The 144,179-nt window shown below is 35.2% G+C and overlaps 4 protein-coding genes and 1 long non-coding RNA gene across 5 annotated transcripts; 2 read left to right on the top strand and 3 right to left on the bottom strand.

Moving 5' to 3' along the window:
- Positions 1-47,973: 47,973 nt before the first annotated feature.
- Positions 47,974-64,569, top strand: LOC108980107 (probable E3 ubiquitin-protein ligase ARI7). The gene is made up of 15 exons (XM_018950929.2): positions 47,974-48,388; positions 50,346-50,470; positions 50,601-50,706; positions 50,853-50,943; positions 53,124-53,296; positions 54,301-54,405; positions 54,508-54,596; positions 57,362-57,469; positions 57,591-57,681; positions 57,825-57,914; positions 59,338-59,385; positions 60,232-60,303; positions 62,494-62,593; positions 62,686-62,815; positions 64,074-64,569. The coding sequence occupies exons 1-15, from the start codon at positions 48,170-48,172 to the stop codon at positions 64,348-64,350; spliced, it is 1,824 nt and encodes a 607-aa protein (XP_018806474.1). The 5' UTR covers positions 47,974-48,169; the 3' UTR covers positions 64,351-64,569.
- Positions 64,570-66,520: 1,951 nt separating this feature from the next.
- LOC108979687 lies at positions 66,521-67,280 on the bottom strand. Its single transcript, XR_001994252.2, has 2 exons — positions 66,874-67,280; positions 66,521-66,721 (listed from the first exon to the last, which is right to left on the bottom strand). It is a non-coding gene; the product is annotated as an uncharacterized LOC108979687 (long non-coding RNA).
- Positions 67,281-78,289: 11,009 nt separating this feature from the next.
- On the top strand, positions 78,290-84,693 carry LOC108979679. Its single transcript, XM_018950397.2, has 2 exons — positions 78,290-78,333; positions 83,091-84,693. Exon 2 carries the CDS (start codon positions 83,096-83,098, stop codon positions 84,398-84,400), a length of 1,305 nt encoding a protein of 434 aa, XP_018805942.1. The 5' UTR covers positions 78,290-78,333; positions 83,091-83,095; the 3' UTR covers positions 84,401-84,693.
- Positions 84,694-88,333: 3,640 nt separating this feature from the next.
- Positions 88,334-89,742, bottom strand: LOC108979553. Its single transcript, XM_018950254.1, has 2 exons — positions 88,790-89,742; positions 88,334-88,469 (listed from the first exon to the last, which is right to left on the bottom strand). The coding sequence occupies exons 1-2, from the start codon at positions 89,740-89,742 to the stop codon at positions 88,334-88,336; spliced, it is 1,089 nt and encodes a 362-aa protein (XP_018805799.1).
- Positions 89,743-106,101: 16,359 nt separating this feature from the next.
- On the bottom strand, positions 106,102-108,302 carry LOC108980092 (WAT1-related protein At4g08300-like). The gene is made up of 7 exons (XM_018950910.2): positions 108,124-108,302; positions 107,909-107,971; positions 107,665-107,781; positions 107,336-107,567; positions 106,826-106,984; positions 106,590-106,741; positions 106,102-106,483 (listed from the first exon to the last, which is right to left on the bottom strand). Exons 1-7 carry the CDS (start codon positions 108,267-108,269, stop codon positions 106,318-106,320), a joined length of 1,035 nt encoding a protein of 344 aa, XP_018806455.2. The 5' UTR covers positions 108,270-108,302; the 3' UTR covers positions 106,102-106,317.
- Positions 108,303-144,179: the final 35,877 nt, after the last annotated feature.

Here is a 144,179-nt window from a genome sequence, read left to right on the forward strand (position 1 = left end):
ATTATTAAATCTTATTCAAAAAATTAAAAAATAAACAATTCAAGCTCGAGCTCGAACTCGGCTGACTCAACTCGAACTCGTTTGTGGGACGAGCTCGAGTTCTCGAGTTGAGAGTTTAGTATATCGAGTCGAGCTCGAACATAGAATTAAAAAAAAAAATCTCGAGATCAAGTATTTTGAGTTAAGCCGAGCTCGGCAAGCGAAAGACCGGCTCGGCTTGGCCTGATTACAGCCCTACAAACAGAGGCCCTCTCATGTGACAACATCACTCTTGAACCAACAACAGAAGCCGTAGAGACAATCTCCAATCATGCTCTCATAGGTAAACTGATATCATCAAAACCGTTAAACAAACACACATTTCCCACCATTATAAAAGCCGTTTGGAGCTTCATAACGGGACTTATCATAGAAGACCTAGGCACCAATACCCTATTCACCTTCCCAACTACGCAAGACAAAAATCGTGTGTTCTCCCAAAGACCCTGGAACTTCAAAGGATACCATATGATTCTAAAAGAATGGTATCCAGATCTCAGCTTAAACGAAATAGACCTCAAATTTTCGGCATTCTAGGTGCAGATACAATGTTTTCCATTGGAAATGATGTCTTGGCGCAATGCAAAAAAAATTGGCAGTGCAATGGGCAAGCTGCTGGAAATAGACCCCATAACAGCATCCACCATCACAGTAAAAACAATTCTGAGGATTAGGAAATAGACACCACAAAACCACTCATCGACGGCTTCTTGATGCCAAGAGTCCACAGAACTCAAGCAAAGATTTCATTCAAATATGAGCGCCTCTCGAAATTCTGGTACATGTGTGGATGCCTAGGCCACGTTCAACAATCCTGCCCCATCTATTCAGAAAATATCTCAAAGCTACCTTACGGTCAAGGCATGAGAGCAGAAGGACAAGCCTCAATGAGAAATTACAAAGCTGATGAAGTAATGGGAGCACCTGCACAAATCGAGCCCCAACTCTTTGAACCCCCGGCTTCTCTTCCTCCTATCAGAATTAGAGAGCAAAGGGACCTCGAAAAAAATCTAGAAAAAAGAACTGAAGCTCAAAAAAAAAGTGAAAGAAAAAATTTACAGGGCACCCAGCATTGTCAAAAGCTTCTTTCCCGGTCAACAAACCAGCGGCAATTGCAACTTGTGCACTTGGGAGGATACTATTCATCACCTTCCCGAAACACATCCATGCAAAGAAGCCTCTCCATATAGATCAGAAAGGACAAGCGGCGTCCCCATGAGGTATCAGACAAACTTTCCTTAGTTCTTAATGAAAGTCGAAAAGTGGACACATTACTTAAAACCCTGCAAATATTCAGTCAACACTCAGTAACTCCACAGAGTCAAATTAGTTCCCCTCTCTCAGTAAATACCCAAATCTCCTTTGAACAAGTGGCCAAGGCAACAGGAAAAAAATTCATAACAATTTCTCAATCACTGCAGCCATTTCTCCCTTCTAAAAACCCACATTTAAATACACCAGGCGACTATCAAGGCCTTAAGAAAAATACCGAATTGTCCCCACCTAAAGAGCCAAAAACACCCATTTTTAAACATCTGATAACCAAATTCCAAACCAACACAAGCCCAATCCTCAACCACCCCCTCTGGACTAGCCCAACAAGCACCTAGCTCATTAAACACAATATATCCCTCCTTGTGAGCCCATCTGGAAGGGCATGTCTTGCTATCAACCCAATCCCTCAAAACTTAAACCCAACCCATCCAACAAACATCAAACATGAGCAACTAACAGCCATCATACCCTCTTTCCAACCAAGCCCATTCACACATGACGTAAACCCAACTCATGATCAACCGGCCAACCCCTTTGTCAGTTTCCTCTCCAATCCGAATGAAGACCTCACCAAATTAACCCAAAACCAAAAACAATCAGTGACCCTTCCACCGTCACCCACCTCAGAAATACCACAAATTGAAACTCCAAAAATCAAAAAGAGGAAGAGTACATCATTTGAAGAAATTGGAGCCAGAGCTGATTCAATCCCACCAAGAAATGTCTCATGAGTTCTACAATGAGTGTAACCGAAGAAGACCAAAATCCAGTCAATTCGTTTCAAATCTTCCAAGCAAGCAAAATCAATACAAAGAGCAAGTAAAAAGTGACCCAAGAAATCATGGAAATAGCATGCGCAGTGAAGAAATAAGCGAAGAAAAAAAGATCTGCAGGTTGTTTCTTGAAGAGCAGCCGGTTCAACCCGTACAAGAGGGCATACCACAAACAATCGGGTAACAACTCTGCATCTCAGACTATGAATTTGTTCCTTCTTAATCCAATGACCAAAGTGGTAGGGTCCAATCTACCACCAGCTCACCCATGAAGCTACTCACATGGAATTGACAAGGTTTAGGTCGGCCCCATGCAATAAGAAGTTTGAAGGCCATAATTGGGATACAAAATGCAGCTGCAATTTTCCTCTCTGGAACTCTAAGGACGTATGTTAATACTGCATATATTGTAAATAGACTAGGTTTTTTCCAGTATCTATATTTTCCCCCATATGGAAAATGGAGAGGTCTTTTGTTCATATGGCATGTTGGTGTAGATGTTGATGTTGTTCTTGTTTCCTGTAATATATTATCTATGTTGGTGTATTTTGATCCTTGCAACAACCTTTGCTAAATCTAATTTATTGTCCTACTCAAAACTAAAAAAAAAAAAAATCTTTTCTGGGACAAACTCAACTCCATAACATAAGCCTACCCGGATCCAATATTAGCAATAGGAGATTTCAATTCTGTCCTAAACCAATCTGAGAAGACAGGGGGAAGACCCGTAGAAAATGCATCAAACCCTTTAGGTCTTCAACTCTATATGAATAATCACAATTTGATAGATTTGGGATTTTCGGGTCCAAAATTTACTTGGTCCAACAATAGGCATGGTTCCCACAACATACGAGAAAGATTTGACCGAGATATCATGAACCTACAATGGAACTATTTATTTCCCAATGCCTCAATCAAAATTCTCACAAGATCCGCCTCTGACCACTCTCTCATGATTCTTGACACTACTAACTCTCCTAAATCTTTTAAATTTGAGGAATTGTGGACCAAAGATCCTTCCAGTGTTGAGGTAGTAAAAAGAGCTTGGAATATGAATGTTATTGATACCCCACCTTATGTCCTAACAAAGAATTTGAAAGCAACAAAACTGGCCCTAAAACAATGGAATAAAACAGGCTTTGGCCACGTCGAAACTAGGATCAATAAGATCAACAGCACTCTCACAACAATCCAAAGCCAACCCCCTAATCAGAATAATATTATAAAGGAAGAGAACCTAAAGGAAAACTTGGATGAGCTCTTCAGAAGAGAAGAATCCCTCTGGCACCAAAACTCTAGGGTCACTTGGCTTACCACAACGGACCTCAACACCAATTTTTCCACGCCTCAATTTCCATAAAAAGGAGAACTAATAAAATCGATTGTCTCAAAATTGGACCGCGACAATGGACCTTGGACCCTGAGAGCATTCAACTAATCTTTCAGGACCACTTCAACAATATTTTCAAAACTTCCAATCCTGACTTTCCAGAAGATCTTGGAAACCTCTTTCCCCAAAAAATCACGAACATAGAGAATCAATTTCTTTGTCAAATTCGTTCTGAGGAAGAGATTCTGAGTGCAATTGACCAAACCCCCTACCAAAGTCCCAGGACCGGATGGCTTCACATGATTTTTTTATAAATTCTACTCGGAAGTGATAAAAGTGGACATCCTGGCAGCCTTTATCAATTTTTTTACTCAGGGCAAACTGCTCAAAGAATGGAACCATACTCTGACATTGCTCTAGTCCCAAAAATTGACAGCCCAAATGCCCCAAATCATTGCAAAAATAAAAATAAAAAATTTACTCCAATGTCTGTTACAAAATAATTGCAAAAATTCTCACTAACAATCTCAAAACCATTCTGCTAAAAATAATATCTCCCTTCCAAACAGCTTTTGTCCCTAGTAGACTAATTCAAGAGAATACAATCATGGCCTAGGAAGTTTTTCATACCATTAAAAAAAAAAAAAAGGAAGAAATGGACTGAAGTCCATTAAGATAGATATGGAAAAAGCTTTTAATTATATGGAATGGTCCTTTATTTTATCAATCTTCAAGGCTCTTGGCTTCAACCAAGCATGGGTCAATTGGATCAAAGAATGTATATCCACGTCTCTTACTCCATCATCATTAATGGCTCCCCCACTGGATTTCTTCGTCCCTTACGAGGAATAAGACAAGGTGATCCTCTGTCACCTTTCTTGTTTATACTTTGAAGTGAAGTGATTTCAAGACTGATCCTTAGAGCAGAAACGACTAACATTGAGGGTATCAGTTTCTCTAGAAGGGGACCTTAGTGTCACATCTCCTCTTTGCCGACGACCTTATCCTTTTTGGAAAGGCAACCATAAAAAATGCCCAAACTTTTGCGCAATGCCTTGACAGTTAGACTTCTTGGTCTGGCCAAAGAATTAACCATGGAAAATCCTTAATCCACTTCAGTTGCAATACCACAAGCCACACCATCAGTGAAATAAAAGAGACCCTGAAATATAAAGTTTCTCCACCCAAATTGAGATACCTTGGTCTTCCTCTCTACTTTGGTGCAGAAAAAAAAAAAAAAACAATTCTTTCAAGAGATTAAGGAAAAAACACAAAGCAGACTCCAAGGTTAGAAAACAAAAATCCTCTCCCAAGTAGGTAGAACTTCCCTCATCAGCTCAGTGGCAAATGCCATCCCCTCGTACACCATGTCCACCCTTTGGATGCCTGCCAATACCACAAAACAGAAGGATAACTCCTGTCATAATTTCTGCTGGGGTCACCGATAACCATAATATTTAAAAATTCTTAAAAATTTACCCGAAAAGCCTGGAGCTCAATATGCTTTCCAAAATCCTTAGGAGGTTTGGGTCTCAAAAAGTTCTCCTCCTTCAATAAAGCCCTCATCTCAAAACTTGCTTGGTCACTGATAAATAACAATAGTAGTCTACGGAAAAACTTCCTGACCAGTAAATACTTGAAAACCACCTCATTCTCTGAAGCAAGAAGCAAACTCACATACTTTTGGTTATGGAAAGATCTCTTAGAACAAAGAGACTTTGTTAAGAGTAGTAGTTGCATCCAAATCAATAATAGAACAGCTACAAGAGTGTGGACTGACTCTTGGATCCCAGGTCTGCCAACCCTTACATGTCTCCCTAATCCAAACATCACCAACATGGAGCCTGAAATGAAAGTGGTAGAATTAACCTTAGAAGAGCCAAGGAGATGGAACATAATTTTACTCGAGGCTCTCTTCACACCCGACTCAGTCAATGTCATTTAAAAAATCCCACTTTCCACCTTCAACTACTCCTCCTTTGAAGACAAGATCAAATGGATCCATCACTCTTTAGGAAACTTCTCGGTTAAATCAGCTTACACAACTCTTGTCCACTCCTAGAACCTAAATCAAACGCAATTCCCTGATGAAGTTTAGAAAAAATTGTGGAAAATAAAAATCCAATATCAATTAAAACATTTCCTCTGGAAAGTCATGCATCAAATTCTCTCCACTAAGGCAAACCTTAAAAGAATCATCTCAATGGAGGAAAATCAAGATCTTTGTCCCTTGTGCAAAACTGAGGAAGAAAACATGTCCCACTTGTTTTTCAACTACCATTTTTCAAGAATTCTATGGAGACAATCTAGATGACCAATAAACATAACAACATTTGCAAATCATCCCATCTATAGTTGGATCTCAGTCATCTTAAATCCCTCAAGGAAACTAGGAATACCCCACGAAGACACCCATTCCTTTCAAATCTTTGTTGTCCTTGCCATGGATAACATTTGGTTCCTCAGAAACCAAATCACTCATGGTGCTCCCGGTCCCTCCATTACCTAGTTTGTAACAAAAGTCAGACAAAAATTCAAAGAACACCTCATAGCCTGGAGCATGAAATTCGCCCAGTAGGAACCCGATTGGCAACCCCCACCAGCCGGAGTCTTCTCACTCTCATTTGATGTAGCTGTCAGACAAAATGGAAGCACCATAGCTACCTTGTGCATATCTGATAAGGGCACTCCAGTGTTTGCACAAGTAGAATTCATCCAGAATACAAATCCCAATGTAGGAGAAGCAACATCAACACTAATGATACTAAATGAGGGAGCAAATAGAGGTCTTAAGAGAATCAACATTGAAGGTGACTCAGCACAAGCAATATTAGCCATTAACAACCTGAATGCTACAACAAACTGGGCAATGCAGACAACCACAAGAGACATTCATCATCTGCTACGCAACTTTGATCAGTGGAATGGAAAAAAAATTCATCGATCTCAAAATCGTTGTGCGCATAACATAGTGCAACGGGCAGCTTCTAACCAAGTGTATGGAAGCATACTTCTAAATTGGATTCCTCAATGTGTTTTGGATTTCCCTAGTGGCAAAGACCCTCCTATTATTGTATGATTAAACTGCTACAACTTTGAGGGTTATGTTTTATTTTAATGAATGAGACTTGCTTACAAAAAAAAAAAAAAAAATCATCCCTCCAAAGCTCGGGTAGGACATTTGAAGGCTCAAAAAATTCAAATCGCCCGCATAAATGATTTTGCTGTTAGCGGTACCAGGATGGGAGGATTGAGTAGATATTTCTTCACTTGGTCAAATGCCTTTTGGCAATCCTCATTCCTTCTGTCTATCTTTTCTAAAAAAAAGGCGAGGTCTTCTTTCTGAGCAGTTTAAAGATCGGCTCACAGATGGGTGTGAGCTGGGCAATGAACCTGCTGATGTATTGTAGCCTGCTAAAAAAAGCCCTGATTTCTTTCTCTGTCTTTGGTATCGGCATGTCGATAATTGCTTTGGCTTTTGCAGGTCGACTTTGATTTCTCTTCTGCTGACAATAAACCTAAGTAGCTTGCCTGATGAAGCACCAAACCTCCTCCCGGCTTTATATGCTTTTGCGGATGAAGATGAAGACTGTATTTTCGCAATCTGTCAAACACTTTCTTCAAATTCACGGTCTTCTTCAACCCAAGACTTGGCGATCTCTTTACTTAGGTTTATAGTAAACCAAAAAAAAACCCTTAAGTTTTTAACAGACCACATGAGGACAAGCTTGTGGAGTAAAATGAGATGAGTTGAGAATTTTGTAAATAGTAATAAGATAGTTTGAGTTAATGTTTTATGGAGTTTTGAGAAAGAAGACATAAAAAGTTGAATAAAAAATATTATATTGTTAAAATATAATTTTTTTAATATTATATTTGTTTGAGAATTTGAAAAAATTGAAATGTTTTTTATTTTTTGTTTGAAAATTTGGAAATGTTGTATTGATTAGTCTGAAAGTATTTGTTTTTTAGTAATATTTAGGAAGGAGATGAGATGAGAATTTTAAGATGTAAATTTTTTCCCAAACAAGCCCTTAACTTATAGAATGTGAGAGTGATAGGAGGGGAGAGAAAAAAAAAACTCTCAGCTCTCGTATGTGGCGGTATAAATGAATAGAATTCAAGTGAGTAGTAGGTGATCAAGTTTTGTTATTTAGTTTTGGAAAAACTAATGTTAGGGGAGGCTTAGATAGTGAGTTGAGATGAGATAAATTGAGATGAAAATTAAATAAAATATTATTTTTTAATGTTATTATTGTTTTTATATTTGAAAAAGTTAAATTGTTTATTATATTTTATATTAAAATTTTTAAAAAAATATATAATAATTGAATGAGATAAAATGAATTAAAAAGCTTTTAAATCCAAATATTTGTTCTTTTTTTTTCAAAACTAGTACCTCTTATTTAAAAAGTTTAGAACAAATACTTTTTAATAAATGTTAAGTAAGTTCTGTTAGAATTTCATTAGTCTTTTGAAATAAAATACGATGAATACTGATATGACAGTTGACCGTCAAGCCATGACCAAATAGAAAAGGACACCTGGCTTGATATGTATAGTCAATATTTATATATTTTTTTAAAATCTCCTCCTTTTCTCCTTCATTTTCTTTCCCAGGTTGATCTTCCACCATCGGCCATCCAGCTTGCCTTTTTTTTTAAAATAAAAAATAAAAAATAAAAAATAAAAAATAAAAAAATAGATAGTTTTTTAAGTTTGTTAAGGCTTTTATTTTTATTTTAAGTTTTTATTAATATACTTCCTTATAACATGTCTTTTAAGTTTTGAAAACTCTTAATATTTTTTTGAGTAATATTACATACAATCATAAAATACGTAAGCGTCGTACAGTCATTTTGAAAAATAGTAAAGTCGACTATTAAAAAATTAATTTCTTTTCATGTTGGTCTTATATTTATTTACCTTTTTCAAAGCGACTGCACAACGCTTGCACACTCATGACTGTAAATATCATTTTTCTATATTTTTTAAATTTCTTTTATTTTAGTTTTCTAGCACATGACCTATCACATTAGCATAGTTAACATTACAGTATTTCTAAAAATTAGGAACCAAACTTTAAAAAAAAAAAAAAAAAAAAAAGAACCAATTTGATCGATAATATTAAAACATGCACTAGACAGTAAAAGGGTTCAATTAAAAACCAAATGAAGCAACTAAAAAAAATTCAATTAAAAAGAGCATAGATTTTTTATTTTTCATTTTTCATTTTTAGCATGTTTTTAATAATTTCAAGTATTTTGTTTAGACGTATTCAGACAGATGGTATTTCATGTGGAATGCTACGTACGTTAATATAGTTAATAATTTAATAACAAATTTCTAACAAAATAACGAATTTTAAAGCCACAAAAAGTAAGCCCCAAGCAACAATATATATGTTTCTAGAAAAATATTACCAAGTAACAACCAAATACAACAAAAGAAATCGTTTGCTCGTAAAACAATTTATTGCATTAATTTTTTTTTTTAACAAAACATTTTTTCTTATGTTTTAAACAAATGAAACCAAGATCGAAGAATATTTTAGATTTAATGAGAGATACAGCTCTCAATCCATCTCATCTAATCATTACAATTTTTATAAATTTTCACAAAAAATATAATAAACAATTCAATTTTTTTAAATCTAAAAACAATAATAATATTAAAAATAATATTCTAATAATATTTTATTCAACTCTTAACTTTCATCTGAGTTCATCTCATCTTAACTTACTATCCAAACCAAATGTGCACACTAGTGCAAATGATTTTTTTCTTTTTTCCTTTTATTTTTTAAGTATTTTTTAAACATCCTTAACTGTTGAGAAAAAAATATAAATTCATTAATAGTCACTTTTTTGTCCATTAAAAAAAAATTAAAATTTATGAGCGTGTATATTTGGGAGTCATACTAACAGTATTTTCCTATATTATTATGGGTATTCTAATTTATACTTTAATTATGAAAAATATAAACTTCTCAAATCTGTAATACTAATATATTCCTAGTTTTGTGAATGCTCTCATGTATTGATGCTTGTAGATATGATTGATTGAGGAAGTGAAATTGCTAAATATTTCGCAAAGACAGATGATCATCACAACCTAATTGAAGAAGATTCATCATAAAATTATATGTTGAGGATTATGTAAGAGTACTCATCATGGTAAAAAGAAAAGTAACCTAATAACGCAAACGCCAATTTGATTTACACGTTTATAAGTAATTCGAACCACATCAACATTCATAATTTGACACATGATCAAATTCCGTCTCATCAAGACAATACCAAAAGCGTTATATCCAACAAGTTCTAAAGAATCATCAAGTAGCTAGGCAATTTCTGAGAGAATGAGATGACTTAAGAATTTTGTGAATAATAGTAAAATGAATTCTGAATAGTAATGAGATAGTTTGAGTTAATTATTTATTAGATTTTGAAAAATGAGAAAGAAAAAGTTAAAAAAAATTATAAAATTAAAATATTGTTATAATATTATTTTATAACAATATTGTGCTTTTGCATATTCAGGGTGTTTTTGTGTGATCTCAACATTTAGGAGTCGTTTCAATTGAGAAATACTTTCAATTCATCTTATCTCATCATTATACTTTTATTAAATTTTCATAAAAAATATAATAAATAATACAACTTTTTCAAATTTCAAAATGGTAATAATATTAAAAAATAATATTATAATAATATTTTACTTAATTTTTAACTTTTATCTAAAATCATCTCATTTTATCTCATCTCATTATCTAAAAATCTACTTATTCTATTCATTATCCATTGACTCCTCATCCTTGAGATCATTATTCTCGGATATGTAATGATAGAGTAATGACTTATCTACATTTTATCTGTAACTTTTTAATAAAATATCATTTCTTAAATACTTAAATAAGTTCTTTTAAATACAATTAAGAGATTTGAAGAAAGAGAGATCGGTATATTTATTTATGTCATAAATTTTATGTATAGTTATTTTTATATATTTTAAATATTCTATTATTATTATTGAGTATGTTATTTTTTTAATATAAAATAATTATTTAAATCAATTATATCAATATAATATACTCCAAAATACACAAAATAACTATGTATAGTAAAATTCTATGCATGATAGACACGTGTTCTTCCTTCAACAAAACCATTTCACCGTGTAATATGTTTTTTTCTCGTTGGTTAAGGTTGTGTTTGGATATTGAAGTGAATTGAATTGAGTTGAGTTTATTATTATTATTTTAAGATTTGAAAAAGTTGAATTATTTATTATATTTTATATTAAAATTTAAAATAATTATAATGATGAGTTGAGATGAGTTTAACAACCAAATTCACTCTAAGGATGTAGAATCGAAGTTTGGTTTGTAGTAGATGAAAATCAAACTAAGCGTGGTGGAACAAAATGATGAAAACCGTACAAGGACATGGAAGTTTTTGCAGTTTGACTGTTTGAAATGATGGGTTGTCCCTTCAATTGAACTCAAATGAGAAGACGTTCACGCAACATGCTAACTTACAAGGCCGACCACATCTCTTCATCCCCTTAGTTTGTCTCCACCCAATGTTTCATGACACGTGAAAAAATTGTAATAATTGAGATAAAATAAATTAAAGTAAAAATTAAAAATAAAATAAAATATTATTAAAATATTATATTTTAATAAAATTATTTTTTTAAAATTTAAAAAAATTAAATTATTTACTACATTTTATTTAAAAATTTATAAAATTTATAATAATAAGATAAGATGTAATTTTAAATTATTTGAATTGATATATGTGATATGTGGCTCTCAATGTCTCAACACTATCATAAGTTCTTTCCGTCTCGTCAGTTCAAAAAGATTAGATAACATTTTAAATGATTTAAATTGATATATAAATAGTAATATTTTTTAAATTTTATTAAAATATATTTAAATATAAATAGATTAAAATATATATTTAAATGTATGAAATAATTTAAAATATATTTAACATTTTATGAAAAATTAAAAAAATATTAATTTGGGATGGATATAAGTGATTTTGAATTCTAAATTTAGCCAGTATAATGAAAGTTAAGATGCGCATCTTTTGTACATGGGTTCCTTTCATTATTGAACCACTATGTTCAAAAACTACGAATGCCCAGAGCATCTTCAATGAATTAGTTAAAAGTTAAATCTATCACATATTTAGTTATTAAATTTTAAAATATCATCACAATAAATTAGTTAAAATTTAAATATTTAGATTTTAGATATAGTGAACACTAAAATCATTTCTAAATTTACTAGTTATTATAGATACACTAAATATATATTTTATCATTTATTTTTCTTTCCTTTTTTTTCTCCATTAACTAGTTCTTCGTTCCCTCTCAAAAAACCCAGAAACCCTTACCAACACTCTGCACGCATATACCAACATCGCACCCATAAAGACAAAAAAATAATTAAAGAGATTTACTTAAAAAATTATATAATATAATATGAGTATTTGAAGGCCTAAAGGTACCCAGAAAGACGACAAATTTGGGAAAAATATGCTTGGTTCGCGTCGTCGGGATGCTGGTAGTAGACGAGAAGAAGGTAGACGTTGAAGATGAAGACGAGGAGGATGTACATGACTATGGCAACGATTACGAGAGCGAGATTAAAATCGCCCATCGTTTGGAGCTCCCGAATCAAATAGATCAAGACCTTGATGCTTTTTCCTTTTTCTCATTTTGAGCCTTTGTAGATCTGGTTTTTTTGTTATTTAATTATTTTTTTATTTTTTGAAATGACAATTAGCATTTAATGAAAATTAAAAAAATATAATTTTTTAATTCATAATTTAATTAGAATATAATTATTAATTAACATATAATAGATAAAAATATAGTAAAATATGATCAAATAAAATAAATTAATAATTAAAAAAATTTATTTATTTTTAATTATTAATGACTCATTATTATATAATGAATAAATAGATAAATTAATGTAGGAATTTGATGTGAATAGATAAAATCAAATTCATCTTATATTATTTTATTGTTATATAATAAAAAAATAACTATTCCAATGTGGGGGCTTATGTGAGTGGAAGAACTAAAAGTCAATTTTTTTTTTTACATTCATCAAAAGTATCATTTAACTGTGGCTAATTTATAAAAGACATGATCATTATAGTCTCATTAATTAATAAATCATGTTGGATTTAATCAAATAATATTCATTCAATCCGTTTAATATAAAAATGTAAGTTATCTAACTTAATTAACAAATTCTCATACATTTATGCATAAATCACTCTTAAGAAAAATTACAATTTAGATCTATTGGGTTTAGACTTTTTATAAACCGATACTTCTGATTATAAAAGTCTGAAATTGATTGCGTAGTCAGGTATCTATTTTAAATGAGTAATGATATATGTATAATTTTTTTATAATTTTTTATATAATTATATTTTAAAATATTTATGTTGTAAAGTGATATTATTTTTATAAATTATTTTATAAAAATACACCTCATTTAAAACATAATTATAAAAAAAAATTTGTAAGTCTATCATTTTTCAATTGTTTTAAAAAATCCATCCGTCATAACTCTTTTAGTTTAGTTAAAGAAACGTGACACACTATTTACTATATTTAATAGCCAGTTATAAAAGGACACGTGTCACTATGAACATAATTAACATTTAAAAGATAAAAAAATTACAATCAACATGTAATGTTAGCATAAAATATTAGAAGACATGAGAATTTAAAATTATAGTGCATAGAAAATAAATAAAATAAAACTTTAAGAATTTAAAACAACTAAGTTTTTTTTTTTTTTAATCGTGAATTATGTAACTATCGCGTAATCGCTTTGTAAAAAGTGAATAAAACATGAGACTCACATGAAAAAAATTAATTTTTGAATAGTGGATCTCAATCTCTTTCAAAATAAGTATGCGATATTTACACACTTCACGGTTGTATGTAGAATTACTCTTAAAAAAAAAAAAAGTAACCATTTTAAAAAAATAAAAATAGTTGAAATTTTTAGAAAAATAAATGAAATAAAAACAAATTAATTGAAACTAATAAAATTTGAAAAAAAGCCTTAAAATTAAAAAGGGGAAAAGATGGGTTTGCCCTTTGACAGCCATTTCATTGGGCTGACAAGATCGATCTACCCAAGGGGTGGCCACCATCGGTCCCTCTAAGCACACAACTCCATAGCCCTTCTCAGAGCAACAGTTTCGACAACGCAGGGTTGCAACAAAGAGTTTATTTTTGCACATAAAGTCACCAATATCTCCCCCTTTGAATCCCACAAAATAACACCAATTACAACTCTTTTTGCCTTAGTGTCCACTGTAACATCCCAATTTACATTCACTTAATGTTCTCCCGACTTACGCCATTTGCAAACACCGCTAGCAGTACCTGATGGAGGAGACTGATTCTGCTACCCGTGTTGAGCTTGTTTGAGCTCCTTTATTCCTTTTCCAACAGCTAAAATCAATTGTTTGGGGTCTTCAAATTGGTTCTCAAATACAAACCATTTCTCCTATGTCAGATTCTTTTCATGATGGCCACCACCAAGTCTAGCTCTTCAGCATGCAGCTTCATAGTCAAATTCTTCCACAGCTCAAGGAAATCAGCAGTTGAATGACCATTTTTGCACAAGATCAACGGTTGGAAGGATAATATTTTGTCTCAAGCTGGTAAAGAGATTCTGCTCACGGTTGTGATTCAAGAAATCCCAACTTTTTTTTATGAGCGTGGTCAACTTACCAAGGAAGCTTTGTAAGGAGATCTCCTGAATGATGTCTAGATTCTGGTGGCGCCATATACACAATGACAAATAGATTCAATGGAGAAGTTGGCCTAAGATGGGAGAAGCGAGGGGAGTGTTTTAATAAAGCAATATTGGCCAAACAATGCCGGAGGTTGTTCGTGCATAACCGCTTAGATTATGAGGGAGAAGTATTTCAAACAAGAACACATTTTTTATGCTAAACTTGAACATGGACCATCTTTTATTTGGAGGAGTTTATAGTCATCTATGGAACTGCTAAAGGAAGGATTGATAATGTTGAGTGGGGAATGACAAAAATATTAGGATTTGGGGGGATAAGAGGCTACCAATCCCTTCTTCCTATAGGGTTCAATCACATGTGAAGTTAATTGACAGTGACTCAAGAGTTGAAAAGTTACTTTATACAGATATTGAAACCTGGAATAAACAAGTCATCGATGAGATCTTGTGTAGTGAAGAAGCTGAGGTTATCTACAACATTCCTATAAGTAGGATGGGTGTGGAAGACAAAAAGATATGGGGGCATACAAAGAATGGAATGTTTTCTGTCAAGAGTAAATATCATTTGGAGCATTCCAAAAAGAGGACCATAGGGGTGAATCATCAAAATAGTATGAGATTGATTCTACTTGGCAACCGATATGGGGCTTACAAGTCCCGAGGATTGCTAAGCTTTTTATTTGGAAAGCTTGTCATGACATCTTGCCAACTAGGAAAAATCTAGTTAAGATGCAAGTATTAAAGTCTCTCTTGTATCCCGTTTGTAATCTGGAGGAGGAATTAGTGTGTCACTCTTTGTGGAGTTGCCCAGCAACAAGCAATGTGTAGTCATTACAACTTTTTCAAACTAATCATTACAACTTTCTAAAACTTCCAAACAAAACACAAAAAATAATTCAATTTTTTCAAACATAAAAAAATAATATTATAACAATATTTTAATTTATAATATTTTTTATTCAACTTTGTCTATATCCTTTTCCAAAACCTAATAAATACTTAATTCAAACTATCTTACTATTATTCACAAAATTCTCATCACATCTCATTCTCTAATCATCTTCTAAGATAAGATTATATGAATTATAGGCAACAACAATAATGTTATGACAAACAAAAAAAAACTTGAAAATCAGTGCTCATTAATCTAATTAATAAACACAAACCAAATTTTTAGTAAATATCAAACCAAAAAATCATCGGCTGATTAATTACAGACTGAGTTTGACAAAATTATTAATCGAATCTATTAGGTTAGACTCATTTATTAAGTAAGTTATTCGACACAATCTAAACACTAGCGATCCATGTGGTTTTGTGGTTTCTTGGGCTAAGGAACTGGAGCCCATACAAACGTCCAACTAGATACGGGCGGCTTTTGTTTTAAGGATATATTATTTGAACCAAACAGGAACAACCATACCAAGCTTAACTTCAATTGAATTGAATTTATGTTATTAAGTTCTACATATTTTAATATAATCGATCAAATAAGAAAAAGATCAATACTAATAGTTTTAATATTAATCCAAAAACAAATTACGAAAATTTGAAAAATATAAAAAGATCTGCGAAGGTGCTGATCTTTAAGGGTATGTTTGGATAGTGAGAAGTATTGAGAAGTGTTGAGAATATTTGTGAATAGTTATGAGTAGAGACTGAAGTGAGTTTGTGGGTTCCATTGAAAGTATTTTAAGTTGTTTGGCATGTGAAGTATTTTCAAAAATACGAGAATACTTGGAAAGTGTTGAAGATACTCTAGTACCCAAACACAGCCAAGTCTTTTGCCAATTTTAAATGACTATAACTTGAGGAGGGGTCATTTTTACTTATAATCTTGTTTTTTTTTTTTTTAAATATTATTGTGATTTCTTTCTGAAAATATATAAAAATACTTATACATTTAGAACTTGAACCAAATGGGGTTTTTCCTCTTAGGAAAGGCCCATGAGACCTCAGCCCAGAAACCCAGCCTAATGGGAATTTTATCCAAGCAAGGAACAAAATGTCAACCAGGGAAAGGTGCCGTCTAGTCGACAAGATAGCTCGACCTGACACAACTTTGACTACCCTCGGGAACAGAATGTGCGCAGGTTGCACGGGAAACACAAAGGACTCTTGATTTATCAGCATCAAACCATCAACGACTCGTATAAATAGGATTCAAGGTCAGGGAACCACTTCACATTAATGGCATTGCTAATTAAGTCACACGCCACAATTATGAAGTCGACACAAAGCCACGCCACATTAAAGAGAGTCTGACAGTAGATACAAAAAAGGGAAATGCAGACTTTGTGGAAAAGACTATCTGCACCCTTCCTAGGCATAGTATAAATAGCTAATCCTAGGTACGAGGAGACTCTCTGATCCCTAGACTCTCTTACTTATTTACTACACTCCAAAAATATTTACTGACTTTGGCATTGGAGGTTCCCTGGCCCTAAGGCCATCCTCTTAAAGCCATATTATATTCTTCTTTGTGCAGGGCTTGTTATCGAAAACCTGAGTTGTTGGAGGTTGGCCCAAGGGTGTGCGAAACACGACGTTAACAGTGGCGTAATCTATGGGATCGTAATAGATCTTGCGTATCCTTTGTACATCTGAGGCAACCCGTTCCAGGTAACTCAGAGGATCGCTAAAGCGACTCAAGACAGGGAAGTAGATCAGATGGAGAACCAGACATACATGAACGAAAAAATCACGACAGAAGAAGACCAGGCATGAGTAGACAGAGCGCAACATGTGATGGAGGAGGTCGGCGTTCAACCTTTGGTCCCCGATTGCATGGAAGTTGCGAGCAAAGTTCGAGACCAGTGGGAGCTCTTAAAGGCTGGGCCAATTGGACCGCTGGAACTTGTTATCCTCTACCCAGACCGACCAGAGGCTACGATGACGATCAAAGGTGAAATGACACAGGAAGCTTCAGACGCCATGCGGCAACTCTTTACTGAACACCTGGATGTATTTGCATGGAATCACGAGGACATGCCCAGGATAGCGCCTGAGATCATACATCACATATTAAGCATGGACCCAAAAGTCTGAGAAGTGCGGTAGAAGCATTGAAGTGTCAATGCGGAGAAGAATGCCGCCATAGTAGAAGAGGTGGACCGACTGCCAAGGTGGGGTTCATACGAGAAGCTCATTATCCAGAGTGGTTATTGAATGTAGTACTAGTAAAGAAGCCATGTGGCCAATGGAGAATGTGCATTGAATTCATTGACCTCAACAAAACTTGCCCAAAAGATAGCTTCCCGCTTCCCTGCTTCTCCGCATCGACCTCATTGTCGACTCTACGATGGGTCATCGCATTCTTAGCTTCATGGACACCTATTCTGGATACAACCAAATCCGTATGAAGCCCGAAGATGAGGAGAAGACCTCGTTCACCATAGACTGAGGTCTGTACTGCTACAAAGCGATGTCGTTCGAACTAAAAAATGCGGGGGTCACCTATCAATGGCTGGTTAACTAGATGTTGAAAGATCATATAGGAATAAATATGGAAGTCTATGTAGATGACCTATTGGTAAAAAAGGGACCTTAGAACATCATCTGGACGACTTAAGGGAGGCTTTTGCGATATTACGGCAATATCAAATGAAGCTGAACCTGGCAAAGTGTGCCTTCGGCGTCAGGTCGGGAAAGGTAGGCCTTAGGGTTGCTTTATCCCTCCCAAGGGAGAGAGCGGGGTCAGCTTACCGCTACCTGAATCACTTACCCCTACCTCCGCTACAACGAAGTGTGGGTTCCACTCCGGCCTGGCCCAAATATACCCTTTCCAGTGACGTCAACAGGCGAGAGCTGGTCCAGAACAAACTGTCCAAACAACTTACCTCCCCACGAAGGATGATAGGCGAGTGGGCAGCTTAGCCTCCTCGTTTGGGAGAGCGAGACCGGCCCTGAGACGGCCCGAATAACTTACCCCGACCCCCGTCACGATGAATGAGCGGATCAGCCACCTCGTTGTCCTAATTACCTCCCCGCAGGGCAATAGAAGGAAATGTAGGCCTTAAGATTATCTTATCCTTCCCATGACAGAGTGCAGGTTAATCCTCAGCTACCTGAAGGAAAATGTTTACCTTCCTTGTCAGCGTCAATGGGCTGGAGCAAGTTCAGTAACAAACTGCCCTAACAACTTACCTCCATGCGAGATATCATAGAGAAAGGTAGACCTTAAGGTTGCTTTATTCTTCCCATAGTAGAGAGCTGGATAAGCTTCACGGCTACCCGAATAACTTATCCTGGCCCTTGCTATGACGAAGTGTGGGATCAGCGCCAGCCTGACCCAAACTTACCCTATCTTGCCGTGTCAATTGGTGGGAGCGGGTCCAGTAACAAACTGTCCAAACAACTTACGTCCCTGCGAGATATCACATGGAAAGGTAGGCCTAAGGGTTATCTTATCCCTCCTGCAACGGAGAGTGGGATCAACCCCACGACTACCCGAATACTTACCCCAGCCCCCACCGCAATGAAGGAGCGGACTAGCCACATCGCAGTCTGAATTACCTCCCTGGGGGACAAAGAGATGGCGTGGCACAAGACATTCTGACCTCTCCCAGACGGAAAGCGGGATGAGTTTATAGACCACCCGAATAATGAAGAGAAAGGGTACGGGCATCATTAACAGAATCTACATAAACAGGAGCTCCATCAACAACTTACCTCCCAACGAGATGAAAGGGAAATGTATGCCTAAAAGATTGCCTTATCCCCCTCGTGAGGGAGTGCAGGTCGGCCCTTGGCCACCCGAAGATAAAATCTCCACCAAAGAAAGAACCTACATTAACAGAATCACCATCAAAGGAAACTTCACCAACAGAAACTAACACTCTGACAATGCAAGAATGAGCAAAGAGAAAAACGGCTAAAAGCAATAGGAGCTAAAAGAAAGATAGCTAAGGAACAAAAAAGAAAGGAAAGGCGGTGTTTGGCTCCCTACCCGGCAAAAATCAAGCCGAGCCTACAGGCCGCACGAATAATACAAGCAGGCGACAAAATATCATCATCCAGCAGGAAAAGGTCAATATCAGCAAATTGTCCCCCGACACAAGTCATGAACTCGGGGCTGTGATACTGATTCTCGGGATGAGAAATCAAGCATAAAGCTCACGATTTCCTGACAACGGCGTAAAGGGCGAAATCTAATAAGGAAAATATGGAGAATGTACTGCCAGATACACAAAATTATTTTATTACTTATGTAGGATTACAAAGAAGAAAGGTGGGAAGTGTGAGAAGAAGTACAACAAAGAAAATATGGAAACAATACAACAAGGAAAATACGAAAACAATACAGCAAGAAAAATATGAAAAATGTACAGCTGGGATACACAAAATCATTTTATTAATTAGCAGGAGTATAAGGAACAAGTTACATCATAAGGTCGCATGAAGCCACTGAACTATAAAGAACAATTCACGCCGAGAAGCTCATATATCCCACAAAACAACCTGCATACCATCTACTCCACGCATACACATGTAGGAGTAAAGTTCTTGGAAGGGTCTGGGACCGGAAACCTTACAAAGGTTGACTCATCGGCCGCGAACGACGATCACATCACCATAGAACCGCAACATGACAACCAAGTCCAATCGAATCAATCTTCCGGACGCGGCATGTGGCAGAGACCTCCACCATTACAACGTGTCAATAACGCTAGAGACACGCTCAAAACATCAACATGGATGCAATGAGGCAATTAATTGAGTCTTATGATGGACGCACCGTCCAGAACCCTAACAATAGAGGATTGGCAAGGAAATATGCACTGAAATTCTGCCCTCATAAATTAGGCTTGATCCTCGCAGAGCCACCACCAAACACCCGGGATGACCTGTCGACTGTGGAAGATGGCAGTGGAGTCAGGGCAAAATAAGCAAAAGGGCGAGAATGAGAACATGAGGTGCGGGACCCCGTCAGTGGAGGATTGGCGAGGAGACCCACCTAGAAAGTTCGCCCTCATAAGGTGGGTTCATTCCCCACAGGACTTTTGCCAAGGCCACTCGGGATTAAACCTACCTCGAGAGCGTCGCGTCTCCGCGTCATGCGGAGGAAAGTTGCCCATGTTCATAGCCCGAAGGTCACATTGGGGGTTCTAAAGAAGGAAGGTTTTCATTCGCTCTAAGCCTTCATCATACTCGAACCTCCATGCATCTTCGCGAACCCCCGGACATTAGATAACTCATTGCGTAGACTGCGAACAATTGCTTCTCGGCCCTTGAGCACCAATTGGTTCATTGGCAGGGCGGTCTTCGCATCTTTTCTTCTTTGCCTTTCCTCCTCCAAACTTTTCCTCTTCGTCTCCAAGGACTCAGTAGACTCTTTGACCTTAGAGTCGAGCCACCTGATCATCTGACCATCTGTGTATTGTTGCCGACAAAGCTCCAGAACGTCGGCCTACAATCGCTCCAGTTCCGACTAACACTGGTCTAGAGATTGCTGCAATGTGTCTCTATCCTAGCAAGCTAGCGAGGCCTCAATGCGAAGTTGACCGACCTCCCCTTAGGACTTGACCAGATCGGCTAAGGCACCTTCAACCACCTCCCTCTACTCCCGCTCAAAGGCCACATTGTCCATGGATGCCTACACCTTAGAGTGAAGGTCTCGGTTCTCTCTCCCCAGCTCTGCTAGGCTACCCACATGGAAGGTAGCTAGGCGTTCCAACCCCTACAACTAAAGGCCATTAAGAAAAAAAAAAGGAAGAAGGAAGAAAAGACGGAAATAAAAAGCAGAGGGGCTTGCGAATAAATTTTAGCCCAGTAAGTAGCCTCCTGACCTTCCCCTCCACTCTATAAAGATGACTGGTGCGGCCGTGCAGCGTGGTCACCTGAAGGCCAACAGGAACTTCTCCAGCCACTCCCCCATCGACATTGGGTACATCGGTATCCATGACTCCCTCATCAAGAACCTCGTCTGCCATCCCCTCGACACCACCGGGGAAGGCGGTTTCGGCCGACACCGACCACCGCTCTCTTAACCGACAGGGTTGCGCATCGTCTCTCCATGCACGCTTGGGGGTGTAGGGAGATGAAACACCAACACGGAGGGCCCCCTAGAGGGAGTGGAAGCGTTATCGGGAGAGATACTACGGGGTCTCTTCCCCTTCCCCACAACCGGCGGGCTTGGAAAGTGACTAGGAATCGGCGCAGCGATTGGATCCATGGAGATCCCTGCATTCGAACATTGGTTGGCAGGAGGAACCAAGTATCAACAAAAGCTATGCTCCGACAACAGAGCCTCCAAATGCATGTCGTTTGGATGCGCCACCACCTAGGACCAGACAATCCCAAGTCTCACATTCTCACGGGAATTCGGTTCAGGGTGGTTAATCGAGGCATCAAATACAATGCCCCAGTTGGAACAAACATAGAACAACCACCTAATAGCTTGCCCGGCTGAATACTCCCACACATCGACTGTCAAAAAGAAAAACTTGCGGTTGTATCCCTTCACCACCTTATGCCGCCTCTCTATTCCGGCCAATTCCTGAATAGGTAGGAAGTTGTAGATATGCTGACCTTTCCCCACTAAATTCTGAGTAATGAAGAATTCGTGGGCCATAAGGTCAGGGTAATCCGACCCGGCCTCCTCCAAGGCAAGACACCAGATGACACAACACGAGACCAAGATCCTCCATGCAATAGGAAAGAGTGGAGTGGGTGCTAGTTCAAAGAAATCTGGTACTTCATGCACTAGTCGGCAAACTGGTAACCTTAGGTCGCAGGAGAATATGGGGGGGTATACCGCAACTCTAGTGTCATAGCTTTCTTCATCCACTGCTCCGCTGGTAGGAGAAGGCACCGCAAGCTCTAGCTTTAAAAGGATCTTGTAGGGTTGCCTTCAGTTTCTCCAATTCCTTAGAAGCAACTGTCGACCACCATGAAAATTCTGTAAAATCATCCGTAAGGGAATCGTCATTGGCGGCAGCAGCTTGAACAGCACCAAAGGGCGCTGCTCGAGCACTAGGACGCGAAGACATCTTTGGGGCCATAAAGTGCAGAAGAGATTTATGAAAAACTTATGAAGAAAGGTAAGAAGATGAAATCACGGAATAACAGAACAAAAGTAGAGAATACGATGGGCTACTTAACTGGAGGGGAAATCCTTATATATATATATATATATATATATATATATATATATAATAAGGCAAGGTGATGATTCCCTTATCGAGGTGTCATAACTTTGCCAACTTCACACGTGTCCCACTCAAGTACCAGAATCCCTCGATTAACGCAACTGCTGTAAAGCGTATCCCTGGAATGATGTGAGAATTAATGACTGCAAAACACAGAGACGTGACGAGCTAGTCGGAGAGGCTCCATTCAATGTAAAGACGTGGCTGACGTTGTGTTGCCATGTGAGCGAAATACAGGAGATCACTCAGCATGTAGCTAGGCGGGCCGAGAACTTGATCAGGTGTAAGAACAAAGGAAATAAAAGAAATTCCTCCTGGACCTATCTGGAAAGAATTGATGGGGTAACTATAAGGGGAATTTTCCCCTTAAGAAAGGCCCATGGGACCTCGGCCCAAAAATCCAGCTCAATGGGGTTTTTATCCAAGCAAGGAATGAAATGTCAACTAGGGAAAGGCACTGTCTAGTTTACAAGACAGCTCGACCTGACACAACTGCAACCGCCCTCAGGAACATATGTGCGCAGGTTGCACGAGAAACACAGAGTACCTTCGATTCATTGGCATCAGACCATCAACGACTCACATAAATCAGATTGAGGGTCAGGAAACCACTCCACATTAATGGTGCTGGTAATTAAGTCACATGCCACAATTATGAAACCGACACAAAGCCACGCCACGTTAAAGAGAGTCTGACAATAGATACAAAAAAGGGAAATATAGACTTTGTGGAAAAGACTATATGCGCCCTCCCCAGACGTAGTACAAATAGATGATCCCAAGTACGAGGAAGCTCTCTGATTCTTAGACTCTTTTACTTATTTACTACACTCCAAGAATATTTACTGACTTTGGCAACAGAGATTCCTTGGCCCCAAGGCCACCCTCTCAAAGCTGCATTTTATTTTTCTTTGTGCATGACTTGTTATCGAAGACCTGCGTTGTTGGAGCTTGATCTAAGGGTGTGCGAAACACGACATTAACAAACCATACCAAGCTTAACTTCAATTGAATTTATGTTATTAAGTTCTACATATTTTAAAATAATCGAGCAAATAAGAAAAAGATCAGTACCGATAGTTTTAATATTTATCCCAAAAAAAATTACTAAAATTTGAAAAATATAAAAAGATCTGAGAAGGTGTTGATCTTAAGTCTTTTATCAATTTTAAATGACTATAACTTGAGGAGGAGTCATTTTTATTGACAATCTTTTTCTTTTCCTTTTAAATATTATTGTGATTTCTTTGTGAAAATATATAAAAATGCTTGTACATTTAGAACTTGTACCTAAAATTACTCTCTCTCTCTTTGTCTCTCTCACTCTCTCTCTCTCTCACACACACACACAATATGAATAGAAAAATCACCATTTGTAGTGGGATGAACAGATTCTATAGGTAGACTAGGTTGTCTTGTATGGATTAAGATCTCCTTAATTTTTTGTTCGAACTTGAAGGTTTCAAATGAGAGAAAAATTGACATATAAAGTAGACCCTATAACATTTACCGTTCAATTAATATTGTCCAAAATATTTATATGGGCAACACTAAATATTGTATGACTCAATTCATGTGTCGATCTCTCTCACTTGAGACCTTAAAACTTGAACTAAAAATTGAGAGAATCTTTTTCTACTTGAATCTTTGGCGTGTTCTCTATGGATATATATCTCTTATATATTAAATGCTACTATCTGAGATGAACATAAATTAACTGTGTTTTTTGTTTGACACTTTTTGTTTCACTTTTGCCCTTGTGTGACTAAGTGTAATTATAGTTGTGCCCCTATGTGCTTTGTTCTTTGTTTGGTCCTACGGTGTGATGTCATCCCTGGCTGACCAAATATGAGCTCTGTTTTTTGTGTTTCTTGTCCACTTGCATCACTTATTTGGTTCTTTAGGGACTAAACTTGCTTCTTCTTCATTGGGTTCTACATATCTGGTTCGTTTTACAGTTCTATGGTGTGATGTTATTAGGGTGAGGGGATGTTTTGGCCGGTTGATTGGAGGGATGGAGGCCAGAGTCCTTGATCCTGCTTCTTACCCGTCAATTGCAGGGATTTCAGAGGAGAGGTCTCAAAGATGAAGAAAAGCTTTCTCTCACACGGTGTATTTTTCGGTTCTCCTTCTTTGTTCTTGTTGCCTATGCGCAGTGGGTATGGTGCATTGTGCGGTGATGGCTTGGTTGGCTGCTGATGGGAGGGGTAGAGATAGGCTTCTAGAGGGCAAACTAGCCACAAAAATTTGGGAGAAAAAAATTTGTGTTCTTGGTTCATCAAGCGTGTTCGTCTTCGTTCTCACTCTCAAATTTGAGGTTGGCAATCCGTTCAAACAACAGATCTGTGTTATCCATTCAGCGTCTTCTGGATGTGGAGATTCTCGACAATTTCGAGGGATAGTGGAGTTGGTCATCTCTTTCAAGAGTAATTTTTGGGCTGAGGATATAAAAAGAAAAATCCCTCCAAAGGCCTCTAGGATTGTTCTCACGACTCGGTCTCAAATCCCTTACTACAATCAGTTAGTGGTCTTCGATGGTTTGCACTTGTCTCGACAAGTATTTTATTGGAATAATTCATCTCTCTCTCTCTCTCTCTCTCTCTCTCCCCCCCCCCCTTTTAACATTGTCACCATTGAAATAAGAAAAATGTTTGAGACAATTGATCCAAGAACATGAGAGGTGTTAGCAAAGATTGCAAAAGGAGACAAAGAAGATGTTGATTTAGTAGTGAAGGATGCACGTCAGGCTTTCAACCACAAGCCATGGACACGCTTGCTTGGCTCTGTATGTACACATTTCAACCTCGAAGTTAAACAATATAGTTCTAGAATGGTTTAATCATTCATGATGGGTAAAAAAATTTACCAAGAAGCTAAAGTAAGTTATTACTGTTTTTTCTTTATCTAAATTGTTGCAGGAGAGAGAGAAAAATGTTGATAAAATTTGTAGATTTGATTAAGGAAAATGCAGAGGAACAAGCTACCTTGGAAACAATTAATGGTGGTAAATTGTTCAGTATGAATAAGGTCGTGGACATTCCTTAGGTAGCAAGTTCTCTTTGTTACTATGCTAGTGCAACTCATAAAGTATATTCAGAGTTAATAAAAATGTCAATAAATTTCATGGATATACTTTGCAAGAACCTATCGGTATCATAGGACATATCATCCTCTGGAATGTCTCTTTGATCACGTTCTTTTTGAAGGTTATCCCTACTTTAAGCAGCTGGTGCACCATTGTTGTCAAACCTACTGAGCAAACTTCTCTAACAGCTCTATTTTATGCTCATCTTGCAAAGCTAGCAAGTTTGTGTTACTACTTCATACATTGTTCATATTTTAATGTGGCTCGTAGACATAGTGGCTGACCACTTTTATTTGGTTTTTATGAGGTCAAATTGGTATTTTTGTTTATTTTACCTTTTATTTTTCTCTTTTTCAAGGCTGGTATCCCTAATAGAGTGCTCAATGTTGTAAGTGGATTAGGATCAATCGTAGGCTGCCATTAGCTCTCACATGGATATTAATGCGGTAATTGTTTTTTTTGTTTGTTTATTTGTTGAATGGTTGTCTTGTTCATTTTAGTATTTTGAGAAAATGTCTACCAACTTCATTGCCTAATTTTTATGTGATATTGTATCTTTTTGTGTGCTTGCACTCATTATTTCAGGTCAGTTTCATTGGTTCCACAAAAGTAGGACATAAAGTAATCAAACGTCAGTTGCAAGTAATTTGAAAGTTCTTTCACTTGAATTAGGAGGCAAGTCGCCACTCGTAATTTTTTACAATGCCGATGTTAATATAGTTGTTGATCTTTCTCTCTTTGATATCCTATATAACAAGGTGATTTTTTTTTCTTTACTTTTTGCTTTCTTTTGATAGACATGCAATTCAGGTATATTCTTTCTCCAAAGAGAAAAAATGTAGTTTAAATGATATTTCTTTTTATTGGTAAAAAAATTTTTATTGATCAAAAGAGTAGGCATAAGCCCAAGTATACAGGACATATACAAGAGCAACGCCTAGGCGTGCTAGTTTAGAGATACAAAGAATTCATGAAAAGTCATGTCATGGAAATCAATTACAATCGACCAATGAAGTAAAATATTGAAAAACAAAATTTTAGGCTCATCCATCGATCGCACTTGGTCTTGAAAGTTTTTTGCATTCCACTCCCTCCAAATGCACCATCATAGACATATAAGTCTCATTTTCTATATTGATGCAATTTGAGAGTTGCCTCGAATACCTCTCCAAGAAGCTTGACGATCATATACCATTTCCGGCATCACCCAAGCTAACCCTAATCGAGCAAAGACTTCATTCCACAAGGTCATGACAATCTCACAATGTAGTAGGTGGTCAATGGACTCTTCGCTATTCTTGCACATTAGCACTAGTCCATAACTATAATACGACGTTTCATCAAGTTGTCCGTAGTAAGAATCTTTCCCAAAGAAGCCGTCATACAAAAAATGCTGCCTTTAGAAGTGTCTTTATTTTTCAGATGCTCTTCCATGGGAATGGATCTGTGTTGTGCATGGTCATGGTTTGGTAGAAAGAGCAAGCCATGAATACTCCCTTCTTAGAGGGGCACCAATAGATTTTGTCTTCACCTCCCTCAAACAAACATGTGGAGAACACTAGGTCAAAGAATGCCAAAAAGTCATCCATTTTTCAGTCTTGTGTATCTCTAAGGAAAGTAATATTCCATTGAGGAAGGTCATTAGAGATCATAAATAAATCTGCAATCGATTCTTCTTTCCTTTTTGCTAAGCCATAAACATGTGGAAAAACTTCCTTGAGTGCCCGATCGTTGCACCATATATCATGCCAAATATTTACCTTCAATCCGTTTCCAAAATTGAAGCGAGTATGTGCTGCATATGTGGTCCATCCTCTTCTTAGAGCACTCTTCTTGAATTAGCTAAAGTTAAAGTACATTTTTTTATGAAAATTTAGCTTTTAACTATTCTATTCACATAAGTCTCCATATTGGAATAACCATTTTTTCATTATATGACAATAAAATAATAAAAGATGAATTTGACTTTGGCTATTCACATCAAATCTCTACATTGGATTATCCATTTATTCATTATATAGTAATAAGTAATTAATAATTTCAAAAATATTTTAATTTTTTTAATTATGAATTTACTTTAGTTTATCATATTTTACTATTCATAATATTATATATTAATTAGTAATCATATTCTAATTAAATTATGGGTTAAAAAAATTATTTTTTTTCAATTGTCATTTAATGCTATTATCACAAACGTCTTGTTAAACTTATCTAAACTTCTATATAAATGTCTTAATTTACAAACCAATCCAATATTTCTCATCAAACTATATTTTTTTTTTACCAAATTTTCTTCCCCCATATAGTTTTTTTGCCAAACTTTCTTCTATCTAATAATCATATCTACTAAATTTTTCATCCAACCATCTTCTTTTATCAAACTTTCTTCTATCAAACAACCATATCTACTCTATTTTCCATTCAACAATATTTTTTTGCCAAACTTGCTTCTATCCAACAACTATATGTACTTCATTTTCCATCCAATCATCTTCCCTTGCCAAACTTTCCTCCATTCAACAATAGTATCATCAATTAAAATATAAAACTATATTCTTTTGCATGAAAATTTTGTTGTAACTAAGTCTTGGAGCAGTCCTATAAATAGACCAACCCGTAGTACTTCCCACTCTTGACAAACAAATCTTATTGAGGTTTCCAATCTTCCTTCTTCCAATCTTTTTACAACACACCACTCAATTTTCTATGGATCCCTTTTGGAGTGATGATCATATCATATATGATGATTATTCTGATAAAAAATTTCAAATAATGCAAGTAATGACACAACATCAAGAGCAAAGGGCTACCCAAGGAGCATTTACTTCCCGTCAACGACGTACGTTCATCAGATGTGATCCATTGGAAGGCCATCAACGCCTTTGGAATGATTACTTTGCACAGCCACCAATATATCCGGCCAATGTTTTTAGGAGGAGGTTCTGAATGGGTCGTGATCTATTTTTACACATTCATTTTGTAGTAGAAGCTTATGATGATTATTTTGTCCAAAAAAAAGATGCCAGTGGAAGGCTTGGATTGTCTTCCCTTCAAAAAATGACTGCAGCAATTCGGATGCTCGCATATGGGGTAATGACAGATTTAATGGACAAGTATTTGAGGATCGGAGAAACCACCACACGATTGAGTTTGAAAAAATTTGTTAAGGCGATTGTTGTGATTTTTTTTTTATGAGTACTTGAGGTCTCCAAATAGTAGTGACGTAGCAAGATTACTAGATATTGGAGAAAAACGTGGATTTTCAGGAATGTTGGGTAGCATTGATTGCATGCACTGGAAATAGAAAAATTGACCTAGTGCTTGGAAATGTATGTACTCTGGTCATATACATGAACCAACAATTATTTTGGAGGCTGTTGCTTCTTACAATCTTAGGATATGGCATGTTTTTTTTTTTTGTTTACCTAGGTCTCATAATGACATCAACGTACTATGTCAATCTTCTGTGTTTGCTCCTCTTGCCGAAGGTCATGCTCCTCCGTGCAACTACTCAATCAATGGGCATGACTATACAATGAGATATTATCTTGCTAATGGTATATATCCTTCATGAGCAACATTAGTCAAAACAATTCCAGCACCTCAAGGAAGAAAGAAACAATTTTTGCAGCCGCCCAAGAGTCAGCAAGGAAAGATGTGGAACGTGCATTTGGAGTACTTCAAGGTAGATTTGCTATTGTGCATGGACCTGCTACCTACTTCGACCGAGAAGTACTAAAGGAAATTATGTATGCATGCATTATCCAACAAATATGATCGTTGAAGATGAACGTCATCTATACCTTGGTGCAAACCAATTCGTTTACGAACAAATGGATGGTACTTCTCATGAACCAATTTCAAGAGATCATATACCTAAATTTACATAGTTCATTCAACAACATCATCGTCTTAGAGATAGACAAACTCATTCTCAGCTCCAAAATGACCTTATTGACCATATGTGGAGTTTGCATGGCCAAAACTAAGCGCTCTACTTCGATGTAAGGTTGCTTTGTAGTTTTTTTTTTCTCTAAGCTCATCTGCTTTGTATTTATTTTTGGTTATTTGTAAAACTTAAAAGTGCTATTACTCGTAAATATATAGATGGTGCTCGTTCATCAATAAAAACATAAGCAATAAAATCTGCAATCTTTCCTTTCTTTTGCACGATTGAGTTTCCACAGCTTTTTAGCTCTTCAAACTTGAGAGAGAGAGAGAGAGAGAGAGAGAGAAAATAAAACATGAGTTTACAAACAAACCCAGAGACTAACATAATTAGAAAACAATATAAAATAATTCTATTAAATTATAAAGTGAGATGGTGGTGGGATTATGACCTCCTTCATCTCTCTTTTATACTAACTCACTCAAGACCATGTATACTTGCGCATCGTGTATTCTTGATCCTCCATGAAAAACTAAAATATCGTTGAGATAATACAACATGAGTTTAAGCAGTGGATTTAAATCGCTTTACTGGAGCTTGGAGAGAAGACAAATACTTGGCATCTAACTTGTCAATTCCATCAAACAGATAATTGAATGGTGGCATTCAGGTTTGTACAGCTTCTTCATTTCGAGCAAAGTATAGAAGATCTCTCTACCTAGGCGATGCACAAAAAAACTTCAAATATTAAATACAGCTTCATCCACAAAATACACAAAATATAGCTTTGTATTTCCACAAAATACATTCATGTCTTACATCCACAAAATACATTGGTAGGACTTCGTATTTCCACAAAATACATTTAGGTCTTATCCACATTTCTACAAAATACATTCAGGTCTTATTCACAAAATATATTGGTAGGACTTTGTATTTCCACAAAAGGAGCACGAAAGAGTCATCTACTGTGTGGCTGTCCAATCACATATTTTCAGCATATGTGACTGGGTAGCCACTAAAATCAGCACAATAAAGTCTATTACATTGTTCTGCATTTACACTAAAATCAGCACAAAAGAGTAAAGATACCAATAACATGAGTTACTTTCCTCCAAAAGGTGTGGAGGGAGATGTAGATGTGGATGTAGATCTATTCTTCATTTATTCATAAACTTCATTTTGAAGTGTTTGAAAGTAGTCATGTTGCATTGCATTCATACCATCTAGATCTAATTTCATGATCTCTATATCAACCTTCTTCTTCTTAAGTGCAAGTAATGACATCCAATCGCTCTTGGCCTTGGTGACCGCTTCTCTCCTCTCCACCATACACATGGTTCTATCCTCAGTCATGCGACTTAAAGTTTTATTAAACTCAGAATCTTCAGCTTCACTAGACTTCCTCTTTCTCTCCTTCTCTTTCTCACTATTCTTACCTAGCGATCTCTCATCAATGATCTCGATGTTTTCATTGGGAGTGTCATTTGCTAGCGGGGGTTGAGACATTACTGGTTGGACGTCTCCCAGGTGGTTTCCTTCTCGTGTTCATCATCGACATATGTTGTTGCCATTTTGGTTGATGTCTTAATAGACACCAACAATGTTTCATGGTGAAATTTACCTTCTCATTCTCTTGATACAATATTTTCGCCTTCTCAAGCTTAAATGAGCCAAGTGATTATGTTAGAGAAAAAATAATATCCAGCACTAAAAAACCACAAGAGAGAAACTAAATTATTACCGTGTCTTGCTCTGTAGCACCACTAGGATGTAGTGACTCTACTTGGGCAACAAAATCACAAAATTTATTTGTGCATTTTTGGATACATTGACATCGATTGGTTAATGAGCCATCAGAACGAAATTGGTTGTTTGGTTTTTTATATTGATTATAATATTGACTTATTCTCTCCCACATTTGAGTATGTTTTTGGTCAGTCCTGTGTATAGCATTAATATTAATGTTTAGCCAAGTTGAAACGTGGAGGGTGTCTTCCTCTACAGTGAAAGATACACCTCGAAGAGTTTTTTTAGAGGGTGTCATTCTTTCACCTGAGCATGAATGTGAAGCTTGAATGGGGTGCTGCCTTCCTCATGTCCACCACTTTGTAAGAGGGTGGTGAATAAATGATTCTCATCAAATGGTGCAGCCATCCTTCATTGTATTATAAGGATAACGAAAAACATGAGGATTTTATGGTTTACATGCACTGACAATTGGTAGTCAGCAAGGCAATATTCTATTTTCATAATCTATCAAACTAGTAGTTGCATGTGTAACTTACAATTGCAGATTTACAAAAGGAAAACAGAGCAAATACAACTTTTCAAAGTTTAGGCATACACTTTGTCTATTTTTCATTTAACCTATTTGGGACAATCCTAAAAAAGAAAACACAATTCAGGATGTATTGGTGCAGAAAAAATTCAACAATCAGTTCCAGCTCACCTCAACACATCGAGAAACATACATTAAATGCATTGAATTCATTCTTAGTTCCACCTTGTCAATTTAGGAGGAGTCATGCAATAGTCAATGGTCGAGTGAATTATCTTCATGGCATGCTCAGTTCCAGCTCAATAAATACATTAATTTAGTAGGTTAAATAACATTGACAGAATGGGGTGTTGGAGAAATGTTTGGTGACACTAATGACGGAATTGACAAGTTCTTATTTTCATATATGAATGGTTGGAAGAATCTATTTTTTTTTCTAACCTAGAGGTAGCATGCTATGCAGTGCAATAGCAACCAAACAAGCAAGTTACCGTAGAGAAATATCACAAACTTCAAATTTCAAAGTTATCGTAGTTGTAGTTTATTTAAATTTAAACTTGAAATGGGGTGTTGGAGAAATGTTTGGTGACACTAATGACGGAATTGACAAGTTCTTATTTTCATATATGAATGGTTGGAAGAATCTATTTTTTTTTCTAACCTAGAGGTAGCATGCTATGCAGTGCAATAGCAACCAAACAAGCAAGTTACCGTAGAGAAATATCACAAACTTCAAATTTCAAAGTTATCGTAGTTGTAGTTTATTCAAATGTAAACTTGAAATTTAAATTATTGCTATTCTGTTACAATAGGTCTTGTATAAATTATGTGTAATCCTCACAGAAACAGAGTAGAGAAATATACACAAACATATTTGTATAAATTTTTGTCTTTTCTTTTGTTTACATGCAACCCCTCAATCATAAACAGAAACAAAAAATAGATCCACAAACAGCTAAACCCATCCACAATCAAAGATTAGGGTTTGGAGAAGAGGAATGCGAGGGACGGCGAGGTGCGGAATAAAGTTAGGGATCATCAAGAGAATCAAATCTTATACGAAGAAAGAGATTACTTGAGCTTCGGAGAAGTAGATCGGCAAGAGGAAGAGGGGTTTTGGTCATTTCCAATGAGAGTAGGAGTTCAGTGGCGCGGTGGTGCAGTGTCGTTGTTGTCGACAAGACGTGAGGTGGTGGTGCGGTGGTGATGCAGTGGTGGGTCTCTCTAGTCAAAGTTGAAATACTCGGGTTTTGCTGGGAATGGCGTTTGGTTTTTGAGAGGAAAGGGAGAAAACCGTGGGAAGGGGAAGTGAGAAACTAGAAAGACGTTGATGGAGACCTCGGGAGAGAGAAACAAATGTTATAAAATGTATTTGATAATAAACAGTATCTTCCAAATTTGAAAATTACTTTAGAAGTTACTGTAGCTAAATTCCAAAGGCCTACGCACCTCATTTGGAATTTAGCTATTCCAATGTGACCACATTTGAAGTTTAAATTCTTGCTATTCTGTTACAATAGGTCTTGTATAAATTATGTGTAATTCTCACGGAAACAGAGTAGAGAAATATACACAAACAAATTTGTATAAATTCTTGCTTTTTCTTTTGCTTACATGCAACCCCTCAATCATAAACAGAGACAGAAAATAGATCCTTAAATAGCTAAACCCATCCACAATCAAAGATTAGGGTTTGGAGAAGATGAATGCGAGGGACGGCGAGGTGCGAAATAGAGTTAGGGATCATCAAGAGAATCAAATCTTATACAAAGAAAGAGATTACCTGAGTTTCGGAGAAGCAGATCGGCGAGAGAACTAGGGGTCTTGGTCGTTTTTGACGAGAGTAGGAGTGCGGTGGTGCGGTGTCGTTGTTGCAGACAAGACGTGGGGTGGTGATGCAGTGGTGGGTCTCTCTGGTCGAAGTTGAAATACTCAGGTTTTGGTGGGAAGGGCGTTTGGTTTTTGAGAGGAAAGGGAGAAAACCGTGGGAAGGGGAAGGGAGAAACTAGAAATACGTTGATGGAGACCTCGGGAGAGAGAAACAAATGTTATAAAATATATTTAATGAATAAACAGTATCTTCCAAATTTGAAAATTACTTTAGAAGTTATTGTAACTAAATTTCAAAGGCCCACGCACCTCAATTGGAATTTAGCTATTCCAATGTGACCACATTTTATGATTCAGTAACTAAATTTTCATTGGATTTAGCTTTTAGCTAATCTAATAAGAGTGCTCTTATATGTTTCCATAGCCTAACACCATAAGGCCCACGCACCTCCTAAGAACACCACCCTCCCCCATGGTTCCCCATGCTTCAAAGCAATGATGGTTTGCCACAAGGCCTCCCGTTCGTGGTGATATCTCCATAACCATTTGCCAATCAAAGCTTTGTTGAAAGATTTCAAATTCTGAATTCCCAAACCTCATTCTTTGATGGGAGAGAAAATTATGGCTCATTTCACCAAGTGAAACTTAAACTCATCATTTATCCCTCCCTATAGGAAATCGCATTGAGTTTCTCCATGCGATGAGCCACCTTTGCAGAGAGCGGAAATAATGAGAGGAAATACTTTGGTAAGTTAGAAATAGTGTTTTTTATTAAAGTCAACCGACCCCCTTTGGATAAGTACACCCACTTCGAACTAGCTAATTTCCTCTCCATTTTTTCTAACACATCATCTCACATGAATTTCGATTTGAACACTGTACCCAAGGGAGGCCTAGATATTTCATGGGTAGCTGATATATCTTACAATACAAGATGGACGCCATACTCTCCACATTAGGCACATAGCCCACTGACACTATCACTGATTTAGCCAAATTCACCTTCAACCCTGACACGACTTGAATGCATAATAGGAGAGCGCTCAAAACTTCAATTTGCTCATGTCTAGCCCCATAAAAGATTAGGGTATCATTAGCAAACAATAAATGAGATATGTTGAGTGAACCTGTAACTGCCTCACCCATTGAGAATCCTAATAGGAACCCGCCCGCCACAACCTTGAAATCATCTTACTAAAAGCTTCCATCACAAAAACAAAAAGAAGCGGAGAAAGTTGGTCACCTTGTCACAATCCTCGAGAACTTTTAAAAAAGCCTTTTGACATACCATTCAATGGAAATAAGTATGGAGTAAAGGATTTACTTGCGTTTAATAAAGGCATTTTGAGGCTTCGAAATCAAGCTTTCCATAATCTTGCTCAAACTATTCGCGAAGACTTTGGATAAGATTTTGTATAACCCACCCACTAGGCTAATGAGATGATAATCTTTTACTTCTACAACGTCGAGATTTTTAAGAATGAGTGCTATAAAAGTTGCGCTTAGACTTTTCTTGAACTAGCCACTTTCATAAAATTCATGGAAAACCCCTATGATATCTTCTTTAAGCACGTCCCAACAAGTCTGAAAAAAGGCCATGCAGAAACCATCCAGGCCTGGAGCTTTGTCACCTGCCATATGTTTTAATACTTGCTTGACTTGTACCTCATCAAACGGCCTTTCAAGTTGTTTCATTGCCTGTGGATCAAGAACATCAAAAGCTAGCCCATCAAGTCTCAGCCCCCACAAAAATTGTTCCAAAAGAAACCTTTCATAGTAATTGACAATGTGATTTGTAATCTCGGATGAGGCCGCCCCATCTATCATCAATGTTTCTATAGCATTGCTTCGCCTATGCGAGTTGGCCACCCGACGAAAAAACTTGGTGCATCTATCCCCTTCCTTCAACCATAATGCTCGAAATTTTGTTGCCAAGATATTTCTTCCAAAAGAGAAATCAGTTCAAGTCTGCAGTCACTTGGTTTTTGAGAGCCCGCTCGGTTTCAGATGGTACCCTCTCCTCTTCCACGCCCTCCAAGCCCTTAAGGTCCTCCAAGAGAACATTTTTTTGGTTTTCCAAATCACCAAACATTTGTGCATTTTACACCTTCAAATCTTTTTTCAGAGATTTTAATTTTCAAGCCAAAATATAACTAGGATTGCCATGAAATTGGTAAGAAGACCACCATTGTCGTATTCTGTCTAGAAATCCATCTGAATTCAACTGCATGATCTCAAACTTGAAGTACCATGGACCTTTTTGAATGCCTCTGCAGTTCAATAGGATGTGCAAGTGGTCCAACCACAACCTGAGCAGTCTCTTTTGAATGAGGTCCGGATAGTGTGCCTTTCAATCAAGTGAGATTAGAAATCTGTCAAGCCTTAACCAAGATGGATGATCTCGATTGCTTAACTAAGTGAATGAGCCACCTGCAAGAGGAATATCCCGTAAATTTTGTTCAGAGATGAAGTTAGAAAAGTCTACCATTGGTGGGTTGAAGCCAGAACCATCCGATCTTTTACTCGAAAAACGAGTGATGTTGAAGTCACCTCCAATATACCAAGGTAGGTCCCATAAGTTGCTAATACCGGCCAACTTGTCCCATAGTAAACTTTGGGCCCAGTCAAGATGGGGCTCATAAACTTAATAACCATCCCTGACATTCTAAATGAGCAAGCCGCCGCATAATCCCTCAAATAATCTTCCATTGTTTCCACAACTCTTTTGTCCCACATTACTAAAATGCCCCCCGATGCTCCATTGGACAGTAAATAGTGCCAACCCACTTGACTACATCCCCACAAACTCCTAATAATACGAAGGGAAATAACTGTCAGCTTCACTTCTTGCAAACATACAATGTCTACATTCTATTTATGAAGCTGATTTCTAACTTTATGGTGTTCATCCTTCTCATTCAACCCCATTGCATTCCAAGAAAAAAATTTTGGTTTCATAAAACCACCTCCTTTGCCCTTCCCTTCACTCTCCTCTGGTTAGAGCATTTTTCTATTACTCCATTATTTACTGTCTAGGTAAGTCTTTGGAATTCTCTTGCTTTCTTCTTAGTTGATGTGAGTTCTTTGGGGGATCTCAAATTATTCTTTCCAGCTTCTATAGCTGCAATAAGGCTATGAGCTGATCCTCAAAACTGTCGCATAAAATCGTCACACAGTATTGAATCTCCTTTGCCTTGTTTAAGACCTAATCTAAGGCCTGGATGTTGTTGTTCTTGTTCAGATGGAGGGACAACAGTGGAGATGGTTCTTCCCCAGCAAGCATATTCACACACCAAAGGGGCTACTTGTGCCACTCCCACTTTGTTTATGCCCGAAACTAGTGTCTGCATATACTTTCCTTCAGTCCCATTGAAGTCAAAGGCAACCATCGCACTGAGAGGACTTCTTGTTGCCTCCGTGTCAGCCTCACAACCCCTCACCTCTGTTAGATCCTTCTATTGACTCAAGAGGTCCACCATTTCCTCCGACGACATGTTCTGGGGTGAGTTCTCATCTATTTGAGCAGATCCACCATTGTTTTCTGTCTCAAAAACCAACCCAGCCAAGAGTTCAGCCACTGGCTCGCCTTCCCCCATCGGTCAATTCTATGGTGACCCCGTCTTGTGGGTGTCAGTCATTGGTAGATTTTGTGCAGCGCCAGAGGAGGACCCAACCTCGAACTTAGATGGGCACGTTGGTTTCGCACACCATCGCGGGCCTGATGACCTACTAGATTTTGGGCTTTCTATTTTCCCTTTTCGGTCCAAGCCTTTTTGGCTCTCCCCGTGTCCACCTATGTGCCCAAAGGCTTAGGTCCTGCCGTATTCTGTCTCAGGCCCTTCACCTGCTTACCCTTCGTGGCCCAAATTTTGTTGTTAGCTCCCAATGCCTCAATAACATAATAGGCCACTTCAAGTCCCTAATCAATTCTGTTTGTTAAGCTCGTGAGCCTTTCCCTTTTAGTTATAAGTTCCTCCTTTAAGGCTTGTTTGGAAATAGATTCTAATAAGGAAGTCTTCTCAGCTACACTCCCCTTGATTAGAGAGCCTCCATCCCTTCTTGTGTAAGCTCCTCTGACTGACGGTGCAACAGAGCTTTCCTTTCCACCATTCTCTCTAACGGATACACCGTTATCCTCAAAATTTCAACACTGCCCTTCAATTCAAAGTCTAACCTTATTCTTCTCTATGTCACTACTGGTCTACCCGCAGCACCTCTCGTGGCTGGAGCAGCGCCCAAACAAGCCTCGACATAGGTCTTGGCAATGGTTGTCTTCACATGTTGTTGGCGGGAACCTCAGCACTCCCGTACTTCTCCTTTACTACATTCACCACACCACCACATGTCTCACAAAGCTCCGTAGCCAACCTTCTCCAGCCTTGGCTTCCAACATCTTCTAGGACGATGATTATGTTTCTCTTGCCACCACCTCTATATTCTCCTATGGTCAAATGTCTTCTGAATTCATTAGAGGACCTCTGTGCAATATAAGCATTGCTGCCATAATTGAGAGTTTTGATAAATTCCTTCTTATCATTCGATTGAGGGCATCCTTTAAGGGACTACACAACCCAACTCGCAGTAGTCAAGCTGATTACCAAGTCTTTAGTCACCTTCCTTCCCCTATCTATGATGCGTAGTGTTGGACTCCCATCATGCTCAATCTTAAATATCTTCGTTTCTATAATGAGTGCCTTCATATGCCCCATCCATAACAATTATACTTCTTCTAAGATGTTAATTAGTACTGGTGCTAAACCTCCATGGAAGTATACACAGAAGAGAAGTGCACATGTACGGAGAGAAAAAGTAGAGGAGAGAGTTTAATGATATTTTTATCATGGTTTTATATTTTAAGAGCAAAAATAAAGCATATTTATTTTAATTGGCTCCGTTTGGATTCAGAGATGAGTTGAGATGATTTTAAATGAGTTGAATAAAATATTATTAGAATAATATTATTATTATTATTTTGAAATTTGAAAAAAATTGAATTGTTTATTATATTTTGTGTGAAAATTTGAAAAAGTTGTAATGATGAGATGAGATGAGTTTAGATGAGTTGATGTGAATTTTCAATCCAAACCGGGGCTTAGTCTTCGTATGTATAATTACTTTTTTTTTTTTTACTTGCAGGTAGATAAGAAGCAATTTGAAAAAGTTCTTTCCTACATCGAGCATGGCAAGAGAGGAGCAACACTAACTAACCGGGTGCAAGCCCTTGGGTGAGAAGGATTATTTCATAGAGCCTACAATTTTCTCTAAAGTCAATGCATGTGTTTTTCTTTATAAGACATTCCAATGGGGGAACTTCCTTTTTGGAGGAATTATTTTTACTCATTTCCCTTCATCTATCCTGTTATGGTGCCTGTCGAGTTCGGGTCATGAGTATCTTCCACTAAACAAACTTTAGTCAGTAAAATACAAATGCATGGTTAGTAAAATATTTGGACCTCAAGTGTTGATTTTGTGGTTTCGGCTTTGTTAAGTGGATCTTTGAATGTGAGTTTAGGGGTCGTGTGTGCGAGACTTGCAATGCATAGTTAGTTAAAGTGGGTATTGCATGCGGTATGTTTATAGTGGGTAAGTGGTAGAATGTGCGGTCAGGTGTCATGGGATAGGGAGTACAGATCATGGGGGTGTTTGCACTTTTATCCGGCAAGTTTAGCAAGTAGGATGAGGCACAAAATTTTCATCTCATTTCATATTAACTTTTTTCAAATTCTAATAAAAAATATTATAAACGATTCAACTTTTTCAAATTTTAAAATAATAATAATATTAAAAAATAATATTTTAAAGGTTAATCTAAAATAAAAAATTCTCATCTCATTTCGTTTGAGGGTATATTGTATTTGTGTAACGACAGAACACTCTTAGGTTACAAACATCGCTTCGTTTGGATATTGAAAGACTCTCAATTCATCTCATTTCATCATTACAATTTTTCAAATTCTCATACAAAATATAATAAATAATTCAATTTTTTCAAATCTTAAAATAATAATAATATTAAAAAATAATATTCTAATAATATTTTATTCAACTTATCTAAAATGACCTCATCACATCTCACTATCAAATCTTTCGCCAATCTTTACTATTTGTTTATGCATTTTATCCATTCATCCATTGGCCTTTGTTTTAGGGATTTGAATAGTTGCCTATTTGTGTTGGGTTTTGTATTCTTAAGGGCAGGTTTGGTAACCAAAACAAAACATAAAATTTTCATTTCATCTCATCATTACACATTTTTCAAATCTCTATACAAAATATAATAAACAATTCAATTTTTTCAAATCTCGATACACCTTTTTCAAATCTCAAAATAATAATAATATTAAAACATAATATTTTAAATTTCAAAATAAAATATAAAATTCTCATCTCACTCTCAAAATATGCCCTAAATGTTAGGCAATTTACTGATCAACCATGCATATTTTTCGAATTTTCTTTTTTAATTGTGAACTAATAGCTATTTCAATGAGATCCAATTTTGTTTCGCGTTATACTGTATTTTTGTTTTTTACTTCTACTGAGGGATTTTATATTCTAGTAACACTTTTTTTTTTTGCTTGCAACATGTCTCGCACGTGGAGCCTTTACTAGTGTGTGTGATATATGAATTATAGAAAAAGTGTGAGGCTGCCTAGAATTTTGAGGGTGGAGTAATCACGGAGTGATATCAGTCGACGTGTTGAATTTGGTGCAATTTTACTTTTCATACTGCCTAAAGAAACCTGCCATGTTTGTTGTCCGCTGTATTTGGTCTCTGTCGGTGACTGTTAATGTATTTGTCCGTGTTTTGTTTTTTTCAAATGCAGTGATTCCTATAACAGGACCCACTGCCTAAACAGTTTGCTACTCTAATGATTAAAAACTGTACTTTCTCAATATATATATATATATATTATTTATTATTTTCATTCCATGTATTAATATTATGAATATTATTATTTTTTATATTCACATATTATTGTATAATATAAAAAATGATATATATACTTACTTTTTCATTTATATATATATAAATTCTTTTTATCAATTATTATTTATTATCTCCTATTTTATATTTTATATTTTATAAAATATATTTTTACATCTTATGAAATATATTTTTATATTTTATAAAAAAATTATAATTATGAGATTAGAGAATGAATAGTTAGAATTATATATATATATATATATAATATTAGTGGCTGAAGTTCGCCGCAACACCAAGTTTGACTTGTGCAATCATAATTTTTTATTTATTAATAAAGCTATACAAATATTTAATGCATTGAAGGGCAACTATAAAATGAAAAAGAAATAAGAAAAAGGGAAAAAATGGGACCACAAGAATGAGTCTTGAAGCTTGACTTCAAAGTTAAGACAAAGACCAATTATATAAAATTAAATTATTTTATTTTATTTTATATATTTATTATAATTTTTTTAAATTTTTATATAAAATATAATAAATAACTTAATTTCTTAAACATTAAAATCAAAATAATATTAAAATTTTATATTATAATAATATTTTATTTAATTTTTTACAAAATATCTCATCTCATCTGAACTACATAATTAAACAAGACTTAATATTTGCATAAATTAACGTATAGTCCATTGTTGGATTACAAAGTTTTGTAGCATCTAACAATTTTGATGCAATAGTTAGGATGCATTGGTCTTAACAGATTATTATAGCAATCAAAGAAGATTAAATATTATCATAAAACTAGAGAAATAACAAAATTCTCGTCAAAATAATTTATTTTTGTTTTAAAATTTTAAAAAATTCATAGCCCCATTAAATTAAGTGTATAAAGACATTTTGCCTCCGAAAAAATATTAAAATAGATTATTTTATTCTTAAATTATAAACAAAAGTTCAAAATCAGATAGAAAGATCACACCTAGAAATTAGAATGAGGTTTGCAGATGGACAGTGACAACAGTGTTAATATAAGGTAGGTATTGAAATTTGAGATAGATGTGGACCTGTGGTGCAAAATAGTAGGCAGGTAGACACGGGCCCAGGTGGAGGAGACTGGGGTTGCCTTGCCAATGCCACCTACCCCTGGTTTTTTTGTTTTTTTAATTGTTTGAATAAGTGTTTGCATATATTTTATTAATGAATTTATATTTCAAAATTATTTTTTATGTATATTTTTAATATATTCTTTGTTTAATATTTATATATATTTATATCCCCACACACACATTAATATAATGAGCACTGTTATATCTATAAATAAATTTAATAAAAATAATTTTATAAATTGATATAGTTTCATCTTATCCGTTAGATTTATTTTATAATAAAAATAATTTTATAATCTGACAAATCACATCAAATCATTTTAGTTTGTGAGAATATTTTTGTAATCTATTTATGATTAGAGTATTTTCCTTAACACATATATACACACATATTTGCTTAAAAATTAAGTTTGATCTCAATTAATGTAAAAATGATAGACTAAAGAGAACATTCATACAATGATTGAAGGAATCTTGAATATTAAAACCAGAGGGAGTATTCCACCATACAGCAGCATCGTTGATAGATTTTACAAAAATAGCAAGTAAATGAGCAGCTTCATTGCCTTCTCTACCAACATGGGTTACTTCATAGAAATCAGTAGGAATTTGATCTCTGTTAGAATAGGGCCTTGATGAGATGAGAGCATAAGATCTCCACTAAGACAATCTACAATCCATGAAGAATCGCATTCTAATGTAATCTTTGAGAAACCCACATTGCACACCATCTATAATCCTTTTAAGTGTTGCAATGGTCTTTATTGTGAAATCATTACTTGTTTCAAAAGTTTAAATATATTAGAAAATGTAGATTTTATTATTTGTATTATATTCATAACAATTTCTCTCGTGTGTGGACTAGTCTCTTTATCAATGAGTAGACCCAACACGTATAATATTTAATTAAATGGGTAGAGTGTAGAGTTAGGGTTCGAGTTCAAGACCTCTGCTTTAATGCCATGTGAAATCACTATTTGTTCCAAAAAATTAAATCGATAGAAATATGTAAATTTTATTATTTGTATTATATTCTTAACACCCACATCGTTCACCTCTACAACAACCTCCTCATTTTTACTTATAGCCATAATAACAACGCCTCTTGCATCTCATAAGATAGCACCAAATCCAGCTTTAAGTGAATATTGATTCCTATCAAAATCCATCTCGTATGAACATATGCTAAACAACTATCAATGATCTACAAAGTAGTCCAATCAGTGGCTTTATGCAAGCTAAGATTCCTGCAGTGCCACATTCCCCTTGGCCCTTGCAATAGTTAAGAAAGTTGAGATAAACTCAACATTCTCATACTTCATCATATCCCAGAGCATCAAACCAAAATTATATTGATTTAGCATCCAAGCAGCCTCCATGTTAAAGCTTTTATGCCAAAAGGCTTAATTTTAGAACAAAAACAAATAGTGTGACTTAGGCCTCATTTCGTTACACAAACCATCTCAACTCATCTAATTTTCATTACAATTTTTTTAAACTTCCATATAAAATACAATAAAAAATTTAACTTTTTCAAATGTCAAAATAAAAATAATATTAAAAACTTATATTCTAACAATATTTTATTTAACTTTCAACTTTCATATCGTTTCATCTCATCTGTATAACCAAACGAGACCTACAGTCTCAGGAAGGCACATATACTATTAAGATTCCTCTTCTAAATAGATTACATGTTGTCGGCAAAAAAATTTGAGGAGGCTTTCCAAGCAAAATTTTTAATTTTACTTGGTAGATTCATATTCAAAATCTTTTTCCAAAACTCATGTTGTTCACCACTGCTAGAACTTCAAGCAAAATTATGTCGAACAAGTTCTGCTTTACATATATGTGTTTCCTTGTCAACTATTTTTGCAACTGATTTAGTTTTGCTCAAGAATTTTACAAGGAGATATAACCATACTACTGTGTAATGAGGCAACCACTTGTGTTGCCAAATGTAAATATTTTTCTCATTTTCACCCCTCTAAATACACCCTTGTTGCAAGATCACTTTTATCGAATGTATAATTTTCCAAACATATGAAGGCTTTGATCCCAAAGAAGATCGTAAGAAATCATTATTTGGAAAATATCTTGCTCGAAAAATTCCATAACAAAGAGAATCACAGTTATGTAAAAGCCTCCACCCCAGCTTTGCTAATAAGGGTAAGTTAAAAGCTTACAAACTTCTGACACCCATTCCTCTAATTTTTTACATAGATAATCTCTTCCGGCTGGTCCAATGTATCTTCCTTTCATCTCCGATTTGTTCCTATCAAAATCTAGCCATTAGACTCTTCAGCTCTTTTCATAATTATTTTGGTAATTTAAAACAACTCGTGACATAATTAGGAATAACTTGCACTACTGCCTTAATCAGAATTTCACGGCCTGCTCGAGAAAACAACTTTTCCTTTGAGCCTTGTAATTTATGCCAAACTCTTTCTTTGATACTTTTAAAAGAATTTATCTTCGATTTACCAATTAAACCTGGTAAACCTAAATATTTATCATGTCTTGTAGCTTCCTATACACTCCATAACTCCTTAATCTTTCTCTGCTCATCAGGACTAGTGTTTCTGTTGGAAGTGGTTTATGTTCCCTTATTTATCATTTGACCAGAAGCACGTGCATACATTGAAAGTATTGTCTGCATGTGATTATTCTCAATTGAATTTGCTTGATAGAATAAAATATTGTTGTTGATGTCGTGTTTCACACGCCCTTGGGTTAGACCCCAACAACTCGGGTCTTCAGAGATGGGCTTCGATTGATGCTACGTGTGAGCCCCCAGCAGCGGTCTGGTGTGGCTGTACGTCATCAATTCGTACATCCTTGGCGATGAACAATATTTAAATACAAAAAATAAATAGATGAACACACATATTTTATGTGGTTCGGCACTATGCCTACGTCCACGGGGGTTTGGGGTGGGGAGACTCCACTATAATAAACTTGTTTACAGTTTCTTGTAGTCTCTCATTTCTCATTGTACAATGAAACATACAGAGCTATTTACTAGAGAAGAAGCTCTCTTTGGAGCTCTATGGATGAAGAAGAAGTTCCCCCAATTGAAAGAAGTCGAAGGATCAGAAGAATGTGAAGAGCGTAAAAGATCTCAGCGTCCCAAAGTGAAGAAGAAGAAGAGTCCTCGAATCCGTAGGTTTCCCCCATTCTATCTTTTGTCTTTTACTTGCTTTAAGTCACTTCCATACTTTTCTCTCATGACACCTTATAGCTTACTTTATGTCAATTCTCATCTTTTCCTATCCTGACATTACTTTTTCCTCATTCTCTGCTTACACCTCTATGCCTCTCATTTCTTGTCCCTCACTCTTCTCTATAATTTAATCTTCTAGTGAAGTCCCCCAAAGGTTGGGCCTAAGACATTCTATAGGCCGGGCAAAAACCCCTTTAACATTACTCCGCCAATTCCTATCGGACTTGTCTAATGGAAATTTTATAGTCTGTTTTTCCCGCTGGTCGGCCTTTAGGTGGGGTTCAACCTCGCTGAGCTTTTTATCTCTCATTTTTCTTTCCTTTTACTTTGTCCCGTCACTTTTCCTTTCGCTCTTATTTTATACCCTGCCGATTTTTCTTAACTTTTCGTTCCGTTTGCTCATTCCTGCATTATAAGAGTGTTAGTTTCCTTCTGCAAAGATTCATCTTGATGAAGATTCCGCCGACAAATATTTTGTAGAAGATCTCGCCGAATAATATTTTGTAGATAAAGATCCCGCTGAATAATATTTAGTAGAAGATCCCAACGATAATATTTTATAGAAGAAGATTCCGTCGATATAAGTATCGTTGGGCAATCGAAAGACTGAACCCGCACTTTGCTTTGAGGCAGGCCGGGCTGCCCTCAAGCTGGTCCCGCCTGTTGATCCTCTTGGGAAGGCAAGTAAGAGATGTCCAGCCGTGCTGTGCCGTCTTGAAAGTAATGTCGGGCAGTCAAAAGACTGAACCTGCACTTCACCGTGAGGCAGGCCAGGCTGCCCTCAGGCTGGTCTTGCCTGTTGATCCTCGCGGGAAGGTAAATAGGAGGTGTTGCACAAGTCAAACATGTTAGTGAACTCACAAACCTGAGCTGCTTTGCCGAGATGCGGTGAAGGTTTGAGGCTGGAGATGACGATGACGTTTCGTTGATAAATATGTGGGGTGGCCGAAAGCCGACCCGCACTCCTCCACGAGAGGGATCGAGCCGCCTCTGGTGTGACATGTCCATTTTGCCTTGCAGGGAGGTAAGTTGGAGCTGGTGGAGTTTCCTTTGGTGGTGATTTTGTTGTTGGAAATTCTTTTGTAGAAGTAAAGTTTGTTGGTGGAGATTTTGTTTTCCAGCGGCCGAGGGCTGACCCGCACTCCTCTGCAAGAGGGATAAGGTAACATTTAAGGCCTACCTTTCCCTATATGCCCCCGCGGGGAGGTAAGTTTGGACAATAGTTGGCTGACTGCACTTTCCTTGTGAAGGGGGTCGGGATAAGTTATTCGGGTTGCCTCGAGGCTGGGGCCGCCTCGAGGTTGGTCTTGCTCTCCCGAACGAGGAGGCTGAGCCACCTGCTCGCCTATCATCCTTCGTGGGGTGGTAAGTTGTTCGGGTAGTTTGTTACTAAACCCGCTCCCGCTTATTGACGCTTACGAGGAAGGTAAGTTTTATCTTCGGGTGACCAAGGACCGACCCGCACTCCTCCGTGAAAGGGATAAGACAACCTTTAAGGCTTACCTTTTCGTATACAACCTTGCGGGAGGTAAGTTGTTGATGAAGTTCTTGTTTAGAGTTGACTTTGTTGATGGAGCTTAGTTGATTTTGTTGTTGTAGTGTCGGGTTGTACAAAACAGAATTCACACCACAGGAAATAATTGCGTTAGTGAAACAAAATTCACATAATTTTTGAAGAAGACAAACCGGAGTGTGTAGTTGCCACAATTGATTTTTGCCCGTTGTTATTTGACCGAAATTGCCCGTAGTTGTTTTGTCATTTCTTCTTTTCCTTCTTCTTCATTTTTATTTTCGCTCCTTTTTTTTTTTTTTTGCTGCTTGTGCTCTTCTCCATTGTGTATATGGCTACATTGCATGGCCCATACGCACGTAGTGGCCGTGGAGAGTCCATTAAGGCAGTGGAGAGTCTGCGTACATGGCCAGGGAAAAGCACTGGCTGAGGAGTAGATCCACTGGCCGTGGAACACATGGCTGAGGAGTGGAGAAGAGGCCGCGTAGAGTGGCCGCAATGCATGGAGGCCGCTGTCTCAAGGCTGTGGAGTTACCTCGGCATGGTGCAAGGCCATGGAGAAGCTCCGTGGAGAGTTTGTTGAGGCCGTGAAGGTTGGCCACAGAGATTAGTTGCCGAGGAGGCTAGTGGCCAAGGAAAGGGTGTCGCCTTAAGCCGGCCGTGGAGGTGAGGCCGTGTGGTTGCTGGTGGAGGAGAAGTAGCCGAGAAAGGTGCTGCACGTGGAGTTCATGACCGAACGGACCGACCGTTTCAATCCGAATCGAGATTGAGACTGGTTGGTCTCGGTCCAAGTTTTAGATGACTAAAAAGTTTCGGTCCGGTCCACGGTCCAGAATTTTTTTGACCGGACCGGACCAAATAAAAAATAAAATAAAAAATATTATATATATATTTTGTATATAATAATTGCACAATTAACAATATAAAATTTTAAAAATATTATTAATACTTGTTAATATTCGATAAATTAACAATATTTTATATATATCTTCTTCTAACCTATCACTATTAACAATATAAAATTTTAAATATGTTATTAACACTTGTTAATATTCTATGAATTAACTAATATATAATATCAATTAGTTAATTATATAGTAAATATATAAATTAATAATATAATTTTCATCTAATTTATTATCATTGATCATATAAAATATTTTTTTATTGAGTTTGTTACATAATTCACATTAATAAGTCACTTAATTTAATTTAATATTTTAAATAATTTTTTTTTATTAATTATTTAAAGAAATAAAAAAAATAGGCCGGACGGGACCGGTCCGGTCCGGTCCCTTTGGGTGTGCGGTCCGGTCCGGTCCGAAAAAATGATAGACCGAAAATATTTGGTTTATTTCCGAACTGGACCGGACCATTTGCACCCCTAGTCGTAAGTGTGCAAGCGCCGTGCAATCACTTTAAAAAAAATAAATAAATACAGAACTTACATGAAAAAAAAATTATTTTTTAATAACAGATTCCGCTCTTTTTCAAAATGATTACACGACACTTATGAACTCTATAATTATATGTTGCATTACTTATAAAAATTATAACAACAATCACTCTATACCAAACTTGTCTCCTTATTTATTCTTCAGAGGAAAAGTTTCTAAATGAAGTAACATGTTTAGAACTGTGTTATTTTTCTAAGGGTAATATCAAGTTTGAGTAATTTTATTTATTTATTTATTTATTTTTTTCTGTTTTAATCATCTCTCCGTGCCAATTGGCATTACGCATTAAAGAAAGAAAACCCCATAATCAAAGCCTGAACCAATCAAACACTCTCTCACCTTTTCAGCTACCTTTTCCTCTTTTTTTCCTTCTTTTCTTTCCAACCAAACACTTCCTCAACCTAATCCCTTTCCATTCTCCTTCGATTCTCTCCTCTCCTCTTTCTCTCTCTTTCTCCTATTGCTTTGCGATCTTCCTCCATGGACTCAGAGGAGGATATGCACGACGCCAACGACATCGAGTCCCCCGACGACGCCTTCTATAGCGGCGAGGCTGAGTATACCCCCCTGGAATACTTTTGCAGCGACTACTATAATTTTGATGATGAAGATGATGCCGATGACGATGAAGACGCCAATTTCGACTTCGTCGAAGACGATGCGGATGATTCAGCTGATATCATTTCTCGGCGGCTTGAGGTTAATTCAATTCTCCATCTGAATTTTATGTTGCTTAAATTAGAGCTTGCTAAATGAATAATAGGGTATTTGTGGAATTTCTGTCATTTTGTTGCTGAGAAAGTTTGGAAAATGGAAGGAAAGCTTAATCCTTTTAGTCATAGGATTTTTGGTTTTCAACACATTTGTGGCTCGGGTTATATTGGTTTCCTTAAAGCGCTGTTTGATTGCGTACTAAACAGCAGGAAAAGTAACGTAAAATTTGAATACGGTGTGTTATGTTATTGCGGGTTTACTTATAAAAAAAAAAATGTTATTGCGGGTTTTCCAATCATGAAATGCTCAGCTCAACTTGGTAAACAGGAGAAAAAAAAACATTTCGCGACTAGGTTCTTTAGGATTGATTGGATGAAGGTTTTTTCCAGGGGGAGAACTGATTTCAGTATTTCTAATTGATTTGTTTAAGCAATACGATTGGGAGGTGGAAAAGTGATTACTTCCCCTTCTCCCCCCTTTCAGTTCTTGTTATGCTTGCCATCTTTTATAGGGTTTTGTATCTAATATTCTTTAATTTCAAGGCCTTGTTGTTGTTTTAAAACTACTACTGAAAATATATATTCTATTGATGTCATTAGAGGTCGTGGACTAGTTTTGCTATGGTTTACAGACTCGATGGTTGTTAATTTCACGGGTTTGGTAGGCAGTTGTCCTTTTTCATAGGTAGTAGGGTACTGTTGTTCTGATCTCATTGCAAAATAAGCTCTTTTTCTGATAATCGTAATTCCTGTGAATCTGATGCTGATGTCATCTAATGGAGCATAATTAGAAAACCAACTTTTGATATCCCATTCTGATAAGTGATAAGGGTAGGTGGTGTATGGGATCCCACATTGCTTGGGAATGAGAAGTTCTTGCTCTTTATAATGTTTCAATTTGGCTCCAATTGTATCATTAATTATCAGAGCCTATCCCAATAAAAAATGTGGGACTTGAGCCGTGCTACCTACGGCGAACTGGCCCGACAAGGACCTCGGGAATATAATGGGGGGAGATTGTGATACCCCATTCCGATAAGTGATAATGATAGATGGTGTATGAGATCCCATATTGCTTGGGAATGAGAAATTCTTGTCCTTTATAATGTTCTAATGAGACTCCAATTTTATCATTGATTAGTCCTTTTGGAGTATGAGCCATGTAGCTTGGGCCTTCCATTGGGGGCTCTACAAAACAAGTGCAAAATCTATGTATATTATATAGATGATATGGAGCCTCTTTTGAAAAAAATGCACAAAACGTAATCATCCATTCTTAATCCGGTCTTACCTAATCATTAGTAGAGTTTTTGGTTTTTTAAATAACTAAGTAGCAATATTTAAACTTACGAAGAAAACACAGAATTGTAAACATCACCTTTTTATTTCAACCTTACAATTCTCCCCTTTACTTTAATTATATTTTAATTGTACCTCTATAAACTGTAAATTGTCGCATATGCGTGCTCATGTGTCTAGAGATGCAGATATATATGTTAGCTTTTTTACACAGCTTGGAACAACACTCTGAATATAAAACCTTGAAGTTGGAAAAGGAGTTTTACTTTCACTATTATGGATGCATTATTGTTAGAAGTTAGGATCTGTTCTTTGGTACTTTTGTCAAATAAATAGGTCATATTTGCAATTGCTTACCAAACTCACAGCTTCAACTTAGGTGAGTAGGTATCCACCTTAAAATTTCTTTTTAAAGCCCAAAAGTGAAAATGGATCATGAAATAAGACAAAGGTTGAAATTGTTATTGTTGGAAATACATGTCTCTTAGGAACTTTGGCCATCAGAAGATGCCTTATTTTCACATATATCACATGAAATTAAGTGTTGTTTTTTTGAAATTTGATGCTATATGTCTGTTGCTTAGTTTTTGTTTTTCTGTTCTTTTTCTTCATAATTTCACATATTTTTTCTTTTATTTTTTCAGCAAAACTATACTATCTTAAAGGAATCTGATATACGGCAACATCAGGAGGATGATATCACAAGAGTATCCACCGTTCTTTCCATATCTCGAGTTGCTTCAAGCATCTTACTCCGGCACTTTAACTGGTAAACCAATATCTCTTTCGTTTTTCTCACCCATATGACATGAATTTCTCTCAGGGTACGGAATTGATAAGATTGGGCTTTTGATTTCAATTGTTTGATGTTAGTATTCTGAAGAAAGTTGGCATTGCAGGAGTGTTAGTAACATACATGATGCATGGTTTGCTGATGAAGAACGGGTCCGTAAAACCGTTGGGTTGCTAGAGGAGCCAGTTTTTCAATTTCCCAATGCTAGAGAAGTAAGCTATGTAGACATTATGTTGTGAATTTTGTTTGATAGGTAAAAACATTCAGTGTGAAATTTAGGGTTGACCATGGCTGGCTTTCTTCTCTGAATTCTGCTATTTATGAGTTACTAATATTGTACACATGTTATCCATTTCAGCTTGCATGTGGCATTTGTTTTGAAACCTTTCCTCATGATGGCATTAAATCAGCTGTTTGTGGCCATCCATTTTGTACTGTATGCTGGACAGGTTTGTCTGATAAACTCTTATTTTGATGTAGTTTTTTTTGTTATTTATTTATTGTAAATCTGCATCATCTATTTATGTTTTGGATATTTGCAACTCTTATTTTGGTTTCAAAACCAGTTCCAAAAATACAAATAAAATAAATAAAGTACAGAAAAGTCCTCGTTACCTCATGTTAGATCCTGCATTATACCAACAGAATATTTCCAGGTGTCATCCTCACATCAGATCCTAAAAAACAAAGTAGTGAAAAAGCAGGCCCTACCTGTCTGCCTCTTCGCACGTTGGGTTTGGTGCAGAGGGGGAGGGGGATCTACCTTGCAAACCTTAACGGGAGGAAGGGGTGGGGTTTGACCCCTCCTTGATTATTTTCCACAACCCAAGATCATTTATACTATGACTGTTTTGGCTTTCAGAATATTGATTACGTTTAATGAAATTCATTTTGTGAAAGTTGCTTTGGTGCTATGCTAGTGATAGATAAAGCATAGTAGTACGTGGGGGTGGATGGTGCTCTAATGTGGTGGATGAGAGCTGTGGGATTAGGTTGTGGAAAAATGCCTGATGGGTATAGGGGGAGTTCTCTTAGTATACTGATCTGAGGTGGCAAATGGATCCAAATAGAGTTCTGGTGCGGTGATCAGCTCCTCAAATGAGCTTTCCTGAATCCATTCAACCTTGTTAGGCCTAAGGAAGCATTTGTGGTAGACAATTTGTGGCTCTCCAATGGCTCTCGTCAAGGGAAGTAGTAGACTCTCCAATGGCTCTCGTCAAGGGAAGTAGACTTTACACTTGCGGCACAAGATTGGGAGGTGAAACCCATTTTGTTTCAGTGGATTATCTCGAAGGGGTTAATATTTGTTTTATTCTTATAGTATTAATGGAGTAGTTCTGTTTGTAGGAACAAAAGAAGTATGTATTTAGTTTTCGTAGTTTTTGTCTTTTAATCTCAGTGTCAGCCTAACTGAGTGCTTTTGCCATTGGGGAATTGGTGGATCATCTCTTACTTCACTGCAAGGTGGCTAGCTCTGTATGGTATGCAGTGCTTAGTCTATTTGGGTAAGATGGGTGATGACTAGACGGGTGGTGGATCTTTTAACGTGTTGGAAAGGGCGGTTTGAGAGTTATCACAATGAGACCTTATGGAAAATGATCTTGTTCCTGGGTCCGTTAGAAAGTGTTGTTTTTTCTCCTTTGTTCTATTGCTAAATTGGTATGAATTACAAAGAATGTTTTTTGGCCTGTTGATTTTTGTGAAATAAAAGTTATATTGTGAAATAAAGCTGAATTTGTGATGTTTAGAGAAGTTAGAGAATCTACAAGACAAAACCAATAATGATGTCAAGATTGACTTGGGAGACGACAGTAACTACATTTGGAGGCAGAGGTGATGGTTGCATTTATGTGAGTGGTCAGCATGCTTTAACTTGGTGGTTGCACGTGGTGAGATTGCTGAAGTGATATTTGGTGGAATAGATGGTCCTGTTTTAATAGGTTTTGTACTGGCTGGCATCTAACTCAATGATCAACAATTTGAGGAGAAACTGTGGTGGTGTCATGATGATCATAGCTATTTGTATTTTGTAGGTGATGATTGTGACTGTATATGACATTTAGTAATACAATTGATTTATTAAAGGGGAAGAATGAAGAAAAGGGAGAACAGCGACATAAATTCTATGTTCCCTATCCTTGATTACGATTACGCAGATTCTGTCTCGTGACTTTTCCTCATAAAACTTGAATGAAAAAGCAAAAATGTAATTAATCAAGTATGATTTATGAAAGGGATTTTGGGTACAAATCATATTTGATGATGTTATCCTCACTCTTCATTATTATCAACAAAAGTTAGAAAAACTGCCATGTAGTAAGCAGAAGATAGAGAGCCAAATGTTATTTTTGAGATGAGGGAAGGCTCTATCTTTTCCCAATGCTTTGAGTGATGGTAGTGTAATTGTCCTTTCTTTCATTCCTTGTCTCCCCCACGGGGACATATATACAAGTTTGTGGCCTGTAGATGGGTATCCCATTTATGACTTGCTGTTAATTGGATGCATGCCTTATTTTTCCCAAAGGAATACAATTATCCTGTACTGTATTATTTTTTAATACTTTCCCTCTTTTTTGATTTGAGGATTTTGCTTATAACTCATTTCCGGAGTATTTTACTTATATTGCAGGGTACATCAGGACATCCATTAATGATGGTCCAGGATGTTTGATGCTGAGATGTCCTGATCCATCTTGTGGTGCTGCTGTTGGTCAAGATATGATCAATTCATTGGCTTCTGATGAGGACAAGGAGAGGTACTCACGATACCTTCTTCGGTCTTATATTGAAGACAGTAAGAAGGTATGTAATGGACCTTGCCATTATGATTACAATGTATGGATTTTTATCAATCTTTAGTTCATAATGTGATTCTAAGTTGCATTCTTTTAGAAAAACCATTCTGTTCAGAAATGGAATATGTGTTTTTAGACAGTGATCTCTACATTATATATGGTGTGGAGTTCATTAGAACTTACTCATAGAAACAAGATAGAGGGTGGGGTTATTTGTTCAAGATCCACTGGGGATATTTGTAACTTAACTGTAATAAAAGTCTGATATCGACCATAGTATTGGACACTAGACTGAGATGACATGAACTTTTTGTGCTCTCAGTGTTGTGTTTTATTACTGGAAAAAGGGTTTGGAGGATGCTGCATTTTTTTTTTTTCAATTTGGATCTATATGGATATCACAAAATTCTCTTTACCCCAAGTTCGTCTCTTGTACATGTCATGTTCTGCAGTTTCCTGTGTATATTTTTATAATGAATTGGTTTCAGCTGGAGCTTCCTATGTTTCTTAAGTTTATTAAATTGGAAATGTGATTTATAAGCTTTTAATGTCTCGTACTGCTGTGTTTAATGCTTTTTCTTAGCATATATATTTTTAAAGCATGGCAGCAGGCCAGTCTTTTTCCCCCTTGTGCTCTTTATCTCTGTCATCATCTACTTTTTGTATGTTAGATTTTCTGTTGAATGGTTAGAATTCTTTGCATGCTATTATTTCTTGCTCGCACCTGGTTTATTACTCTTGAGAAGCGACTGGCTATTACCGTGCATTGGCACTGATATTGATACTTGTAACATTGGTGTTCCAATGTCTAGTCATCTACTCAACCATTCGGTCTTTAGCCCATTCAATGGGTATATGAGAGGAGATTTGCTCGTTAGAGCATTTGATGGATATATCCTAGATGATATTTGCTTGTTAGAGCATTTGATGGGTATATCCAGTCATGTTATCTTGCTTTCTTTCTTGTTTCCTGAGTTCTTATCATTGCTTTTTCTACTCAATTTTTGCTAGACCAAGTGGTGTCCTGCTCCAGGTTGTGAGTATGCTGTTGATTTTGAGGCTGGTGATGGAAACTATGATGTTAATTGCCTCTGCTCATATGGTTTTTGCTGGAATGTAAGTTTCATCTGGCTTGCTTGTAAATATTATTTTACAAGTCCAGTTTCTTCTGGGATTATTCTGTATGATATCAGTAATCTCATTCTGGTGGATCTGCAGTGTACGGAGGAAGCTCACCGGCCGGTGGACTGTGGTACCGTTTCAAAGTGGATTTTGAAGAATAGTGCCGAGTCTGAAAACATGAACTGGTAGAGATTATATTTTAGCATCTATAATCTGCTCTTGGCTATGCTTCCTGGATATATCTTATAGTATATTTGTATTTACTTTCTTTGCTTTCCTTCTAACAATTGGCAGTTTCATGCTGCATCCTATTCTGGGATTGTTAAATCAGGAGGTGTACAATATTTGCTGATTTTGTGCAAATCTTAGTTTATGGTTTTCGGCTTCTTGAGGAGAGGCTTTCTTTCCTGCCCTTTCTCTTGTTTGCTTCATTTTGGTTTGCATGTCGGTCTGTGTAATTCCTGAGCTTATATGATAGAAGTGTAGGGCTAAGAGCATTGGCATTGGCTTCATCAAAGTTATCCCTAAAATTTGATGAAAAATACATGATTTCTATAAATCCAAAATTTTCCTAGCCATAACTCCACATTGAATTAGTCATTAAATTCATCAAAATAATAATATAATATTATTTTTTTAATAAAAATATTTTTATTTTTTTCATATTTTACAATTACACTAATCATATGTTGATTAATAATTTAATTTGATTCTTACATTATTATTACAAGACGGTTGAAGATTAAACGGGAATAAAAAAGACCTTTGGAGATTAAAAGTGAATAAAAAATAGATTTGATGAATGAATAGTAGACCTTCAAATTTGAAGAAACCTATAGATTTACTGTAGCTCAAAGTTTCACATTTATCTATTTGACTAATCCAATGCAACCCTATTTTGATGAAATTCATCAAATTTTGCATTTGGCTAGGCTTTTGATGAAGCCAATGCTAATGCTCTAAGACTACTTAATAGGTAGCTTGAGCTCGGCTCTGTTAGACTCAAACTCGGCTTGATTTGATTATGTCTTCTAAAGAATTAAAAGTACCCTCCATGTGAATGGAGATTTCAACGAGTTATGAAAATGAGTTTGATTTTTTCTTGTGGAATTTTGTTAGATTGTTTGCTGTGCAATTTAAGAAATGAGACTTTTAACTTATTTTTGAGTTATGCTTTGAAGCTCTCTAGTTTGAAAGTGATTTTAACAAAGTTTGAACTTGTCCCAATGGGAAATGTTCCTAATGTGGTGAACAATGAACATGGCTAGTATTTTGGGATGTAAGGTATCTTCCATGCCAATGGGATTCCTTGACCTTTGGATGCTACTTTCAAAGCGATAAGTATTTGGGATGCGATGATTGAAAAGATGGAGCAAAGATTGGCTAGCTGGAAGAGGTTTATACCTGTCCAAAGGGGGTAGAGTTACCTTGATCAAAAGCGCTCTCTCTAACCTACTCGCATACTTCTTATCTTTATTCCCACTTCCAATAAAGGTTTCTAACCATATTGAGAAGCTACAATGAAGTTTCTTGTGGAGTGGGATGAGGATGAGTTTAAATTCTTTCTTGTAAATTGGGTAAAGGTATGTACTCCAATCTCCAAGGGACGAATGAGCGTTCGCAACTTGGTGATGTTCAACCAAGTTCTTTTTGGGAAATGGTTGTGGTGGTACCAATAAGAAATGGAGGCTGTATGGAAGACCATTATAGATTCAAAGTATGATGAAGCATGGGGTGGGTGGTTCTCCCGCCACAATAAGAAAGGGAAGCTTTATGGAAGACCATTATAGATTTGGAGTACAGTGAAGCAGTTGTGCTCAAATGAGGTACGTGTACCACATGGGGTGGGTTTGTGGAAGTACATAAGAAGAGGATGGGGGGTTTTTTTAGATACACTCGTATATTAAGGTCGACGATGGTGATTGTGCTGGCAAAGAAAGATTCAATAGCAGATCTCAGGAACTCCTCTAGTGGTTGCCCTCAATGGAATGTTGATTTCTCCATAGCAGCACAAGATTGGGAATTGGATGCCGATATTGAGTTTTGTACCTTATTGTACTCCCCATGAGTGGCAGTTGGAAATGCAGACAAGATCATTTTGAGCCCTTCAAAGAGAGGAAAATTCACGATCTGATTGTTCTACCAGATTCCGACTAGCCAAGGCATGGCTTCTTTTATGTGGAGTAATATCTGGAAGACTGTTGCATTTGGGTAGTGATGTATTTTCAGGTATTCTGTGAATAGTAGTGAAAAAGTAATGATAGAATATTGAATAGTAGTGAAAAGTAGGTGAAAAGTAATAATAAAATAATAAATGATAGTGAGGTATTCTGAGAATATTCTCAGGTATTCTCAGTACCCAAACTAGGCGTAAAGCTCCCTTGAATGTAGCTTTTTTGTTTGAACAGCTTCCTTAGTTCCTTAGGAAAGATCCTCACTATAGACAATCTAAGGAAACACCGTATCATTGTGGTTGATTGGTGTTGTATATGTAAAAAGAATGGTGAAACAGTGGAACATTTGCTTTTATATTGTGAGGGGGCTGGGACCTTAATTTTTTAACTTTTTTGTGAGTGGGATTAGCATGGGTCATGCCCCTATTGGAGTCGGAGTCTGCTCCTGATCAAAGTCGAAGTTGGAGTTCAGAATTGGGCTTTCCGACTTCGTCAGAGTCGGAGCCCAGCCCTAATACAATGTGTGATTTTGGGTTATGCCTATTATCTTTAATGAAATTTCCTGATTACCTATAAAAAAAAAACTTATTTTTGATGTGCATCTTGCCACTTGAAGTGCTTGCTTGTGTTGCACTTTTCTCTACAGTTGGAGATGTATTTACTTCCAGTTTTCTATTTCTTTGTTTTTTTTGTTTGTTTGTTTAGATAGCTTTATAAATATATAGTCGCAATTGCTGATATTTTTTAACTTTACCTTTTGATGTAATGAAAATCAGGATACTAGCCAATTCCAAGCCCTGTCCTAAATGCAAGCGGCCGATTGAAAAGAACCAAGGGTGCATGCATATGACATGCACACCTCCCTGTAAATTTGAATTTTGCTGGTAAGTGCCATAATGAATGTTTACACATTCAGAGATCTGTTGCTGTTATGACTTAGTAATAATGATTTCACTGACATGTGGTCTAATGTAGTTGCCTGAACTTCATTTGTTGTCAATGCAGGCTGTGCCTAGGTGCATGGCAAGATCATGGTGAGAGAACAGGGGGCTTCTATGCTTGTAATCGTTACGAGGTTGCCAAGCAAGAGGGAGTGGTAAGTGGGCATAATATCTCTTTTTGGTCATTCAGTCAATGGATTGCATAGTGGTCCTGGTACTGATAATGTTTATGCTGTCAACTGTGATTAGCTAATCTTTTCTTTCCTAGCTTTGATAATTTCATATTGCTACTTTTTAGTATGATGAGGCTGAGAGAAGAAGAGAAATGGCAAAGAATTCGTTGGAGAGATACACTCATTATTATGAACGTTGGGCAAGCAATCAATTGGTATGTGCAAGTTTCTCAAATTTATCTCTGTTTAATATCTTGTGCAATGGATCCGTATATCTGTTTGGTTGGATATTGCTTGTTTTTCCCCCCTTTTTGGTTGGGTGGGATAAATAGCTGATTGCTAGAAATTTCTTTAGAACTTGTTAAGTTTTCGTCTATGTATTAAAGTTTACCACTGTTTATTGTCTATTCTTTCATGTCTATTTCAGTCTTTAAATTAGCTAGTTGCACACCCTCATAATGCGCACGAATTTTTTTTTTTTTTTATTCTGTTTATAAACTGATTGTGGACTTGTTTGAAAGGTTTTCCTCAATTACGAATTATAATAAATGAGATACAGAGGAAAGAGGATCAAGTGTTATAGAGGGAAGAAGTATTCCCAACTTTTAAAATTCCAACTGTATAGTATTTGTTGACATGAACTCGATTTCAAACCCAATTATGGTCATTTAGCGCAGGAAAAGATGGCCTGACTCAATATAGAAAAGTTCTTGGTTTGAAAATGTTATGGCCCAGGGAAAGCGCTAGTTTCATCTGCGCTGTAACTCCAAAACTAGTCAATTTGAAGCTTCCCAAAGATCAGTTATAAAGCCGTGTTTTACCTAGTAAACAGCCTGTGGAACTGGAGTGTTACAATAGGAAGGTCACTCGAAGAATTATGAGAGCAAATAGGACAAAATTGACTGTCTTGTCACATTTCAGAGGTTGAAATGAAAGCGAAGAATTTTGAGGATTTTTCTCTCTAGTTGCTTCAGGGAATTCGAGTGGTTAGACCACGGTATACTGGCTGTGAGAAGTTATAAAAATACAAGTGAATTATGTGTTGGAAGGCATAACAATATGGTATAGAAGTCTGGGTTCAAGGGGTTGTAATGGATGTTTTTGAAATTTTATATTGTTATATCTAGCCGTTAATGGGGTCTGAATGAAGTTTTCTTGTGGCTTAAAATTAGATCAACTTTAAAAGGAAAGCAGAGAAGGGAAATTGATGATAATGTCGATGATAAAGCTTGTGTAGTAGTGTGGGCAGTAAAAAGTTTTTATTATTTTCAAACCAAAGTATCAACTATGATTTTTGAGATCTTCAGAGCTCTCTGTTAGTTTATTCGTTTAAGCGTGCTCTTTGTTATCAAAGACTCTACATAGCAATGTATTGTTAATTCTTCCTGAAAAAAGTTTTTGGTGGTTATTATTTGAATGTTTTTTTTGTAATGAAAAGGTATAGGTCATTTTTGACAGAAACTACTATGTTGCAGTTACTAAAAAAAAGTGGTATCATGTCATTTGAAATTGTTTGGTTATTTTCCTCAGCTTTTTGTTATCCTTGTATTCAAAATGTTGTAACTGAACATGCTTTTATTCCTAAATTTAAATTTGTTTTTTAAGTATAATCTGCAATTCTTATGTTCTTTCTGGCAGTCGAGGCAAAAAGCTTTGGCAGATTTACATCAAATGCAAACTGTGCATGTAATCTCTCTCTCTCTCTCTCTCTCTCTCTCTCTCTCTCAATATTTGCATTGATATAAATATATACCAACACACACAGACACACACACACCTTTTTTTAGTGGATTATTGAGTGGGTGGGTGTTGATGAGTTTGTGTATGCTATTTTTTGTTGAAACATTTTTAGATGCTTTCTTTTTAATATATTTTCAATATTGACAACTTGTTTAATGCATGGCAGTCTGTCTCCAACTAAAAAGAAAATTTGTGACTTTTTTTGTGTTTGTATTCTACTTGGATAAGAATTAAAAACATTTTTAAGAAATTATGCTGGTTTTCTTTTGGTGCCGTTCTACAAAACATGCCATGGAGTGAACACTGGAGTCATCCTTGAAGAGAAAGCACTGGCGAATGGAGAATTATGTGATAAGAACTGTTTAAGTTAGGCCTTGTTTGGGAACCCATCTCATCTCATCTTCTTCCCAAACATCACTCAAACATAAATACTTTTCAATTTCAAATCTTCAACTTTTTCATCTAATCATTACTTAATCATTACAACTTTTCCAAACTTCCAAACAAAACACAAAAAACAATTCAACATTTTCAAATTTCAAAATAAAAATAATATTAAAAAAATAATATTATAATAATATTATAATTTTATAATATTTTTATTCAACATTTTCTCTCTCCTTTCCCAAAACCCAATAAAACATCTCAACTCAACTCATTTCACTACTATTTGACCAATGTGCAATCATCTGTTTATGTTATTCTATTTCTTATGACCTTTGAGCAGCCTTATTACTATAACTGCTTCTGGAGGTCGTTTAATGACTGGGTTGAATTACTTGGTTTTGGCAGCTTGAGAAGCTTAGTGACCTACAGTGCACACCTGAGTCACAGCTCAAGTTCATTATAGAGGCCTGGATGCAGGTAACTTCTTTGCTCACTGCTAGGTGCATTTACAATTGTAGGACTATTTCTTATTCTATCTCAACTGAATTATGTGGAAATACACCTGCCGATAAGCCATATAATGCATGTGAACTGATTATATGAAGATCTAAATATTTTGTGATTTGATCCCCAGTTTTAAAATACTAGATACATCAAACCAAAGCAGGATGATCAGGCATGACCAGGGAGAAACATTATGAAGTTCATTTCACCTCCCTCTTTATTTCAGATAGAAGAAATTGCTCTTAACCTCATGAACTGCCATTCGTTTTGCAGAGTGACCTTCGAGTGATTAATTTGGGCAATGGACATCTCAATTCGAAACTTTAGTTGCAATGTGCACCCTCTAGAGCCTGAAATGTTCAAATTGCCCTTACCTAAAATTGAAGTTTCCGAAGTGCCCATAAATGCATAGTTGCCTTCTGTTTTGGGTGTGGATAATTTTTTTTTTTTTTGATAAGTTTTTGGGTGCAGATAATTTAGACATTTCAGTTTTAGGAATTTGGCTGTTGGGTTATTTCTTGCCTAGAGGGTGCATATTGCAGCTGAAATTTCAAATTGGGTTGCTAAGCGCCGAAATTTGTAGTTTGGAGGTCACATTGCTAAAGGGGTGGTAGTTCGGGGGTTAAGCATAATTTTTCCATTTCAAGTACTTGGTACTTTGGGTGTAGTAATAATACCTCCACCACTTAGAGTTATATTTTTATTTATACGTGCAACATGGATGAGTATTAAACAATACTCATCTGATGGGGTATTTGTCCTAACATAACTCAAGTGGACCATGTTCTGAATATGGTTATGTATGAATGTTTTTGGGCCCATTCCTTGCAAACTATACCCGTCAAGCAACAAGCTTGATGTTGCTCAAGCTTGTTTGCTAGGAAATTACGATGTAAATGAGTATTTTGATCAGGGTGACAACCATGAATATTAAACAATACTCATGTAACGCCCCAATAGAAGGTCCAAACTGCATGACCTATACTCCAAAAGATTAGTCAATTATATAATTGGAGCCCCATTGGAACATTATAAAAAACAAGAACTTCTCATTCCAAAGCAATGTGAGATTCTATACATCACCTACCCTCATTTATCATATTAGGTATCACAATCTCCCCCCCACCCCCCCACCAAAAAAATTCCAGGTCTATTGTAAGTGGCACGGCTCAAGTCCCACATTATTGCTGGTTGGAATAGGCTCTGATACCATTTGTAACGCCCCAATGGAAGGCCCAAACCATATGAACTATACTCCAAAAAGACTAGTCAATTATACAATTGGAGCCCTATTAGAATATTATAAAGAACAAAAATTTCTCCTTTCCAAGCAATGTGAGATCCCATACACCACTTACCCTCACTTATCATATGGATCTGATGGGGTATTTTTCCTAACATAACTCAAGTGGACCATGTTCTGAATATGGTTATGTACTAATGTTTTTGGGCTCATTCCTTGCAAACTATACCCGTCAAGCAACAAGCCTGCTGTTGCTCAAGCTTGTTTGCTAGGAAATTACCATGCAAACGAGTATTTTCATCAGGGTGACATCCTAGCTGATGACAAAAGAAAAGAAAAACACTTATTGCTGAGCTGGCTTAAGTGTTTTGATTTGGATGCTTTCTCTTGGTAAATTAAAAATAAAGGAACCTCAGACAGTCATCTATTTCTGCACTTCATTATTCAGAGGTGCAATCACTATTTCACTCTCAAGTACTTAATTGGACCCCATATAATTCTGTACTTGTTCTTCTTGTTAATCTTTTCAATTGGGAAAAATGATCAGCATATGAAAGCAAATTAGCGCAAAATTTGACTCTGTAATTAGAACATTTCAGTCGTCTTCTTCCAATTCGTTTGAAATGCTTGCTTTGAAGACCGGGAGCGTTCCTTGGAAGTGCTGAAGAGATTCTGTTATAATATACTCTTTTCAGGGGCTTCGGTCATTATTTGTAATGAGGACAATTTTCATAATTTGCTTTTATCCATCCCTCACTAGTGCTTAGTGGTACTTAGGCATATTCTCTGTATACTCTCTATTTACTTGGGCTATGCCTTTTCTATTAATAAGTTTTACTTTTACTTGTAAAAAAAAAATAAAAAATGGTTTGAAATGCAGACAATATACATATTATGGCCTTTATGTGGCATGCTTGCAGATAGTTGAATGTAGGCGAGTGCTGAAATGGACTTATGCATATGGCTATTACCTACATGAGCATGAGCATGCTAAGAAACAGTTTTTCGAGTACTTGCAAGGTATATAGATATATTGCTTGAAATATTAAAGAATTGAATGCAAACTGTATTTGTGAGTTGTCTTCACACACGTGTAACAATCTTATCTTCAGGTGAGGCAGAGTCTGGTTTGGAAAGGCTTCATCAATGTGCAGAGAAGGAACTACAACAGTTCCTAAATGCTGAGAGCAAATCATCAAATGATTTCAATGACTTCCGTACAAAGCTAGCTGGACTGACCAGGTATATATTTTGTATAAAATATTGGCAGAAGTAGGAACATTTTAATTCTTTGCACTTGAAGCTATTTTTCTGCTTGGTTCTGTATTCGTAAGTACTTTTATAAAAACAAATGGAGCCACTGTAAGGTATTGATATTCCTTTGATGCATATGTGATCATCTCTAGAATTCACATCTCATTTTTAGCAATTTGGAACTTTATCATATATCCGCATCTTATCAATGCCTTTTAGTTTGTTCTTATTATTACTTATAAAAAAGAAGTCTGTTCTATGCCGAGTTTATTGTTCTCTTTTAAGTTTCTATTTGTTGTCATTTTATTGCTTCATGATCCCCCTATATTTCCTGGACGATTTCCCAATTTTCTTCTTTATTTGTTTATTTCTGATTTTGCTCCTGTTCTACCAATGTGTTTCCAAAGCATGTATAAAAAGGAAAAGTTGTGAAGGCTTTAGAAGGTTGGAGTATCCCAAAGTGGCAAGTGGCAACTGTCTGTGTCATTCGTCATAAATATCTTTTATACGAATTTTCCTGCTTCCTTTGATCTTTCATGGCACACAAAAAATGCTTGGATTTTGTATTAGAAGAAACTATATGATAAATGCTCATATAAAAAACTTGCTAGAGGTATAGAAGTATGTTAAGGAGACGTTTGGATTCGAAGATGAGTTGAGATGACTTGAGATGGATTGTGAATAGTAATAAGATGAGTTGTGAATAGTAGTGAGATTTGTGAGTTAAAGTTGCTGAATAGTAATGAATAATAGTGAGATGAGTTGAAATGAGTTGAGATGAGCTGAGATGAGCTGAGATCTCTTTCAAATCCAAACGTCTTCTAAGTCTTAAAGTTTTGCGGTGTGATATCTGCTGATGGGATCAGTACTTTTCCTTTAGTTCCTTTTTTTCGGTTAGGTTTTTCTTAACTTTTTTTCCTCTTCTTGGTAAGAAGGTTGTTTCTTATGCGGAATGGATCTTTGATTGTCACATTGCTTTTATTCTTCTCACGAGTCACTTTTTGAATGAATTCTTGCAACTTCATTACTTGGCAAAAAAAAAAAAAAAAAAAAGAAAAGAAAAAGAAAAAGAATGTGGAATTCTTGCAACGTTTGTTATTACTTCTGTGTTGTCTAATTTGATGTTTGCATGCATCTACCCTGGTCTCTCAAGTCTTACCATTGAAATTAGTTGGCTATGCAATTATCAGGCTTGTTAATGTCAAGAGTCTTATCTGATTCAATTTCTTATGTGTAATTGAAACAGTGTGACTAGGAATTACTTTGAGAATCTGGTTAGGGCATTAGAGAACGGTTTGTCAGATGTGGGCACCAATGGGTCTTGCAGCAAGACTACTACTACAAGCACAAAAAATGGAGGCTCCAGCAAGGGACGAGGCGGAAGGGTTAAAGGGCCAACTCGAACCACCACTGGTTCGAGCAAAAGTGCTGATGATAACATTTACTGGTCTTGTGAGCAATGTACGTATGCCAATGTCAAGTCTGCGACCAGATGTGAGATGTGCAACCAGCAGCGACGGTGAAAATTTGTACAAAGACAATTATGGACACGGTAGACCCCTCAAACAAGCTGAGAACTAAAGCTAAATTTGATGAGGGGTTGTAGCTGGTGTGGAAGTCTTTGGTGGCTCCTGTTTCTCATGAGGCTATTGAATAGGTGTGTGTGAAAGAAAGGGTTAAAAAACAATAGCCTCATACGTGTCAGGTGTGTTGTATTGAACTCTATAATCTATTGATCTGTATATAGGTTTCCTTTATAAATTGACAAAATAGGGAAGGGGGGGTTGGGTTCTGCAACTTTCTTTTGTTGCTCATCTAGTACATGTTCGACATCCTAAAGTGAAAGGCAAATAATTTCTCTTCTTCAGAAACTTGCCTTTCCTTTCCCTTTTATTTTTATTTTTTTGCAATCGATTTTAAATAAATAAGGGCAAAAGCTAGGTTCTATAATATTTGGGGGTTTAAACTTTAAACCAGCACTAACGCGTTAGTGCTCTCTCTGGTACCCCCTCAAAAATATTGTAGCTGGTAATGTATTATTATGTTTTATTATTTATATATATATATATATATATATTCAGGTTTGAGCTGTGACGATGGAACTTGTTCATGTCTATATAATAGTACCATCTGTTTGTTCTTTTTGGCTCCATTTTCTTTCTACTACTTTTTGTCTTCTTGCTTTCTCCCTTTAGATCATGTTCTGATCTAAACATGTACGTGCACTTAAGTCCTCTCTCCTTCTTGTGTTAATTGAATTTGTCATCCACGTTCACTGATAGCATCACACTCTTTTAGGCAAGGATTCCGTAAATACTTAGTGAAATTGTTTCAGTTGAGATATTTTATTAGGTTTTCGGCATGGAGGGAGAAAAAATTGAATAAAAATATTGTAAAGTTAAAAAATTTGTTTGAAAATAATTTTTTAATATTATTTTTATTTTGAATTTTGAAAAATATTTTGTATTTGAATGATGAACATTAAAATGTTGTGTATATTATTTTTCTTTATAAAATAAGTTCCATTAATCAGTGTGATTGTGAATGATATTATTATAACTTGATATGGTTAAGGATGGTAAATTCAATAATAAAGAGGAATATTACTTGTTGGGCCCTTCCCCTTCCTAACCTTGCAAGATAAATGAGCCCTAGATAGTAAGGAGTGACCTTGGCTAAGCCAATGGGTCCATTCGAGGAACGGGAGTTGAAGATAAAAGGGACTCGCCAGTTTAGGAGACATGGAGGGCACATATAGGCGTTACCAAGGCATTCCAAATTGGTATTGCCTTAACAATAGGGGATAATGCGGGTTGGTAACGTATATCGAAAGGTGTCCGCCTCATGGAAAAACAATTCAAGAGAAGCTTAAATGCTGATACCCCCACACATTAGGAAAAGAGAAGCACCGAATGTAAAAGAGAGAATTACCAAACTAAGACAACAAGCCCTGTATAAATATTAACCACCCAAGATACTCGAGCTAAGATACCATTGGAGCACAGTTAAACTCTACTGACTTAGGTATCGGAGGTGACACCGGCCCAAATCCAAGCCAATGTCCTTTCTTTGGTTGCAGATTAAGCAGGGTAGAAGAAAGGTGTGTGAAACACGTTCACAACATTACTCTTGATATGTAATTGAGTATGTTACTCATATATTCTACAGATCGATGACATGCTTATGCCACCAGCCTTTCAATTCCTGATATATAAATTATACAAAAATAATTATATACATAAGACCTGCACTCCATGCATCCAACTCTCTAGTTTATAAATATATCTTTGGATCTGATTCCTAGCCATGCATGTGATGGCACGAGGCTTCCATTATATGTTGCGGAATTTATAAACAATCCCCTTCTGAGCTATATATTAATCATGATTTACATAAGATCGTGTTGAGAACTGTACCAAAAAGCTGGAAGATATTACCCAACCCAAGTCTCACTGAAAATTAATTAGGAACCAACAACTTCTGAACCAGAAGAAGAACTTACACACACATGTATGTATGTATGTATGTATGTATGTATACTTGGGTCGATATGGAAAACATGCATATGGAGCACATGATTTCATGCTATTGTTTCGCTTTCGGTGACAATAATATTGTTTGATAGGTGGATTAATGATCACAATTGATTTATAGTTAAGCACTACAAATTTGAGCTCTCATCAATCGCATGAGTTATCAGTATTAATTGTCTTGAGATCTTAGATGCTTATAGTTGTAGATACAATCTCTGTCATTTGAAATTTAGATCCCAAGAACTCAACCCAGGCCACATGATCATGAATTCTTGAGAACTGAATTCCTAAAGCAAGAGTCCCGAAATCAAGAAGGTGCAGGCCAGGGAAAGAAAAACACCAAGAATACAAAATCCAATATCTGCATGCAAAAGTTGAACTAATTAGGCTTATAACCTTGCAAGAAGAAAATGAAATTTAAAAAAAAAAAAAAAAAACTGAGGGAATGAATGATACTGATTTGCTGCTTCATCATTGACAATAAGAAAGAGTGAAAGACCCAAGAATTCTCACATGTAGCCTAGAAAATATATATATATTATATTTCTCTAGTGCAGATTCCCACAGATCAGTCCATTTCTCGGCTTCCCTTTGGAATTATCACTCACTGTTGACATATTTTCTGCAACTCTAGGTGTTGGAAAGCAACAATCCAGGGGCAAGATACAAACTCCACCACTATTGCTCCATGGAGACTCCAAGACTACCAGAACGAGATAGAAAAACACTAGTATTGAGATTGCAAACGATAGATAGATCTCTTCATTGAAGCTGGCAAAAACCATTTTGGGAGAGAATTTAAAGAGAGGTCGAGATAGAGGTTTGAAGATAAGAAAGAGTACTTGAGACCCTATATTTATCAGAGGATAGGAAAATTGAGTTCAATGAATATGCTAAGAAGCTAGGGAAGATGGTTTGGAGCTCATGTGAGAGAAGGGATGGACGGGGGTGGTGGCGAATACTGCGAATATATCTAAATGGGGGCCTGCATGCGGGGTAATGCTCAGAGACACATGCTTGCTAATTTGTGTACAATGCATTGAACCTCTCATGTGCAAGTGGAACATGTGGGGGCTGCTAATTGTAGCTTTTTTAATTACCCCTGCATGATGATGCTCATACTTCATCGATATGATACACCCAGCAGCCACGATGCATGCATATATATGTTAATCTTGAATTCGCTTTTGAATTTGGATTTGGATTTGGATTTAGCTTAATTTTCTGCATGCGCTTCAGTCACTGCATGCGCTTCAGTCACTGAATTTGGATTTAGCAATATTTCATGTAATGCCAACTAATTAAATCATGAATAATCTTTCATTTTAAATGATATTTAGAGGATCTTTATTCTTTATAATGGCACGAGACCGCTCTTTAATTGGATCTTGACAAAAAAAAAAAATTATATTTTTCATTCTGAACAGTGTACGTACAACATGGATTATATATGAACAGATAAAATTATCTTCTATATTCTGTTTGAATTTAATATCAAAGGTATTTTTACTGTTTATATATATATGTACATATGTTTTCATTGAAAAAAAAAAGAAAAGAAAAATCTAGGATGATCAGGATGAATGATGATAAATACGTACGTACTGAGCAGTTAGATCATGTATGTATTTGGAGTTCCGCTACACAGAAACTGGTGTGTTAGCAAATACACCACGTATAATATGATCTATTATAACTTAAAAAAATAAAAATACTAATCACATTTTAACATCATTGATGTAGAAAACTTTCATATCAATAGTGTGCTGAATGTATTAAAAATAAGATTTTTAAATAGATTTTCTCTTTCATAAATTTAATTTGAGAGTGACATATATGTCGGTTAAAAATGCACCTAGATAGCTAGCAAGATGATCATCCCAAACTATATATATATACATATAGAGCGGTGCTATTCTGACGTTTGAGTAGCACCGCTCCAAAGGATCGTTGGGTTAAATTGGTTTTTTTTTTTAAAATTTTTTATTCATATTTTTTGATTATTTTAAAATATTTTTAAAAAATATAAAAATATATCAATATATTAATAATCCTTTTTTTGAATGGATAAAATAATATTCTATATATATATATATATATAATATGGACTTATTAAATCGATCAAACGATCGAACGCCAATCCGAAGGCGGTGAGCCATATCATTAAATGCATGATGCATGACGTGATTTATTGCGCAAAGCAATGTCCCTATCGATCCGAGATAAGAACAAATAGTTTTTGGGTGGATGCATGGACCCGTGCGATGAATTTTTTTAGGCCTTTTTCAACTTTTCTTAAGAAAATTCTGAGTTTGGCAAACTAACAGAGAATATCTATATATATGATTGGCGCGCATTAATACACTTCTAGAAAGCTGCATGCAGGGGTCAATTGTTAGGTGTAAAAACTCTATTATATATATAGTCACAATATCTAAGTAACCTTAAACCAACCAATAAATAAAAAGCAATTAATGAAAAATAGAAGATTTTGTTGACCATGTGAAACTTATTTTGTAATTGCCAATCATGGCCGTACTGAGCAAGAGCACACCATTTGGAGCTATGTGTTAAAGCATAATATATATAATGTAGGTGTTGGTGCTTTGTGGGTCCGGAGCAAAAGTTGTAGTATATAGTTATTCCAATTTCCAAACCCAACTCCTATCCAATTCACTTTTCATAGATTTCCTAAGAAAAAGAAACCCAAGCTGTTCTCACCAAATACAATAAGGTCTAGTCATTGTGAAATATTATGCAAACACATATATTAACGATGTCAAATAAAATAAAAGCAACACAATCAAGCATACGATACACAAATATGTAGTTCGGCAAATTGCCAAGCGGAGTGTCAAGCGAAAAGCCAAATGAATATTGGCTTGAGCAGAGTGTCGAGCGAAGGGTCGAGCGAACACTAGGGTTTCTGTCTAGCTTGAGCGGAGTGTCAAGCTGGACTCTAGCGAACTCTCGGACTTGAGCTTCGTTGGAGCTGTATGTCGAGCAAACTTTGACTCGAGCCAACTGTCGAGCCAACTTTCAGCAACACTTTTTTCAGCTCCAAAATCAGTCTCCACATATACTTCAACAATCTCCCACTTGGAGACTGGGTCTCCATATGCTAGCCACTGTTTCCAGTCAAGCTCTATCATCTCTGTAGCTCACAGCTTCCGTCTTCAAGCCCAAAGACGCATTGAAGTCAAGCCCGACTTCAATCTTTCACATACGTCGCCCTTAGTCAGCACATCCATAGGGCGACTCACAACTCACACTGCACTAGGAGTATCTGGTCTCGAACCGATCTTGGTAACCTTGCCAATTTTCTTAGGCTTTCATGACGAACGACAAAGCCGACTCTCTTTGGCTTGCTCACATGTTTCGCGTGATCAAACCAACCTTTTTGCACTTTTGTATTTCTCTGCACATCACTGGACCCTGATGTTAAATACAAAGAGTTAGATCTTTTACCGTGCGCTAGGACCAGTGCACCCTTAGTGATCTTCCAAGCTCCTCCAGAGAACACTACTGCAAAACCGCTATCATCAAGCTGTCTCACAGAGATAAGATTTTTCTTCAGATCTGGAACATGTCTGACTTGCTGTAAAGTCCACACGCTCCTGTTTGGAAGTATGATATGCACATTACTCACTCCCACTACATCTAATGCCTCTCCATCAGCCACATACATCTTCTCAAAATCACCAACAACATAATTCTGTATGATTTCTTGATGTCTGGTGCTATGGAACGGAGACCCTGAACCCAACACCCAATCATCAATCGGACTGTGCATTGCAAGAAGTAAAGCATCATGAATTTCTTCTACCACTACGTTCACAACATCATCATCAGAACTTTCTTGATTCCTGCAGTTTCTCATGATGTGGTCTGGCTTGCCACAACTCCAACATGTGATCTGCTGCCCAGATCTCACTTGCTTTTCCCCTGCTCTTGGAGTTTGACCTATCATGTCCTCTGCCCCTATTGTCAACAATCAGGGCAGATCCAGAAGTCGAGGACTCACCCGAGTCTCTCATACATACCTCTTCAGCAAGTACCATGCACGTATGTCGTCGTAGTTCAGTTTCGTCTTGTCGGCTGAACTACTCACAACCATCCTCATGGCCTCCAAACTATTTGGCAACGATGCCAACAGAATCAACACTCTAATCTCACATATGTCGTAGAGCGCGCTCGAGCGAACAACTAAATGAACATTGACTCGAGCGGAGGGCCGAACAAACACTAGGGTTTCAGTCTCGAGCAGAGTGTGGAGCGGGACTCGAGCGAACTCTCGGACTTGAGATTCGCTCGAGTGGTATGTCGAGCCATGTCGAGCTAAATTTGGCTCGAGCCAACTGTCAAGTCAACTTTCAGCAAACACCTTTTTCAGCTCCAAAGCCAGTCTCCTCATATACCTTAACACTAATGGTTCATTAGCACTTGATCCTGATCTCTTTGCAATTGTTTTGTAAAGCAATGTATAAAGAGACTTCAAAATGATTGTTAGGTCCCATCGGGCTAGTTGACCCACACGAGGCCCGGTCAGATTAAATATCCTATATGCGAAAATGAGAGTAAGGGTCGGGCCACAAAAGGATCCATCTGACGTAGGCGAGAGCCAGCTCGTCAAGGAAAAAATAGTGAACGAAGACGGCCATTTAGCTGCACCTTGGCAAGGCACCACAGTATGAAGGGACACCTTGGCAATCGGCCGACATGCTTTGGCTGGCTAGGTTAGAGATCAGGTCATATCAGAATTGCTCCCATATCTCAAAATCAGAATGGGTTATCGCATTAAATGCGGGAAGTTGTCCTCTCAAGGGATGTGCTTGTGTCATGCCTCGCCAATTCGAAAAGCTAGATGGGTTACTGCATTAAATGCCACGACATGCTTCCGTAGAGATGAGAGTTGTCAGGTCACCTGGAGCAGTAGAAGTTACACCAATCTTTGAACGATACATATAGCCAAAAAAAGAAAGAGTGAGATAGGTACAGAATCTTTCCTAACTCTCTTTAGAACTCAATACATACAAAAAGACTAATTTAGGCATCGGAGTGGCAGTCATTACCATCGCCTGGGGCCATATATCTCCTTAAACAACTTGCAATTGAAGAGCTCGAGACGGGTGTGCGAAACACTTCGCCAAGAGTTGATGCCTATGTGAGAATGCTTTCCTATTAATTTGTTGCAATGTGCCTTTCATGTGCCAACGAGAACACGCTCTCAGGCGACCCGGGTCAAGGAGGCCACCGCAATATGTGAGCAAACAAGCGAAAGAATGGAGAGAAGGTTTGCAGAAAGGGAAGAGAGGCTTACAAGGGTGACATAAAAAATGGAAACCTTGCAAAGGGAAAATGAGGCCATGAGGTGTAGAGACACAGGACTTGACGAAGGTGTAGAGCTGAATTGCGAGGGGCAAAAGGAGAAGGGTTGCAGAGCGAAGGTGGTCCAGCTCCAAGAGATGATGAAGAAAATTGAAAATCGCACAATGATCTGCGCAACCTCATAGATAAGCATGAGGAGATGGCCAAGAAAATGATATTCCTAATAGAGGTGGGTAACAGCGAGGTCAATGGTGAATAGGTGTTGGCTAGGAAATGCTACGTTCAAGAGCTCAAAGACTGGGGGAAGGGGGGAAGGAAGTGAGAGTGGCAGAAACATTCTAGCCCAATAGAGCCCCCTCCCCCATGGTCACAACTCATTGAAAAGGGAATCGAAACATGGGATGGAGGAATGGCTAAAGCCAGGAGAAGGTGACAAACCTTTAGATTTGATAGTTTTAGATCAAGACTGACCTAGAACGATGGCACGAATTGGGACTCGAATGGATCTCGAGATCGGACAACAGTTAGAACAGCTCCTGATCGAACACTGGGACATATTCTCTTGGAGCCATGAGGCTATGCCCGACATCAATGCTAAAATGATAGAACACCATCTTTGCGTAGACCTTGAGGTCGAGAAAATTTGACAAAAACGAAGGAGTTGCAGCATGGATATGTACGCTGAGACTGCTGAGGTAGTTAAGTGCCTCCTAGCCATAGGTTTCATTTGAGAGGCCCATTATCCAGAGTGGCTCTCCAATGTCTTTTTGGTAAAGAAATACAACGGTATATAGAGAATATGCGTGGGCTTTACTGACCTAAACAAGGCATGCTCGGAAGACAACTTTCCCCTTTCTCGCATCGATCTGATAGCCCTCACCCTTCCGAGCTCCTTCCCAAACCTATTACAACGATCACGCTCCAAGTCCCGCTCCTCCCCCAATCCACTAGCTTCTAGAAAATACCTCTCCGACTTCTCCCACACATCCACCAGCTCTTGATGAGGACTGTCCAATTCGGCTCTTGATAGCAAAGGAGGGTGACCAACTCAGAACATGCAGCTTCCAACCTCTCCCTTTCAACCCCGCCGTCTCGATGACTTGCCTAGCTCTCTCCATGAAGGAATAAGAAGAATGAACTTGTTCCTCCAGCCAGGCTTGGCGATGAATGACCTAAGCTGCTAGTGAGCGAACCCCCTGCAGCATCCATAGGGCCGTTAGACAATATCCCAAGGAGGACACATTACGGGAGTGAGAGGACTTACTGTGGAAAGGAAGCACTCAAGGTCAGCCACGGTTTGACTCTTGGATTCTAAGAGTCCTTGGCTGGTGGGGAAGGCACCTAAGCGCCCTGTCAAAAAGGGCCTTGTAGCTCCGAAGAGCTAGGTCTACCATCGGCAAGACTAGGCAAAAGATTGCTCGCCCCTCCTAGGAGCCGACAGAGAAGTTGAGAAAATGAGCAAAGTAGAAACCATTCCCACCACAATCACGGGTCGACCCTCCATCCTTCCAATGTCAACCCTTGTGGTCTCACTAGGGAAGGATGCGAGATAAGGGGTCTTTTCAAAGGAAGGAGACTAGGAAACCTCCCCACTCTACAACGAGAGATTGGATAGAGAAAGGGGAAGGATCGTTTTCTCTGTGTGGGGATTGAGGCTCAAAGGATCGCCTGCGAGAGTTAACTGGGACCCCAGAGAAACATCTCCAGCCTCGCTCCCAGGAAGCATAAGCGAGACCGAAGAAGGGTGACAGCTATCACCTTAAAGCCACCGGAGAAGGAATGGTGAACAGGAGGGGAATATGCTTCTTCATCATCTCCCTGCACCTCTGCAGGATCATTTAGCAGCAATGGCATAACTTCTTCACAAATGACACCCCCTACAGGTGGACAATTTCGATTGAGATGGGAGCAAAAAACTCGGGGCCTAGTTAAGGGAGGAGGACAAGGGAGGGACTGGGCCTGCATTCAGGCACCGAGGGAGGATGGGATATGTGGTCGTGGTGAAGTAGAGCCCTCCTCTTGGCCAGCGATGGCGCTATCGGTGGGTGGCCTACCCCGAACCTTGTCAGAATCACGAGTGCCAGCGGCACAACGACTTAACACTGTACTAATTCTCCTCCCTCAGCGAAGGATTTCTGTCAAACGATTGAAGTTGGGCAACGAAGCCTGAACCGACCCATGGGCCCCGTGTGAGGAGGGAGTGTGCTCTTTAGACAACGTGGAACCACCTTTTGGATCGATGATGCTATGGCTAGGCGTTGGCATGCCATGGACTCCGAAGGATCACGAGCACCAACATGCTAGGGGCATACTTTCTGATCCAAAGGAACAAAGGCGGGCCTTTTTTTACTACGAGGCGAAGAAGTTTCCTCCACGCCAAAGGTAGGTTGGATGATAAATCGCAATCAGTCCAGGGAGACAAGGAAATGGTCTATATTCTCCTTGGTAAGGAGCGCGTTAGACCAAGTTGCCTCAAGATTCTCCGCAACTCACTAATAGACAAAATCTAAGGGACCCTTTTCCCTCCTAGAGAGGACCACGTTGAAGTCATGACTTTCTAGGAAGTGACCCTAGATGTCTCGAAATGGAAATTCATGATGGTTGGCTTTGTTTGCAGTATACTCTTAACCAAAACCATACACGAAGAAAAACTTCTTGTGTCAATCCTTGGCGTGGGAAAAGAGAGGCTCCAAACGAGTCATCTGGGAGCCCATCCACAAGTGAAAGTTGCATCGGTTCCCCTATAATGGCCAAATGCCATGAGTGTGGACGAACTCATGAGTCGTATGGTCTAGGTACTCATCACCTGTGGGCTCTAACACCAGGCGCCACTCCACATAGCAAGAAAGAAGACTGCTCCAAACTTCTTGTGTCAATCCTTGGCGCGGGAAAAGAGAGGCTCCGAACGAGTCATCTAGGAGCCAGTCCACAAGCGAAAGTTGCATCGGTTCCCCTATAATGGCCAAATTCCATGATTGTGGACGAACTCATGAGTCGTATGGTCTAGGTACTCATCACCTGTGGGCTCTAACACCAGGCGCCACTCCACATAGCAAGAAAGAAGAATGCTCCAAACGTTAGGAATAAATTGGGACGGAGCCAACCCCAAAAAGTTCCGGACCTCACAGACAGGGCGGCAGAAAGGGAGTCGTAACCCCATTGCAAACATGGTAACATACATGGATACATATAATCAAAAAAAGAAAGTGTGAGACAGGTACATACTATTTCCTAACTCTTTAAAATTCAAGACATACAAAAAGATTGACTTAGGCATCAGAGTGACGATCCCAACTGTCACCTTGGGCCATAGATCTCCTTAAATAACTTGTAGCTAAAGAGCTCGAGGCGGGTGTGTGAAATACGTTGCCAACAATGATTTGCTGGGGTGGGGACTTGTACATTAATGTAATTTGTTAATTTCAGCATTACTTAGAGAAGATATTGATTTTGAGACATGCACAAATTGATTTGTCCCAATCTTTAATGTGCTTTTGTCTATCTTTATTTTTGCGAGCCTTGAAAGGATATTGCAAGGCTGTAACATTTTTTTTGTTGATGGAAATAGACTTCATTTCATTTAATGAAATCGAAGTTACAGCTGTGACTAATCAATACAGGGAAAACTCAGATTACTAGCCAAACAACTCATTTGTTAGGGGCTCCCTCGTCTACAAATTTCTTTGTGACGGACATTGTCTTAACTTCTATAAACTCTCTCCTGACAACAGAGAATACGCTTTGTTAAAACAGAACTAAACAACCACTCTTTCATAAGGAAGAGAGGTACAAACATGCTCCGTCCTCCCAAGGAGGAGGAGTACAACCACACTCCTTCCTCCCAAGAAGGAGGAGCACAATCACTCACCTTCCTCCAAAGGACTGGGACACTACTGCTATGGACATCAAGTCCAATAGCCTATTTCTTTTTATTATTAAACAAAAACAAAAACAACAGACCTGCAAATACATAGAAAATACAAACACAAAGAAACACTGACAATGGGGCAGTAAAAAAATACGTGGGCCCAATCTAAAAAAAAAAAAAAAAAACCAGCCTGTTTGCAAGTGAGAGCTCAACCCTTAAGGTTTCATCCTATTCTTTAGCTGCCGCCCCATTTCTTCTTTCTTTTTCTTTCCCCTGCATCTTCCTCCTTTGCCCCGACCCCCTCCCTTCTTTCTTCTCCACTTGCCTCTTTCTCCTATTATGTGCTGCCGCCCAAGCCCCTTCGCACGAGCACCGCGAGTTTTCCCTCTACCTACGCACAAACACCGACTTCCTCCACCTACGAAAGCTCACTGCCCCCGCCCATATATATATACCCTAAACGCCGTTTTCTCTCTCGCCCAGACGCCGCATTGAAGCTCGGTCCACCGCTGCGCAGGCGGCCCATCCATTTCAGTAAAATGTGCATGCTTCTTGGTCCATTGCACAGGTGGCTCAACTCCACCCTGTTCGGTTTAGGTTGGGTCGAACTGCATGCCACCGTCCTCATTCATGGTGGTCTACTTAGGGTGGGATTTCAGGAGGCTCATGTTTACTTGAAGTTGTTGGCAGTATTGTGGGACGGTGGCTTTGCACGATGGATTGGTGGTGGTGGTCGCAGAAGCCTTGTAATTGGCAAGTTCATGGTGTTGTGCCTATGGAGGTGACTAGGGAGGATGAAAATTTGGTATCGGGATGGTGCAAAGAGGATCACCAGTGTTCCTCCTTTATTTGACCCAAGGCAAAGAACACACAAATCACAAAAATAAAACACAGACTTAAATAATGGACAGGAGGGAAGTGAGGGGGGAGGAGCCAAAGCTCCCACCTCCCTCAAGTTAGTTTCAGATTAGGTGAGTTTTTAGAGAGAAGTTGGAGTTTCTCTCTAGTTTCCACTCTTCACTCTTTGGCTTTGGTTTTGATTTTTCAAGGCTGTAACTATAGTAGGGAGGCAGTTGAGAATATTAAATAACTAATATTGCTCAAATTTTAAAGCTTTTGGGAGGTTGGCTAATGAGCCAATGGTGCTTAGGTGAAGAGGGTGGTGGTCAGATGAGGTAGTAGCGGGTAAATGTGACATAATTGTGTTGACCAAAAGCGTTCTCCATTGGGCATTATTGCCAACTGATCCCCAATCTATATATCTTGAATGTTAGCTCTCTACCTTACCCCATATTTATCTAAAAGTAAATACTTCATGTTGTTGACTTTTTTTTTACCCACCCAACATCTTTCCAAATTAATTCCATTTATTTCAAGGTTAGGTCCTCTCTTCATGGGGGTCAATGCCATTTGCATCACTCGCATGCGTTAACATTGAAGCCTTGATCAGTTTTTATTGATACAAGTTTATATTAATATGTCTTCCTATAAAATGAAAGAAAAGATAAAAGGATTAAAAATTAGTTCTTTTACAACAAATCTATTTTCAATAAACCTATATTACAGAATCATGTTAACCCCTAAAACTCCATGTCTCATTCATATTTCTATGTTTCTTTTTCTTTGCTCCCACTGATTGAATTCAAGAGCCAAAAAGGTAATATTTTCTTCTTCTTGTTTTCGTTTTATCAGTTTGGATATTGTGAAAGGTTGCTATTTCTGGAATTTTCTTTTCTTTTTTTGGGTTATTTTGATGAACATGTTGATAGTTTTGGATCTTTTCATTTTTTAAATTTGTGAAGATTCTGCTTAATTCTTTAATCTTGGGTTAAAGAATTTGGATGCCAATTTTATCATATTGCTCTCTGTTTTTACTCAGCGTTTGGCAATGTTTATTGTTGTTGTTGTTTTTTTAATCAAAAGTATCTTTTAATTTTGTCAATATTCTTTTCTTTCTTAGGAATCATTCATTTTGTCTATTATTAGTTCTAGAATAATGTCTTCATGTTTTGATAAAACATTAAAGGGTTTGTTTGGAAATAGATCTTATTTTAAAATTTTCATGTCATCTCCTTCCGAAATATAATTCAAATACAAATATTTTCAAACTAATCATTATAACTTTTTCAAATTAATTCTTACAACTTTTTTAAACTTTCAAACAAAAAATAAAAAATAATTCAACTTTTTCAAACTTCTAAATAAAAATAATATTATAAAACTATATTCTAATAATATTTTAATTTTATAATATTTTTATTTAAATTCTTCTCTCACGTTTCTAAAAAATTCTAAAAATACTCAACTCAAATTATCTCACAACTATTTACACATTATCTTATTACTATTCACAAAATTCTCATATCATCTCACTCCTCAAACCAGTTCTAATAGTTTTATCACGTATACAATTGATTTTTAATATTGCTAATTTGGGAATCAAATAATAAAATTGGTTTTACAACAAATCTATTTTCAATAAAACTATATTACAAAATAAATATGATTTTATTTTTTCATTTTATTTTCCCGCCAAGCGACTAGCGAGGGGGCTCTATATGGCAAGCATTTTTATTTTTGGAAGTACAGAGAGAGTACAGACGAGATAAGAGTCATTCTTTGTATTTTGCTCCAAACATTTATATGAATGCTCGAACAGTAGTACTCCTTTGATTTTTGAATTCATCTTTAACCCCTAAAACTCCCTCTCTCTCTCTCTCTCTCTCTCTCTAGGGTTCTTTCTTTGCTCCCACTGGTTGAATTAAAGAGCCAAAAAGGTACACTTTTCTTCTTCCTCTTCTTGTTTTCGTTTTATCAGTTTGGATGTTGTGAAAGGTTGCTACACTCTTCCTTCCAAAATTTCCTTTTTTTTTTAAGGTTATTTTGATGAACATGTTGAGATTTTCACATAGTTTTGGATACTTTCGTTTCTTAAACTTGTGAATATTTTGCTTATTCTTTAGGACTTGTTTGGATAGTGAGAAAAAATGATATGGTTTTAGATGAATTGAATAAAATATTAATATTATTTTAAAATTTGAAAAAGTTGAATTGTTTATTATATTTTGTACAAAAATTTAAAAAAATTATAATATTGAGGTGAGATAAAACTATCTCTATATTCAAACAGGATCCTTAATCTCTGGTTTAAGAATTTGGATGCCAATTTCTATCAGATTGCACTCTGTTTACTCTTCTTTTGTATGCCCTTCCCCAGCGTTTGGCAATATTTCTTCTTGTTTTTATAACTATGCTATATTACACCTAAAGAAGGGAAATCAAACATATATATATCCTAAGGCGATTATTAATTGCGAGTTTTCAGATTCTCAATCTTGAAGTTTTTAATTATTGTTTGTTTTAGATTTTGTATTTGCAAGTAGGTATTAAAAACATGTCCTCCGTTACACTGATATGACAAGATGTAATTTGTAAAAGAAGTTTAAAATTAAATTTTCTTTCAAACTAAATCTTATCGTATCGGTGGTAGGAGGATATGTATTCTATATCAGCTTATAAATATAAAATTTATATTTTTTCGTAACACAATTATATAGACTATATAAGAAGTTTATTTAAAATAGAAGTATTGTGACTATAAAGAGATTACACAAAAAATAAATTTACAAACTGACATAACTTTATGTGATATTTTATGTGACAACTTTATAAAATTGCTTTTACTTTTAAGAATGTCATATTTAGCAAAAGGAAGTTACCAATAAAACAAGTAAAATGATAAATATACAATTATTTTTATTAGTCTCTGTTAAATTGACGGCATTTTTTAGGTTAGAGTCTCATGGTAAAAACACAACACTTACAATTTTTTTGCAACTCTGCTTTAAATTGAAGTCGTTTGTGTAAAACAATTGTGTTTTACAATATAAAAATGTCGTCAATTTTAAAAAGGATTATAAAAAAGTTGTATAAAATTATTGTCTATTTCGTTTTTCGTATCTTTATCACCACTACTCATAATTACACCATGACATTAAATCCCGTTTGAATATCTCCATTTGAATAGTAAAATGAAGTGAGATGGTTTAAATAAAAATTAAAAATTAAATAAATATTATTAAAATATTATTTTTTAATATTATTATTATTTTAAAATTTAAAAAGATTGAATTGTTTATTATATTTTATATGAAAATTTAGAAAAGTTATAATATGAGATGAGATGAGATGAAACTGTTTCTGTATCTAAACAGTCCCGTTTGGATATAAAAACACTCTCAACTTATCTCATCTCATCATTACAACATTTTCAAATTTCTATATAAAATTTAATAAATAATTTAAGTTTTTCAAATCTTAAAACAATAATAATAATAATATTTTAATAATATTATATTTAATTTATTTAAAATTATCTCATCTCGTCTTATCTTATCTCACTATTCAAACGAGCGTTAATCTTCCGGTCAAAACAACACAATGAAGTTTTAAAATTGTGGTAAGTTAGGATGCCAATAGTGATTTAAAAGTCTACACTACACAGAAAAGACGAAGAAATACAAACCTTTTTCTAAAATATTATATATATATATATATATATATAAGAAATCTTATAAAGAAAGGAAATTCTATGGTCAAAATAGAACCTTTTCTTTCCTTTATAAGATAAGTAATTAATTAATGTTTGTCACATAATAATACACCATTAATTAAAAATATTAGTTATTAAGGTTTAAATCAACAATTGTTTTTGGGTTTATTTATTTATTTATTTATTTCCTAAGGTAGCCTCAAGGGTGTTTATTAAATAGGAGACTTTTAAGGGGGGTTTGAGGGCAAAGGCTGCTGCTTACCATGATTTAGCCGGCCTGCCAATGTTTTCTCTGTTATATGCCCCCATAAACTCATATTTTAGTTTGTAGAATTATAAGAGATTTTATATTTTGATTCTTAAATAACAAAAGTTGACATTCATATTTTACCTTCAAAATTACCAAATAAAATTATGACTTGCAACCCTTCGTTAAGATTCGACCTTTAAAAATTATATCGCCCTACTTATTTTTCATCCATTTTAATTTTCTAATTATTAGCTTTTAATAGTTTGAGAAACAAAATATATATAAAACTACTAATAATTTGAGTGGGCAAAGTGTGCTTTTTTATTAATTGATGTGAAATTATCACTTGTCTCAAAAGCTTAAGCTGATAGAAAGAGGTAGATTTTATTATTTATTTTATATTTTAACACTCCCCTCACGATTAGACTAAACTCCCCATCAATAGGTAATATGTGGGATATTTAATTTTTTTTTTAAATGTGATATCATATGAAATTATCACTTGTCACAAAAATTTAAATTGAAAGAGGCAGATTTTATTATTTATTTTATATCTTAATAACTGCTAAGTTGAGAGAAAAACAAATGAAAAAGAGTAAAGTTTTTTTAAATTTTGTGATAAATGGCTGATGGTAAGATGATTTGTTTTATTTTTTGGGAAATACATTTGGAAGTTTTCTGTGCTTTTGCTTATTTTGACTCTATCAGTACTCCAACTTTTAATTTAAAAATTATAGACGAAAAATTGTTTCTGTGGACGCCTTTTTGTGTGTTCATGTGTCTTTTTGTCCGTGCGCATGGATTATGCGCGTTTAGCATTTTTTCATAAAGAATTTGATTAACATCTTTGATTTAAATTTAATCCAAGAGTTTTAAATCTCGGTTTTCCTCTTTAAGAAAGAAAAATTATATTTTCAAACCGGTCTGTAGAATATACTTAATAAAATACTTACATGATATAATTTGATTTAGAAAATAATTTTTAAATTTTGAATTTTATGGATCAAATTTTACTATTTAATTGATGTAGATGGTGTGCGCTCTACACATAACTCTTTTAGACATTGGGATAATTATAATTTCTCTCAATGAACATCTCCACCATAATTGTCATCAACATTCTAAATTTTGAATTTACAAAACTCGAATTCTAAATGAAGTTCTAATGTCATCTATCTCTTCTACATTTATTTAAATATATATATATATATATAGAAGAAAATTACTATCCATTTCATTGAAGGCTTTAGATTTTTTTAAATATATTACCAGGTTATATATATAAATATATATATATATATATATTTATACATATTTCCATTAAACTCAATGGTGATTTCATTACATTAATAATAATGGAGTGGAAAGGCATTTGAATAAATTCTCCTGAGTTGTTGATTGTGGCGTGGTTACATACATCCCTTGATTCATACTTTTCATCCTTTGAATGCGCAAATCATGTGTTAGCCTATATTACTTTTAAATACCCTTCTTTTTTATTTTATTTAGTAATAGACTTGGCTTGGAACTGAAGTTCATGATTTCATTTTCTCATAAATAATATAATGGTAGTTGGGACGTTGTCCATTGCTGACTTGAAATTCTATGCTTTATTTTCTGGTTTGAATAATATTCCATGTTGAAGCTTCTTTGTTTAGATTACTGATTTTACGTTCTTTGAACTTTTGACTTGGTAGCCAGAAACTGTCATGGCTCTTCTAATCTAACTAATTAGGGAGATATTGTTCTTCAGAGTGAATTTTGTCATCCGTAATTACACTGGCTAATGTGTTGTAATTTAAGTGATTTTTCGTTTAAATGATTGATATGTTGAAGCTACTTAAAATGCGTCACATCAATCGACATGATTAAAGGTGATAGAATTAAATATGAAAAATAATATTATTCAAGCACTCTCAATGAATTATTTATCTTATTTTTTACAATATATTATTAATTTTTTTTATTTTTTATATTAATTTTTACAATATATCGTACATCAATTTAAATATTATATTTTTTAATATATTTTATTCATTTCAAATAAAATAAAAAATAAAAATAGATAAATAAATAAAAAAAAGAATAAAAAGTAAAGAGAAAAATGAATTAAATATTTATATAAGTGTAAATAGTATTCTATATACGTAGAGATGGTACTGTAATAAACTGGATATTAATTATAAAATTCATAATCTATTAGATGGGCTACATTAAACTATTTTCTTCAAATTTTACAACATGAATTTTATATAATCCTCATTGTCAATATATTTGCTTCGACTTGATTACTTTAATATTTTTAGACCTAGTCATCTCTTTTGTGCTATCTTATTTTAAACACAGTTGGATCTTCCTTTTGTTAGTTTCTTTTTCTCTTGATTACACACGCTATTTCTATTTATTGACTTCTCTATTTGGAACCATTCTCAATGCTTGCCGGTCTTTTCAGGTTTCCTACCTTTTCTACTCCCTAGCTCTTTCTCTCTCTGACTTTCTAAAGAATTTCATTTTTGAGTAATCCTATATAGTCGTAGAGTGTATAAGTATTGTATACTCATTTTAAAAAAAAAGATCTATTATTAAAAAATTAATTTTTTTAAATAAATTTCGTATATATTCACTTTTTTCAAAATAATAGTACGACACTTACACATTTACGACCACAACTATCATTTTTCTTCGTTCTTTTTGCTTGCCCTTAACATGTAACGGTTAATCCAATGATACAGTGGCAATGACTGAAAACTCCAACAGAAGGAGCTTCACTAGAAAACCAAGTTCTGGGGTTATTGTGAAGAGCGACTCTCCTTTGTCCTCCAAGAAAATGAATAGCATTGATCGTAGAGAAGGACATGCTAGAATATCTTCAACTGGCACTCACAACAAACCCATTAGATCACGCATTGAAAAGATGGGTCCTATCTGTAAATCCAGAAAGGAGGCTGCTGCTGCTCCTTTTCTCCAATGTTCTGTAGAAGAGGATATTGATCTTGATAAACAGTTGGCCAAGGAAATTTGCTATGATGGTAGGGAGTGTATGTGGTTGTCTTCAGATTGCACAACCCCTTGGTCAGTTTTTGAGGAGAATAGGCTATTTTCTCCATGTTCAACTCTTGAGAATCCCATCCCAGATGCAGAGAAGACTTCCAAGAATGATTTGAATGGAGGGGAGGTAGTTACATGGCTACTGAGCTCAAGTACTCTGAGCGATGCAGATGAAAGCTGTTCTGAGAATGTTGAATGGCAGTCCTGTGAGGAACCCAAAAGTTGTGACAACTCTTCAACTCCTCCTAGCAGCATGCCCGATGAATCTTCTCAAATTTTCTACCCGAACAGAACGGGTTTCCCGGCCTCTTTGGTAAATCTTGATGGTGAAGATTCTGACTTGATTTCAGATAAAACTCTGGAGTTGGTTTACTTGCAACCTGATTTTCCTAGCCCATCTTACAAGAGCAGTTTGCTTTCAACAGAAGATTTCAATAGCACTTTAACCGAGCATGTTTCTGAAGCTAGTTTGGAAGATTTCAATTCTGATGAACCAATTTTCTGGCCCTTTGAACGGGAATTCGATTGGAGATCTCAGGAGCCTTGGATTTGGTTTTCTACTTCGCCTCGAAAGGACATCATATCTCCTTCCAAATCTGTTGGAGTAAAACTGCATGCCAAAAAGGTTGAACCTAGAGGTTGTAGGAGAAGGCTTGAATTCAGCTCAAAACGATCAGCTTCAAAGACACTAGAGTTGGAGCAACAAGACAGCTCCAACGATGTCCGCAGGATCAAAACTGTGCCTTCAAGATTGAGCAAAACAACCAAAAACACCATGAAAATTGTGCCCTTAGAAATGGAAGATAGCATTCTAAAACCAAAAAAAGATTGTTTTGAATCAAACGATAAGCTACCGATTGAAAAGGAAGACTTTGTGTTGGATGAAGAACTTCCAATTGAGAAGCTGTTGGGTCTTGATGAATTCGACGGGCATGAGGGAGTTGATTCAGGATTTGATGGAGATGTTTTCTCATTGGATGAGTCGCTCTGTTAGATCAAACTCGGTTTTCTTCTGACTGAGACAGAAGACAGGACCAGGGTGTGAAAATTTTGTTAGAGGATATGCGCTGTTTTTGCTTACAGATTTTTGTCATAGAGAGATACATCCTTTTATGGGAAAGTTTCATAATATTAGACAGATATACAAACATGATATAGGAACAAGGAGATCAAATGGTGATGCAGGTTCTGTTTCTTGAATTTACTAGTCTCATCTTACTTTTCCTGGAAAGTTTACATGTTTGGTGCATGCTTTCCACAGGAGGTGGGTTTTTTCTGTTCTATTAACGGAAGTCCAATTGCTGAATTTTTCTGCCCAAGTTTGACAAAAAGTTATATATATGTACATATATACATATATATATATATATATATATATATTTTTTTTTTGAAACAGACAGAAAGTTATCTTTATCTATTTATATTGTTTCCAAAATTCCTCCCAAGTTTTTTCTTTAAACATTTTGTCCTACTTATTTATGCACCATAAGGCTTATGTTGAATGCATATTTGTCGCTTAAAAAAAAAGTGGGAACCACTATTAAAATGTGAGTTTTTTTTATGTGAGTTTCAAATTTATTTTTTTTTTTTTAAGAAGTCTGACACTTGCACGTTCTAGAATCGTATAAATGATTTTTCTTACAAGCTTGAGATATCATATTGATGTTCATATTAAAACTGAGGATCTATGGGAGTGGCGATTTACGGGTTTGTATGGTGACCCAGAGGTCTCCAATAGATCTTCTACTTGGAATCTCACTAGAACCCTTAATTTTATTGAGCAAATTCCTTGGCTGTTAGGGGGCGATTTTAATGAAGTTTTGCACTTATATGAAAAGCGTGGTGGAAGATCTCGATCTATTACTCAGATTGGGGCTTTTAGGGAGGTGTTAACAGACTGTAATCTGTGAGATTTGGGTTTTAGAGTACCAAGATTTACATGGTGGAATGGCAGGGAAGGTGATGGTAATATTTCGGAGTGTCTTGACAATTATTTGGGGAATTCTCTTTTCTGTTGTTTGTTCCTGCAAGCTGTGGTTTTGCATGGAACTGTTGCATACTTAGACCATTTGCCTGTGATGTTTGAGTCTTTTTGTTGTCGGGATAGGCCACTTATGAAGAAACAATTTCGTCTTGAGGCCATGTGGGTGGGAGAGGAGAGGTGTGAACAAATTATAAACCAAATTTGGAGAAACAGGGGTGCTACTTTTGGGATGGAGGAGGTTCTCAATCTTATTAAGGGTTGTGGTGAAGAATTGACAAGCTGGAATAGAGTCTCGTTTGGCCAGGTTAGGAGGAAACTCAATGAAGCTCGTAATGAGCTTGAGAAATTGCAGCTCCTGAACTCTTGTCATCCCGTTCTTGGTGGTCTTAGTATGGCTAGAAAGGAAGTTCAGTTATGGCTTGAAAGAGAGGAGGTTATATGGCGTCAACAATCTCGTGTACAGTGGTTAAAAGAGGGGGATCAAAATACCTGCTACTTTCATTCAAAGGTGTCCTTCAGGAAGCGAAGGAATGTTATACGGAGTCTTAAGGATGATGGTGGCACATGGCATGAGGATGGACAACGGGATAAGCTGGTTGTTGATTATTTTAAGAACCTCTTTACTACTTCGGCATCAGGGGATCATGAGGTTGTATTGAGTCTTGTTGACAGAAGAGTAACGGTAGAAATGAATGCTGAGCTAAAAAAGCCATTTGTCATGGCTGAAGTGACAACAACTTTGAATCAAATGCACCCTACCAAGGCACCAGGACCCGACGGCATGTCTGCTTTGTTTTTCCAGTCCTACTGGCACATTGTAGGAGACTCCATCATAACTGCTATGTTGGACTCGCTTAATGCTGGTAAGTTGCCCTCTCAACTCAATCATACACTCATTAGTTTGATCCCCAAAAAGAAAACATGCGAGCTTGTTTATGATTTTTGCCCTATAAGCTTGTGCAATGTGATTTACAAGCTGGTTTCTAAGGTCATTGTGAATAAAATGAAGGGTTTTTTACCTGCCATAATTTCTGAATCACAGTGTGCAGTTGTGGGGGTCAGTTGATTAGTGATAATGTGTTGACAGCCTATGAACTAGTGAATTTCCTACGGAATAAAAGGATTGGGAAGAAAGGGTATATGTCTATTAAGTTAGACATGAGCAAGGCGTATGATAGAGTTGAATGGAGTTTTCTAGAAAAATTTATGCTCAGATTGGGTTTTGCAACCAATTTTGTTAACCTTATCATGGAGTGTATTAAAACTGTTAATTTTTCAGTTTTAATTAATGAGACTGCACAAGGGGATCCTCTTTCCCCTTACCTTTTTTTCTTTTGCACTGAAGGTTTAATAGCTTTGTTAAGGGAAGCTGAGGTGAACAGGACTCTGATTGGCGTTAAAATTTGTAGAGGGGCACCAATGGTTACTCATCTCCTATTTGTCGATGACAGTATTCTCTTTTGTCGTGCCGATGCTGCCACAACCAGTTTTATTCAGGGCCTTTTGGATAAATATGAACTAGCTTCAGGGCAAATGATAAACAAAAGCAAAACAACCATGGTTTTTTCCAAGAATGTGGATGCTATTCAACAACATGAGCTGCTGCAGTCAATGTTTTGAATACCATACCGGAAGTTGTACCGATCAAGGCACTTGAACGAAATATTTCGGTACCGGTACCATTTCGTGTACCGTTCTGGAATAATATTTCGGTAACGATAACGTTTCGGTACATGTACCGTACTGGTACCGTTTTGAAATAATTTAAACCTGAATAAATTATATATATACAAGCATTAACTATATTTTAAAATAACAACAAAATAAGTCATAAACTCAATACTTCTCAATACAAGTCTTAAGTTTTAAGTTACAACTAACATAAAGTTATAAACACCAACATTATCATGATAAAATCATTAACGTCACTACTTCATCAAAGATACCCATCCTCATAAAAAAGACAATAAGGATCAGAATTCAACATGTTAATCAAAATATTTTCATTAACGTCATCAACATCAACACCAACATTATTATTGTCTTCCTCATTTAGTGAGGTTAATGGCTCTTCAATACTTGCCTAATCCAAATCTTATCCATCAAGAAGCTCAAATTCTTCATCCACCCATTCTTCTATCAAATCAATGTTTTCGATCTAAAGCATCTCTTCCCTTTTTTATGCTCCTGTCAAAATAAAATCAAACATAAGTGAAAATGTTATATATTTTTCAACAGTGAAAACATTAGTATTAAAAAAATTTACCTCTCTCTCAGCTTCAAGTTATAACGAACAAATATCTTATCTAAATGTTTATGCACTAATCTATTTCTCTTCTATTTCTCTTCTTCGAATGAATAAAATCAAATGTGCTCCAGTTTCTCTCACATCGAGTTGCACTACAACATTAACTTAGTACTCGAACAACAAACCTTTGAAGCGTTGGAACCTCGCAACCAAATTGGGTCCACCATGCAACTATAACAATAATGTAATTATAAATTATTAATTAAATACAAGTAAACATAAAATAAAATAAAATTTAAAGTACAAGGTCACACTATTTAACAAATAATATTGAAAAATGATAATATCTGGATTAATCTTATCACGTTGGTGGATTTATAAAGAATGTCCAAACTCACCTACTGCATTCTTATACAAGTCAAGTTCTGCAATGGTCTTGTCTTGATTATTAGGATCAAGTTTCATTCTCATAACACAGCTATTGAAGCCTCTTACAACATCATTTTTATTTTTAAAATTGGGGCTATAGTAAATTTCAGGGTTAAGAAAACAACCCGCCGCATGTAATGGAGTGTAAAGCTGCCTATCTCATCTAGAATCAATGATCCCTATGAATGGACTGAATAAACTAACTTTGTTATTGCATCTTGCTTTTATGTTCTCTTTGGCTCTTTCTATTGCATCATACAAGTATCTCATTGCAGGCTTCTCATCCCCGTCAACAAGTCGTAGAACACGAACCAAAGGCTTTTACTAACTTTAACAATAAATTGACATTGAGCCAAAAATTCTTTATCTTCTAAAACGATCTTAACTATCTCATTCCCCATGCTGCTATTAGAATGACTTGATGTAATCCATTTATCACAAGTCAACATTTGTCTGAGTTCTTTCTTAAACAAGAGCAAGAATTGGATACTTACAAAATTTGTCGCAAAGCTTGTAACTGCAGGACGACACAAATCATGACCTTGGTAAATTCTTTTCTCATCAATGCCAAAACCCAACCATGGTTATATATGAACTTTGTTATCTTTTTTGCATTTTTTATGGTATCATCAATAAGGAAAAAATATCTTGGATCAGAAAAATTCTCCAACATTAAGTCTATGCAATGAGCTGCACATGGGGACCAGTAGAAAAAGACATACTTCTGTTGTAACTTTTTTCCTGCAACTTTATAACTTGCATCATTGTCCGTTATGAACTGCACAAGATTCTCAGCTCCAATTTCTTGAACAACCTCATCAAAGATATTAAACAATGTTTCAGCATCTTTTCTAAGGCCAGATGTATCAACAGACTTCAAGAATATTGTACCTTTCGGACAATAAACTAGAAAGTTGATTATTGATTGTTGCTTCTGGTTTGTCCAACTATCTGCCATTAGTGAACAACCGGTCTCATTCCAAGCCTTCTTAATTTGTTGTAAATAATCTTGAACCTCATCTACAACCATCTTTAACAAATTTCCTCTCAACTCATATAAAGATGTGCCTTTGAATCCTGGCTCGATGACAGTCATGGCATCGATAACTAGTTGATAAAACTTAGATTGAGCCGCATTGAAAGGCAGATTAGCATCATACCACCAGCGTGCTATAGCCATCTTTGTTTTTACAATCATCTCATTTGAACACATATAACTCTTAATTGAAGGTTGGGCTCCAGGAGTTGTTCTTGGAGCAAAAAATCTACTCAATCCCCCCACTGACTTTCCAGTTCCAGATTCTTTCGACTTCCCCTTACCTTTTGAAAGCTGAGATTGTCCCTCCATACTATTACTATCATCAATATCATCAGATGTTAAATCTATATCGCCTCCAATCTCTGACCTTATTCTTCTTTTCTTCTCTTTGTTTTTTTTCATTTCATCAAGCAACTCCTTCATTTGCCACTTTACATATTCAGACACATTTTTACATGTTTCTATATCGCCTGAAATTCTAGCTAGATGATACTTCAACCGAGTGATCCCACCACCTCTAATTACTTTATTACAATATAAACATTCAGTATTATTTCTTGCCCCTGGCACAACACGTGCATGGGCCCATGTTGGATCTTCTGATCTTACAAGAGCAAGTGTTGGAGTTGAAGTCATACCACCGGTTGATTGACAACTAGATATTTTTAACTATTAAAGTAAAAAAAACTAACACTTATAAGTAAGCCATTAAGAAGAAACTCATCAAATCCAAACATGATTAGCTTTAAAAAAACAACAGGCATATATGCATCCTAGAATCGAATAGGGTTCTTAAAAATTAGAACTACTTAGTTTAGCATTCTCTTTTGGATAAAGAACTATTTTTTAGTAAAATTGGATTAAAGCTACTGAACTGATCAGAGATTCAAACATCTATAAAAATACAAACAAACACTATAACAATATAATCTAAAACATATATAAAAATATAATCTAAATCTTCAATAAAAATATAATCAAACACTATAACAATATAATCTAAAACATCTATAAAAATAAAAACAAACACTATAAAAATATAATCTAAAACATCTATAAAAATACAAACAAACACTATAACAATATAATCTAAAACATCTATAAAAATTTAAAATACAAACAAACACTATAAAAATATAATCTAAAACATCTACAAAAATACAAATAAACACTATAACAATATAATCTAAAACATCTATGAAAATATATAAAAAAAAAAACTATAACAATATAATCTAAAACATCTATAAAAATACAAACAAATACTATAACAATATAATCTAAAACATTTATAAAAATGCAATTCCGATTTATTTATTAAAAAAAAGTTAAAAAAAAATAATAAAATTAACAAAAAAAATACCGATTGAGAATCCGAGATGATGGCAGATGGCGACAGGGCGACGAGACGGAGGAGACGACTGCTGGTGGAGTTGACGAACTTCTGGCTGGCCGTCTGGAACTCGAGTGCTGCTGCCGTGCTACGTGCTGCCGCTTGGAAGTGGAAGTGAAATGAAAATGAGAAAGTGAAACTGAAAAGAGAGAAGAGAGAAGCAATATGTGATTCTGCAAAACCTAATGTTAAGTGAAATTCCAAAATTGCCCCTAAGTTTTTAATAAAATTTCAAAAATGCCATCAAATGGAAGCTGTTGAGTCTTGTATCGGCCGAAATATATGTTTCGGCCAAAACATAAAATACCGGCTGGTAGGGGTGTAAATTCAAACCGAAAAATCGGAAAATCGGACTGGACCGGACCGAACCGGACCGGTTTTGAACCGGAACCGGTTTTTAAAATGTAAAAACCAGTCGGTTCCGGTCCGGTTCCAGTTTTGGGATTTTTTGGACCGGACCGGACCGGTTGATTAAAAAAAATAAAAAATAATATTTTTATATATAATTTTTATACAAAATATTTTATATATATTAAATATTAATATATATAAGTTTTATATATAATGTATAATTATAAATTTTTATGTGAAATTTTATATATAACATATATATTCATATATGAAATAATTTCTTATTATAATTTATAAATTATTACATAAAATGTTAATACTAAATCACTAAAAGTTTATAACTAATACTAATATATAACTTATAACTATACCAATAGTCTAATATTAATACTATTATATAGTCTAATATATTAATAAAAGTATAAAACATTTTTTTTTAAATCAATTTTTTTTTTTTATAAACAAATTTTTAATGATAAATTGTAAAATTTACATTTTAAAAAAATCGGAAAACCGGACCGGACCGGACTAGAAACTGGTAAAACCGGAAGTACCGGTTTAGGAGGGTAACCGGTAATCGGTTTTGAAAAATACAAAACCGGTACATACCGATTCGGTCCTAGATTTTATCCAAAACCGGACCGGACCGGACCGGTTACACCCCTACAGGCCGGTACAGGATTGTACAGGCCAGTACACCCGATATTTCGACCGGTATGGAATCTGTATATTATCTGTGTCAGCCGAGTCGCTGGTACGGCTTATACCGGCCGTACTGGCCGGTACGGTATGGTACCAAAAACAGTGGCTGCAGTTATGGGGTGTGCACGCTTTCCAGCAATATGATAGATACCTCGGTTTGCCAAATTTTGTAGGAAGATCTAAAGCTTAAGGTTTTGAAGAGATTAAAACTAGGGTGTGGACTAACTTGCAAAGCTGGAAAGGAAAACTTCTTTCTCAAGGGGGTAGAGAAATCCTTATAAAAGCAGTGGCTTTGACCATAGCCACCTATTCAATGAGTTGTTTTAAATTACCATTGGCTCTTTGTCGGGAGCTTGAGATGATGATGGCAAGGTTTTGGTGTGGTCAAAGAGTTGATGAGAGGAAAATCCATTGGTTGAGTTGGAAGAATTTGTGTGTGTCAGAATTTAGAGGTGGGATGGGTTTTAAGGATTTACACATGTTTAATATGTCTCTTTTGGCGAAGCAAGGATGGCGGCTGCTACAAAATGAAAATTCTCTACTACACATAATCTTTAAGGCTAAGTATTACCCAAATTGTACTTTTTTCCAAGCTTCTTTGGGGCGAAATCCATCCTATGCTTGGAGGGGTATTTTTTAGGCAAGGAGATGGCTGATGGAAGGATGTAGATGGCGGGTTGGTAGTGGGGAGGCAGTGAAGATTTGGAAGGTACCATGATTAGCTGGACCAAGAATTTTGCATCCTGAGTTGGATAACAAAAATGGGGCATTTGTTGATGAGGAGCAGACTGTAAGCAGTCTAATTGATGCTACTAGTAAAAATTGGAATGCACAGGTGGTTAGAGCTCTCTTTAATCTAAACATAGTTGAGGAGATCCTTAAAATTCGATTGGTTCCAACTCAGGTGTTGGACAGATGGATATGGGATAAGGAAGCAAGTGGTAAGTTTTCTGTCAAGAGCGTGTACAAGCTTATCCAGAATTTAATGGCTGGATGTATGGGAGAATCATCTATGCAGATGCAAGATAGAACTTTGTGGAGGAGGATATGGCATATGAAAGGTCCTAGGAAGATAAAAAAATTTGCTTGGAAGGCATGCAAGGATATTTTACCAACTCTCACTAATCGCAGGAGGAAAAAAGCTGAAGTGGAGTCTCTTTGTGGCTTCTGCCATGTTCATGAGGAAGATATTAGTCATGCTTTGCTCACTTGTTCTACCATTTCTAGTCTATGACAAAAATTCCTTCCAATGTTACAACAGTTTCAATTCTCTTTTAGCTTTATTGATATAGTGAGAAGGGTTCATAGGCAAGGAAGTGAAGATGATTTAACTGTGTTCTTTATTTTGTGCTGGAGCTTATGGTACAGGCGCAATCTTTGGCAGATGGAGGCAAAGCTGATACAACCAGTACAAGCAGCTAACCATGCTTTATCCCTGTGCAAAGTTTTTAATGAAGTGCAAAATGCAACAGCCCGGGAGATGCAAATGGTTTCTAAATGGCAAGCTCCACCTGAGGGTTTTCTCAAGGTGAATGTCGATGGTGCTATGTTTGTTGATTTGAGAAGAGTAGGTGTTGGGATTGTCCTAAGAGATATGTGTGGAAGAATTGTGATGGCTGCTTGTAAACAGGAAGAGGACGTTGATGGGGCAGCCACTATTGAGTCCATTGCTGTGTTGAGAGGCCTGCAACTATGCCTCCCACTTGGTATTCCTAAGTTAATACTTGAATGTGACTGTCTGAATGTAGTACAAGAGTTGTAGTCAACAGAGGACTTGTGATCTAGTGCTGGTAATCTGATTAACGAAGCTAAGTTGCTTATGGGGCGTTTACAGGAGGTTCATGTTCAACATGTTAGTCGGATTGGGAACGGAGTTGTCCATTCTTTAGCTAGACATGCTTGGATCATTGTTGATATTAATGTTTGATGGGAGCAGATCCCTTCTTTTGTTAGTCATGCACTTTGGTTTGATACCAATTGATGTAATGTTGCTATTTCAATGAAGTTTCTTTATTAAAAAAAAAAAAAAGTTGTTTTGGTTAAAAACACCAAGCTAAAAGCAACTTTTCCTATTAAGATATTTTCATGACTGAATAATTAATGAAGACACTTTTTTTTTTTTTTTACAGAAATCGTGTGCAATGTAAACCCAACAACTTTAAACCTAAAATTATGTCAATTGATTTAGACTCTTCCCCCTTCTTAACTATGAATAAGATCGAGAGGGGCTTGAAAGTTCCCAAATCAAGAACGAAAACAAAAGCCTTGATCGAGAGGGGCTCAAGCCTTGGGCTGGTCGGTCGGGTCTTTCCCTATTGTTTTGTTTTCTCCTCTAGAAAGTTCTGATTTAGATTTAGTACTTGCTAATTGTGTTTCTTTAAAAGACCGTAATCTTAAGCTTTTTTTGTTTCTTTTTATATGGCCAATGGTTATCTACATGCTATATCAATGATATATCATTTTTATCGCATATTTGTGAGCTAAGAGCTTTCATATATACACTTTTTACATTTTATCATATATTTTGAATTTTTGTCATATTTTATCTTTTTTTCTATATGATAGCTAAAATTAACTCACTAGCCTCCCCACCCCATCCCCAAACATAAAAATCTGGTTCCACCACTAAAGATTATGTTCGTGAACTTCAAGGTATTGGGATGGTGTATCCCGCAAAATAGAAAAAATGTGATTTTAATAGGATTTTCGGACGATGAAGTCATTCAAGCATAGAGAGGATTAGGTTTCTCTAGGGTTGTAATCAAGTCGAGCCGAGCTAATTTTTGAATTGTCGAGATCAACTCGGCTAAAAAAACTCTAGCTCGAGCTCGAGCTTCGACCTAAAAACGAGTTTGAGCCAAGTCAACTAGATTCGAGTTGCGTATTTGCTAATTTTTATTTATATAAATTAATAAACAAAATATTAGAGAAATAAAAAAAATGCATGTAAGATAACTTAATTTTTTTTAGTTATATCCACTCACAATTTAAAGATACAATAAATGGGCTGATGCTAGTACTATAGAAATATATACAAGGGCCTTCAAAGAAAACCACCAAAAAAAAAAAAAAAAACAGTTATTTACATTTAGAACAAATGAAAAAAAGAAGAGAAAATATTGGCACAAGAAATCCAACTAAATTAGGGGTATGCGTGCATGCTGAATGGGATATATGGAGTTTTTGTTCAACATGATCTCTATTAGCATAAATGGTTAAAAAAAATTATTTCAAATAAACAAAATACATGTAAAGAGACTTTAAACTACATTGAACTTAAAATCTCACAGAATTCTAAATACATAAACTAAAATAATTTGTCATATGTTTTTACTTCCTTGTATTCTTTAATCAAAATTATTTAACCATGGTAAATATGTCCTGTGAGGTTTGACAAATAATACAAAAATTAATAGAAATGAATTTTGATAAACCTCAGTTGATACTATCATGTTTCAATCATGTTCATAATTTTGATAAACCTTAGTTTATAATATCATGTTTCAGTTGTAAAATCAAAGGACCAAGCATATATACTCAAAAAACATTTATAAAGTATTTTTACACTCTTGCATACTCAAGCTTGAATTATGCATAGTTCTAGAAAAGTATTGCATTGCAGGGCATGCATAAGCTTGAATTATGGCAATATAATTTCAACCAATTCTAACTCGTAAAAAAAATGAATCACATACCTTTGTACTTTAGAAAATAATGAAAATGTTTATGAAATTGATACTTACTTTTGATTTTTTCTCAAGTCCATGGCGTACTCTAATCCAATCTGCTCCACATAGTAGCATTTGAACCGTTTCAGTTGACATGGATGCCCGAAATGGATCAATAACTCTACTGCCAGTACTAAATGCGGACTTTATAGCAACTGTGCTTATAGGAACTGCTAATTTGTCATGTGCCATGTTAGACAAGATTTTGTATTTGAGGTTACTTTCCACCATTCTAAAACAATAAACTTGGCATCTATACCGTCCTCACATATGTAAACAGCCTCTTTCAAATATACATCTAAGTCTATCTTAATAGGTAGAAAATTATTAATACGTCTAACAAAATATTGGAATATTGACCGCCCACTTGGCATGGTTTGTGCAACAACGTTGGTGGAACTGCTCGAAGAACCTACATTAATATTTTTCTGGGCAATATTGCCCATAACTATTGAATTATGAACTTGACATACCCATCATATAACTCATGCAAAACTTTAAAAAAAACTTCAATACTCTAAGAGGCTTTAAACTAGGGATAAATTAACGGGAAACAAAACTTTATCAACATCATTTTGTATCTTGGATCTAATAGTGCAGCTATTGCAATTAACAAATTAAATTCACCCCAACATTTCTCAAATTTCTCATTTATCTTTTCTGTCATGGCTTGAATATATTCATTTATATCCAAACTCTTCGTAGCGAGTGCTTCTTTCATACTCCATACCTCAGGAAGAAACAAATTAGAAGTTAGATAGACGCTTCCAAATACAATGTTGGTCACTTCATTGAAATCCTCTAGAATATCTCCAACATTTTTAACTTTCACCCAATCTTCAATAGTAGGCACCCATTGAAAATTGTGATCCCTATCTTGAGATCTAGGGAACACTTCCTTGAATTTCAAAGCAATCAACAATATCAAGTAAGTGCTATTTCATCGAGTAGGAACATCCAATATCAATTTTTTTAGAAGGTAATTGCAAATGTTTTGCAATTTCACTGAATTATCTCAATCTTCCCTAAAATGCTACCAAATACTTGATTCATTCTCTGACACAATCAATAATATATTCACTTTGGCCAAGCCTGTCTTGCACCAACGAATTTGTTACATGGGCATAACATCGCAAATGAAATAATTTACCCCCAACAGTTAAGAGTTTTCTCAACCGAAAATCATCTTTGAGAATTCTAATAGCAACATCATTAGTTTTGGCATTATCGACTGTTACTGTAAATACTTTATTTTCAAAATCTCAATTAATAAAACACTTTTGCAAAGTATCAACAATAATGAAACAACTATGTAGAGGCAACACATTACAAAAGTTTAAGATATTTACAAAAGTTTATGCTGTGCCGGAGATTCTTCGCAATTGTTGACTCATTTAAAATATTACCCAACGAAATCAAAATATCGACTCGAAAAATATTTATTTGCGGCAAAAAAATTCGCCACAGATATTGTTAAATACGCTGCGATCCCAATGTAATATCACTGCAAATAAGTGATTGTAGTGTTTAGCATCGTCGCTAATACACTAAAAGTCATCGTAAATATTCCAAATCATTTGCAGTGTGTTAAAGAATGACCGCAATCAATATTTTTCACGTCCAATTAAATCGCCGTGATTATTATTAGTAGCGGTTAAATTTGCCGCAATAGATTTTCACCAGCATTTCCAAGTCTGTCGTGAATGGTTTAGTGGCGTAATATTTTTTGGCGGCAACAAGTTTTCGCCGCCAAAAAATTTATTGCAGCGAAAACTATTCACCGCAATAAATTTTCTTGGCATATTTATTCTTTCACGACCATAAATATTCGCTGCAAAAAATCTTTCATGTTTTGAAAAAATGGATCTTTTTTTAGGGTACCTAATTTCCTGCTCCAACTCATTTACAAAATTATCAAATAGTACTTTAATCCAATACTTAACCATAATAGCATATATATAAATTCAATTTTCCATCCAATACATCAATACATTAGTACATCAGCCAGACTTTAAGGTTACTACTATACACTGGCATTTAGTGCATTAATGGAAGACAATTAATTACTCCAAATGGGAGCAGCTAATCATGTCTCCTACAAGCTTTAAAGTATAGAAACATCCACAATACAAATATCCATCCAGTTAAAACAAATAAGAAAACAAATGGTGGGTGGAGTTCATCCGCAATTTCGCACATCGATCATTGATGAGCCAGACCTGGTGATTGAGCGACAAAGATCCAGTTGTCTGGAACAGTGTTATCACCCAAATATACACTGTCTTCTACATGAGCTGCGCAAAAGAAATATCCAACATTCGAAAATCTCCAAAGTGACAATTTTTCTTAACATAAGTTGCACACGAACATTAATAGCATAAATTTTCTGTATCCATATTATATATTTAAAACATTTTTTTACATTCTAAACCAAAAGATCTAGGAAAAGAAATTATGTACACGAACCATGATGAATTCTAGCTACCTATCTAATAGTAATGTCCAACATTTGAGATGTAACTAATAAACTCTAATTTATCTTAACTGATATCAGTAGGGTATATATTTTTAATCTAGTTAAAAAATGTATTGAAGATGATCTATATATCATTAGGGTATATATTTTTAATCTATATATAGGCATTCCTACTGATTATGATCTGTATGAAACTAGCTATGAAAACCCATAATTTCCAAAGAGAATGGGCTACATTATATTTGCATACCATAATATCGAAAAACATCATCATCATCAACAATTAGCATCTAATTAAATAGGAGTTGAAAGTTCGGAAACAACGGAACCAAGTGTTGGGATAAAGATGAAACCCATTAATGTATGCCAATTAATTGTTGGGTACACTTGTTTATTTAATTAGTCAATTAGGACTAATTATATATTAAAGTACTCCAAAACAACTGAAAAGGCAAATGAAAGAATCTCCTCTATGCCATGCGCATGATCCTGATGATCGTCATGATCAGCCAACCTTACCCTTGCTCTTCAAAACTTAGTTATATACTGCTATTCATGTCTTTACTTAAAAGTTAGGGCACTCCTAGTAAACTTGTAGCAACATGGAGGGGATTTTACATTCTAGTTAATTAACAAGCTTATATACATTGGGTTGAAAAATACTTGGCCAGGGTTCTTGAATTTGAAGACTGCTGCTACATCAACTTATAAAATCGCCACTGATGTAAAAGGTTGCCAAATCAGGGAACTCCTACATCAATTAATTATTAGCATAAACAATAAGGATTTTATAACTGAAATATTGGATCATCTTACAAATTTGAATCTATTTTTTAGATATGCACTAACTTATAAACAACAAAACTAAAACTGATGAGCAAGTTCGAATTAAATACCCTTCAAGAGTCGAGCTATTTCGACTTCAGTTGAGCTCATGCCATGGCAAATTAAGTAAAGACAACCTAGCTTTGGTATCTAGTTTGTCCATTTCTGTGGTGTTTAGACATTTTCAGCTGAAACGTTGACCCATATAGCAACTTAAAAAGCTCATAAATAAAATAGAGAACCACGCGTACAACACAACACAAATATCAAACTCAATCACTGATTCCCATACTCGAGATAGGGTCCAATCGGTACAGTTGTTAAGCACGTACCATATGGCTGAGGTACGGAGTGTATCTTCTAATTGCACATTATGGGCTACACCCAAGGGACGAAGTTTCTGGTTGAAAATTTTGAATCCATCTATAATATCCTCTTCTCCACCAACAATGTTGCGGTCCCCTTGATTAAATTTCATCTCAACATCTTGAAGATACATCGAGCAAAATGTCAAACACTCGATGTGAATGTAGGCTTCCGCTATTGAACCTTCTGGACGGGCTTTATTCCTAACATATTGCTTGAATTTTTCGAGATACCTTTTGAACGGGTACATCCACCGATATTGAACTGGACCTCCGAGTATGGCCTCACCCGGTAAATGGACAGTTAGGTGGACTACAATATCGAAAAAGAAGGAGGTAATATCATCTCCAATTTGCATAGAACGGTGACGATATCAAGTTTCAGCTGCGATAAGCGATACACATCAAATTTTCGGGCACACAACTCTTTGAAGAAACTGTTATGTTCAATTATAGCTAGGGGTGAACAAAAAGGCCGCAGACCCGACCCGACCCGTATTACCCGACCCGACCCGTATTACCCGACCCGGTTTGGTTTTAAAGCGGAAACGGAATACCCGTTATCCGATTTGTTTTTAAACGGGTATTACCCATTTACCCGCTTTCGTCTAAAACTCACGAATACCCGCTCGAGTCTCGACCCTCTCTCCCTCGCAGCGGCTCCCTCCTCGCAAGCTCACTCTCTCCATCGCAGGTCACTCTCTCCATCGCAGCTCACTCTCGCCGATCTCACTCTCTCCATCGCAACTCAGAATCAAGGTTAGTGGATTTAGGGTTTTATTCTCCTTTTCTTTCCGTAGCAATGCATAAATATTTTCGTAGCAATGCATAAACATAAATGATTTTGTGTTTAGGGTTTTAGTTGTGAGATTTGAGATCTTTTTATTTTCCTTGATTGCTTAATCGGATTTCGATTTTATATTGTTTGTTCTTATTTTTTTGGTTGAGTTTTCAGTGTGATAATGAACCCAATCACACACTATTTCGTTGGCTTTAGGAAAAATAATGCTCAGCCTGAGAGCATGAAATTGCAATGCACGCATTGAAAATTTTCTAGTCAAAATTCAAAACAGAGGAAATGTAGTAGGCAAATACGTAACAAACCCATAAGTCTATTGGTCTTATAATGATAGTTAGTAGTCTAGATAAATAGGGTGTTTTGATAAAGGCCATGCAGAGTCTTGGATTTCTTGTGGTTAATAATTTTTGAATAATTCTTGTGTTTAGATAAATAGGCTAGCATATAGAGTGTTCCACAATTTCTTGTGGTTAATAATTTTTGAATGAGATGCCTTTGAGTTTTGTATGCTTGGGAATGAAGTTAGGAGAAAACTTGAGAAATGGAGAGAAAATACTCAAAGCTTGAGTTGTCAAACATGGACTAAATCCTCAAAGCTTGGGTTGTAAACATGGAGAGAAATGGAATATTCAAAACAGAGGAAACATCAATTACAATTTACAAGTACCAGATGAATACCTGCAAATTTATCCCTGCTGTGTCGCAGTAGCATAGCTGCATAAGTATTGACCCACCAACAATTCAAATTTATCCCTACTTGTACTGCATAACCCACCAACAATACCCTCTCGAACATCAGCCTCAGGGAGCATGTTCTCATTATTGGAGATAGTGTTCACTTTTCTTTGACGAAGTATTGACTTAAGAAGAGCAGTTTTACCAGCACCCTACACAGGACACAGGTCATTTAAGTTCCCGCATAATTTACCGAAAACAAAGCAAAACATATTTGCCAAATAAGAAATACAGTCAAATTTATATTGGCTAAATGCATGGCAATTAGAACACATGATGCAGTACAAGTATTGACTATTTTGCATGAGAAATACAGAAGGTATTGTAGAGAAAGAAGAGGCTAAGTTTTTTACGTAGCTCCTATCAATGATGTTTGTCTCAATAGCGTATTTTATACATATATAATACAATGACCAACTTAGCCATGAAGTAACAGCGTGCATATGGCATACATGCATCAACGATTTTTAATTTCTCTTGGTTATATCTCAAGAAGAATAACCATTTTGTTGATAAAGTACTTGGTCTATTGAATTGGACCCCCTATTTATGATCATTAATGCAGGATTTCATTCCTCAATTTGATGGAAATTATGGATGAATCTATTAATAATTTAGTTTAAATTATTCCTCAATTTAATGCAGGATTTCATTCCTCAATTTGATGGAAATTATGGATGAATCTATTAATAATTTTCTTTTTATTCAAAACACATACAGCTTAAGTCTCTCTTTGCATCCTTTTAAGGGAATATGTTTTATTTAATTTGCAGGTATCTTACTCTATTTTTTTTTTAATTTGCAGGGAATATGCCTTCATCTGGGTCTGAATCAATGCCCAATGTGATTCATTTGGATAGTACTCAGCCTCCAACTTTGGATAGCTCTCTCCCAACAACTAGTCCTCAAGTTCGCCCTCCTATCACAAGAAAACGGGGAAGATCAGATGTATGGCAACACTTTACGAGGATTGAGAATGTCGAGGATCCCAATGAGCCCAAAGCCACGTGCGATTATTGTGGTAAGGTTTTGTTATGTCATCCTAAAAAACAAGGTACTTCATCTTTGAAGTACCATCATCAAACATGTAAAGTCTTTAATGCTAGTGGAGTTGGAAGGGATAACCCCCAATCAAAAATTTTTGAAGCTTTTTTATGATACGACTTTGCGGGTTTCAGGCTCAATTTATGCAACTTCGAATTTGTTCATTAGAGAAGTATTTACAGTCTATAATTATTTGAACAAATTTTCTATGAGTGAGAGTAATATGCTGAAAACCATGTCGGAGAGGATGTTGTTGAAATATGACAAGTATTGGGGGGATTTTGAGAAATTGAACAAAATGTTGTTTATTGCATCTATGCTTGATCCGCGCTTCAAGTTAGAAGTTTTGGAATTTTGTTTTAGAAATTTTCTTGGGAATGAGCGAGCGTCTGAACTTGTTGATTGGTTAAGGAGGATCATCGAGCGGATGTATAAGCAATATTCAAAATCTAGTGTAGGTTCAAGTAGGAGCCAATCAAGTGTTGGTGAGACCCAAAGTAATACTTCTTATGATAATGTGGATGATATATTAAGTATGTTTGAACAATATCAAGCATCAAAGGGTGTGGTAGAGTCTAAATCAGAATTGGATAAGTATTTCATGGAAAGTGTTGAAGGATCGACACCCGACTTTGATATTCTACTATGGTGGAAGGTGAACTCAATCAGATATCCGATCCTTGCCAATATGGCTCGAGATGTGTTAGCTATTCCCATATCTACTGTTGCTTCTGAGTCGGCATTTAGCGTTGGAGGTCGTGTCTTAGATTCATTTCGTAGCTCATTGGCCCCAACAACAGTTGAATCTCTTATTTGCACACAAAACTGGTTAATGGCTCCCTCCATTAATTATGACTCCCAAGATGTAATAGAAGATGCTGAAAGCTACAAGTTAGAAACCGGTAAGATTCACATTTGAACTTTATTTTCATATAGTCTTTTCAATTAATTATATGTTTAACATAATTTTTTTTCATGTAGAGATAACTTTGAAGAATATTTTAAATGAGATCGATTGAAGATTACTTGAAGTACTTTTGGACCAAAACTAGCTAATCCAAGAGTAAGACCATTTTTTCTTTTTCTTTTGTTTTGTTTTTTTTTTTTTTTTTTTTTTTTGTGGGCATGTTCTTCAATCTTCACTTTCTTTCTTAGCAATAGAGGATGTCCAATTTTAGTATCATTATCCAATTTTTTGTGGGCATGCAGATTAGCTAGTTTTGAAGACAGGAGGAAGATTCATGAACACGCATGGATAGGATTCATGTGGACATCAATTTTTTGTGGGCATGCAGATTACTTGAAGTACTTTTTTGTGGGTCCGGTTTAATTGATATGTATGCCAAGTGTGTTTGTGTTGGAAGTGCTCGCTAAGTGTTTAATAGGATTAAAGTAAGAGATGTTGTGTTATGGAAGTACTTTTTTGTGGGTCCGGTTTAATTTTTTTAGTTTTTTTTTTATGTGGATATTTACAAACATATTTTTTGTAATTCTTGGAGTCAGAAGATTAAGAGACTAACATATACCTATTTTCCACAAAAAAAAAAAAAAAATCGGGTAATCGGGTATTCCGAAAACACTGTGCGGGTCGGGCTATCGGGTATCGGGTAATTCGGGTAATCGGGTAACGGAATGTGCTTGGGTTCGGGTCGGGTCAGAATAGTGAATTTCGGGTCGGGTCGGGTCGGGTGAACAGTACTAATTATAGCCAATGCAATATCACTCCTTAAGAACCCCCCCAACAGCAATAGGAAGCAGTCGTTGCAAGAAAACATGATGGTCATGGCTTTTGAGCCCAAAAATTTTGCAATTATGTACAGATACACAGTGCGTGACATTGGCGGCAAACCCATCTGGAAATGTAACCTTAGCGAGCCACTCACAGAGTTTATTCTTTTCATGTCCATGTAATGTGTACAATGCATGTGGCATTGTAACACGTCCACCTTCACGCTTAAGATGTAAATCTTTTCTGAAGCTCAAGTTCTCCAGGTCACGCCAAGAATTTATATTATCTTTTGTTTTGTCAGGAATGTCTATTAAAGTGCCCAATATGCTATCGGAAATGTTCTTCTCAATGTGCATAACATCTAGATTATGTCGAAGTCGCAGCATTGACCAATAAGGTAGTTTGAAGAAGATGCTTTTCTTTGTCCTTTAACTATTCTGTAGTTCGTTTTCTCTTCCTACAAGATTTTCCAAATTGGACATCTCCAAGAAGATCTAGTTGAGTTAAGAGACCTGCTCCTTCGACCCAATTTGGTGGCATGCGATGATCTTCTCTACCGTTGAACAACCTTTTTCTTGTCCGCCAAATGTGACCTGCTGGTAAGAGACGTTGATGTCCCATATAACAATATTTTCTGCCATACTTCAACCAATTGAAATTTGTGCTTGCATTGCCAGAGGGACATGCCAATTTGCCTTTAGTTGACCACCCAGAAAGAGTCCCATAAGCAGAGAAGTCATTAATTGTCCACAATAAGGCAGCATGCAACATGAACATTTCCTTCGTAGAAGCACCATATGTAGGTACCCCATGTTCCCTGAGCTCAATCAACTCATCAATTAACGGCTGCAAATAGACATCAATGTCATTCTCTGGTGATTTTGGGCCAGGGATAATGAGCGATGTCAAGAAGAATTGGTCTTTCATGCATAACCACGGCGGCAAGTTATACGGGACAAGAATCACTGGCCAAATGCTATACAGCTTTGCTAGGTTGTTGAAGGGATTAAAGTCGTCGCTTGCCAAACCGAGCCTAACATTGCGAGCATCCCTTGCAAACCAAGAATGGGCTTTATCAAATGTCTTCCAGGAATCAGAGTTAGCAAGATGTCTCATACTAATCTCATTGGGTACCCACTGCTCCTTATGCCATGTCATATTACATGCTATCTTGTCTGTCACAAAGAGACACTGCAATCTTAGCTTCAAAGGAAAATGCCGAAGCACTTTTTGTGGGATCACTCGTGACCCATGTGTATTTGGCATCCAACGCGAAGCCTTACATATAGGGCACTCATTAAGATTAACATATTCCTTCCATAATAAAATGCAGTTGTTGGGGAATGCGTGAATTTTGTGGTACTTGAAACCCAAACCTCTCTCCAATGACCTTGCCTCCTCATATGAACTAGGCAATTTAGCATCAGGAAAGGCAGACCGCAGAAGACTTATGAGCATATCAAAAGACTTGATTGACCACCCACCGATTGTTTTAATGTGTAACAACTTCACAACGAATGAGAACTTTGAGAATTTAGTGCATCCGTCGAAAAGAGGACGTCGAGCATCCTCTAATAGTTGGTCAAAAGTTGAGTTTGGAGAGGGCTGTGGTATTGATGGATGAGTTGGCAATGTAGTGTTGTCTTCAGGAGCATCTACAATTGTGCCTGCTCGTATGTCATCTAACATATGGTCCATGTCATCAATGTACTCGTCTTCCACTCCAACCCCAGGATCGGTGTCGTCATCAATGGTGGGGAGTGTTTCCTCCTCTCCATGAAATATCCACTAGGTGTAATTTGGATTGATCCATTTTATGAACAAGTGAGTCTCCACTTCAAATATAGGCAATAAGAGGTTATTATAGCATATACGGTAGGGACACCGAATGCGATCACTTCCCATGGAATGGTTTCGTGCCATTTTGAGGAAATTATTAACCCCTTTAGCATATGCAGGTGATTCAAGTCTATCATCCAAATTCATCCAGCTTTTGTCCATCTAAATAAAAAGAAGAGTCGTCAAATTCTTTACTCGACTCGCAAAACGAGTATATGACAGGTTATTACGATGTTCTACTTACATATGGGATAAGAAAGTGTAAAAATGGATTTATGAGGTGCGAAAAAACCGCCTGAATTTAGCACGAGGAAGTGATCATGGTGGGTGGATTTCAAACTTGCTTAATACATATTATTATTAATTTATGATTTGTAGTACTTGACAAACCCATAATTTGTTTGACAATCTTGTAAACTAACATGATCATCATGAACTAGTAGATATGTATCGAACTCAGCATGACTTATAATTTGATAGATACATATATAACCTCCAAGATTAATATGCAGGACCTAGAAATTCAAAGATAAGTTGCATCTTGGGAAATGAGTAGGGTATATATGGATGAAATTCACATGGTGGGGCATGAAATTTGATAAGCTGGTCATGTTAACAACTATTGTCTTGGTAACATGACACATAATTTGCACAAGTGGCAGACACTTGGATCGACAAGCATCAGATAATGCATGTACTTTTTTGCAATTGCTGCATCATGTACTTGGCCTAGCTTATTTGTTTTGCTCAAGTACTACTTTTAAGCTAAAATGGAAAGAATTCATGTACTTTTATGTTACATTTGATGCTTGAGAAGATTAATGTCTATATAGCAAACTTTATGCAGTTTAATGAGAGATGATCTGGGATGTGAAGTTTTATCCTAAAACTAGCTAGCTACGTTTTCTGCAAACAAATCTTCAAAGGTAGTACTTATTAAACTATATATATATATATAATAGTAGAATTTATTACTATTATTATAAAAAAAAAAAAAAAAACCCAGAGCTTTCTTGCGACCTTTTTTGCTACTTTTTTTTATTAGGCCTCACTTGCCACTTGACATAGCTTGCGATCCTCTTTCGCTAGTGTGCATCATGATGATACGTTATCTTCCACCTTGGAATGCCTCGGGAGTCAGGACCCTTTAGGCATCGTGTAATACTTTCTCCCGTTCCCGCAGGACCCTTTAGGCATTGTAATCTTTTCCAGGAGAAGCAGGCCTTTAGGGGACTTCCCTTGCTGATGTTTCGCTTTGTATCTTGGGCGGCTCCTTTGGCTCTTCATCAGTCGAAAAGGCTCTCTCTTGGGACTTGATGTGATATTGATCACCTTCTTTCCCCCATAAAACAACGTATAGACCAAGGATGACAATGGATCCTCCCAGAATTCTGAAGGGGACATAGAATAAATTCAGAGACTATCTAAATCCTTATGTGCGGGTGTGTGCGGCTCCTGAAAGTGGACATCAATCCGTGATAATATTGATGATTATACCTGCCCGTGTGCAGTCTTTTGCCAAGAAGAAAGTACTCTTGAAGCCCTACAAACAGTGTTCCAAGGGGATTAAACATGGTCACAAAAACTGGTCCTTTTTGCTTTGTGCACCATAGTTGAGTGACGGTTGCTAGACCTGCGCATACAACTCCCTGCCATTTATCATAAAAAACTTAAACAAACATAATTTAGAACTAACTGCAACTAATATCAAAATTCATTCATTTTCTACTTACAGCATACACGATGGACCAGAAATATATGTCAAACGCAATGGACCATGCTGCTGGTTTGTGTAGTATGATTACAGTGAAGACAGCTGATTGTGCTGCACCGATGAAGTTTATCCATGCAGTTAGTGACAGTTGCGCAGGATACTTCTTCAATGTGATTCCCTACATGGTTTACATAGATCACACCATTATCTTTCATGTCAAATTATCTTTATGATTATTTTTCTTGGGTTCAAGTACTGGGTCTTAGAAAGCTTGCTTCCTAAATTTAAATACCCAAAAAGTTTGAAAGTCTCATACAACTATACAAGTACTTGCATAGCAACTGGCTCTCTAAATCCATCACTTCTTCATAAATAGCAGTTCACAAATAAAAGATTTTGATTATTCTTTGTATATATTTGCTTGTAAGTAAATGAGTTTTTTGTCCCTTGCTATGTACTGTTGCATAGCAGCATATGTAATCTGAACTTGCAACATTTAGCAGAAAGCTTTGAATAGTTATGGATATACCTGCATGATGAACCATGAAGACCACGTCAAGCAACTTACAACAGTTAGTATTGGTCCTTTAATCCAGTTCTCATGGACATATTTAGTTCTGGTTATGTGGATAGGAGCACTCTTCCAACTTCGAACTTCGGGTCCTCTATACAAAGTGGTGACCAACACCCCAGCCAAGGATATCGAGGTTCCCAGGACTTTTGCCATCCCACGGGGGTTCCTAATATCAACAGTCTCCAACCTGCACAAAAGCACTAAAACGTTTTCATGATGTCTCCCATGCAAGTATTCATCAAGTGAAGAGAGAGAGATGTTCATGAAGTATTATTTAGCCCCACCTGAATGCAACTGCAATTACGAAAGTCATGGATGGAATGGTGTTGACTATGGACGTGACAAAGGTAGAAGATGTGTATTTCAAACTTGCGAAGTACAAGTTTAAGGTTAAGCTAACCCTGTTTTACATATATATATATATATATATATATATATATATAAAAGTAAACTGTAAGTGCTTCTTATTTGATCAAACAGTACTAATCACTAAAATTTCTCTCATGCGTACGTGTTCTGTTTACCTACCCTAGTAGAGAAAGCAGAAACATCTCCAAAAACAAAGCTAATGTCAGCTTTGGCCTTACTTTCCTGCAGGAAAGAAAATGAAAAATCAAATGGTACTGAAAACCTCAAGGAATGAATAATTTCCAATATCGATTGGTCTGCTACAAGCTTGGAGATAATCAATTAACTGTTGGAAAATTTATTTGCATTTATGTTAGACGTAAATTAGACCGTACCTTTCAAGAAAATATGCAAAAGGAAGCATCACCAAACCACCCAAAATATGTCGATAAGTTACAAAGATATGAGGATTCATCCCATGGTTGAAGGAAGCGTCTGTGAAGAGATACAGAATCGTATAACCAATCTGTACCAGAACCATGAGAAGGTGTGGCTTAAATCTCCTGAAGTTCACCCTCAATTTGTCTGCTGCTGGTGCCATTGCTACCTCTTGAGAATGTCTTATCTTTTCCGCCCCCTCTATTTATAATGGAAGCACAAAATGCATCTTTGCCCATGGATGTGGACTTAAAGAGTTGATCTTTACTTATCATGCTCACAAGTTGAAGGAATCATGTTCTTGTAGAAGTTCCAAAACTAAATAAATTGATACCTGAATTGAAGAAACCTGGCAAGTACGAAATGAAAAGATCACAATAGTGTTTTATGCCTGTCAATAGTCATCCAAATGCTCTTTTTAGTCAAAATTTAACTAAAACCAATGAAAACCATCTACATCATACTCTCCAAAGAAAATAAAAGGGTTGGGCTGGGTCATTACAAATGGTGTTTCTAAAAAGTGCATTATTAAAATAGAAAAAAAATTATTATTTTTTGTTAAATTTTGGCTAATTAAAGTACTACGACTAATCTAATGTCAGTGCTCTCATAAATCATGACTTGAAATAATTAATCAAGCAATGTATATGTCGTATATAACTAAATCACATAAATTTATAACTGTAAATTAAAACTATCTTATAGACATAATTTTCATTTAATAATAATAAAATGGGATATGAGAGATGAGAAAAATTCTATTAATAAGCCTCACACACCACACAGTGCACACACCACCTTTTTTGTTATTTTTTAAATTTTTTCTCTTACCAAATGTGTGGTATATGAATGATAAGTAGAAAAATTCAATTGTTTTAAGAAGAATAAAACCAAAAAAAAAAAATTTAAAAATAAAAGAAATTGTGGTATGTACTCATGTGTGTGAGACTTACGAATAGCAATGCTCATAATAGTTATGCCATAATTTCTTCGATTAGATTAGACGACTTTGATATTTGTTCTTTGTTTGTGGTTACAAAAGGGCAGCATGCCCAGAAAACTGAACATTTTGAGTGGAGCTAGCATTTATAATCTCCATTAGCTAGCATTAATTCTACTACTACTAGCAGTAGTAGTACTGCAATGTTCGGATACAGATGATGATTAGTCACGATCACCTACTTTATTATCATCACCAATAACAGTTCTAACATATTAATCAAATTAAAAGAATAATCTTCTTAATTAATTAATTTAGTGCTTGCTCATGATCTCGTTATTATATATGCAATATATATATATATATATATATATATATATATAATTGGGGTGCGCATCTGGTAATTTAATTTAGAGTTTCAGCAAATTATTTGGAACATCTTTTAATTAATTTCCTCGTGGCTGAGCTAGCCAGGCACAAAGTACCTATAGTTCCAATTCGAACAGAACAACATGTTTATCATGAGCATCGGAATATCGTTCCTGTAGCTTGTTCTTTCCTCCCCCTACGTGTACATGCTTTGGAACAGAAGAGTACTGGATCCATACCAGCCTTTTTTCTTTAATTTGTGGTATATGAGAATGTCTTGATCATTATATATATATATATATATATATATATATATATATATATATATATCCCCCTACGTGTACATGCTTTGGAACAGAAGAGTACTGGATCCATACCAGCCTTTTTTCTTTAATTTGTGGTATATGAGAATGTCTTGATCATTATATATATATATATATATATATATATATATACACACTAGGTAAAAGTAACGTGCAATGCACGTTTGCTTAGTTTATATTTATTTATTTTTGTTAAGAACTAATTTTTTTATTACTAAGGATGTAATGTTTTCAGTTAATTAAATAACGATGTAATTTTTATGTAATTTATAAATAATTACACGATGTGATATATTATAAAATAAGAATATTAATAAAAACTATAAATAACATGGTCCTATAAATAAATTTCGTCCATAGTTTTATGAAAGTTGTTTGAAATAATTTTGATTCTAGGATAATGATTCAGTATTTTTCTCATATTGCATTGCTTCAATAGAGAGGACATTAAAATGCCTATGATGACGATTTAACATTTTCCTCATCTTGCATTGCCTCAATAGAGAGAACATCAAAATGCCTGTATTTTTTCTCCTTCAGTTTCTCTAGATCTATATAAACTTGAATCTTCCAATTTTTTTTTGATAATTTATCCACAACACTTTTAATATATGATCGATGTTCTTGCAAAATAAAATTTAAATAGCTTTACATAATTAATAAAAAACCAATTTCTTTTTTAATTAATTCATTATAATCAAACTCAATTTTTGAATAAAAAATTTAAAAGATATCTCTTCTGTATGTTCCATCAACTCAACTGCTGAACAACCAAATGTCTCTTATGCTACTTCACCAAACACAGTAGCAACTAACTTTCCAGTGTTATCGTCTAGTTCAACATATACCCTAACACTTTAAATGCATTGAATATATTATTTTAAATTTTAATAGTGTTAAATTCTAAATTAAATTATATATAAATTATAAATTAAAATTGTAAAATACATACCGTGTTTTGCATACCCCTTGACTTTTGCAATATATATAAATGAAGCTTTCATTCTATTTATATCCAATTCCTTTATTACAGCCAACACATGACATGTAAATAAAATATTTGATCCAAGTCAATCATATTTATCTTCGCCTCTATCCAGAATTTTACTTTCTACGTTAAATCATAATGAATTTTTAGAATGGATGCTTTTGTAAATATTTTAATTTATTACTAATAAAATAATATTTACCGTCATGGGTTGCAAATTTTAATTTATTAATTTAATTTATCTTCGTTTGTAATTTTTTTTTTAAAAAAAATTATTACAAAATCTTATCACTTCTCATTATATTAATGAAAGAAATGATTGTTTTAACTGTTGGATACTGTTCTACACAAACAAGATGAAATAAAGAAATAACAATTATTTCATACGCTCAATTAAATAAATAATCAAATGATAAAATACTATGAAATTAGAATCTAACAAAAGCATGTTTCAATATCACATACAAAAAATGTTTTAGAAACTATTTGCCAAACTTAATTCCCCATTTCAAGCAACTACCAACTATTTCTCTACTAATTATTTTAAAAAATTCCCCTACTAATTTTTTACTTGGATGTTATGATTTTTTTATTTTTTTTAATTGTTGATTTTTACGGAAAAGATGATGGTTTGCGAGTGGACTCAACCTCGAAAGGAATAAGCAACTTGCCCGCCTGTCTGCAGGCCTCTAAGTTTAATTAATATATATCCGGACTCCTCAATTCCTAAAAACTTCCATAAATCATGCTAACTTTAAATATATGATTAGATTTATTCATTCAATGTATTTGAATGTTAAAATTATTGATTATATGTTTACCAATCTTTCTCTTAATTAAATTAAAATTGATGATAAATTATTTACTAAGAAAATAACTATTTATAACATAGAAAATAGATTATTTTTATAAAAAATAACTGATCATAAATTATGTTTCTTAGTTGATCAATGCATGGCTCCACAAAATTCCCGATTTAATAATATGACTTGTGTGAACTATATTTTTGTTGTTTAAATTTGTTTTTGGTTTCTGAATTATGGAACTTAATTTTATTTTTACTATATATTATTTCACTCTATTAAACCCTATTTCGATTTTCCATCCTCACAAAGAGATCGATCAATGCATGTGATTTGTTTCAGTCGGTTTTCAAAATCAATAGGAAAAAAATATAATTGAAACCGGCCTATTAGAGAGCAATTTAATATTCAGCACAAAATTCAATTTGCATTAATGGGGTCTATTAAATTTAAGGGGAAACAGTAAAAATCATTAAAACAAGAAATTACCAATCTCGTTGAGGCAGTGAACGGTAGAAGGAGCAAACCGTCCTTTACAAATTTGCAGGGGTAAAATCGGGAAGCAGGATAGAAGATGAGAAATTACTATTAAAATGACAATTAAAAAAAGGCATGATTGAATTAGAAAAAAACGTTAACTTTAACGGAAAATAATAAAATCTGTTAAAATAAGAATTTCTGTTAAATAGCCACTTTATATATATAAATAGATATATATATACCATTCTCATGATCATGATAATGATCATCTTCTCTTTTGAAGGCCACCTAACCTTTCTGCTTTTTTCTATTACGTATACACAGTGGACTGAAACCATAAAAATTAAGTCTATAATTAATTACTACGTCGACCTTATTTCTTTCCACTTTTTGAATTTGAGTGTCCAAGACATATTAATTTGTTAAACAGTACTGCATGTGCGTGAGGCCTTAGAATCAATCAACTAACTAGCTAGGTTAAGTAGTAATGCATTTGGCTTGGCATCTGAACCCATCTTATAAAGAAATGGACCTTTACATTATCATCCATCCAAGATCTTGATCAAGCAATAGTAATAGTCCTACCCTGATCTTTTGTCTTCTACAAGTCTCTGCATCCGTATGTACACATAATTCTCGAGATATTTGGAAATCTAAATTCTTCAAGATATTGTCGGGTTATTAATTACATTTTGTTTATTCTTAATTAAGAAAACTATTTTAGTCACAAAAAGATTATATAAAAATAAACTCATAAAGTCACGTGACTTGATGTGCTACTTCATATTATAAAGTTATTTCTATCGTAAAGTAGATTTAATATATTACATAAAGGTATATATGTTAATTTGCGAATTTACTTTTGTATAATCATTTTGTATCTGTAGTACTTCTTTAATAGAAATTATTTTTCAGTATCAAAATATATTTATGGTTTTCTCTTGAAATACATATATAAGACTATTTGATGCAAAATATATATGTAAAATTAAAACTAAATCCAATGTCGACAGACAAAAACTATATATATATACAAACTGCAGCTTTAATATATACTAGTTAGGGCAACGTGCACTGCACGTATGCCCAGTTGTAATAGACGGCAAAATATAACCAACTTCAGATAGAATCATCGTATAAAACAAATCATCATATTATCACAAGTAGCATATGCGTAAGGATTTTTGACTAAATTATTTTCCTTTTTATCTCATATTTTAAACTCTAATATCAATAATTATATCCAATAATATTTTTACGAGTTCCAGATAAAATAACATATAACGAGAATCTTAGATCTTGTTAGGCAGCAAACTTAAGAATTGAATACACTTAAATGAAATGTAACATCCATAAGCAAGTTAAGATTGTTTCTTTTACTAAAAATAAAATATTATTTGTGAAACTTACCAAAATCTCTTGTTTAAAAGGCTAATGTTTTTGTAATATTAAAAAATAATATTCAAATAATATTTTATTTAACTTTTAATTTTCATTTCAACTAATCTCATCTAAATTAGAATCTAACCTATATAAAAATTTAAAAAAAAAAACCTTAGTATCCAAACTCACCTAATCGGCAAAAGAGCAAAAACATAAGAGAACCGGATTTGATGAGAAAAAAGGAAAAAAGAGAGAGAGAAATTGATAAGAACACTGTTCATCCCTTACTTATTTTCAAATAAAAGTCTATTTGAAAATAGATTTTATTCCAAAATTTTCATATCATATCCCATCTCATTTTTAAACATAACTGAAATACAAAACTTTTAAAATAATCATTACAACTTTCTCAAAATTTCAAATTTCAAATAAAATATAATTTATCTTTTTAAATTTTAAAACAAAAATAATATTATAAAATTATAATCTAAGTGTCTTATAATATTTTAATTTTATAATATTTTTTATTTAACTCTCTCTCTAATTCAATTATTTTTTATAAAATTTTATCTCATCTAACTCTCTCCAACATTATATAAATTTTCAGAGAAGGAAAAAATAAAAAATGTTCTAATATATATTAACATATTCTAAACCATATTACTTAACACTATAAATAATATTAAATTATTACGTTACTTTAAAGGCAGTTTAGCGCTTAATTTAAGAATGCAAACCACATCTTAATTTACGTCAAAAAAATTTTCATAACTCTTTTTAATATTATTAAAACAGAAACACTAAGAAATAATAACAATGAAAAACATTAATTTATTTAATATTTTCACACTTGACTAAATAAAATAATAATAATGACATATTATATTTTTAAATTATTAAGAAGTTATAATTTCTTTCCTTATGAAAATTTGTTATTATACTAACCAATCTAATATTATTACGCTTAATAATTATAGTTAGATGCGCATGTTATATATTTGTTATTTTCAAAATAAATATATAATGTGTCAGTTTTAAAATTCAAAACTACAGTGATAAGTATTAAATAATTTAATCATATATTCTATAAAATCTCATCTTTTACATTTAAAAAAAGGTAACGATAGGGTTATTACCCTATTACTACCTAATTATTACTTATAGTTAATTTCAAGTTTTTTTTATTTTTTTATCATTTTCTTTGAAGTATTTTTTTAACATCCTTAATCGAAAAAATTAAAAAAATATATAATTTTATTAAAAATCACTTCCTTAACCATTAAGTAAAATAAAAAATTAAAAAAAAATAAATATAAAAGAGTAGTAAATGAATAGTAGGAGAATAGTAACCCTATCATTTTCCTTTAAAAAAAATAAAATAAATTATAGTACATTAGAAACTATAGATCTACCTCAAATAGTGTAATTAATTTCAGGTTAATTAATAAACTATTCAATTTATCCAGAAAAAAAAAAATATATTTAAGCTTATTTCTTAATAAATCATTAAACAAAAATCATTAATAAGAAAAAAATTAGATTTATACTGAAATGTAACAATTGAATTCAATATTTACATAATTCAAAATTAAAGTAAATAAAACAATATAAAACACACACCGCTCCTACCAAAAAAAAAAAAAGAGCCGCGGCTTGGATTCATTGTGGCGGTTAACGACGACACGATAGGAGCTGATATTGGAAGGGGATGAATGCCGAACGGAGGGGAAGAGAATGGGTGGGGTGGTGTTAGCCACGCCGACGTGCTGCGGCACACTGGAGGCGACGAAGAATCGAACGGGCCGCGGCTTGGATTCGCTCGTGGCGGTCAACGGCAGCACGAGAGGGACTGAGATTAGAAGGGAATGGACGCCGGTCGGAGAGAAAGAGAATGAGAGCGGCGGTGTCGAGCACAACGGTGTGTGGCGGCGCACTGGAGAAATCAGGAGCAAAATGGGAAGAATCTCAGTGGCAAAACCGAAATTTGGGAATAGAAGCAGGGGTAAAATTAAAACAAAAATATTAGACGAAAATAATGTTCATAAGCAATTCGCACTTTATATATAAGTAGATATAGCAAGGGCAACGCGCGCTGCACGTTTGCCCAATTGACCAATTTTGTCATGTTTTAAATTTTTAACTATAAACGGATATAATTATCTATATTTTTAAAACTTTTTTCTTGTTTAAAACACATTATGCATATGATCTGCATAATTTTTATAATTATAATACGACTTACAAAAATCAAGTCGCAACTATATACAGATATTTTTAAAGTATATATTACAAAAGCGACAAGTTTTAAAAGAGACATTTAAAACATTCAATTTGCTGTCTCACAAACCGCATTAACAAATAGCACATTCAATTTGTTTTGATTTGATGCAAATTTATAATCATATTAATAAAATTATTAAATTTGTTTAATTATAAGAGATTTTACTAATATATTAATTGATATTTATTAATTGACATGAGGTGTCTAAAATAATTTCTTTATTATTAAAGTATATTAAATAACCTTACATCAAACATGTTAAGTGATTTTTTCAGGTAAATGTCTTCTTTTTCCTCCTTCAATTGAACAATATATCAATTTCTCTTTGAGGTTTTTCCATTTAAATTTTTAAAATGTTTTTTTATAAGAAAATTAACATAAGAGTTAATAATGATGATATTTGAAAATTTTAAGTATAAATATTAACAATATCGTTTCACCAAATCTCGTTTTTTACCGTAAATTATTGAAGTGAGAAATTTTTTTTTAAAGTTGATGTAAAATACACTTCAAAAAGCATAATAAATTTGATATTACTAAATAAACAAATGAATAAGCACAAACTTTTTTAATGAATAACAATAAAATTCATATTCCTATTTTTTTTATTAATTTATTATAATGATTAGATGATTTATTTATAAAGCCCAAACTTTTTTATTACAGTTAACCCAAAAATATTGGGCCATTTCCGCCCAGCACAACTCAACCCATTTTTTTTTTTTTCCTTGTTTTCCTTCTTCCATTTATTTGTCTTCCGGAACCTTCATCATTTCTTCATTAAGAGCATTGGCAATGGACTAGCCATTTGCCAATGCAAGTCTAAATTAAAAGTAAGGAAAATTCTTATTGCAGTCCCCGAATGGGGACTGCATTGCAGGCTTAATGAAACGCAGCGTATAAAATGAAACATTGTGTTTCATTGAAGGAAATTAAACTGCAACCCCCCCCCCCCCTTCTGAGTTACCTTCCGAATCTCTCCTCTTCTGAACATCCTTCCCCTCCGAGTGTCACAGTGTCCCAAGTTTATCTCCACCAATCTGTCGTCGTCGTCGCCGCTGTTTTATCCATCATTTACCTTGCATTTACTTCCTTCTTCTGGTAATGCTGAAGATGAAAAGCAAGCATGTTGTAGGGATCATCACCAAAAAGACAAAAAGCAACTCGTTGCTTTCTTTTGATCATCTTTTTCACTTTTTGTTTATTTCAATAATAACACATATTAAGTCATAATGGGTTGATAGCGGATCAGCTAAAAATTACTAGCTAGGTCTAATAATAATTTTTTATTATTATAGTAGATCAACTTGGACACAAAGATGCGTAAGACTCCAAACTTTTGGAAAGAAATCAACGACGCAATGCGTAAGACACCAAATGTGTAAGACAACATATATTAACCAAAATATGTGGAAGACACCAAAAATTGAAAAAAATAAAAACTTTCAGTACGTGACTCCATCGATGGTGAAGGTGGTTGTTCCGTCAATGGTGGAAGAGATTGGATTATGGTGGTTGATGATGGTGGAGATTTGGTCGGGGCCGCGAGGCGTGTTGCAGAAGGAGAGGTTCAAATGTTTTCGTCTTTTTTGCTTTAGACTGCATAGAAGGGTAATGTGGCCATTTCTTGCTGTAAAATGGGGTCAGTTTAGTCATTTACACATTGGGACTGCAATACAGTCCTCTAAAGAGGACTGTATATAGCATCACTCTAAAAGTAAATAGAGGAAAAATCATCTACATTGGCCTAGCTAAACATCAAAAGTTTAACATTCTATCTACAGTAAATCTTCACCCCTCGCCAAGTTTAGCGAGTTACTGCACACGGATCAAATGTTTATTTTATTATTTGTTGCTCCTGCGAAACTCTTTCCCTCGGTTTTTCTGTGTCTTCTTCCCGAATCCACCATTTCTTCTTTCTTTCTTTTTCTCTCCCGAAACTCATCTCTTCCTTTCTTCTTTGACCTTCTGTCTTCTTCCCGAAACCCATTTCCTCTTTATTTTTTTTTTCTCCTGAACTCCTTCTCTCCTTTCTTCTTCGACTTTCCCGTGATTCCCGAAACCCCCATTTTTCTTTCTTTTCTTTCTTTCTCTCGAAACCCCTTCGCTTCCTTTCTGCGTCGCCCTTCTTCTTTCTCCCGAACCTTCTCTCCCGAAACACCCTTCTCTTCCGCCCTTTTCTTTATCTCCTCTTCTTCACCCTTTTCTTTGTTTCTCCCGAAACTCCCTTGTTGAGTTCTCTTCTTCGCCCTTTTCCGCCTTCTCCCGAAACTCCCGAAGTGGTTAGCAGGTGTTCTTCGTCTTCTCCTCACTGGAAGTGTCCGCTGGTGGTAAGTCACTCACTCTCTTTTTTACTCACGGGGACTCACACCCCCGATTGTTTAAATGCACACACACTTAGATTTCTTTGCTTTCACATGATGAAATTTGTGGGTTTTACAATTCCAGACTTGGAGGCGATTTTGCATCACTGGACCATGTGGCACGCTCGTGAAAGCAATCGATCCCCACGTCCAGGTTTAGGTATGGATGATCTGTTTTGTGGAGTGGTTTTGTTAATTGATATATGATAATTGTGGGTTTATTGATGTGTGCAATGTTGTTGGTTATTGAAAAATGTTGATTGGTATTCTGTGAGTGGTCTGTACATATGAACTCAAACGAGTATTTTGTAATTTTGAACATCATACATGCTGAGAAATTGTAGTATTCATGGCAGGAAATTCAGTGGCTGTCATGTTGCATTCATAAACAAGCATGGCATTTTTGCATTTAATATTCAATTTGAGCTTAAACAAGAGAAGATTGAGAAGGAACAAGAGAAGATTTTGATAAGTTATGAATGGAGAGGGTCAAACCAGTGACAAAACTTTTCAATGCCTTACAAACTTATCAAAGCCTAACATGTTAAAACTTGGTACTACTACTACAGCATAATAGGCACAATTTATACATCAGTATGTAACACAAATATTGCAGAAATCAACTTAAACTACACAACATAACAAAGTAGACTTAAATAACTGATGACTTTATCTTAATATCTTTTGTTCCTAACTAGAGTAACATTAAAAATGAGGAAAGATAGACATATAAGACCAACAAAGAAAGACATTCCAAGGGCTCGAAGTATCTTCAGATCAAAATTTTCAGCTAGACTTTCATGGCCAATCACTTTTGCACGTTGGATGAGCATTATCTTTAAGCTTATTAGCATATCCTGTGAAAATAAATACTTTCACAGTCAGTGCTAAAACTTAGCATATAGATCCATAAAGCAACGAAGCTATCTAAATGGATTTCTTCTTGCACATCATTTTGGATGTAGGGGTACACTCATAAGAAAATGAAGCAAGACCAAATTAAAGTTTCTATGGTGCCATATTTAATCCAGAAACTTTGTCTTACAAGAGAATGCCTATTACCATTGCAAGTTGAATCAATTCCAGAAAATCTATAAATCCTTAAGTCCACAGTACAATAAAACTAATTTCACCTAATCCATGTTCAGGGTTTTAGGATTCCCATGGAATTTTTTTCTTAATTGATATATGATAAGCTATCTTTGGAATATATACAAGAGATGCAATTTGAGGTTTGCTGGGCTGGACCTTGATGTTTGCTGGGCTGGACCTTGAAGAAATACCAAATAAGGGTTAAGAACAGTGCCCTAGAAATTATTATTGGTATTTGTTCACATTCTTCTCTCCCTCTTCTATGTGCATTCTCTGAAAATAGATACCCCACTAAATGGATGTTTGCTGCTTTGGGCTGTTTGCTGCTTGGATACCTTCTGTTTTGTTGCGATAAGCATGCTACCCCATTAGATTATTCATATGCATACTATAGTTGTTTCAGTTTCCATGATTTAGCTACCATTTTATAGTTGTGCCATACTAAATTCATGTTATATTTCTGAGTTTATTTGATGCTTATCACAATATAGTTTTACAATGCTCATCATCTAGTTTTACAATCCTCTTTTCACACTTCTTTTATTTTCATGAAGTTTTGTTTATCAAAAAGTTTTGTTTAAACTAAAAAATCGAGATATGAAATTAGGATTTCACCTTAAGATATATATATATATATATATATATATAAATATATATATGTTGCATTTGTGGACTTCTATAGTATTGATATTGGCTGTTTCAGTCATTGTTCCAGACCCAGTCAGTGTATAACTTCACCCAATCTGAGTTAGTGAGTTAGTCTGAGTTAGTTTATAAGTCTAAGTTAGTTTTAGGCACACTGCATAAGAAATATGGATGCTGATTTTATTGTGCACTAATAACTATTGGAGCTGGAATTGCCGAAACCACTATTGTGCACTTATAACTCAAGTTGAATTTTGTGAATATGCTGGAAACTTGTGGATTTGGACTTATATTGGGTCAATTTTCTGACTCATTGAAAATTTAATATTTCTCAAGGATGGACACACATTTTGAGGATGACCCCTTCTTCACTACTCTCTTACAAAGTGGGGGAGGAGGTTGTAATAGCACCCCAACGCAATATTCTAATGTTGTGATCCAAGCAATCACGACTGACAGTGAAAAGAGGCATCATTCAAAAAAAGTTCAAAGAGGTGCATCTTTCACTGTAGAAGGGGATAATCTCCTCGTCTCAGCTTAGCTCAACATTAGCATCGATGCGATAAGGGGTACTGATCAAAAGTTAACTCAAATGTGAGAAAGAATTACCACATTTTATCATGAATATAAAAAACCAAACATTGCTGACCGTTCTGAGGGCTCATTGATGAATCGATGGTCTACGATTCAAAAATTGACAAATAAGTTCTGTGCATATATAGCACAGGTAGAGTCATTGCACCCGAGTGGTGCAACTGAGCAAGACAAGGTATGTAATTATTTGATTTTTAATGTTGAATTTATGTTAGACTTATTTATGAACTAAAACGTATTCCTTCACCTTTATAGATTGAGAAGGCCAAGATGTTGTACAAAGACATGGTAGGGTCTAATTTTACTTCCTTGTCTGCTTAAAGTTTGACAGATCTACACCTTGTAGTTTAGATTCGAGAAGTTTGAAGATCTATTTGTTTTTATATATTTGTTTTTGACCTTCTACCTAGATCTAGTTTTTTCTTGTATATTGTTCACATCTAGGATTTTAGATGTAAATATTGGGTCTGAAGATATGAAAATCGCAACCTCTTGATGACCAATCTGTTTAGACTTAATTTTTATTTCTTACTTGTAATTTCTACTTTTTTATTTACGCATGTCTATTATGTTATTAACTTCTATAAATAACTTTTAGATGTATTAGATCTGAAAGTATCAAAGTCCAAACTTTTTATCAACTCGATTTAGGTGCAATTTATTTTTTGGTAGCTGTAATTTCTACTTTTTTTAATATGCATATGCCTGAGCTATTTCATGAAAGCACTCAAAATTCATATTTAACTGGAAATTAATGGCATTTGAAAAAAAAAAAGCTGGGAAACTAATAAATATCTATTTATATTTTACATGTAAATATTGGGTCCGAAGATGTGAAAATTGGAAGCTCGTCTTGACTAATCTGTTTAGGCTTAACTTTTTTTCTTTACCTGTAATTTCAACTTTATTTCTCATGCATATGTCTATTCTGTTATGAACCTATGTAAATTATCTTTTGGATGTAACTATCAAGTCTGGAAAAAATATGTAATAAGCCATAAAAAAAATATAACTGAGAAGAACAAAAAAAATATAACTACGTAAATTTTTTGTTTACATCTAACTGCTCTGTGAGCATATTATGTAATAAACAATTAAAAAAAATTAAGTAAGAAGAAGGAAATAAGAAATCGTACCAGACGATCCGTGAGATGCAGAGAAAAAAGTTTCCAGAACTCGAAAGATGTTTTGATTTGGATAAATAGATACAACTGTAGGTTCAAGAAGACTAAAAATTATATATAAAGACGGTGGATAAATAGATAAAACGGTAGAATAAGCATAACAAAGAAGAAGACCAAAAAGTAAGTCGGCAAACAAAGGAAGAAGAGCATAAAGTAGGAAAATTGGAAACAAACGAAAGGATAAAAACGTAAAAACAGCAATAAAGGGATAGAGACAAAAAAAGTTGTGAAGAAGGGTAAAATTGTAAAAATACAAGCAAGATAATAGAAATTAAAGATATAAAAAGAAAGCAAATATAAAAGTAAGGGTAAAATTGAAAAAAGAAATGTTAGACGAAATTACTGTTTTTCATTCCTTTGCGTTTATATATATAGTAGATATATATATATATATATATATATATATATTCAGGCAACCAATCCATCAGACAGTACAATCATATAATATTGTACAAGAAGCTAGGGATTGGCCCATGTACATGCTTCTCTCGTACGAATACACGTACTCATCTGACGGCCCCAAATTTGGTCAATAGGGAACATGGATCGTGCTACAGCCCCCGCTGGGAGCTCCCGCTGGGGCTGTAGTGTATTTTTGTATGTATTTTTTTTTAAGTTGTTTTTTATATAATTTTTTTAAATATTTTTTAATATTTTTTAAAAAATAAAATAAATTTAGAACATTATTAAAAACACTTTCTTAATCAAGAAGTAAAAAAAAAATTATTAAAAAATACTTCCTTAATCACGAAGTAAAATAAAAAATCATAGCCCCCAGCGGGAGCTCTAGCATTTTCCTAGGGAACATATAGCAAATTTATTTCAAAGAAATAAAAACATTAATTACCAAAACACATCAACAATTAACCTTGAGCTGGCTGTGTACTTCATGCATGCCATGAGCACTACTCCACCTTCAAATCATTGAGCTCAACTAAATATATTGTGCATCATAATGGGAATCATGCACAATTAAGCAAGTTCTTACCTTTTCTTCTTCCCAATGACCAATTGAAAAGCTAGGGTTGGCACTCATTTGTAAATGTAATTCATTTAGTGAATTTATTTAAAGAATATATTTTTATAAGAACAAAGGTTATAAGTAGCAATTAAAACCATTGCCCTTGAGGAGTGATTCATTTAGTGATCAGTCCATTAGCTTATTGGAAAAAAAAAAAAAAACAAAAAAAAAGGTAATGAATATTTGATTACCGTAGTTAACTGTTTGTGGAATGGTAGTAAATTATTAGTATTCACTTACCAAACACTTCGACTAAATTTCAACTTATTTTCTCCGAAATTAAGTAGTGCTCAAAGTTTTCCCATTTGTCTTTCATTTTAAGTACTAATGATTAAGACATTATTAATCTAAGTTCTAATATTGCACATATATAACAGCAAGCTGCTAGCTCCCCTAAATGATCGGGAGACATCAATATATGCACAAGATATATATATATATATATATATATAATAAATATTATTTGATGCTGAAAGTCCATTTAGGCTATAGAAAACTGGTTTTTAATTGAATGTTATTTCCTATGCTTGTCTTGTATTGAACAATACTTATCGAAGATAAGTCAAAGGGAGGTGTTGCTATTTTTAATAAGGTAGTGTCCTTATTATTAGCCTCAATGATAATATCATGGATTCCAAGTCATCCTCACCACACATACATGATGGCTCTTAATACCAGATTTATTCTTCTTCTAGAATGTACGATAGGAACAATTGTTGGTTATCCTCTGCTGTGATTTTGTTATTCTCTACTGTGAACCGTTAGACACGTATTTGTTTTATTCTTTGTAAAGGTCAATATATAGACGTTGTACACATCATTGAATATATGAGGAACTTTCAAGCATTCTGTCGAACATGGTATCCAGAGCCATTTGACAGACTGTCCACATTGATCCATGGCCTCGCCTTCACCAAATCCTCCTCCTCTTTCTCCTCCTTCCGCATCACCCTCCTTCTCTCATATTATCTCTACCAAATTAACCACAGAAAACTACCTTATGTGGAAAGTTCAAACCTCAGCTTACCTAAGGGGCCAAGACTTATACTCATATGTCGACGACACTGTTGTCTCACCTCTTAAGTTTCTCCTTGAAACTGATTCCACACCCAAACCTAATCCTACCTATAACACATGGTGCCGCACAGACCAATTAGTTCTCGGTATTTTGTTTTCGTCGCTATCTGAGTCCATTCTCAGTCACGTTCTCTCCTCCACCTTGGTATATGATCTATGGAACAGGCTAGCCTCAATGTTCTCCTCCCATTCTCAAGCTAAGGAGTTTCAGGTATGGTTTCAACTCACCAACCTCTCACGCGGAGAGCAAACCATTTTTGAATACTTTGGCAAGGTACGTTTGCTTGCTAATTCTTTGGCTGCTACTGGAAGCCATTTATCTGACAAAGAACTTGTTACCTCCCTTTTAAATGGGTTAGGTCCTTCTTATGAGAACTTTGTCACCTCTATCACTACAAGAACTGATCCCCTTAATTCCCATGAGCTATATCAATTCCTACTCATTCATGAAACACGTATGTCTCACAATGCTAAAATTCCCATTTCCTCTGGAGAAATTTTTGCTAATTACAACTCTACTACACCACGAGACCAGAGGGGTCGTGGGTCTTCACGAGGTGGTCGAAATGCCGTGGTAGGGGACGTCACTACAATCATTGTCGTGGTCGCTTGTCCTTCACCAACTTTGCTTCCCCGAACAACTCAACACGTCCTACCTGTCAAGTATGCAACAGGGTTGGACATGTTTCCCTTCAATGTCGAAATCGATTCAACAATGTGTTCCAATATGAGGTTCCTTCGAACTTCTCTGCAAATTACACAGCCAACTACACTGCTCACAATGGTCCTCATGACAACTTCCGGTATCCAGATTCAGCAGCGACTCATCACATCACCAACGACATGAGAAACTTGAACTTGTCTTCAGAACAGTACAATGGTGATGAAACTATTCGGGTTGGTGACGGTAATGTGGTCTTCCCATCAATGCTTGCGGTGACTCTTCCTTGCCTACTTCCTCTTCTTCCTTTTTTCTTCAAAATTTATTACATGTCCCCTCCATTACTAAAAATCTTGTCTCTATACTCAAGTTCTGTGTTGATAACTGTTGTTTATTTGAATTTCACTCCTCTCACTTCTTTGTGAAGGACTCTCGGAGTGGGAAAATCCTCCTCACAGGATCAACCCGTAACGGGCTTTATATTTTTCCATCCCTAGCGACCAGTTCCACAAACTCTCTGTCTCCCTCCGTTCATGTTGGTGAGCATGCTTCTGTTGCCTAGTGGCATCGAAGGATGGGTCACCCATCTCTAGATCAAGTCTCCAGAATCTTATGCACAAGGTGTTTGCCCATTTTTCCCACTGAAGCTAATTTCTAGTGTCCTGAATGCCCGCTTGCAAAAGCTTGCCAACTTCCTTTTAATTCCAGTCGGGCTTCCTCTAATGGGCCCTTAGAATTGGTTTGTTCAGACTTATAGGGCCCTGCTCCTTGTGTTTCCCGTATGGGCTTTAAATATTATCTGTCTTTTGTTGATCACTTTACAAGATTCACATGGATCTTTCCTCTCAAATTCAAATCTGATGTCATTAATATTTTCTCCACTTTTTTACCTCTTGTTGAGCGCATGTTTAAAACCAAGTTAATGACAATACAAACTGATGGAGGTGGTGAATTCAAACCCATCACTTCCATGAGTCAAAAACTTGGAATTAAACACCGTTTTTCCTGCCCACACACTTATCAACAAAATGGGTTTGTTGAAAGAAAACATCGTCATATCGTGGAAACAAGACTTGCTCTTTTGGCCCAAGCTTCTTTAACTTTTAGGTTCTGGGCTGAAGCCTTTGAGACAACAGTGTATCTTATCAATCTCCTACCCTCTCCCACTCTTAATAATCAATCACCTTATTTCATTGTCAATAAAAAAGAACCTGACTACAATTTCTTGAAGGTATTTGGTTGTGAATGTTAGCCAAATTTACGCCTATATTTGCGAAATAAACTCAATTTCCGTTCAACATCTTTCTTATTTTTAGGATATAGCAATACTCACAAAGGGTACAAGTGTCTTGATTTCACTACAAACCGTCTTTATATTTCACGTGATGTTCGTTTTCATGAAACATCCTTTCCTTACAAAAAAAATAACACGGCACACTTCAACAATTCCAGGTTCAACAACTCATACTCCTTTACCCATTTTCCCAACTTCTATTCTCGGCCCATTCCCTGGTTCTTCATTGCCTAGCCCACCACCATCTGAACCCATCTCACCAACCTTACTTGGCCCTGACCCATCGCAGTCCACACTTCCTTCAAATCTTCCCAGTCTGATAATACCCTCATCTTCCACCACCAACTCTCTCAGACCCCATATTGCCACTGATGGAACGATCCCGTACCCGTCTCGACATTGTTTTCTCACTATTTATATTCTGCCTAATGATCCTTCAAGCTACTCTACAGCCTCTAAGTTCTCGAAATGACATGAAGCTATGGCTCAAGAGTACACCGCTCTCATACAGACCAATACATGGAGTCTTGTACCTCCTGTCAATATTTCTAACGTGCTTGGTTGCAGGTGGATTTACAGAACAAAAAGCAACGTAGATGGTTCTTTTGAAAGGAGAAAGGCCCGATTAGTTGCAAAATGATTTCATCAGCAACTTGGACTCGACTACAACGAGACCTTCAGCCCTGTGGTCAAACCGACCACCATACGTCTCATATTGTCTATTGCGGTTACCAGGAAATGGCCACTGCGCCAATTGGACATCAATAATGCTTTCCTGCACGGCACACTCACTGATGAAGTCTATATGCAACAACCTCAAGGTTTCATAGATCCGGTGCGTCCCAACTTTGTGTGCAAGCTCCATAAGGCCTTGTATGGCCTCAAACACGCTCCAAGATCCTAGTTTGCCGAACTTAGCTCTTGGCTTCTTAATTATGGCTTCTCTGCATCTAAAGCAAACCCATCGTTGTTTATATTTCATCATGCTCACACTACAATTTTTTTGCTGATCTACGTTGATGATATAGTTATCATGGCTTCTCATACATCTTCCATAAATGATCTAATTCATGCTCTCGGCAAAGCCTTCCCTGTGAAGGATCTTGGAAAATTGTTTTTCTTTCTTGGACTTGAGGTTGATTATACTAAGCAAGGCCTTTTGTTGACACAACGCAAATACATTAAGAGCCTTCTTACTCAAAGCAACATGCTTCATGCCAAGCCAATGATGTCACCCATGGCTGCTTCCCTAAAGTTATCAAAATTTGATGCTCCTGATTTTGAAGATTCACTTTATACAGAAGCTTGGCTGGTGGTCTACAGTATCTTTCATTAACTCGCCCCGACATATCCTTCTCTGTCAAGAAGGTGTGTCAATTTCTTCATGCCCCGAAAGCTACACACTGGAGTGCTGTGAAGAAAATCCTTAGATATCTCAAAGCTACTATAAATCATGGACTCCTTTTTCAATCTCACTCTACCTTCACCCTTCAAGCATACTTTGATGCTGATTGGGGTGGATGTCCAGACGATCGAAGAGCAACAGGAGGCTACTGCATATACCTTGGCAAGCATCTACTTTCATGGAGTTCAAAGAAGCAAAATATTGTGGCTAGATCCTCAACCGAAGCCGAATACAAAGCTGTCGCTCCCTCAGCTGCAGAACTTATCTGGATACAAGCACTTATCCGAGAGCTTGGTATTTCTCTTCCTCAATCTCCAATTCTTTGGTGTGACAATCTTGGAGTAACATATCTTTTAGTTAATCCTGTCTATCACTCCAAGACCAAACACATGGACATAGACTACCATTTTGTCCGAGATCGTATTGCTGCCAAAATGCTTTGTGTATCATTCATTAGTTCCAAAGACCAGATTGCAGATGTTCTAACAAAGCCCTTAGTTGCTGATAAATTTGTACATTTCAAAAAGAATCTCAATGTGGTTGATACCCTCTTGGATTCGAGGGGGCGTATTTGCCTCAATGATAATATCATGGATTCCAAGTCATCCTCACCACAGATACATGTTGGCTCTTAGTACCAGATTTATTCTTCTTCTAGAATGTACGATAGGAACAATTGTTGGTTATCCTCTGCTGTGATTTTGTTATTCTCTGCTGTGAACCGTTAGGAACATATTTGTTTTATTCTTTGTAAAAGTCTATATATAGACGTTGTACACATCATTGAATATATGAGGAAATATTCTTCTTTCAAGCATTCTGTCGAACACTTATTAGCATGCACATCAGAAGAAAGTAGCTAGGCATGATAAGTTTATATATACTCACTATACAACAATCTCCAACCCAAAGTTGATGTTTATAATTATGTCACTGAAGTTTCAAACTGCGATACAAAACACTACAATAATTGGTATACCAAAACAATAATTATTGATTTGTAAGGTTGCCACTCAAACTGCTGTATAAAAATTACAATAATTGGTATACCAAAACAATAATTATTATTTTGTTACCTTTTATTTTAAAAACTTAAGTTGAATAATATGGACAAGCCAAAAAATTTAAATCATAAACATGTTAAATATTAGATTTCAAAATAAAAACAAATTGAAAGTACTTTTCAGCTTTTAATATTGTTGAGATAAGGTTTTGAAAAAAAAATAAATAACGATTTTCTTATAAATAATTTGCTAGTCAATTGACATATTAAATGTTTTTATTTTTATTTTACATTCAAACTCGAAACTTCTTATAATATACTTATGCATGCTATTGAGTAGTTTTTTAATTTTTATTATATACAAATTTTTATATATCCTACACCCCTTCTCTACATAAATCGTAATTTTGTCACCGTGTACAACCTTGGCTAGAAGAAAAAAAATGTAACTACACAAATGGCTTCCAACTTAAAAAAAAAATATATATATATATATATATATATATATATATATAATGTTCATTGAATGTAATGTTCGCTTGCTCATGTTGTAATTGAGTACATGAACAACAAACATTTTTAGCTTAGTTGATATATCAGGTGCATTTTTTCAAAGTACAAGCATGTAAGATTATTGTGCATCTAAAATGAAAAGCACGACTCCGATATGGTATGAATCTAAAATGAAGAAAACTATATGCCTTTAAAGACAAGTAGAGTGCATAAACCAATATATCAGCAACCAAACTTAACAAGCAAGTCATTCCATCAATGAAAACAGGAATAGTTAAAATCAGACTTAAGAAACAAATTACTGTTGCTCATTTTTTCTCTCTGGCTTTTATGAAAAGTAGACTATATACAAGCAAGCAAATTGATCAATAAGTCATCATCCAGCATCCATTCAGAATGATAATTTTAAACCATTGCATATAATTAATGAGATGCTGATGTTGTTGTATTAGGTATAAAAGCAAAATCATTGGGTATAATTTGTCCTGCCCGTAACTCAATACCAAGTTATATTTGGTTGATTTTGAGCCTGTCTTTTTAGAGGAAGAATAATTACATAAACGAAATTTAGTTTTCTCTTTAGAACATTAATGGGTCATCCAAGCATTCTGGAGTTTGTGGTTCAATCGAAAAAAGCCATGCGTAAATTAATATTCCTCAGAAACACATGATGAAACACACTTACGCTTGCGGGATTGTCCAATGTGTGTGCTTCTCAAAACCTAAGCATAAATATTATAGCAAAACACCTCTATTTCTACTTCATCTTAAACTAGGGTTTCATTAAGAACCATGAAGACATAAAACAGAGTAATATACCTTGGGAAATCGACTCCAACCGAGTGGATCAGGAGATGAAGGGATGGAAAATCGACTCCAACCCACTAACTTAGGAGATGGGCCAATGATGATGAAGAACAAAGCCTTAGGATGTTGAAAAAATGGAACATTTTTCTGGTGTGGCCTCGTCAAATGCGAGTGAAGACTCTGATTAATGGATTTTCGATGGGGTGGAGCAGAGTAATTTGCTTATGTGAGAATCACTAGGTTGGAGCCGCGCCGATGTTAGTGGTTTCATTTGGTGGAAGGGACATAGCAAAAATTTTGAGTGAGTTTTGCTATATGTGTAGCTAGAGAGAAATGGAGAAGAAGTTGGGGACGAAGGTGAAATCGGGATTTGGGGGGAAATCTGATAATCTTGTATCAAAATTGTGGTTTTGGCATCGTCTACATTAAAATGACAATTGCAGCGAAATTGTGCGTCAGCATAAGTTGTCAACCTTTACGGCTGTTTAATTCACCTTAACTATCATTAAAATCGCTGCAAAAGTCGGGGTAATATTTGCAGCGAAAATTTAGCGCCGCAAGTGTGTTAAAAGTCGCTAAAAAGGTAAACATAAAATCGCACGGGTTGGAACCCGCGTTGACCAAGAAATCATCTTTAATAACTAGTTATTGCAGCAATATTATTTACAGCAGACTATAAATCGCCGCAAGAAACCCATTTTCTTGTAGTGTATAATGTTTTCAACATTCTCTTCTCATTCTGATATGTGTCTATACAATCCTTATTAGGAGTTGCATGAGATGTTTTTTGCCAATGAAGTGTATTTACCTTCATAAACTTGTTGAACCGTACATGCTCCACTATATTAAAAGGGGACTCATGGTATAGAATCATATGAGAAAGAAGTTCACGTACTTTCTTATGATCGTACATAAAGCTTTCAATAGTGACGACATCATCATTTTCCTTAAAGTCAATACTTAGAATATTTTGCTTCTTGTTAGATACAACTCAACTAGGGGTGTAAATTCAAACCGGACCGGCTCAAAACCGGTTTTGAGCCGGTCCGGTCTGTGACTGGTTCTAAGAATGTGAAAATCGGCCGGTTCCGGTCTAGTTCCGGTTTTAGGATTTTTCGGACCAGACCGGACCGGACCAGTTGATAAAAAATAATATTTGTATTATTGTATATATGAGTTTTATACAAAATATTATATATATATATATATTAATATATATAAGTTTTATATATTATGTATAATTATAAATTTTTATGTGAAATTTTTATATATAATATATATAATTATATATATTCATATATGAAATAATTTCTTATTATAATTTATAAATTATTATATAAAATGTTAATACTAAATCACTAAAAGTTTATAACTAATATTAATATATAACTTATAACTATACCACTAGTCTAATATTAATACTATTATATAGTCTAATATATTAATAAAAGTATAAAACAGTTTTTTTTAAATCAGTTTTTTTTTTCTTTTTATAAACAAATTTTTAATGACAAATTGTGAAACTTATATTTTAAAAAAATCGAAAAATCGGACTGGACCGGACCGGAAACCGATAAAACCGGAAGTACCGGTTTAGGAGGGTCACCGGTGCATAATCAGTTTTAGAAAATACAAAACCGGTACATACCGGTTTAGTCTTAGATTTTGTCCACAATCGAAACAAACCGGATCGGATACACCCCTAGATACAACAAGTGCAAGACACGTATCTCTATGCCTATGCATAGTACTAGAAGAGCTAGACCATGATATGGTGAGTAATGCCTTATACCATTTACAATGTGACTTCTTCTCACCACTAAGTAACTTTATTATTAAGAAGTCTTTCCAAGCAGCTGAAATCTTTTTTCTTGCCATTTTTTTCATATGCATGTTCAAGAGAATCCTTGGAAGTTACGCTAGTCGTGCCCACCGTAGAGGTAGTATCCTCAACATTTACGAGGTCACCATCTTTGTGGGTAGAGAGTATAGGGCTCTCAAGCTAATTTGTATTAACTTACTCATTTTCATTTTTTATATATTGACTTGGATCCTCTATAACAATATAATTTATTTTAAAACATAGTAATGCAAACAAGATATTTATAAGTACAAAAAATCATTTTATTTTAATTAAAAAAAGCATAATAGTTGAGAAAATGCACACATTATTAAAATAATTGCGAATATTGTATAACATTTAATCTATTTTTGTTTATTTCCTTCAAAAGAATTAAGTGCATGTTTGTTTATATACTACCCGCATATATGTGTAAAGTAGTCCAAAAAGTTAGTATCTTTCATACAATTTACAAAACCTCAATAAATATTTTCTTGGGTCTAATGAGAAATTCAGATTTCATAAAATTTTTTATTAAATAACCAAACAAGAAAATTGAAATTATTTGTACAATGAAAGAAAAATTAAATAGAAAAAATAACAGAACTAATTATATATTTGTGTCAGAATTATATTAGCATTGCAAAAGGCAAACCAATCATCAAGCCAACTTATCAACAAATATATATGTATTACAGTTGTTTAAAAATTCATAAAATTGCAAACAATAACACAAATTGATCATAAAAATATATAAATACATACCGATAGTGGTGGGTTGAAACAAAATCATAGAGAATGATCCAAACTCTATAGAGCCAAGAGAATGTGACTCAGAGGATGAAATAGAATCCAAGAGATACTTACAGACTGAAAAATATATTTTATTTTATGTGTAAAATAGGAAAACTGGAACGGTAGAACCCTTGTCAGTAAGTAGTGTGTAGAGGAAAGATTGGAAAAAAGAGAAAATTCTTACCATCGTTATCGAATAGTCTAGACTTTGTTGAAGTAAATTCAATAAAGTGCTATACAAAAGCTCCACACCCTGCATACCCACTTAAAAATATGTGATTTTACTTTTTTATCCTCATATTTCATATTGAATTCAATATGAAATATGAGGATAAAAAAATAAAATCACATATTTTTAAGTGGGTGTTCAGGGTGTGAGACTTATGTTTAGAATTTTTCATAAAATAAAGGTTAGCCAGAGTCTGAGAAGTACTTTAAAAGGCAACTTTAATATATATTGATTTTCTTAGAAGTAACTAAATGTCTACGTAATCTTAACATGAAAAAAATCAGATTTGAACTCTTTATTAATTCTAGAGGCAAAAGCGCTTATTCAAAATCATATCGATAAAAGACAGCTTTATACACATCATTTCTATTAATTTTTATGTAAGAAAGAAAAAAGTCATGCATATTTAATTCCAAGGCAACATTTACGTAACAATATTTAAGGAAAGTTTATTATTAAAATAAAATAAAAAATATAATTTTTTAAATACATATTATGAGTTAATAATTTAAGAAAAATGCTTATATAACTATACTTATTAAATATATCCTAGATAGAATTAATAATATTTAACTAAGGACTGTAGGATATGTCATAAACATTTTATATAATATAGCCATTATAATATAACTAGTTGACATTTATTCATAATAACTATATATTATATGTCTACATAAATTATTTATTAGTTATACATATATATATATATATATATATTAGCAACATGGTATGTGTCTCATATTATAAACATTACATAATAATATATAGTAACATCTCCTATATGAATTATTATTAAGATGTACTGACTAACAATTGTACGAATTATAATTTAGTTACATAAGTATTTAACTAAATAATATATATATATATATATATATATATAGTATATTCAATATATAAGCATAGGTGACTAGGTATAAATGATTAGGTTACATACTATATATTTAATTATAAAAGTTATTATGCTTATATATATAGATATATATGCATATACACAGAGATGTATGCATATATATATACATGTATATATATAAACACACATATACGGATGAACGAGCTTTAATTGAGTCGAGTCGGGCATAGACGAGTGAGCTTTAGTCAAGTTGAGTTGAGTTAAATCGAGTATGTGTCATTTACAAATCATGCGGGTATATGCTTTCGTGAGCGATATTTTTTTTTTTACAAGTCGAGTTCGATTTGAGTTTAACCAAGCGAGTATCAGACGGTCTATTGAACATATTGATTTATTTACAGTCCTAAGTTTCTCCATCAAAGGTCTTAGTGCACTTGCTCGGTTGAATTAATCAAGCATCGTGCTTTCACGTTAAATGGACTTCTTTGGCCTTTTTTATTTGGGGAAAATCATTAGATACTTTGAAAATATTAATGACATCTTACTCCCATCGAATTAAATAATAGCATGCTATTAAAAGTTTTACATAAGCATTATTTTTTAATGGCATATCATCTTTATGACAGATTGGAGATACCATGTACCCATATTATGAGATTACCTAATAATTACTATTCATGCGTTGGTTTAAATTTGAAAGCTAGCACAACAATTATTTAGTTTATACAGATTTAAAAAGTTTCGAACTAGCCTATGAGGTTAGGAAGATATTTCAAATTGGTCTCTCTATTATAACTCGATTAAATCATTAATAGAAACATAACACATAATTCTTGCGTCATAACCAATTAAGAGGACACATGTCATGCCTATATATAATCAACATATAAAATATATTAAAAAAAAATCAGTAAGCTCAGTAGAATAAATATTAAAAGTCTTTCCTCTCGAGTTGAGATTTGAAAGTTTCTTCATTGACGGTTGAAGGGGACAAGTTGCCTTGGGCAAGTTGGCTAGTTTTTCAAGATAGTCTGCATTTTCCTATGCTTTTTCAATCGAATTTCAAGCATGGAAGAAGATATTTCTCATTTGTGGTATAAGTTAACGTTAATTGATTTCAAAAAGGGGGATATTGTGGGACGTATTTTGGGAGATAAACGGGTAAATCGAGATGTATTCATAACCCACCATGTTGAAAATATGTAAAGTAAGTGATGAGATCAAATTTCATGAAGTGATGATGAATTTATATTTGTTTGAATTTGCAGCCCAGACATATGTGTGGAAAGTATGGACATGTCAACCATGGTTGTTGAATCTTCATCTAATAGGTATGGAGCGGTTTGATGGTTTTAAGCCTCCTAATGCATTGTCTTTCCAATTTACTGATATGTTGGTGCAATTTCATAATCTTCCTTTTGGTTGTATGAATATCGATGTTGGAAAAAAAATTTGTTTTAGTATTGGACGAGCTCTAGAAGTTGATGTGGATTCTAGTGGTAATAGTTGGGGCAAGTTCTGATATGGCGGGACTTTCTACTTTGATCTGGTTTTTATATGAAAAGCTTCCACGCTTCTGGCCGTTGGCTATGGTAGTGCGTCTGGCCGAACTAAAGGTGATTGGTCTTCCAGTATTTTGATTAGTTCATCTGGCAAGCAATTATGCAGTTATGACAGTTTGGGCAGTTTTGATAGAATCAACTATTGCTATAATTTGAAAGGGGCAGTATCTGATACTGTTGATGTTGTGCCACTATGTCAAGATAAGGGGATGTGTCTCCAATGAAAAAGGTTCCTCCATTTTCATATGGCTACAATCTAGTTAATAGTTTTAATGTGTCAGCAATGTCATCCATCAAAGGTAAAGAACATTAATGTCAAACTAGAGTTGGGATAGATATGTTAAATATTTTAACATCAACATCAATAATTGGATTTTTTATTTTCTATGATCAATGATAATAAAATAATAATAGTTAAAAGATGTACATTTCTCCATCTGAGCTTGATGAAGAATCTGATTTGACTAGGAGAGAATGATCACCCAAACAAATTTATCTTCGAGTGTCTTCTGATGGCTAGAGGCACAAGTTATGTTGTAGTTGAGAACTCTTAACCCCTCAGTGCTATTTATAAACTTCTGGCCATAATGAAATTTAGAGACATTTGTGTCCCACTATGATTAGAATAGAGGTATTCGTGTCCCACTATGATTCATTAATTAAGTGATAATATTTGAACTAGTTTAAACCTATTAGGATATGGGTGTGTGAAACATAAAGTTTTAATACAATTTTTACATTCTCTCACTTGGCCTATACGCCCATAAAATAACTTTTTTCGTTTATGGGTTTATTACAAGGAATTAACCATACTGCGAACATTCATTACTAGAAAATTTTCCTAGCTCAAAATACATTACATGAGTTCTGTAATATCAATGTCAAATCAAGTTAATCAACCAATGCGAGTCATGATAATCCTATGTTATATAACTAGCAAATTTCCTTTCACGTACCACAACACTACTAACTTAATTTAACACAATCTTTAATTAGGACAATAAAGGCTAATATTGTGACTTGGGTTCCAATTCATATCTATTTTAGACATTATTTTCTCATCATTCATTCACACCATTCAATGTACATATAAAGTGGACAGACAAGAAAATAGAAACGACCATAATAGATATCTTTTAATATCCAGTAATAAAATGCTAAGCATATCAATGATCTCCTTAACATGTTCACATCATGCATAAAGACATAAGAGCCATCTTTTCAACAAGTTCTTTAAAATATAATCATTAATGCAATATTAATATGAGTATATTTGTTTCTGTATTTTCTTATTAACACTTATGCATTTAAAATTTTATTAAATACTCATTATTCAAAGAAAAATACTCTCCGGAATACTTGCCATACATTCTTAGTGGCTTGACTATAAAGTCGACAATTCTAAATCCTAAGATAAATTTCGTCAATCATATACATATTGTGGCCTCAAAGCATACTACAAACTCAGCCCCTATTGCATGTGAAGCATTAAGAGATTTGCCTCATACTTTTCTATACAATAACTGTACTATATAACAAAAGACATAACCATAACTGTCTTTTCTATAATTAGAGCAATTCCACAAAATAGGGTCTGAATATTCAGTTACCTTAAGAGTATCAGTTAAAGGCAACAATATAATTCTTAATTTCTTGCAACTAACTTTGTGCAAGTTTGTACAACCATCAAATTCTTTATAACTATCGTATACATAATTTCTTTAACAATCTAATCAATTCGAGAACATTGTAAAATTCTGAGCATGTTACATTTTATTTTTAAAGCATTTATTGACCAACAATTCTACATGCAAAGTCTTTCAAAACTCTATGCAAATATACTGATACAATTTTAACAGTCTTCGTCTAGGTATTAAAATTAAATCTCAATTACAAAAGATGTCTCATTCATAAATTTTATTTTTAAATTTTTTTCTGGAGACATAACTTTAATGTCATACTACAAACCATGACCTATATTTGCCAAAATGTCATATATATGCATGACCATAAATACAAATATACCCCCACTCACCTTCGAGTATATACATTAACAATAAATATTTTTCTTAAATCCAAAAACAGTATTGGTATTATCAAATTTTAAATACCATTTTTCAAAAATCTTTTACCTTTTCTAAGTAGTATTTTTATTCGTTTCTTGTAGATTTCAAACCTTCACTCTACAATTATTTTTATAACTCTAAATCATAATGAGTTACTAATGTTATAGTGATCCTGAATGAGTCATTTCATGCTTATTACAAAATCTCTATTTCTGATCAATGCTCATTTTTAGGTAAAATCTTTGATTACAAGTCTGACTTTATATTAGGGGTGCTACCCACCCCTACTGGGCGAGGCCACCCCTTCCTCGCACCCCGCCCCACATGGGACGATGGGTGGGGTTTTCACCGCTGTCCCCCGCCCCCAGGATGCGGGGGCGGGGTGCAGGGTGGATACACAATCCGCCCCGCCTCCATCCACTTAAAAAATATACTATATTTTCATTAGGTTTAAAAATTATTCTTAAGTCCAAAAGTGATTAAAAATATATTTTTAGACCCAAATTGTAAATTTAGAATTTGTAAATATGACTATAATTTAAAAACTATATAATTTTTAAATTTGCCAGTGCATATTTTGTGTAAGTTGTAGTGTATTAGTTTTTAAAGTATGTAATTTTTAAATTTGTTAGTGCATATTTTGTAAACAAGTCTAACAAATTGTAATATATATTTATATATACACAATTTGTATAATATAAATAAATATTTATGTTTATATAATATATATATATGTATATATATAAATGAAGCGGGGGTAGGGCGGAGGAAATGCGGGGTGGGGTTGGGCCCTCCCCGTCCCCTGCCCCAGCATGGGCAGAGAGGAGTTGCCTGCCTCACCATGCGAGGGCCGGGCGGATGAGGGCGAAGCAGCGGGGTGGGGGGCCTCGCTACCCACCCCTGCTTTATATCGTTTAATATTGTCTTTAAAGTTGAGATTTTATCTCCAATACCCATTTATATTTGATTTTTTGTACTTTCAGACAATTAGACAAAATTACAAGCTTTATATTGATTCACTGCTTTCAACCAATCTTTTGTGCATCAATCTTTTACAGAATTACTTCTTTCTATAACTTGTGAAAACACATGTGAACTTTTATTTATTTTTATGTTAATTTAGATTTTGAAAATACACCACGTAGTCTAACCAAATAGCAAATCAAGAAAATTACATGAAGTTACCTGTTTTAATATCTCCATGGCCAATTGTTCAACAGTATTTCTTTGATTTGCTTGTTGCCATGTTATCTTTGAAATAATAAGAAAAAGAAACTACAAGCATTTTCATAGTACAAGAATGCAATTCATGACAATCATATCTCTAGTTTATATGCTCCCATTGAATATCCTGACTAGTCAATAATGATAATGTACCCAATAAATATTATAGGACTCAACTTTCTTTCATTTGGGTTATAAAGTATTACTTTAACTTGACTATCCATACATGTATATGCCTTAAATCAATGCATAACTAAAAAATAAGTCATTAAGACTACATTACTAAGAACATGATATAAGTTCTACACCATTATTTTTAACAGTTTTACTATATTTTTTTTAAGAAGTTAACAAAATAGGTCAGCATTATGGTCTAGTCTAACTCTTAATATTTTTCATGACATTACTTCAATCCAATTCGATGATTTTCACATTTCTATCTACCTGCATTTCCTCCCTATGAGAAGTACTTCTCATGTAGCAAATAGATACATCCATACTATGAAAATCATCTATGAAAATAATGAAAATCATCTATGAAAATAATGAAATACTTCTATCTATCAAACATTATAGAGAAAAAGGTTTACATGCGTTTATATGCATTATTTCAAGAAACTCTATTTCTTGTGGCATCTTTTCTTGATATGTTTGATTTACTTTCTTTTTATACAGATTAACACACATTGAGATTAGAAAATCTAAATACGAAAAATCTTTTGTTTACTAATCTTTACAAGTTTTCTTTGGAGATATTCTCCAACATTTTATGCCACAAATTGTAAAAGTTTTTATAAATCATTTTTCTTTTGATTCCAATACATGTCTCATGAGTGAAAAAAAATTTAATAAAAACATTAATATGAAGGTATGACAAATAAAAAAATTTATTGGAAGAAAAAATGGAAATAACATAAATGACATTTTGAAACAAATTGAAACATGAACATTTGTATTCAACTCTAAACAAAAAAAAATAAACTAAATAAATAAGTACCAACATTTATAGATTTTGACGTGGAACTCATGCAAGCAAAAGAAACATGAAATAATGATACAATTCTTGCATTTTTATGACGATCATTTTTCTTTCTTTTCCAAAAGATACAATTGATTTTCAATACAAATTAACAAAATAAATGTGTATCAATCTAACCAACTCGTTCATATTTAATCACTTTGATAAAATAATGATTCATCTTAAATAAACCATTCTATGAAAAAAAATAAGAAGATTTCACAATTTTCATACCTAAAGTTCTTATATGTAGTAATTAATCATATTATTGTAAACATCATAGCCTTACCCATAAAGTCATTCCCAAATGAGGTTTTAGTGTAAAACTTACATGCTCATATTTATCTAAACTAGAGTCATTCTGTACAATAAACATTGTAATGATATTCACATACTTATTGCGAGAAAAACATTTTGATCACATTAATACTTTGAGTTTGACACTCATAAACAATAATAGAATTTAAATCATTATGGATGAATTTAATAGTGTCATTGAGACCCCTCCTTTGTGAATGAATCCCAACACACAAAATGTTCCCTCTAGTTTTAAATTCTATAGATGAATTAGATGTATCATCATAATTCTCCTTTGGGAGTAAACTTTGATATACAAGGTGTTCCCTCAAGCTTTAAATTATGTGAATGAAACTACTGTATTATCAGAATTCTCCTTTGGAAGTAAATTCTGGTATACAAATTGTTCCCTCTAACCTTATTTTAGTGGATGAACTAGTAGTATCATCATGACTCTCATTGGGGAGTAAGTCTTGATACACAAAATGTTCACTCCAATTTTACTTTAATGGATGAACTAGAAGTGTTATCAAAATCCTCATTTAAGAGTAGATTTTGACACGCAAATTGTTCACTCCAACTTTACTTTAATGGATGAACTAATAGTGTCATCAAGATCCTCTTTTGGGAGTAGATCTTGACTCACAAATTGTTCACTTCAACTTTACTTTGATGGATGAACTAATAGTGTTATCAAAATCCTCATTTGGGAGTAGATTTTGAGATACAAATTGTTCACTCTATCATACTCATATTTACCATGGAGTTTAATAGTTTTTCAAGTACAAATAATTTATATATTTATATGACCTACCATAGAATAAAATTCATAAGAAAAATAATTAAGAATCTTATGACTAATAGCCATAATTCAACTTTAAATAATTCATACATTTATTAAATAATAAAGTACATGCTTTGAAAGAGAATGGAAAGAAATAATTATCTTTCATATTTTTTTAAAAAAATAATATTAAAATAATAATATAATATAATATAATATAATATAATAATCTGATCGGTCTGAGTCTAAACCAAATCCTGTCGAGTGGCCCAGTCTGAAATTCGGTTCAATTTCCTAGGTCGAATCTGAGTTGGGTCACACAGTGACTTTTCATCTTAAGGTATTCTTTCTGGATTGAGCCTACTATACATGCCCGAATCCTTACCCTTTTTTTTTTCTTACTTTTTGGATGGGCCACAGTTGTAGTCCACTGTGCTGGCCCGCAGCCCGTTTAGTCCCCTGTCTTTTTTTTTTCTTCTTCCCTACATTGTCTTTGTACTGGTCCTTTGTGATGTCACCACAGAGATGGCAATGAGGAGGTTTTCGGCCTCCTCCCATCACCAAACTCCCTTCCTTCTAATTTTATATTTTGTTTGTATCAACAAAACCCCACAGAAGATGCAATCAGACAACATCTAATCGTGGCTTTACAATCCCTTACGCTACCATACGTGCTACGTTATCGGCAAGGGGACTCTAGCTGCCTTACGCCGTGCACTATCGACCCATATGGTGGCTCCTCCCCTCAACTCTCCATTACGGAATTAGGAAGCACACAATTTTTTAATTTTTCAGCATACATCACTATGTAAATTTAACAAGTAATACTGAAGTAATAATACAAATTTCTCTCTTACGGAAATAACATATCAAGAGAAGTACACAACTAATATATTTTATCGAGATCATAGTGAATCTATAACCTGATGTTCTGATACCACATGTTAAATATTTTAGAATGAACATTAATAATTAGATTTTCGATTTTTTATGATCCACGATAATAAAATAATAACGTACCTTTCTCCATCTAAACTTGATGAAGAATCTGATTTGACTATGAGAGAATCTGATAGAGTTTTAATAAAACTCTTACAAGATGGTAAATCATGATTAGCAATTGCAGATGACTGTTGATTCAAAGACGGACATCCAATCTTTGCCTCAGACTTGTGTGCACTCCCATCTAGTAGAGCCTGGCTTAGTTGCCAATGCTGCTGACGTAAATGTGTTGTATTCAAAAACTCAAGAAGAACGTGGAAGGATCCTGTCTGGACAGGCTATGGGGAGTGCTTCTCTTTCTCCTACTAAATGGAAAAGACGTGCTTGGGGCAAAGTGGCTTCTATATTTCCTTACAACAATGTGGACACTGTGACTGGCAAGAGGAAACTTTTTAGAATGATCTGCTTCTTTGGGTGGAGATAAATCTAGAGTTATAAAGAAGACCATAGGTGATGACTGCAACAACCAAATGCTATCAACAAAGGCTGCTTTTCAGCCTTGCTGGGACCAATGAAGCTTCTAAGTTGGAACTGTTGAGAGTTTGACAACCCTCATACAACTAAATGAAATAAAGATGCCTACAACTAGTGTTGAGAAAATTAAGAAAATTAACAATAAGTTGTGATCTGATTCCTTCTTCTGTGATGAGTGTGTGGTTACGAGTGGTGGTCTTGCTCTATTGTGGAAGAGCAATGTCTACTTAGAGATCCACAGCTTCTCAATGAAACATATAAACTTTTGGATATATGATAGTAAGGAAAGGAGAAATGGATGCTTACCTGCTTTTATGGCCATGCATAGGTGGAGAAAATACTGGAAGGTTGGAATACAATTTGTTATTTTAATGGGTTACAACCACAAATGTGGTTATGAATTGGTGATTTTAATAAGATCATGCATCAAAGCTAGAAATTTGGGGGTTTTAGAAAAAGTGACGAATAAATGGTTACTTTTAGAGATGTATTAAAAGATTGCAACCTGTGGGATCTTGGCTGTTATGGAAGAAGATTTATATGATCTAGTGATAGAGATGATGGTTCTTTTACAAAGGAACAATTGGATCGAGAAGTAGAAAATAAGAGTTGGTGTTCTAGGTTTGGAAATGGAAATGCAACTACAATACCAACAGTTTCCTCTCATCACTGTGCTATTATCATCTTGATTACAGTGGACAATTTTTGCCAAAGGAAAGCATGGCAAATTCATTGGTAGGAGGCTAGCCAAGCAACTTTTAATGATTGTGAAGAAGTTGTGCAAGGATTTTGGGAAAAAATATACCTTAACAGAAAGTGGACTAGTGAATATGTGTAAGAAACTGGAACTCTATATGGCAAATCTGGTGTCCTAGAGTGAAGGTAAGAAACAAGATACTAATAAGATTTTATAGTAAAAACTCTTACAAATGGCCTAATTGCGGCAGTCATTGAATGAAGATACTGTGCGAGATATAAAGATTGTCATAAATGATATAGATGGCATCTTGCTCAATGAAGATCTCAAGTGGAAACAACACGCTAAAATGACTTGACTATAGAATGAGGATCATAATACTAAGTACTATCATCATTGTGCAACGCAAAGGAGAAAAAGAAACCATATCTCACAGGTTATGGATGCAGATGGTTGTAATCATATTGCCTCTACAGATGTAGGAGAAGCTTTCATGAGAAATTATCAAGGCCTATTTTCTACATCAAACTTTGTGAACCTCACTAAATGTTTGCGAGCAGTTGACTCAAGAGTGACTCCAACAATAAATGCTACTCTATTTAAACCTTATTCTGTGGAAGAGATGGAAAATGCACTATTTCTGATGGGTCCTTCGAAAGCACATGGCCCTTATGGTTTTGCAACATGCTTTTACCAGAAATTATGGCATGTGGTAGGCCAAAGTTAAGTGATGCAGTTATCTCTATATTAAATTCAAATGCAAGTCTTGAAGCAATTAACTTCATATATTTAACTTTGATCTTGAAGATCAACAACCTACAAAAGACTATTGACTTCAGACCCATTAGTCTGTGCGATGTTCTTTACAAGATTGTTACTAAGGTAATTGCAAATAGGTTGAAGCTATTCTCCCACATATTATTTCAGCAAATCAATTGCTTTTATTCCTGGTAGATTCATAACAGATAATATTTTGCTACAAATGAGACATCACACACTACACATACCAAGATTAAAAGGAAGAAAATATGTGAAGCAATTAACTTCACATATTTAACTTTGATCTCGAAGATCAGTAACCTACAAAAGGTTATTAACTTTAAACCTATTATTCTGTGCAATGTTCTTAGAAGATTGTTACTAAGGTAATTGCAAATGGGTTGAAGATCATTCTCCCACATATTATTTCAGAAAATCAATGTGCTTTTATTCCTAGTAGATTCATAATAGATAATATTTTGGCTGCAAATGAGGCATTACACACAATGCATACTAGGATTAAAGGGAAGAAAATAATTTAAGCTTGATCTCGAAGATCAACTACCTACAAAAGGTTATTGACTTCAGACCTATTAGTTTGTACAATGTTCTTTACAAGATTGTTACTAAGGTAATTGCAAATAGGTTGAAGCTCATTCTCCCACATATTATTTCAGCAAATCAATGTGCTTTTATTCATGTAGATTCATAACAGATAATATTTTGGTTGCATATGAGACATTACACACTACTAAAGGGAAGAAAAGATATATGGCACTAAAACTTGACATGAGTGAAGCTTATCATAGTCATTTCCGGCAGTTGATATTCAAGGAATCAAGTGCATAACATTTTCCTTTTTCTCTATTATTGTCAATGGTGTTCCACAAGAAGTATTCAAGCCTTAAAGTGGCTTAACACAGAGTTGTCAATTATCTCCATACATTTTTATCATTGGTACATAAGTTTTGAGTAATCAACTTCACTTTGCTAAGAGTAGAGGCCTCATTTCTAGAGTTCCTATAGCTCAAGGGTCACTTAAAGTAAATCACTTATTCTTTGCAAATGATAATTTGCTATTTTGTAGAGCCAATCTGATTGAATAGGCCAGACTAAATCAGATCCTTGCCTTGCATGAAGGAGCATCTGGCCAGCAACCTAATAGAGAGAAAGCTTCTCTTTTTTCA

This window comes from Juglans regia, chromosome 7 (assembly GCF_001411555.2).
Source record: "Juglans regia cultivar Chandler chromosome 7, Walnut 2.0, whole genome shotgun sequence".
Classification (NCBI taxonomy): domain Eukaryota; kingdom Viridiplantae; phylum Streptophyta; class Magnoliopsida; order Fagales; family Juglandaceae; genus Juglans; species Juglans regia.

Coding starts and splice junctions, on each gene's coding strand:
- LOC108980107 (XM_018950929.2), top strand. CDS start 48,170: ATGGACTCAGAGGAGGATATGCACGACGCCAACGACATCGAGTCCCCC. Junction 54,406..54,507: donor CATATGGTTTTTGCTGGAAT/GTAAGTTTCATC, acceptor GTGGATCTGCAG/TGTACGGAGGAAGCTCACCG. Junction 62,816..64,073: donor AAGCTAGCTGGACTGACCAG/GTATATATTTTG, acceptor TAATTGAAACAG/TGTGACTAGGAATTACTTTG.
- LOC108980092 (XM_018950910.2), bottom strand. CDS start 108,269: ATGGTTCTGGTACAGATTGGTTATACGATTCTGTATCTCTTCACAGAC. Junction 107,972..108,123: donor TTTGCATATTTTCTTGAAAG/GTACGGTCTAAT, acceptor TCTTTCCTGCAG/GAAAGTAAGGCCAAAGCTGA. Junction 107,568..107,664: donor GTAATTGCAGTTGCATTCAG/GTGGGGCTAAAT, acceptor GCTTTTGTGCAG/GTTGGAGACTGTTGATATTA.
- LOC108979679 (XM_018950397.2), top strand. CDS start 83,096: ATGACTGAAAACTCCAACAGAAGGAGCTTCACTAGAAAACCAAGTTCT.
- LOC108979553 (XM_018950254.1), bottom strand. CDS start 89,742: ATGACTTCAACTCCAACACTTGCTCTTGTAAGATCAGAAGATCCAACA. Junction 88,470..88,789: donor GGAAAAAAGTTACAACAGAA/GTATGTCTTTTT, acceptor TTCTAATAGCAG/CATGGGGAATGAGATAGTTA.